Source organism: Lathamus discolor, chromosome 3 (genome assembly GCF_037157495.1).
Source record: "Lathamus discolor isolate bLatDis1 chromosome 3, bLatDis1.hap1, whole genome shotgun sequence".
NCBI classification, from domain to species: domain Eukaryota; kingdom Metazoa; phylum Chordata; class Aves; order Psittaciformes; family Psittacidae; genus Lathamus; species Lathamus discolor.
The window spans coordinates 99,802,478-99,946,656 of record NC_088886.1 but is presented as its reverse complement, the minus strand read 5'-3'; the positions used below and the strand labels follow the sequence as shown (position 1 = coordinate 99,946,656).

The following is a 144,179-nucleotide window of genomic DNA, read 5'->3' as shown; positions in this document are numbered from 1 at the left end:
TGCCATGGGATTAACATTTCTAATTTCAGCTGCTGAGTGGGTTTTCACTGAAGTAAAGTCTCTTGTGTTTTTCCACTGATGTTCCTGGTCTAAACTCATTGCTGCTTCATGTGTTGCATTTATAAGTATGACTGCTATATACCTTTGATTTTTAATGCCGCCTATAGGTGATAGTGACAGAGGTGCTGGTACCTGTTTAGACAGATGGGGTGCATTAGATAGATGGGGCGGGCAAAATGTGTGTGTCTGCAATGCCCTCCAGTGTGCAGTTTCCCCCGGAGGACCCTGCCTCTGAGTGAGCAGAGGGACCATAGAAGACCTGATGTGTCCTAACTTTTTAAACAAGTGAAGTTGGCTGCTGCGGCTCCCTTCAGCAAGCACACTGGGATGAGATCTGACCACGTCTGTGGTGTGGGTGGTGTGCTCCACTTTCTAAATGCTCTGTGGGTGAGTTTGAAGAAAAACAGTGGAACATTTCAAAATGGTTTTGGGCTGCATGTAAAGGAAAGCTTTGTTAGCTTCTCAAGGGGTGAGCACTGCTGTTCAAGAGCAGGAGGGTAGACCCGGTGTGCTTTAGTCCCATCCCAGGCACCTTATTGCTTTTTTATTTTTTTAAATTTTGTTGTTTATCTGACAAAATAGAGTTGCTAATGGCCACCCTACTGCTGTGGCAATTGCTCATTCCTGCCTTCGGAATAGATCACAATCTCTCAAACACCTGCTATCAAAATCCTAGCTGATTGCTAGGGCTGACTGCCTGCGTCAGAACAGGACATAAGGGTGGCACAAAGCGGAGTTCACAGACAAGCAGTTTTGCTCAGCTGACAGGGTTTCTTATTGTCTTGCTTACTTTCATGTAGCCTGGAAGTCACTGCATTCACCCAGTTGCTCCCAGGGGACACCAGGTTAAAACCTCATTCCAAGTGAGTACTTTTTCTTCCCTCTTTGTGTACTTCTGCTCCAGTAGCCTGTGAAAGGAAGAAAAAACATGCTTGGGGTAATACAAGATAAAGAAACAGCTTCAGGGACTGTGAGATCATTTAGTCTGACCTCCCATGTATGGCAGGCTAATGTGTTTTAAGTTCCTGTGGGATGCCTGTCGCTACACATAGCTGTTTCTGGGAATGCAACATAGCTGCATCTGTTAGAACAAACAAGGTGTAGATAAAAAGATTTTTTCCTGTTGAGAAGGAGCAATGGTTCACCCACCTGATGCCTTTCTCTGGTTATCTCATGCATGTCAGAATCTGGAGCGCTTGCCCTCTATCACCCCTTCTCCATGACCATGAGGCCAGTGTGGCCCCACAGTGCTAAGTCTGCATCCTTGCTAGCCATAATGCCCGTAGCATCATTTGAGCCTTCATGGAAAGATCACAAGCATGTTGAGTACAGTGTAGGCAGTCCTGTTCCACCAAGGGCTGAGGAAATTAAGGTATGCGCTATGCATACCTTAAGGGAACTAAGGATTCACAGCTTACAGAGCTAGGAAAGACAACCATAATCATGTAGTCTGAAAGTAGGCTAAAGGTGTATCTTCAGAGCTATCTGTCTTTGTCTAAAAGGCTACAAGTCACTGTGGTTTCAGTAGTTCCCCTGATAAGCTGTTCCTGTCTTTCATTACTGCTAGGAAATTTTCCCTTATTTCAAGGTTTTATCTAGTTTAAACTTTTATTCATTGGATTGTTGTCAGCCAGATTGGAAAGCTTGTCACGTGTATCTTCCCCAAGTGCAGTTACCCACACAGTGTGACGAAGGTACATCTATGTTTTCTCTTCAGTGAGCTGAATATGATGAGCTCCTTACCCTCACGTCAGAAGGCTTGGGTTTGGCTTTTGGTATTTTTTTGTTAAAGCCAGAGAATCCATTTACGACACTCACTTGAGCTCTGTCCAGTGTCTTCAAATCCTCTTTCAAACGCAGACACCAGGACAGGACTCAGTGACCCAGCAGGGGTTTTGGCGGTGCAGCCCAGAGGTGCTGGAATCCTTCATTATTTCTGCTTCATAGTACTTTTTTTTTTTCTTTTTCTCCTACATTCAAGAATCTCATTAGTCTTTTTTGCTACAGCATCGCCTAGACAGCTTACATTGAGGTGATTATCTATAATGACCCCTAAATCCTTTTCTGAGCTCTGTTTTTCAAAGCAAAGTCTTCCATTATGTAAATATAAGTGACTGCCATTCTTGGATTTCAAACACTTGGTCTTACCAAAACACATTTTGTCAGATAACATCTATTTACCCAGGTGTCTCAGGTCATCCTGCAATGATAACCCATCTATCTCAGTTAATAGTCTACAGAATTTTATGTCACCTAAATAAGTGATTATAGCACAGAGAAGCAAAAAAAAAGGATCGAGGAAAAGTCTCTGTCTTAAAAATGTCCCTGTTTGGTGGTATGTGCCTACCAATTGTATTTTAAGATCTGTTAGTAGCCTAAGTTTTAGTCCATAGAATGTTATGTGCTAATTCCATAGGAGGTGTATTTTGTTATGTTTTACTCATCCATGTTAGTATCTTGGAGAAACTCAGGCATTCATTAGCCTTTGTATTTTTTTTTTCTTACAAGAAAGCATCATGATTCAAATTTCTTGCGTTCTGGTTAAGTCAAATCAATCCTAAATTGCTTGTTCTCATTTTCTACCCCTTCAGCTGGCAAAACCTGGTCATTTTGTTTTTTTTTTTCTGCAAAGAGTATAGCATCAATAGGGAAATGGAAGAGTTCTGCCTGGTGGCTCTCCTGGGCAAGAGGAGATGTGTGACTGACATCAGGTGAAGGACAGATGGATTTGAATCCCTCCACTCCCAGATGAGTGCTATTGCATAAAAGCATATCTTTTGGCTATAACAGTGATTTCTTGCTCATTGTATGAAAAGATAGGCTTTGAATTGCCTAGCCCAAGGTTTTGAAACCTTGCTGAAACAACAAGCTGTAGGGAAGTGGCTCAATGTGGTGCTAAAGGGCAAGCAGTCAGGATATGAAAAAGACCCCCTCCTCTTTTCAGATTTATCGTCTAAGATGTCTTTCCTTACCTTGTGTGTGGATCCTACATTTAGGGGAGAGCTTATGTACCAAACTTGGGCTTGGGGACTACTCTGCAGGAGCTGTATATATTGCATGTCTGTGCCAAGTATCTCAGTATGTAGTCTCTTTGTAGATAAAGGGCTAACTCACTAAATCAGCCTACTCTCTTGTCTCCATTAAGATTTTTCTTCGTTAGCTATTTCAAGAAAGTTGAAACCTTTCCAGTGTAGGAAATGCAGCTTTTGATCCATACATCAGAGGTGCTATTCAGTGTGATATCTAGGACATGCTGCCACTCAATGCCATTGCTAGGACAGAAGCATAACTACAAAGTGCCAGTCAGCTTTGAGGTTTCAGTGAGTCTGGTTCAGTAGTGAAAGAGCTGACAGATATTGCCATCAAAGCGGTACTTTTGTCTCCCCTTTGTTTAATGGTGCTTTCGCTACCACATCTGTGCTTAATAACATCTTTAAGCTTCTGCGTGTACAGCTTCTTTTCAGCAAAACCTCTCATCTAATGTGATATAATTTGTTTGCAAAACTGCCTGTATTTGAATGTTAGGTCAGCTTGTGGAGAAAGAAATTAAGCACTTCCTTGTGTAGCTCAGTGGAATGAACCTTGGGCAGTGGACACAAATCATTAAACACCATGATGAGGGAAAAATCCGTTACCTCACCGTTCACCAAGAAAATTCAAATAGTGACTTCTCCAGCAATTACAGCTTCCAACTATTGTCTGCCAAAATGCAGTTTGTTTTCCCTGTCAAGATTTGAAGCACATTGAAAATTTAGCACTCTTGCCGTTAAGACTTGATAGTTTGCTCTTTGCTTCCAATTGCGTAATTTTCTTTGCTGTTTTCCATATGAAAGTGAACTGATGCTGTCACCATTTCAGCCCTTTCTTTTCAAGTAAGGTTTGTAGGCCACAAACATTTGTCTTCCTACAGTCACATTCTTGTACTTCCAGTTAGAAATAATTATTTTTAAAACTTGACTTACAATAGCACTATATAAAGATGTTAGGGAGTGCTTTATATCTACACAATTATTTTTCAGATTCCAAAGAACAAATTGTTATTAAAAGGAAGCACGTTTTCTACCATTAGAGGCCTAATGAATGAAGTATTGTGCTCTGAAGTGTATTTCTGAAAACAGTGTTTGATTAGTTTACATTAATTTTGAACCTGGGCTAATTAAAACCAGATTCCTTTTAGAGCAGGTAGTTGAATCTGCATCTGAAATACTTCTCAACATGAAATCAACATGTAGGTGAAAATTCTTAGTTGTAGTAACTATTACTGTGGGCCCATCCCAAGGCGGCAGTTCAGTTCCCTTTGCCTCACCTCTCTGGCATTGTTCAGGGGAGTCACCTCTAACCAGTGTGCAGGGGGCTGAGCCCTGAGTTTGTCTACAGCTCAAATGAATGAAATCTGTAGCCCAGCACAGCCCCTTTACTCAGCCCTAGCTCTCCTTTTCTGACACACCTATGATCTGATGTTGCATTCTGAACAAAACCTGCTTTGGAAAACTTAATGTTTTGCTAATGCAGGAAAAAATCCTGCCTATGGAAATCCAAGGGTCTTAAAGTGTTAAAAAATAATTCTTAAGTCTTGCATGTACAATTTTAATTGTATTCATGATCATTCAAGCTAGCATCTTATTGAGATCTTAGAATTGTTGTGCTTTCTGTTGCTGTTATTATTGGATCCTTTTGTCTTTTAATAATATGCAAGAGATTACCTTACACTAGCAAATTTCCAAGCAGCACCTAAGCCAGATGTGTGGGCACGTGTGTTCACCATTCAAAAATTCTTATTATTTTACATAATCTTAATGCAACAGATCCATCTTCCCTTTTTCTCTGCAGAAAGTGGAATGCCTGTTTTCATAGTACCTTCTGCCTACTGTGTTAGTCTGCCAGGGTAGCTCATACAGACCATAGATTGTAATTCTCTGATGAGTAATCTCTAAGTGTGAATATGTGTACAAGGCAGATAGTACAAAATAGTTTTGCATTTTAACTTCAAAATGCAAACTCACAGTATCGTAGGCTGAGGTGTGAGTCTCCACTTAGCCACCCTTCCAAGTGAAACCAGTGATGACCAGGGATTTAAGTGAGACATGACAGGAAGGGTAAGTACACTAACAGTTGCTGTCATCATATTATAAGGACCTTACATTACGGTTGAGTCTCTGTATCCCAACTTGGTGAACCGTACCAGTCATTAGCACTTGTGTCCATGCTTAGGAATTTGGCAATACTTTTTTCACTGTAGTGACAAAACCAGCTCACTTCACTGTTTTACAGTAGTGTGATTCAAAGTAGTGAGATGGCAGACTAGGAGTGAATTTGCAGTGCAAATTCTTCCCCTGACCCTAATCCTAAATCAGTTTGTAATGCCATCATCAGATGTACAAGAGATGCTAGGAAAAATTCATCAGAAAGTGTATGGAGCATATGAAGAATGCGGGCTGCAGAAAAACTCAACTCTCCTGTATTGAACTGTAGCGTGTTTGTAAATGTGGGCAGTGCAGGGAAGCTGAGTCAGCAAGGCCTTGATCTGCAGCATTATTGAGGATGCAGCAACTTCATTTGGAGTTGTGGGTGTTTAATAGCCTTGAAAATAGGACTGCAAAAGATGCTGTTTAAGGTTTAAGGCATTTCTGTCTGCTGGAAGAAAACCTGAAGGAATTACGCCGATTGTGTCTAGGGTAAGGAGGAAAAATTGCTTTCTATTTCTTCTTCAGAAGTCTGTTTTTCATCAGTGCGTCAAAATATTCACTGTGAGGCAAATGTGCAAAATCAGACTTCCTGTAAAGAGGGGTAGCAGGGTGTTGTGGTAGTGTTGGGTATAATACTGCAGATCATTGTGTGTTAAGAGTGATTAGATACTGTATCAACTAAGGAGAAGCGTGCTTTCCTCTTCTACCTTGATCATGATCAGCTGTCCAAACCGTCCCCAACAAATGCTGCCACAGCTGATGTGAAGTACCCTGAAGTGCCATCTAATTATTTTTAAAAGTGGGCTGTAGCTGCTCTTGTCTCTAGTGACGGGACAGGTATTAATCAGTGATGTTCAGACTGGCTGTTCTGGCTTAAGCTGAGTTGCTGAATGCATCCAAAGGTCATACTTTTCTCCTTATTTTATGTTTGGGTTTTTTTTTTGGGTAGTAGGTGGGGTACTACCTGTATGGGAATGTGTCTCAGTCCCTGTGTAATACCCTGGGCTGTACTTTGGTCAGGGTAATATACAACCTATTTATAGCCGTCTGGGATTCTCCAGAGTGTGGAAACTTAATGGGGTTTTGCATAACCCACTTGAGACATGGGACTTTTTTGTGACAGGCTTTATCAGGCCGGTAGCAGATATTCATTGGCAAGCTCTGGAAAACCAGCAGTGCCAGAGGGCACCGGGCCTGCGCTGTTGTGGTAAAGGCTGACTGTGCTAAGGATAAACTGTGTAATTAACTGGAAGTGTGTGTTTGGCTTCTTGATACACTGCAGTTTGCTTTCAGACATTTTTCTGAAGGAAAAACAGCACGCTTGTTGGTGCACTTGTAAGTAGTTGTCAGCCAGTTCTTAATGTGGATGAATTACTGGTAAGAACTCGTTCCGGCTAGAAGAGGATTTTTGTCTTGGTGACCACTTCCTGGAAACATTTATGTTTATTTCCATCTCTTTTTTGTTTGTTTCAATTTGAGATTATCCACCATCCAGTAAATGAGCCATCAGCAACCTCATTTCCTCCACTCTTTCTTAGGAAGTCAGCACCCAAGGCGTTATGAACTCGGTTTGTTCAAATGCTTTGCCTCTCTTTACTCACTCAAGAGCCTTTGTAAGTGGTATGAAGGAGCCCCTAGGCTGGGACAGTTATGGGCCTGACTGGTTAAGAAGCATTCATTTAAGGTATCTGAACCCCTGCTTCAATAAGGCTGTCTTTGGTCTCCTCACCAGCTACCTGTTCTGAACCAGCACTTTCCCATTGTGTTCAAGCTTTTCCTTATGTTTGATTATCCCTGTGGCTCTTTTCTAGTGTATCTATATGCTCATTGAGTTGGAATGACCCGAACTGTGCACCCTATTCCATAAAAGAGAGCACAGTGGCTTTCAAGTGGTGTAACCATGTGTCCTCTTTTGTTTCCTATTCCGTTTTTAGTGTTTTTTAGCATTCTGCTGGGATTTGTCAGTATGACCCCACTGACAAGTGAAATGATGATTTCAAGACCTGCCCAGGTCTCTTTCCTGAGAAAAAGATAATTACAGATTCAGAGCCTGTCACTGCAGATACTTACTTAAAGGTAATTTTGCCCCCATACACATTATTTTGCACTTATCACTGCAAACATTTTGTCATCTGCTCACTTAATAATATGGGTACCTAAGATGTAAGTCTTAGCTGTCAGCTTTAGGTGTGATTATTCTGAATAATTTTGTACTGGTGTTATTCACTGCTCTGTCAGCTTTTTTTATGACTATTGAGCCTCACAAGCCCCAGAGCACATCTCTGAATGGGATTCTGCTGGTTAACTTGCAACAAAATGACATGTATTTCCTCTTTCTGGCCATGAAGGGAATGTTCTTTCTACCCACTGATTGTTTAGCTTCCAGAATTTGATTTAGATAAATTTAGATACCATCTACCCTTCTGTAACCTATATACAACTGTTTTTCCTCACCCTTTTGTAACCCATACACAACCATTTTAATATGTTGGGAAGCATCATAGGCACAAATCAGCTTTTTCTTTGGTTAGCTTCAAAAGCTTTTTCACTGTCAATGCTTGGAAATGAACCATATGATCCCTGTAAGAGTCAATTAGGTTTGGCTTTTTGTACACACAGTCTCTCGTATTCTGTGTGCCATGCCTATATTTTTTTTTGCAGAGAGGTCATTCTGAGACATACCTTGTAGTAACAGGCAATATCAACTGACAGTTTTTCAGCCTGTAAGCAGTGTGAGCAAAATGCACAAATACAAATGTTTAAAATGGCCATTTCTAATAGGTAAAAATATATATGAATTCTGTGAATTATATAATGAATGGCTTCTAATTGCTCAGACTCTTTAGTCACGACTGATTCAGTGATTGTTTTCGCTCATGTAGAGCACAAGGGAATTTAATGGCAGATATTAAGTTAATTTTTATTCTTATGGCATTTTTAGAACAGAATTGGACCCATCCATGCCTTTAGTTTTTGCTAAGTGTTTGATAAAAAGATGAATGTTTTTATGATGGAGTATGAGCTTGTTGATTTTACTTGTAAGCAGCAGCTGCAAAACCTGATGCAGATTAGTGTGTGACAAAGCTGAAAGTCACATACTAATTCATTGGAATAGGAGCCATGCTAATATTCCTTACTGGGGTAAAATGCCCACTAAAATAGTTTTATAGAATTCGTATGGCAGATTCATCCTGAAAATTTGGGAACTCCCATTTTGGGTGCATTGAAAGTGTGTTCAATGAACAAGCTGTTTATGCAGACATGTGGTGTAATACTGGATATTCCTTTAATCTTTTAGTAATCCAGACATTACCATATGGACAAACTGTACAGATTGCTTTGAGGAGGTCTCACTGGATAACTGAATACCCTGCTTCAGTTAATTTGCTGAGCTTTTATGTTAGTGTAAAAGGAAAAAAAATGCTTTCCAGCACATAGTTTATTTGCAGTGACATATAAAATGAAACTGATGACAATCAACACAGGTTTAAGGCAGCTTGTTTGACAAGCAGCTCATGATGGTTTGGACAGTTATCTGGAGGGCTTACTTTAGTACTTTATTGCTTGTAGCCAATGCACGGCCTTTCCAATGTGGAACCACCTTTGCATGTACACATCAGAGAATGCACAGTTTCCTCTAGAGTTTTGCTTTCAGTGATGCACTTGCATTAATTTTGCTCAGTGCTGTAATGGGTTATTTAGTTTTGTTATCAACTTCTGCTTTCTCAATCTTCTGTCCTGTAAGGAACTGCCATATTCCTCCTCTGTAGTTCTCATTCCCCAAGGCATATATAAAGGCATCCACCGTAGGCACAGTCTTGGCAATAACAGCAGGAATCTGTAGTGAGACACAATATTTGTTAATAAGAAAATGCACTGAGGAGCCAAAGAGCTGATTTCAGCTTAGGCTCAGTTTTCCTTTACCGAACAAATGCCTGTCTCCAATACCAGTAGTTTGCTACTCCCAGAGAGATGACAGGTAAAAGCAATTTGGTCAGTTGGAGGCCCTCACTCAGGAAATTGTAGTTTTATTTTATTTAATTGTAGTTTAATTGTAGAATTTAGATCAGCATTGCCTGAAACTGATGTATTTCAGTCGAGAGTGAATACAAACACTTATGAGGAGTGAAGGGTGTGCTGTAGACACCTTTTGATGGGTAAGTGCACTGATACTTCTAACACATTTTATGCGGGGTACTGAATTCCTAAGTACAGGCATGCGTTTGGTGACCTGAAACTGAGCTGATTCTTGGGGATTGAATGAAAGCTGAAAGGTTTGATGTGAGTCCCAGAGGCAGCTTTGGAGCCAGGACTCGTAGGAAAAAGGGAAAAAACGGAGGTGGTGTAACATTAACAGAGATCAATTGTAGCTTCCCTGAGGACAGAGAAGTATTAGAAAAATGAATGAGAAACAGTCTCTTCAAAATTAAAAATATGGAGCTGGTGCTTGACTCTGGGAAGGACAGAAGAAGCTCCTATGAACCACGAAGCAGCACAGGGTACAGACTCCTGAGAGCTAAAGAAAAAAACCCTGACTTCCGAAATTGTTGCTTAATCTAAGCATTACTATAATACCTGTTATATCACTGTTTTGCCTTAAAGAGGTAGATGAACAGGTTGTTTAGGGAAACAATCTACTTGTTATATATGTTATAGCAACTAAACCCATTTGTAAATGAGTAAATTGGCATTGTTCCATAGGAATGGGGAGAGGAGAGCAAGGAGAATGTCACTGCTTGAATTCCCTCGGGTGGCACAGACATACCATGCGGTATTTTGGTGAAATGAACATCACATTTTCAACTGCTGCATAGAAGCATAAAAGGCAATAAGGGCCCCAGCAAATGACCAGCGTCTTCAGTGGTAAACCAGTATTAAACTGAAAAACAAGAGCAACATATTTCTTTGCGTTTTACAATTGCACACTGCAACAAGCGGATAGAACAGATCCTAAGAGATCTGTTTGTGCTAAGACCTAAGAGACCGTGGTTTGTGCTCAGCAGCAGGAGAGGATCAGCCAGCAGGATATGCCATATCATTGCTGCTTTGCTGTCGAAGTCAGGGGGAGTGCAGCTCCCTCTGCATCATGGGCTGCCTGCAAGCCCCAAAGCCCTGCTCCCTAGGGGTGGGTGTGGAATGGAGTTGCCCCCGGGCAGAAGTGAAAAGCAGCTTGTGGCAGATCAGTTAGATGAATGAATGTGCTAGACAGAGAAGCCATGGCTGGTAACTGCTGCTGAGGAGGAAGGGTGGTGTGGAAATTTGAAAACAGGTAAAAAAGAATGGCATTTTGCTGACTCCTTAGAGGGTCTTACAGGCAAATAAACTGTGTGAAACCTAGTACGGCAGTGCAACAGATCCATGTAGTTGCATTTGTGTTGTGGTAGTATGATTCTTCTGTCATTTATGCTAGGGCCTTATCCACGATGTTCACAGCCAGCTGTTTCCATGTATCTTAAGTTAATGATAGGGAAGTGACAATTTAATCCTTACATTTTCTGCATTGTAACTTGTCTGCACAGCTAGAGAATATTGTGGGAGAGAAATGACACACTATTGCATAAACACACTGGAAAAAATGGCAGTAGACTTATAATAATAGACACTGGGAAGTGTTCAAGTATTTCTCGTAGAGGGTACATGTATTTATTCCAGGCAGCTACAAAGCAGTCTGCCTGTCTCTTTGCTGGTATAACATCCCCTTTGAGAAGTGACCATCTTTACTGAGTGCAGGGGTCAGGCTGTGCCTGCCAGCTCTGTATAGTGCTCCAGACTGTAGAGCCTGCACCTAAGGAAACAACTCATATAATCACAACATTACATTCCCATAAACCTGCCACACCAGAGAAATTCCTTTGTTTCCAGCTCATAAAGATTTCTGAATTTCCTCAGCCAAGTCAAAACACACATGTATAGGAAGCTCCTTCTTCCCTCAGGAGGTGCCTGCATGATTCCTTGCATTGCTGATGTTCTGGCTGACTTCCTCTGTGACAAGCTAATGGCCTGTAGCAAAGCAGGAAATAATGATCCTTGCTGAGCAGTTTCTCTAGGTAAGTATAAATATGCTATTAGTGAATATTCTCTGTGCTGCCTGTTTGTTTTGTGACAAAAGCTGGACCTTTGTTGGTGGAGGGGAATCCTCAGGGTCACTAGCCTGACCCTAGCTTTGATGGGGAACTCTTTAAAGAGCTAGGCTGGACAGATGCAGCTGGCTGGTCAAATCTTGAGATCTCTAAGGATGGAGTTTCCATGAACTTCTTGGGTGTCCCCATCTGTGTTGTGCTACCCTCCTACTCAGGTAACAGCACTGGGGGGTTAGAACAGAGGACACCAAGCCAAAGCGTCTGAAAGAAGTAGTTTTTTGAGGACTTTGTTTCTAGTGGATGCAGCCCTATTTTAGCAAGGTAGGTGCAGGGCTGAGGAAGCTTTCTTACCTTATAGTGCCCAGTTTTCTTGAACTTCTGGTGTATGGACTGATAGGCTGTCATCATGATGAAGCCCGGGATAATGAAATTGAAAATGGACAAAGCAAAAAGGAATGTGATGTAGTTTCTGGAAAGGGTGAGGAGGAAAAAAAAGAGGTTGTTAATTTCCATCTCTGCAAACTTGCTGTAAATATTTAGCTGTTTGTTTGGTTTTGTTTTTTTTTTTTTATTTTTAATTGCCCAAACCAGTTTTGTCAACATGCTTTAGGTGCAGCATTTGCTGGAGGCTGGTTAAGTTGTGCCATGCTGTTGTGTGCGGGACTGACTGCATTGTAGAAAATCACAACGATGTTTGGTTTCTAAACCCAAGCATCCCTACTCAGACATCTGTGCTGGACTGCATAAAACCAGAGCCATTCTGAAACAGTTTTAAGTCCTAAACCCAGAAAAGATGCAGCTTACAGATGAGCAAGGAAGTAGCAGAAACCTGAGCACAGCAAAAGCTGACTTTAGATGTTCCCACATGCCACCGTGTGAGTCAAGGCAGCCTCAGACTGTGCCTGCCTTGCCCCAGCCACTGGGCAGGGAGATTGCCCCAGCAGCAGTGTTAAGGGACAGCTGCGGGTTTTGGTGTGCTGCCAAAGCCACCCCATGGGATGGCAGCCACATCCCTCCTTCCCATAGGAGCTGTCCCTGGCCCTCACCTGTCCCCTTTGCTGTAGTCCAGGGTGCAGCAGGTTCGGAGGGGTTCGTAGTCATATTCCCCCCACCCCAGCAGGGGCATCATGGACCAAAAGGCAGCAAACAGCCATGCAAACACCACCATGGAGATGGCCGTGCTCCACTGCAGCTTGCTCCCTGTGGGAAGAGAAAAGGGGGTCTCCGTGCCTGGAATTAAACCACTGGCAAAAGCTGTCCAGCTCTGTGGGGCCAGAGCCGAGTGCCAACTGCCAACAAACAGTTGTCTGTGTTTTGTCGCCTGAAGCTGACCTGAGTATGAGGAAATCAACCCAGAATATGAAGGGAGATTTTAGACTTTAGGAAACAGCAAATTGTACTTCCCCTTTGATTGCTTTACTTAGACAAATGCTATATTGCTGCTCAGTTTTGTACCGTATTGCTGTTACAAACATTATATTCTTATATTCTGGGGACGTGTTTTAAAGGTTTGGACGAGGTGGAGACCAGAATGACCAGGGCGATACAATAAATACCATTTGAAGAACTAGAGTACTGCTGTGCGGTGTGGGTCAGATCAGAAATGTGATTCTGCACACGCTCTCTGGCCTCTGCCGACTTCCTTTCTCCCCTGCCAGGAGTGCAGGGCATGCATGGATATTAAATGTACCCTGTTCTAAAATTGCTACTCATCAATATATATACGAACATGTATACACAACCTGATAAAAGATCTTGTTCTAAAAATACTGTTGGTTACATTATTTTGCCCTTAACATCATTAGTTAGCCTGGAACAGGAAATGTGAAGCTCAACAGTAGTAATTTTATAATAAAGTAATTATATAATAATAATAAAAAAATCACTTATGCCTATCTCATCTAGTTCCATAAAATCCCATGGGAATAGGTCAAATGAAAGATTGGAAACTTCAGAAGACACAAGAAGTATTTCTTCATGGAGAAAGCAGGCAAGCTTCCCTGCTGCTGCAGGATATTGTATTAGCCTCACTGCTTGCATCTAAAAAGGCTTAGATAATTTTGTTATTGAGGCTAACGTCTGTAATCATGCCCATGCTGAACAGCCCATGACGCCAGCTGCACCAGCAAGGAGCATGGCGACTTTTCCCATTACTTCTTTCTAATCAAATCCGTCATTAGGGAGAAGTAATGGTGTAATTTTCACTGAGGTTGGGAAGCAATCTTTTTGTCTGCCCTTAACAGCAGCATTATGACAGCAGGCCAGGAAGACTCAGGCCAGTTCTAACCTTTCTCAGAAAGGTGAACACTGGAGTTGGGATGCCTGGGGTGAGGCCCTGTCATGGGATTGGACATTGCTGACCTGTGGATGGAGAGCATCCCATAAGGCAGCAACTCCATAAAGGACTGCAAACTCTACAGTAACTTTTCATGCTTTACTGTCCTTGTGTATTTTAAAGAAGGATGATAACGTACATGTATTAGTGAAATTGCCCTTTTACAGGAATGCTGATTCTACCTCTACCACTTTTCTTCTTACAGAAGTTCTTCAGGGAGAAGAATTGGTTTGAATTGCACTAAAAAATCAACCTGGAAAAGCGGTTTGGTACAGGCATTCAAAAATTAGTTATGGGAAAAAACAGGTGTACACATTGCACTTTAAATACCAAGGGAAAAGTAAAATAAATCCTTTTTACTGTATATTTTGCTCTGGCAGTTACCAATAAATATTCTGATCTTTTCTTTCATCATTTAAAGCATTATTTTTTAATAATTACTAGTGAAGAATGATCAGTAAGGACTAATATCTGTCTTTTGTATGATTCCTACATAAAAGATACACTGTGGCTACAAAGGTTCAAATATTGTTTTCTAGTACTGACATAAGAGGACTCTAGAATGACATAGGTGAAAACAAAACGGGTAGTTTCTGATTCAGGGAACTAGAAATACAGTAAAAGTTTTTAGTAACTTGTAATTATCCTTAATCTCCCAGTTCGAAGAAGCAGTGTAGTCTAAGTTGTACCTTTCAGAACTGCATCGTATTTCGGTATATGCTCAAACGAGCACATTAGAATTGTCGCTCATGCAAGGTTTCCATTTCCATTTGTTCGTTTGTCCATTTGTGTTCTGCATTGTGGTTCTTGTAGCTTTGCTTTACACAAGTGTAGCTTGAAATTCAGTCAGGACAAAGCTTATTACATAATCTGTCAGGTCTGTTTTGTGTTTTACACAGTCTAGTTACATTTTAAAGGCATTATCATAAGCAGCTGCACTGAAACCTGGATCTGAATTGTGTTTCTCTTAAACCAGGTTCATGCCAAAAGTAGCTTTATTGCTTTGAAAATACAATTTTGTAAGCGGTAAGCCCTCTTGATAGTCTGAGAAAAACAAACTAAATCTTGTTTCTTGCCTTTGCGTGGTGTCTTTTGGATTATTTTCCTCAGAAATCCCTTAAAACAGTGAACACCAATTGTTTTTCTTGGTATCTTGTGGCAGAGACTTTGCTCTCTTTCCACCCCATCTTTTCACTTCAAGGACTACTGCAATATTATAAAGGTCTTGAAACATGATGAGCTCTGACTGAGGCACTCCAGTGCCACTAGGTCATAGCCATATACTGGCACCTCACGTATATTTCCATGTAAGGGAAAGATCCTTGCATTGGCAAAATTTGCTCTCAACTGCTGGGACAGTGTTGGTACCATGCTAAAGACAACCTGTGGGTGACAGAGAGCAGCTGATCCAGCTGCCTGCACGCGTGCGTGGAGTGGTTGGTGGGCATCTCTCCTTCCCTACTCTCGCCTTGCAGGAGAAGCTCTTGCTCCACGGGCTCCCACCACCTTTAGGGTCTTTCACGGTGCCTAGGCTCTTGCTGCCACATCTTTCTTGTGGCCCCGTGTGCTACCAGCTGGGGTGTATGCAGGCAGCAAGTTGTGAGGCCTGCTGCTGGAATGGCTTTCAAGTATTTTCTGTCAAGAGTGGCTTTAATGGAGATTTCTATGTGTAGTTTCTTAACAGGAAAAGTGCAGCCCATGGGACACTCCAGGGGAAAGCTCTCTACGCTTTTGGCTGGCACTGCCCTGCCTCAGTTCCCTTTCTGTTGTAGCTGGGGAGGTCCACATGCCTGGCAGGGCTGCGGCAGCACAGCGAGATGACACTTCTCAATTTCCATTTGCTTTCTTTTTTCCCTTTGTTTTCCTAAGTTTTTTGCTTTAACTTTTGTGCCTCCTCTATGACAAACTGTAAGAAAAGGTTAATTTTAGTTACTTTCCCATGGGTATTAGGTAATACCATTTTCTTATTAAATGTAGACCACCATGCAATAATGAAGTCTGGCACTAGGCATGTCTTGACAGCCTGCATTTGGGAAGCTCCTCTCTAGGGCAAAGTTCATATGTTCTGCCTCGTCATGCCAAAGGAGTCCTATTTTGGGCATTAGAGAAGGAGAGAATCAGAACTAACAAAACTATATTTTTTCTTCTGGATTTGGCCTTTTGCAAAGTGAGATTTATGGTGAAATAGTCCTGGTGAAATCAACTGTCCACTGATCCTCCAGAAAACATTTAATGACATATCAGAGGTACCTAAATGTGTATGAATGTAAAATTAAACAAACCTGACATTATTTTAGTTTTATCCAAAAAAGTACTTTCAGAACAAGAACAGCAAAAGACTTGTGCTCCATTCAGTTGGCAAAAATGCCCTCCTCGGGGAGGGCTGGCAGCAGGAAGCAAGTCAAGAGCAGTTCTGTTGTTTTTGTGGAGCACAGGCCATTGCTTTACCTTAAATGCCTTTTTTTTGACCTGATAAAATTTAATGTAATAGCCATGTAGATCTTAATTCAGTTAAATGTGTATGTATGGGCCTCAGCTTATGCTTAAGGGTAGAATTCTTAATTAGGGCCCAGAGATGGCAGTTTGTTCCTATTAAGTCTAATCACTCTTGTACTTTGGCTTTCTCTCCTTGAAAAGAAAGAGGGAAGCTTCCCTTTTCCATACAGTGAAATATTAATACAGGGGATTTGAAACAGCTTCTGTAATTGCTTTAGAACAGAAAGAGCTCACTCTTACAAACAAAACCCCCTGTCATGTAATGATTTTAAAACTGTGATGTCAAAATCTACAGTTTTAGGAAATGCTAAAATGGAGCATGGAACCTTAATCCTTTTGATTATGTTGGACAGTTTTTAGTGACATAACCATAAACTATTTCTCCATCTCTAGTTGGTGGGGAGATTTATGAATTTAGATTATATATTTTTTTTTTTGTTAGATTTGTAAATGGGTTAAAATTTTGCCAGTTTTCACAGAAAGAGATAAAAAAAAATTATCCTTGACACAGTGGCTACCTTTCAGCTAGATCTCAGGCTGGTGTTCAAAAGGAAATTCTCAAACAGAAGGATTAAAGGACTTTCTAGGATAAAGGGAGAAGTCCTTTTTCCTCATTCTTGGAAATAGTTAAATTATACTGGTTGGTGTATTTCAGAACAATATGGCTTGTACCAGACTTTCAGGTATGCATCACTTAAAATTGGCAAAGTTTGTCAAAGACAAAAATATCTGGGTATCTTACAAGGGAGAATACGTATCAGTCATAAGTAAAACAGGTATTAGTGCCTACTTCATCTGCAGTGTGAAAAGCACCAGTCACTGGTGTTTACTATCATTCATTTTTTGTAGGAATAAGAAAGCTGCACTGCATAATAGCTTCTTTTGTGCATAGCATTAGAAAAAGCTCTTTAAAATAACCTAATAAAGGTATTTTTTTACTCCATTGATTTTTTTTTTTTGCTGTGGTTCTCCATGATCACAAAGCTGTCTTGGCAATTATCTCCTGCTTCAGTGGAAACGCAAGAGCTGTATAAACATTGGCATTTTGTCAGGGAAAACTGATGCAGGTACAAGACTAGATGAAGGAAATGTGGCAGGGTGGCTGCAGTAAGTGTGACAGGAGGTAAGCACTTGATCCTAATTTGACAGATCTGACAGCTGCAATTGGAGCAAATGGCAGTTTGCTAATCTTTGAATACTGATATAACAACCTAGATTTCATTGAATGTTAAGGATTAGATAAAAGTCACCGCAATTCTACTTGAAATTAAATGCTGCTGTGAAATCCCTGCTGATTTTGTTCGTATTTTCTTTTGTAATAATGAGAAAAGTACTGACATAAATCACTTCAGATTTTCCATTTCCCCTAATACTTAAATGCAAGTGTAAAATCTGATAGGTTTTTTTTTTTTTTTTTTTTTTTTTTACTTTTCTTTTAAAACTGTATCTGTATGCTGTGGTTAGGAAAGGAAAAAAACTGACCAGGATCCTTCCCCTCTCCACAAGCTGCCGATGGCAGAATGCTACCTTCTCGCTAAAATGAGCTATGAGTTAGATTGAAATGCCTTCAGCAAAGATGTCTCCGTGGTAGGTGTCTGCCTGCTTTCTGGTCACTGACCCCCTGGGCTGTCCACCTGCCTGCTTGATCCCTGCTCCAGTGAGACCTCCCATGCTGATGCTTCCTTCCTCCCTTACTATGTTAAGAATGTAATCCAGGATGTTTTCCTCATTTCAGTGGCCAGGGAGGGAGAAGTAACAATGTCATCTATATACAATGTCATAATGATATAAAATATCATGATATAAAATGTCATCTTCTTTCTTGAATGCTTGGCTGTTGGTAGACAGCTTCCTCAGAGTTTGCCCTTTTCTACTTTGCTGTCAGGCACTAACATAAAACCAATTCTGTTTTCTCCCTTCCACCCCTAATGATTGGATTTTGAAATACAATTATCTATTTCCCCATCTTTCTAGTGGTTGACATTCAAACCCTCCAGACTCCCCTGCCTTTTCCCCTCTTGTAGAGACTTTCAGACTGCAAATTTATGTAGTATTTTCCTCCTTGCTGTGAAAGTAGCCCCATAGGTCCCAAAGCTATATTTAGAGGATAAGAAGAGTTGCCCTGCATAATTGCCTGAGAGGAAGAAAGAAAGGGGCGGAGAGTAAAATGACTTGAAACTCAAGTGTCTCTGTCATGTCTGGTGGTCATATTATTTTCTTCCATATGCCAATCAGTATCAACCCCTTTTCTGATGCATGACATGTCTAGTTACCAATACACTTTAAAGGCTAGCACTACGTCACGAGGTACTGACTTTCAAATCAAACTAATTAAAAAAATTGGTTAGTTTTCAGGATGTTGGTGAACATTTCTGTGTTATCAGACTCCAGAATGGCTGAGAAGTCCCATTTTTTTCTCACCATCTTAGTAATCTCACACTCTCATCAGCTCTTTCTTCCTCAGAAATATGGATAGTGGATAATCAAGTGTCAAGCAGAGGAATGTCACAAGAAAGGGTTTATTGGGAAACTGTTAGGGCGTAACAAACACATTGATGTAATTTAGTCTGGAAAGAGTACTAGTTCCCAGGGAATGAAGATAAATGGTTGGTAGCTTTGTTTTTTAGGCAGAGATATTTTGTACTTTCCGTACAGGCATGCAAACTCACACCCAGTGTCAGCAGGAGTTTAATGTATGGATTGAGAACACATATAGCCTGGAGCCTTGGGATATCAGATCTATGAAATATGATTTAATTTTGCTCTCAATCAACATATGAAGGATGAAACCAGAAGTGGCTGGTTTTACTGGAATAGCCACAGAGCATGAGCTTTTAAAACCTGGGTTTTGAGGGCTTTTTTGGGTCTTTTTGTTGTTTTGTTGTTCAAAGTATTCACTAACAGAAGCAATGTTTGGCCATCAGTAAGTAACAATTTGAGCAAAGTAAAGAAGCTTGTGCCCTTAGGGTCTCTCTGCCTGTGCTCTTAATGTAGCATGCTCTTGACTGGAGGAGGGCATGACATAAAAGCATTAAAGCCAATGTTGCAGAGAGTAAAATGTCTTTCCAAAGGCATGCTTATTTTCAGGCTCTCTCTCATAAAATACAGATGCTCCTATTCTAGCTCCAAACACATTTAGTGTCCAAAGGGTGTTAGTATGGATTTAGCTTACCGCCTGCATTATCTGGGGCCTTTGGACATAAAAAAAACCCAACCATGACATTTTGTTGCCTGAGGAAAAGAGAAAAAATCTTGACAAAAGCTACAGAACAAAAAGTTGGCAACCCTTCCACCCTCAACAGGATGTTCACTGAACATGTTTGTTGTCTGCTCTGGTTGTGTTTTACCACTTGCTGCTTTAACTGTATGAAAGATAGGCCTAAAAGGCTGTGAGGATGCCAGTGGTGGAGGGGACTGAAGCGCTGCAGCTCAGCAGTTTCTTCCCCAGCCAGCTTTTACACTTTCGTTTAGTAAATATTTTGTGGAGTGGTCTGAGTAGCTTGTGCTTTAGCTCAATAAAAGGAGGGCTGCATTTGTCTATCAACATCGCCAAAGGGACACAAGTGTTTAGGGAATGGTGTGGGCACATTAGGTGCTCTGGACTCCTCATTCCTCTGGAAAAAGCCTGGCTTTAGCAGGATATATGAAAGCTGCAGATGGGAGAACCTCACCAATTTTTCCCAGGTGCCAGAGCTCCCACATGACTGCCAAAATTACTGTGTAATGTGAATTAGGGCATTTCTAGCATTACAGAGTGCTAGGATGTCCTTTCAGAATAAGATTGTGTTTCACATCATGTATTTTCCTATTTTCCTAATGAGGGCTGTGAGATTGTACACCCTGTGTTGGTCTCTCAGTCCTTTCATGATCACTTTCGAAAACATTGGCTACTTAGAATTATACTGGAGAGAGAAGTGGGGACTGACAGGTACTAAGCTGCTGCATTTACTGTGAAAGTTGGTGTTTGGGAAGAGGTGATGCCGGAGGAAAGCACCCATAGCTGCTGTTACAGCTGAAATCAGGACAAGCATATCTTATTAGCACAAATCTATCTTATTAGACAAAGGTGAATATCATCCCTGTGCACCATGTTTGCAAGAAAGCAGGTTTTGCAAGTTCCAGTGCTTACAAGGCTGCTGCTTTGTTTTACAGCAGATGATAATGCCCCTTGCTGTGCTTCCTGACTCCTGTGCTAAGAGAATACTGTTGTTCCCCTGTTCTCCCCATCCACAGTGGTGGCTGGAGTACATCTGGACTTCCAGCACGAATCCCAGCAGACTGTACAGGCACCAAAACCTGTTGAATTCCTAATTCAGCAGCAATTTCCACTCATGTTATGTGAATGCAGTACTGCCAAAGTTTGGGAGTAATTTCTGTGATAAAGCAGAACATATCTATCTCTATAAATCCACATATCTGCCAATCTTTTCAAACTCTCACCTAAATCAAAAATATGCTTTCATAAGTCCATAAAAATGTCAAATTTATTTTTCTGGGTTGATCTCCCTGTCTAAAATTGGATTTCTATTAAATCCAGCTAAGGTGTCAGAGCTAGTTAAAAACTATATTGCAAGAAAAAAAACAAAGAATGGCCTTCCCTAAGACAAGAAAAATAACATTTCCTCCTCTTATTAGTACTTAAAAATAGCTCAGCTGCTTTTATTGAAACTTGCAGATGATAATTTTTTCCTTGTTTGGGAACAAATATATGAAGTTCCAGGCTTCATAAGGGAATGTGGAATGCAGCACAGACCTCACCAATGGCTCTTGTACCCCAAAGTGCTTGTTTGTCGCACAATGGGGCTGCTGAACTCTGCAAGATTGTAGCTTTGCAAAGTGCTTTGCCATGGGCTATGTTCCAGCTGCTGTCTCTGCAGAGGCAGCTCTCTAGCTGCACCAAATTTATCTGTAATTAGGAAGCCCTGCATGGGCGTGAAGATCTGTTTGGTACACAGCAGGGTGTTGGATGGAAGCCGAAGGTGCATAAATTTTTCTTCAATATGATGAGCTGTATTTTGGTTTGGATTTTGTTTTGAAGATTACCTACAGGGAAAGTGAAATCGTGGCAAAGGGGTCACAACTTGGACGTGGTGTGGAAGAGGAAATATGTCCTGAAGGTGGTTGGTTAGTGCCCCCTCTGTGGGAAGAAGTCCTTTGGACAGATTGTTTATATTTGCTCTATCTCTGGTGTACAAGATAAATAAACTTACATATAAGATACTCAGTAGATAATAAATATATGCTTGCTTTGATTCTCTGAAATCTAAGCAAGCTGGCTTATAGCAGGATCTGGGTAAGGTTACTAGGTAAATTGTATCCCTTACTTGTACAGTAGTGATAATAACGGTCCCAAGCAACTGCAGCGCTGGAGCTAATGCTGGCTAGTGCTGTCAAGAAACCCTGGAATCCATGGATCTGACAGCCTTCAGAGCCGTAGGGCCAGTATCTGCCAACAAACAAGAAGTATGTTAAGAAAATGATAGAAAAAGGTGAAGATATGTTTGGAAATGTATTAATTGCAAAGGTAAAATGATGATAGCCTTTGCCATGTTTTCTAAGTCTGAGAAACATTGAGAAAAATGTTCCTGTGGTTGCCTTTAGGTATTTTGCTTGCTGTGATGCCTGATACAGTACAACAGCTATTTTAACTCTTAATATGGAAAACAAAATAAACCCTTAATTTATGTATTGGAAAGTTGTTTTTTGATTTGAAATCTTCGTTTCATCAATTATCCATATCTTCAAAATTTGCACCCACTGGGAGCAGCCGATTTGTCAACACGTGAATATAGTAAATGAGTAATAACCTTTTGGAAAGCCAGTGTTTACCATACAACACAGCTCACAATAAAAAAAATACAAAAGCTCACAATAAATAAAAATATTCCTGAAGTCTGTGGCCTCCAAATGTCTTTGTAGACATAAAATGAGAAGAACCATGTGATAATCTCATGTCACATCTGCTGACATGTGCTTTCAGTATCCTGGTCAGCCATGGCTTTTCTTTCTCTGCTCATCTAACCTGACTCTTGTGCTCATAAAGCTGACTGTGCGGTAGAAATAGTCAGCAAACTACTTTGTCATGTGTTTACAGAACAACAGTATAATTCATTAGGAGACTACTCCTGAAAGTCCCGTTGAACAGGAGACTGCTGAATGCTTGGGAAGCTGGGAAACTTCTGCTCCCGTTTAAGAGAAAAGGTCCTGCAGTTGTTAAAACCAAGCTAATTTTGATATATCGACCTTAGCTTCTCAGCTACAGCTCAGTAAAGGCATTGTTATTGACTCCAGTGAGACGTAGGTGGCTGAGCAAGAGTGACCTATACAGGAAGCAAAATAATGTTGAATAAGGCCTCGTTGGAACTTATTATTGAATTGCTAATTTGCAAAAATGTTTTTATATTCAGTAAGGGAGGATAAAATGGTCGCACTAAGTATTGAAATGTATCTCTGTTCTCTGTTAGAAGTATTTCCAGGGTTTAAAAATATGGTAGTAAGGCAGAATTATTCATCAGCTATTTTATAGGGGTTTGGGGTTTTTTTTTTGAGTATGGTTTGCATGTGATTTGTTTGTTGTAATTATTCACTGAAATGCTTGATATTGTTTCTGTCCTTTGATTAAATGATTGACATGCGTGAAAATGTGGAAAATCAAATGTGTCACAACTGATGTAAACTCCCTGCTAAAGATTGGCACTTTCATTTTCTGCAAATTTCTCAAATAAGTGCTTTAATGGAAAGGTTCATCAAAAACCCAGAAAGACTTAAAAATAAATTTGGGGTCGATCTAGAGGTTTAGTCAAATTAAAATGTACTACTATTTTGATAGTCAAGCAGCTTCTACTATAACCACTGGTAAAGCTGCCTGATTAAATGTCTTTTATAATCAGTTTTATAATCTGCAAGTGATTATATGCAGTAAAGTCTATGTTTTTCTTGCTTGATAGATCTATATAGAGTTTCATTTTGTGGTTTCAAATAGAAAGAATGAAAAGGTTGGTTAGATGGTATATTAGAGAATAATTTGTATTAATTTGACCTCTTAGGATTTAAGCTGTTAATTTTGATGTATCTTCTTTAGGAAGAAGAAGATATACCTTAGGAAACTGGAAAAGGCAGCGATGAATGCGTTGATGCAGATCCCGCAGTCGGCCAGTGCAATGCTGAGAACCAGCAGATTGCTGGGTGTTCGGAGTTCTTTGATTTTTCGGAAAGAGATAATTGTCAAGCCATTCAGACAGAAGCCAAGCAGGGCTGAAACACAGAATTGTCTGGCGTGATTCAGCTAGAACTGGGAAATATCTATGATAAATCATGCTGCTGTTTTCTTTAAGGAGAGAACAGTAATTACTGTGGAAAGTTATGCACAGGGAATATATATAGACAGTAGTCACACTCTTCACGCAAGTTACAGAGACTTTCAGCAGAGAAGTCATAGATGACAGCTGAAGCCAGTGCTTCATACTGTACTGGGGGTATGTCTAGTCATGCAGAGCAGAAATGCTTTAATGTTATTTGTAGTCTGCCTTTTGTTTTAATAGAGAAACCTGGTTGCTGGGCTCCATCCAGGGACACATGGGTCAGAGTGAGGGATATGCAGAAGGGCAGACAGCCAGCACATGCTGCTGGTGCACACATCCCCAGGCCTGTCTTTGGTAAAGAAATGGGCTGTGTTTAATATCATTTGTAACATTCTTTTCTGTTTAAACCCCTCAGCTGTGTTTCAGTCAGCCTGCGTCCCTTTGGGGTTCTGTCTAAGGTTAGCCTAGACAGTGCTTGAATCACACCAGCTCAATCTTATTACTGCCCTTCGTCAATAGACTATACATGGAAAGGAATAATCTAATTATAAAAAGCAGTCACTGGTAGATTTAAAAAATAAGTTAATGTTAGTCCTCAGAGAGGAGCATCCAAGCAGCTCTGGCTATTCACCCAGCACAGAGCTGTGCCACCCTGAAACCTGTTCTTCACTGGTTTGAACTCAAGCTTTGTCCTTTAATGTCCTTTTCAAGATGAATTACTCAAATTGTTTTAGCTCTGATGAGGCTCTGACTCAACATCCCAGATCTCAGTTAGATAAGAGGCAGTATGTCCTTTTGTGTTCTTCTTGGAAAGAGAAATGATGTAGCACAGAGAAAACCCATATCCCCTAATTCTGCAGGGTAGTTACTTACGCTCATTGTCTTAATTCTGCAGCTACGTAAGATAGATGATTTGTCAGTCAGAAATCCTGCTCCTACCTTAATTGCATTAACGGCTGATGGCATAACCATAGTAACAGCTGATGTGCGCCTTTCGTTACACAACATACAACAAAATATTTCCAGGAGAAATACTAGAAGCCATTTGAGACCTGCTGTTCTTATTTCTTCCCTGCCAGCTTACCTCCCACCACAGGGTAAAACTGTTGCCATCTCTCCCAAATGCAGTGAAGCCTTTAGGAGAGTTATGTTGTGACCATATTTAGAGTAGTAGCAAAAGAGTTACTAACAGATCAACTTTCTTCTATCTTTCCCCAGTTTTTGGAAGCTCCAGGCTTCAACCCACTCTGCTTTCTTGAAGGCCAGCATGAGCATACAAATAGAGAATTCAGTTAAAAATATATATGTTCATTTTTAGGACAGCAACTGTGTCCGGCTAATAAAGTGAATGCAAGTTTCAATTCTTCCATAGGACTTTTTTGCAAACTGCTCTTAGAAGCTGCCCCAAAAAGGAGATCTTAGAATCATAGAATAGTTAGGGTTGGAAAGGACCTTAAGATCATCCAGTTCCAACCCCCCTGCCATGGGCAGGGACACCTCACACTAAACCATCTCACCCAAGGCTTCATCCAACCTGGCCTTGAACACCGCCAGGGATGGAGCATTCACAGCCTCCCTGGGCAACCCATTCCAGTACCTCACCACCCTTACAGTAAAGAACTTCTTCCTTATATCTAACCTGACCTTCCCCTGTTTAAGTTTTAAACCATTACCCCTTGTCCTATCACTACAGTCCCTAATGTATACACTACAGTCCCTATAGCATCCCTATAGCCCCCCTTAAGATACTGGAAGGCTGTCTTCATTGGTTTCTCTCAGAGCCTTGAGAAAGTGAATGAATCTTTAATTATTCAGTTAGATCTTCCAAGTCAGATGGAAAAGATAAAGTTTCGCTGCCAATCCACTGGGCACGTTCTGCCTAAAACCCTACAGAAAATACTTGTGTTTAGTAAAGCATGAATGTGCTAGATGACATCTAGTTTAGGTGAGGGTTACCAGCAGGTACTCTGCTTGGACTTCAACAGCAGGAGGTCCCTGTCCGGCTGCAGCCCCCGGGGCACGGGCAGGTGAGGTGGTGCCTCACGGAGCCCGGGGCTGGCAGGTCCGTGGTGCTGCAGCCAGCCGTTCCCAAGCAGGACCCTGGCTGTCAGGCTCTGCCAGCGCCTGGCGGCGTGCCTGTCCTCCTGCCACTTCTCACCCCTCAGTAACGAAGTGCAAAGTCATGCCAGGCCCTGCCAGGCACTGCAGATGGCTTAATGCTCGTGGCCCCGTTTAGCGCTGAATTCTCTGTTTAGGACAGAAGGAAAAGGTTTTTCTTCTCTCTCTCTCTCCCACGGAAAAGTTTCTGACACAGCTCTGCCAGCTTTCCTTTGCAGGCAGGTATGATGCTGCCTTCCAGCTGAGCTCGCCTGCAAGGAGAGGGAGAGCATTCTCCTTTCTCCCATGCTCCACATTCATGGGGTGAGCTGATGAGCATTTATCCCATTCTGATGGTGCTTACACCTTCTCCCCCTCTACTGTTGGGCTTCACAATCCCTGCTTCCCCAGCTGAGCAGTACTATGCAGGGATGGAGTCCCAGGCCCTGCCTGGGATGTAGCTCGGAAGCGATGCAGCTGACTTACGCCTAATACTCCTAGCTATACACCTGTCCTTCGCTAGCTGCCAGGTAGATACAAATTCAGTTTTGCTGCAGTCTCTCAGTGAAATGGCACATGCCTTAAGAAAAGCCCACATCAGCTCAACTAAACGAATACAGTCTCCTATCTCAACTTTTGCTTCATAATGCCATGAGAGGTCTTGGATCTTGTGCAAGTATATTTCTGGCTTTTACTCTTATCCAAGAGCCATTAATTGCAGCACTACCAATGCAATTTGTATGTGTGCTAACAGTTAACAGGTTATTTGGAATCTATCATCTTTGATTCTAAAACAACTATCACAGCCCACAAAACAAGAAGCCCAATTTTATTGAGAGATTATTGGTCATTCCAACGTTGTTCCTCGTAGGAGGATAAAATTGCCTTTAAAAGCCAACAACAAAGTCTTGCATCCCAAATTCTTGATAAGAAAGCTATGTAGCAGGTACCTTACAGCCACAGGGATCTTCAGTGCAAACAGCTTGCAGTTCGCCCTCATTTACTCACAAGAAATACTGGTGATGTAGCAGCAGTAACCACTGCTGGTCAATGTACCACAGATGCTGCTGTTTGCTTCAGTTTTCTTTCCCCCTCCCACCAGGAGTAATTAGGGTAAAAACCTTATTCCTGCTGATGTCCTGCACCGAGCTTACCTTCTACCAGCAGGGCAGTGCCGATGGCAAACACCTCTAATTCAGTGAAGCCGTCAGGGAGAGAGTATGCAGTGACCATACTTGCAATAAAAATGGCAACAGATTTAACCTCTGCCCTATGTTACAGCTGTAGGGCTGCCTTTTCTCCAGATCCCCCTTCTTCCACTAGCCCAAGGCTTCTTAAAGGAACAGCTCACGTGCAGACACATGCTTGTTATTATATAAAAGCTTTGGGGTTTTTTACTCCCACCACTACAATCCCTGCAAGAATGTTATTAATGATGGGACTAGCATCAACCCGCACTCCCCCTTCCCCTGCAAATCGTATTTCAGACACCAGCAAAATGAAAGCATTCATTGCAATTACAACAAGTTCTTTGTAGAGACAAGATTAAGAACCCTGTCCGGTTAATTCTGCAACACTGGAAAAGAATTAAAGGTTCTGGAACAAAGGAGACATGTAATATATAATTGGCGAGTGACCTGAAAAACAAAGGGGCACTCACTGAGTTGGTAATTAGAGGAAAAGTATGAAGCAAGAGTTTCTGCAGCATATAGGTCTTTCTCTCACCACTTTTTTCATATGTTTTTCTGGCAATGTCTATTCTGTATATTAACATATCTCCTCTTCGTAACTGGGGCTTAAATTAATGTGCACATTGGCACAGCCTGATTAAAGGCAAATACAAATTACTGATTTCGGGCCCCAGGCATACAAGGATGTATGGGACTTGCCTAGTGATGAGTGCTCACACGAATTCTCTCACTGTCTTTTTGGGGGTTTTTGATGACTGGGGTCTTGGTGCAGTGTGGCTCTGGAGTACGTGCAATGTGCAGCTTTTGTTTTGTCCCTTACCTGCTAGCTGACTTCGCACCATGAGCAAACCACACAAGGGATCTAAGATGTGTTTGAGCCCTTGTCAATTCCCAGCAGGGTCAACCATTTTCCTTTAATTTCTTGTATTACTGATCGATTATCTAACTCTGGGAATTTGACAGCCTGGATCCTGCAGAATGGAAGGCAGCAGGTTTCAGAGTCCAAGTGAAACAAATGGTACTTTTTTAGTTATACAACTGTTATTTATGCAATTTTTAATGCCTGTCTGTTAAAAGTGAGCAACTTAGCCATAGTTCTCATTTTTTAACCTACATTTAGAGTAGCTTACTAGACAGGGTTGTTATCTTTTCGTGGTACTTTATTCCACTCCTTTTGGTATATTTGTTTCCTTTTTTTCACTTCTTTTTCTGTACTATTTTTCTACAGACCCAGTCATTGCCTTAACAAAAAGGTGCTACTAACACAATAGTCACTGATTGAGATGTCAGGCAGAGTGAATCTGCTCCAGACGCAGCCAGAGCTTTTTCATGGTTCTCCCAACTACACAGCAGAGGTGCATATACAGTCAGCACTCTTGGTTGAAGACAGTGGTAGATTTTTTTGTGGTTTTCCTGAAATCTGTGCTTATATGCTGTGATGCCCAAGAGAACTGATTGGAGCTTCAATGTTGTTGTGGAAACTTGCTGTGGTGTTTGATCTCTGGCATTCAATTTACAGCTGTTTGTGATGTAGGTAATTGCCTTGATAGATATGCTCTTGCATTTTGAAGTAGGATTCAGGAGGATTTGATATTTGTTAGTCTATACAGATGTTGGGTTTAAGCAGAGCAAAATTACATTCCACCGCATAAATCCATCGACTTGTTTGTCTTTCACTCACCTACATGTTTTGGTGATAAAGAAGATGACAGCCCTGCCACATGGCAGGGCAAATAACTGATCTAAGCCTGTGTCTTAATAGTGATCCATTGTGGGTTCTTGCAAAAAAATTAGTGCTAGATCTTCTAAATGTGCTGTAAATCTTTTTAGTGTGATAGTTTTTAAAGTAGATGGCTCCTTGTAATGCTTGTCAACATACAGCTGCACAGCTCTTCTAGACTAGGGATAAGAGAGATGAATATTGTGTGAACTGGCCTCATGAGGGCTGTCAGGTGCTTTTTGTTGCCTGCCACTGTACTTCACCCTCACTTCCAAGCAAACTCCTTCTCAAATGTGTTACACTGCTGGTATCTTTGTGGTGTTTATTACAGTCTGGGGTGCAAACTTTGTTCATTCCAGAACTATTTTTTCCCGTGAAAACAGGCTACTTCTCCAACCTCTTTGGATTTAGCAGATCTTCATTAGAATGAATATTGTGAACTTGTTGGCTGCTTTTTTCAAGTAGCTTAAACCTTTCTGTGTCTAAACCTTATTTACTTTATCAGTGTTGAATCTAATAAAACAAGTCAGTCACAGGCTATCTTTCCAGTCATGGTTCAGCATCTGACTTGAGTGCAATTGGTATCAATAGTAGCTTTATATATCAGGCTCTCAATATCTATTTTTGCTGCTGTGTTGAGCTGACTTTTTAATAGTTCATTGGGATAGTACGGAATGATGTATGGTCCAATATGGCTTCTAGATGTAGTTATAAAGGATTTTCTTCAAGCAAAGAAGCAGTGTAAATAGGGAATAAATTATTGAATTTGATGGAATCTACTAATGGTATTTCTTTTTACAGTTGGTAAAACAAAGCTGCGTTCATTTCCTTCTCCTTTTTATGTAAGACACAACTTCACATTGTGTGTTCTTGTGAAGCCAGTGAAAACATGCAAAGCATAAAAGGTTTGTCAAAGACATTTATTAACTCCTTAAATGATGGAGTTTTCTGTGATCCCTTTCTACTTTATGCACTCTTTTGATAGCTACTTGTTGTTTCCAAATTCAGAGGAAAAGGTCTTTCACTCAACCTGATGTTATCTTGCAACTTCATATTTTGAATTCCAACTGATCTTCTCTCTGCATCAATAAAACATCCATTTCGTTCTACCATCTCACTTAAGAATACTTCACTAGTTACTAATCTGTTTGCAAGGAGCATGCAGAAAAAAGATCTGATAAGTTCTTGCCAGATGTCCCCATGGATTTTATAAGGCTGTATGGATTTGGTGGGAGCATATTAATCTTTGTAAAATATGCACTGGTACAAGCACAACAAAAAAAAAAAAGGTGCAGTGCAAAGATAACAGAGCACTCATGCACTCTGAATTTTCTCCAAGCAATCAATGCAGATTAGTGACATACTTTTTGATATTCACAGCAAGAGCTTTGCTAAATTGATGTATTATTATTCCTCTGCCTTCCCAATCTTTTTTTCTGATTCAGGCTTAGTCAAATTGTCTTTGACTTTTTATATTGAAAACACTTTCAAATGACAAACTGCAGCATTTCAGCAGAAATAGTCTGGGAATACAGCCACATGAGACTTCAGTCTGGTATCAGAGAAATGAGTGGCAGTCTTGGTTCCCACAGGAAAGGCTTCTATTCAAGGAAAGGAAAGCACAAAAACATGCTGTCTGGAGGCCTTCTAGTCACAGTTGCGTAAATTTGTTTTGATTTGGAAGCAGTGGTTGGGAATACACCCCAGACTCTAAATAGGCACGTGGCGTTGGCCACAGGAGGACAATGCAGGGGATGTTGCAGAGCAGTATGGGGACAGGCTTCAGCCCTTTGAACAAGCCTGCAGCCATATAATAGCTGTTCTCTCAACAGTCTGGCAGTCTGACATACTCCTCAATCTGATTTTCTCTGCAGCTGCCTCCAGAGGTGTTTGGAGGAAGAACTAGTGGTGAAGGTCTGGGATGGCAGAGGCTTGGGGTGGAGGCAGGAGCCAGTGGCCATGCTTTTGGGGAGTTAGTACATCAGACCCAGGTCCAGTGGGGAGGATGCAAAGGGCTCCAGGGTAAGGTTTGTGCTCTCTGTAGACAGGATGGGGATGCGAGGTGCTGCCTGTGCAGAGGAAGATAGACAGAAGGGCTCGCTTGCAAGTGCAGAGAGACAAGATTAGAGATAATGGCCAGCAAAAGCTCCTCAGCCATGTTGAGCCAAGGTGAAGGAGCTGTAAATTCAGAGTGAATTAGGAAAGCAAGAGGGGCATCTTCAGAGTCGGAGCTAGAGTGGTGCTGTGTGAAAATTCCTTCAGAAAAGAATGCAGATCCCTCATTTCCTTCCCAGATGTCATGCATTAACTCTGTGCTTGGCTAACGCAAGGAGGCAGGGCTGCCTGGGTCCACACAGTCATTCACACTTGTGCTGTGGCCTGGTCTCCACTCTGACTGGCCTCCCAGTCCTTTCTACTGCTTGAGTTACCCCTCTAGAGAGAGGTAGCTTAATTCATAGTAAATTGAATACATATTTGATAAGTATATGGATATTCACCCATGCTAGAAAATTAATAAAGTTACTAGAACATTAATTGCATAACTTCTTAGTCTTTGCTGGATACACCAATCATAATCATTATCAAATATGCATAATTGTTGGCTTGGTCTGTTACCTATCTCTCAAATTACATTTTAGATAATGTCCTGGTTTCAGCAGTAGCAGTCATTTTTCTCCTTCTTCGTAGCTAGTGCAGTGCTGTGTTTTGATTTTTTGGCCTGGGAAGAGAGCTGATAACGCCGATGTTTTCAGTTGCTGCTCAAATGTTTGGTCTGGCCAAGGACTTTCTGAGTCTTGGAGAGAGGAGGGGAAGCCGGGAGGAAGCAGAGACAGGACCGGACCCAAACTAGCCAAAGAGGTATTCCATACCACAGCACGTCATGCCCAAGATGTAACCGAGAGTTACCCCAGAAGGGCTAGTTCACGACAAGGTTGGACGAGGTATTGGTCGGTGCTTGGCTGGGGGGAGTGAGGTGAGTTATTGATCGGCTGGTGTTGAGGTGTTGTATTCTTTCCTGTTGTTATTTCCTTTAGCATTATTATTACTGGTGGTAGCAGCAGTGATTTGTGTTATACCTTAGTTACTGAACTGTTCTTATCTCAACCCGTAGGAGTTGCATTCTTTTTGATTCTCCTCTCCGTCCCTCCAGGAGCAGGGGGAGGGCAAGAAGGGGGGGGGGGGAAGTGAGTGAACGAGTTTTGTGGTTGGGTTTAAACCACGACAGACACCTATATATAATGTTTTGCTTTCAGTTATCCTACAGTTTTGAGGGTCATATACATATTCACAATATGCTTAAAAATGCTATTTCTCTCTGCTGAATAGGACTTCGAAGGAGAAGGCAGTCCTACAGAGTATAGGATATACCTAACACTGGGGTTGAGGCCTTCCTGCAGCATGCAGAATAATGATTCTTCCAGGAGTTATAGTTCAAAGACCTGTATCCAGTTCTCAAAAGAAGATCTGCTGTCAAGAGGGACATTAGTTGTATTACGAGAGGATTTGCACCTCAGCTCTCCTTGTATTTACTACTTCTCTCGTAAAGAAGAAACGTGACTCTCTTTGAACCATTCCTCAATGAGTCTATCCTACTGACCATGTATGTAAATAAACTTCTAGACCATGTATGACAAAAGAACCTATTTTTTCCCATCACTCTGTGATGTTATGTACCTTGCTTGTCTTAGCAGTCTTCTACCAGCGTGTCTCTGTACGGATTTCCCCAATTTTTCTGCTGATACTTCCCTCACAAGCATTACTTAAGCCTGAATTCTGCGTAGCTTTCCTTGATTTTAGTATAAAATCTGTGGTTACATTGAGAATGATTCATCACCTCTAAACTTTTCGTATAAAAACCAAATGTGCTAATTATCTTGTACGTCGAAGTGCCCTTTCCAGTGCACATTAGGGACAATCAACAGAATTATTTATAGATTACACCTGTGAATTAACCAGGACTTCCCTCCCCCCACCATTTCCATAAAATAAGTGTTACTGTATTTTTAAAGACTTTCTAATTGTTTCAGCTTCTGTTATCCAACCCTTTGAGCTCAGTGTAATAAGCAATTTCTTCTGGCTGAGTTGCCTTTTATAATGGAGTGGAATGAGACTTGCAAAAACTATGTTATGTTATCTTACAAAACAAAACTAATCATGATGAAGGCAAAGCCTTTGGTTGTGCTTTTGTTGTCATCTTTAATGTGAAAATGTTGTTGAATTATTGTTTGTTTTGTAGCTAGCTAATGAAGGAGGAGAGGAGTTTTCATAATGTGCCATTTCAAAATGATAGTTCCAGGCTTTCCCATTCAGCTTTCAGTTACTTTTGTCTTGGTAATTTTTTTCTTCTTACAGAAAAAACCCCCAATCAGCTCCTGAATAGAATCTTTGGTAAGTCAAATCTCCACAGAAAGTGGAAGTCTTGATTAAAAAATTACATTTCAGACAGACAAAATATATGCACGGTGTGTTACATGGGTATTTTACAGGTAATCTACCAGTTTAGAATAAAGAGAATATCCAGGAAAAAAAAAAAAATATGGTTTTCCTTATGTTCCTCCAGTGAAATAATCTACCAAACACTTTACACGACACACTGAAGCAAATATAAATGCTAATTTTAAAACTTAATGGGTGCATTTTCTTAATAATGTAGAAATGCCTAGAATGGTTGAAGTTAAAATGCAGGCAATGATGACTAAACTGTCAAGAAAACAAGATAAGCTTGGTGTTTTTTCCAATATATTAGTAAAAAACCTTGATGTCCATTATGATAGATGATTAAACTCTCCCCAGATGACAGGACCTTTCAAGGACCTTGCACAGTCCTTTGCTTCTATGGGAATTCCTTAGGGAAAACTTCACTTCATTATACATTTCTTGCAGCCTGCTGCCCATGTGCTGCCTGTTGCCCTTGGAGCATCAGCCTTCCTTATGTTTCTTCTGGTCTGAGCGGGACTGTAGGACTAATTCTGCCCTAGCAAAGATCCTCTGAAGTAAATTGAGTTTCTCTGAAGATGAGTATTCATGGGCTTAATATGACTGCGTTTGAAGGCAGATGGAACAGGGAAGTCAGCACTTAGAGGAAGCTCCTGACCATCATAGACTTCCCTCATCTTCCCAGGTTTGTTTTTCACTCTTATCTTGGTAAAGATATGTTGTCAAAATTAGGCAGTTATTTATCTTTAAGGGTTAAACAAATGAAGGATGAGCCATAAAGCAAATCAGAAAGACTGAAGCGTGGTACTTTTCCTTTTTGCCCTTCTGTGTCTCAGTATGACAGTTGCAGGCATGAAAAACTACCCGAAGCATGTCCTGATCCTCTACTATTGCCTCCCCAAACTCCCCCTTTCTTATTTCACAAGTAATGCTATTTGAAAAAAAATATATCTAATGAAGCATTTAGTCCGTTAATAATCAGAATGAAAATAGAATAATGACATAGGCAATGCGATTCACCTATTATGACCCCACCACATGCATATATATACATCCGTTGCATCACTGAAGAGAATAGATTGAGAGAAGCTTATTGCTCTGGGAAGAATGTTAAGAAAATAGAATACACCAGGGCAAAGGCTTTCCTTTTTCCTTTCTTCCTGCCTTTTCTGCCTTCTTTTGTTTTCTTCTTTTTCTTTTCCCCCTAGATTTTTTGGTCCTGTGTCTAAGACTTGCAGGTTCCCAGAGGTTTACTAAAACTGCCACATGTACCTAGCCCACAAAATCTCGAGGCTGTAGGCAGCTGAATCAGAATAGGAAAGCCAGTGATTATCAGATTGGAAAGAGGGAAGAGGGTTGCTGTGTAAAACATTATGCTCTATCTGCATTCAGCAACCAGATAAACAGTGCCTAAAGTTTAATTCTTCTTGCATACCTGGGGAAGCAAAACAAAACAAAACAGGCATTGTTTCCTAAGCAAAGGTGACTCTGCAGGGCTTAGACTAATGCTATTAAGGTCCAGATCGGAAAAGGTTGCTGCAGTCAGCGATATTACTATATGACCCCCTATGTCATACAGCTAAGGATGCTAAGCCCAAAGTTTGCTGATTTTGTTAAATTGTAGGAACCTTACTGGACTTTAGGAAATGAAGATACAATAAAGAAGAGGGGCCAGGAGTATAAACCTAAAAGAAGTTTTACCCATTTTCAGATATGATTATGGTACGTCCAGTCATCAAAATGGGCTACAGTGGAGCAGTATATGGCTGTGGCATCTGAGAAGAATAGTGTTTTCTTCCATGAGAATGATGCTACTAGGCATTACACTTATGCTGTTCTAGGTATGTTTTGGTAACTCTAGGAGTGTGTGCATGTGTATACAGACACCTAAATACTTCTCCAGTCTTACCGTGTGTTTGGTTTCCTTCTTTACAAGACTTGTAAAAATCCCCTTTACCTTCTAGTCTGGTCAGAAGTCAGTCAAGGGCTTATGGCTGGAGAGCATATGTATTAATTTTTCTGTTCATGATAAATTAGGCTTTAAACCTAGATGTGATATATATATATCTACAGTATCTATTATATCTTGATTTGTTTCTATATTTCTAATTGTTGTGTCACGACTTCTTTGGTTGTGCTCCATTACAGATACAGGTGTTAGTCTTTGATAAAAGCTTTTAGATTGCTTATGCCCTACTAGAGCTCCTAGGCATTTTTTCAGTATAAATGTGAAATAGTAAGCATGTTGTAAAGCATACATACCAGCAGTGAGAATTTGCTTCAATGCTTCCCTGTTTCCCTTTTTCTTCCTCCCCCCAGTAACAGCTGTAATGTCAAGAGGGTTGGCATAGCAGAAAGCTGTTAGGTGACTGTAGCATGTATGAATGATATTTGTTTTGAGTTTTAAAGGTCTTTTTCTATGTGTAAAAAAGCTAGTCAGAAACACAAGTATCTGCAAAAGGATTCGCTCTGTGCAACTCAGCTGTGTTTTTCACATTTGTGAGGGTTTTTATATATTACCTTGGTGGATGGTTTTGTAGTAGTTAAAGCATTTACTAACATGGAATTACACATATTTTCGGTGCATTTATAGATTTTGGGTGTAAACATCTTTCAGCTTCCATCTAGTGAGCAACACCAGTTCACTCTCTCATTAGTGCTCAAGACTAATAGCCTCAAAGACAGGTTTGCAGACGGCTTTTAATAGATATCTCCTTCTGCAGAGGAGTTCACAGAGAATTTGTCTCAAAAAATTTTGCATGTGATGCCAGTGGCGTTTGTCTGTCCCACTGGGGCCTTTGGAGAAGAAGAGTAGAAGAGCCATGCCTGCAGTGGCTGGCCCACTCCTCCTTTAAGATGAGGCAGGATTTAGTGTCACCTCCTCCATCCTAGGGCCAAACTTGCCTTACTAGTTACTGAGGGGATCGTCTCCCATTGGACCCGGAGGTCCTGGGTACCATAGCGTCACAGACACCAGCATTTTAAATTTTGCATCAGCCATGATGAGACCTGCCTAGGTGCACGAGCCCAAGAGGGAGGAGAGAGGGAGAGACCAAGTGGATTGGTACACACCTCTATCTTCTGCTAGACTTGCTTCACTGAGCATTGCTGGCTGCAACGTGGCCTTGTGAAGCAGCTTCTGCTGCGTGGGCAGAAATGGGTCAAATGCTGCATTCACAGGGGAGGTGTATGCATTTATCTTCCCCTTGGGTTAGAGGTCTGTACTCACTTCTGCTGTTCTGTACTGGTTATAATAACCAAGGCAAATGTGTGCACTTTATTAAAAAAACCCACCTCTGATCAACTTTTAATGCTCCATGAAAAAGTCCTGTTTGGGTCTATTTTTTTTCTTCAGCATGCCCAGAAGTCTATTAATGACTTCAGTCCTATAGGCCTGGAGGAGCTGTCTTCAACAGCATTAAGTGTAAGATCCAATTTAGAATGGCGTAATGCATTAACGTGCTCTCGACTTGCATCAGTGGGAAGGATTTTCCTCTTTAAAAGATGTGCCCTGCCAGAAGCTTCTTGGAGATGCATTTGCCTAATGAATTGATTTAGTGTCTGGCTTGTGTTGCGTGCTAATAAAACCTTTCAGACAAAATCATGATAATAAGGTATTTTATGCTTTTCTTTTATGCTAAAATATGCTGTTTTATTTGCTTTATGCCATATTTCTCTTAAGTATATGGGGAAAAGAAGTAAAAATAAATTCTGTCCAATGGCCATATTAAAAATGATTGACTTACTGGAGCATGCTGAGTTCGTCACTCAAGTTTTGTTTTGAGCTTGTGGTTAGAATCTGCTGATAAATCAATTCTGGGTTCAAAAAGTCTATATGGGTTGAAAAATGGAAACTATAATGTCTAGTGAACTTAATCCTATTAAAATAAAGTAAGAAAATTTCTCCACTTTATACATCGCTAAGAAAAGATTGCCATATACTGAACTTTGTTAACAGTAGCCTTTGACCACATTTACTTTGTGTTTGCTTTCACCACAAATATAAACAGGAGATCTGGCTATTCTCAAAGAATGTAAACAAAATTCTTACACTTTTTTTTTTTTTTTTTGTTTTTTGGTTTTTTTACATATGATATTTTTAGCTTGATGCAGAGAAGAAATTGTTTACTTCCTAAGTAAGCAGCAAGGAGCACAATTTTTATGATTTAGAGTGCAGAATTGTACTCATGGAGGTGAAGGTTCTAACTCCCACTAGTTTCATTACGGAACGAAATTCACTGTCATGAAAAAAATGTTTTTACTCTGCACTGGTATCTTTGGCACTTGCAAAACAGTCTCACGTAAATATCACCTGCACCTACAAGAAAGTTAGTTAATGAGTGTTCATTTTAAATGAAGTAGCATAATGTGTGAATACCTGTTCAGTAGTTAGGAGGAGGTAATGTGCCTTAAAAATACCATGAAGATCTAGAAAGCTGTTGCATTGCAAGCAAATGCTTCAGGACAAACCAGAATTATGTGTAAAGGTGAGTACATTGTCTGTTCAACAGAGTAACTAGATTTCGCTCCCAGTTTTGTCTCTTCCATGTCCCTGAATTATGAATGGAGCATGGATGTAACCAGAAGCAACATCTCCTTGCAGCCCACTCATGGATGCTGCATCACGCATGCTTGCAGTTTCTGTCAGGTAATCCCTGAGGTGCAGCTACAGGCATCTATCCTTGTGTTTGTAGGCATCTCATTTCATTGCCCTTGTTTTACTAATTCTCCCTCTTCTGCCCGCTCCTTTCTGTTAAATCTATGAAGCCTATGTATCAGGGTAACACATCTGCTCCCTGTGCACCAAGGCCTTACTCCTTAATGTAACCACTTTTATTTATCTTGTTTTGTTAATCTCTCAGTCTACCACGAGGTGTTTTTCTTGTTCAGAAGTGAGTCTGTCATGTTAACTAAATAGCAGCATTCTAGACAAAGTACGTAGTATTAGCAGTTGCTAAGGCATGCTTTATTTATTGCTGTTGTTTTTTATAAATTAGGTTTGCTTCTACTGCTCCTGGCATTTAGTTGTAACGTAGATGTTTCATTTGTGAGGCAAAATTGAGGTTCATGAAAACAAATCTTACCATACAGTTACTGGCTGCTTTCTACAAGTTTATTGTTCCAGAGGCCCAATGGAGGGACACCACTTTATCAGTTGCATTCAAAAAGAATAGAGCCAAGAGGTTAATTATGCTGAATTGCTTTTTCAAGTAGAATTTAACTTCATTCGGGAGAGAGATGTTTTGGTCAATGTTGCGAGAATTGAGCTGAGGCAGAGTCTGGGTGGCAAGGCAAGTTGACCAATGAGTGCACTAAAAAAACCCAATGAGCTTGGTCTTAGCTGGAGATCATTAAGGGCACTGAGAAATCATTAAATCTAGAAATGGGGCTTAATGGAAGTCGATGGGAGAACAAGAATGGGTATTTAATGAGCAGCAGTGCCTCACGTTCTCATCTGTTCAGAAATAAATAATGAGATACTTGAATTTCTCTTCGAACAACAATAAATGTAAAATGTGAAAATAGCATGGGAAAAAAAATCCTTTGGGCCATCCTCTCAGTACGTGATTTTGACAAGCCTTAATTAATTATTGGAGTTACTTGTGGAACAAGCTTATGTGAAAGTATGGCACCATAGAATGTCTGCTTAATAGTTAGCTCCAAACCACATCTAGATTACCTTGAAGCTCTGAGAGTTCATTACACAATATTATTGAAAAATTGCCACTGTAATTTAATTCTGCTGAAAAACACGGAATGGATGAATCTGCATGAAAACAGCTATAAGCCAGAAATCCTCGCAAGCAATCTTAGGAATAATGCCTTATACTGTTGCAGTAACATGCTCATTGCCCTTCAGGTAGTTTGCATGTAGGAGTAGGTATGTTATTGCTGCACTTCTGACTGGTAACTTCTGATTATATATTTGAAAGGAAAAGCAAAATCAACAGGTCTGCAACTGGGATGGGTGTTGGAAAGGAGAGGTGCAAGATGAACTCTGGAGCTGGAGATACTTCAGCCAGTTTGCCCCATAGGCATCTTCCTCACACAGGCAGATCCTCAGCCCACATAGAAGAGAGGGGGCTATTGGGGAAGCAGTGGAGATGTGAGGGTAGTTACACCACGTAGCCTTCTGCATCCAGCTTAGGTGGGGAACTGGGCTCCCTTAATTACCACTGTTGCCAACAGGAAAAGAGATGAGCTTTGTCAACAGGCATTTCAAGTTGCCCATGTTACACTTATTTTGGAACATCCTGTCCATCTTCACAGATACCTTTGACTAGTCTTTTGTTAGGGACCTGAGATGGCTGCACAAGTATTGGAGGAGATTTGAGTTTTGAGGTGTAACATCCACAGGAGGTCTTCAAAACATGTCTGTCTCTCATAACACTCTCACATGGAAGCTTTGCATGTTGAATGGTCTGTTGTGGTTTTCTTTGGTTGGATTTTAAAATATTTTCTTCTAAACTCCAAAGTATCTTTTGGACTAGATTGTTCATATTTCTTCCTTGGCTTTACAGCAGCTTATATGATTTGATTCTTCTATGCGTCTCTGCAGAAGGGCAGCTGTAGATACAACCAGGCTTTCAAAAAGGTGCAGAATTGTATCTCCTAAGGAAATCTGAATTTAAATGGTTATCTACAAGAGGTGGACGAAAGAGCCATAGCATCTTCAAACACTGAGAGAAGAGGCTGTGATAGGCACTTTTCCCGATCAATATGACTTTGGTTAAGATCCAGGAAAACCTAATTTTTAGAGAAATCTTTGTGGTTGTACTTCCTTTCCCCTTCTTCTCTGACTTTATGTAAAGAAAAGGGAGGCTGGGAAGTGACAGGTGCTGAAGGGCCAACAGGATGTCAGATAGTTTCTGCTTCAATAAGCCACATTTGATCCCACACTCCCATTTTTTTGGGTGAAGCAGATGGCAGAGTTCCTATTCTCTAATCACACAATCCAGGATTTTAGTAGAATTGTTCATGTTTTATGTTGAGTGAGGCACCTAGGACTCTCCCCTGTACCACTCCTGGGCACTGAGGCTTTCCTTAGCTCCAGAACTGGAAAAGAATATTCTCCTAAAGCATCTCTGAAGGAGTAGAAGTACTCTCTGGTTAGTGCCATATTACTAGCTGTTCAGCACTATTCAGTTACTCCTTGTTTCTATTAACTTTTAACTTGTGTTTTCTGTTTTGTGTCTGGCACAAAGGTCAGTTTTTCTGCCAAAGCTATAAAGCAGTATAGCTAGGAACTGGGGGAGTAGCAATCTGATCACTTTGAAAGTAATAATCTATTAGTTTCTCCAAAGCTTTTTACTTTTAAGAGTGTTTCACACTTGTGGTGTGAGTGATTTATATACATTTACATGGAACAGAAAACAACAGTCTTTATAAACAGATGTCATTGCTAGTATGAATGAAATTCTGCTCCCATCTCAAGTAACAATTTCTTAAGCTTTATATTTATGCATATCTGGGCTCTACTCATGCATTGTGTTCTTCAGAGTCAGATGAAGACAGCTGAAAACATGGGTGGTCTCCACCAGCTTTGCAGTTACGGCTGCCTCTGCTAATAGATGGGAACAACTGTCTTCAAGGAGAGTGGACAGAAATAAATTGACAGTCAGTCCTGGGATGTCCTTAAGACATCCCATCTGAGCTTTTCTTAGCATCCCTAAAGCTATTCCACCACCCTGCATCAGGTGGTACTCCCGAAAATGGTCCCTCATCTGAGCTTTTCTGTATCAGCAAGATAGAGCATAGTGCTCAGTCCTTCAGGTGTGTGCTGGTCCTGGTATAAGCTGAAATATGAGTGTATTTACCGGGTTCTTAATTGTTTGTCAATATCAGGCATGTTGCCAACAGTTCAATAACTGTTTGATCAGTGTAGGAGTTTTAAAAGAATATTCAGCATTTTAATATTGTCACTATGTATTTTAGTATTCTTATATAGGAGGCTTACCTTCCATTAACACAAGAAACTATTTTTAAATACTGTGGTTCCCTGTGAGGAAGTAAATTACTGCTAATTCCTAGTCAGATAACAGTTATCTTGCGTGTGATGCAGGTCCCCCAAAAATACGTTTGCTTTTTTCTCGCAGAAGAGCCACAGATTGCCCAAGGAGGGTGTTTTGATGGTGCTCCCTGAGGGAAGAAATACTGTCAGTACTGTTCCAGGAAGCAATAAGCACCTTCATGAAAATAACTCAAGTCCCCATCCTTAATCCCTGCCTATCCTTTTTTATCTGATGGACTCAGCGAGGGCTGGAAGATCACAGTGCGGCTGAAAACAAAAGGGAGTTAACAAGATGTGACCAGTCAATGGATAAAACAATAGGCGAAGCCCTCCACGTTGTCTAGTTCCCAGGTGTCCTTCCCATGCACAGGTAACCATGTGGATCCTGGTGAGTTTTCTCTGCTGTGTAACGCTCGGAGGGCTGCCACGGGCGGGTGGCTCGTGCCCATCGCAGTGCAGCTGCGCCTTCCACAGCCTCAGCGAAGGGACGAAAGCCAGGTATGCCGATATCTCACTGGGGGTTGTTGCTGCTCTTTCTCTAGGTGTTGGAGATTTTATTTCTTTTCCTCTGTAAGGATGCTCACAGGAGAAAATATTGCATCCAGGCTCCCTGTCCATTATTTTTCCAGTTGCTTTGCGCTCTAGCTTTATTTGCAGAGGATTAGCTTTTAAAAACACAGTAAGCTGATTTCAGAGAAAGCGTTTGGGCATCTCATCTGTGAGAAGTGACATAATTACCACTGGTGCAATAGCAAAAATGGAATAAAATTTAAATATTTTCTTTCTTTTTTTTACCTTTATGCTGAAAATGCTAGTTTAAAAAAGCTTTATTCTGCTCTGCTGGTTTGTTTCTGAAGTTTAACTAGATCTGGTTTATGTTGTGGTACCACAAACTGCAATTCCATTTACTTGAAAAATCCTTCAGATGGAGATTTTAGGCAAAGCAACAGGCTCTAGATGAGAATGAACAATAACAACAAGACAATAATAATACTAAAAATAAATGCATATAATTCTCAAACTGTAAATTTTCAGTTATAAAAGAAGACAAGACCAGAAGGACCCCCATTTTTGTATACAATGCCCTTGTACAGACATTTCTCTGGAGGACTGTAATTAAAAAGCCTTCCTGAAGGGTAATCACAAAGTAATGATCTGACTTAAATGAAACACAGGCTACATTTTTATAAGCTGTGGCTCACAAGTAGAGGAGGTTTTGTGACAGAGATACAATATTTGCAAAATCTTTTGGAAGAAATCTTGCCTAGACAAAACCACGGTACTGAAATGAAAGGCTGTCCCCTGTATTTTGGATCTTCATGAAATAAATCTACTTTTTTACTGCTTTTATGGTGCCATAGATTTAATACCAGAAACTTTCCCAGTAAGAAGCATGATAGAGACACTAGTAATCTGCAATTGTTAAAAGGGAGTGCAATAGCGGGAGAACCAATTATTGCTCCATAAATGTCACAGTTCGCAGGGGAATTTCCACTCACTGACTGTAAAAAGCTGTACTGTATTATGGTAAGACACATATCCATTAAGGAGTGTAATGTGACCTTTTTTTCTGCATTATGATTCATATTTCTCACTAGTAGAAGGAGATTATCCCATGGATTAAACGTTTAGTGCCCACTGACATAGTTTAGGGACAATATGAGAAGCACACTGGTTTACTGCCATAGTGCCTCTGTCATCAAACATTTTGTGTCATGCCTGCACGCACACACACATACACAATGTTTTATTGAAAGAAGATTTCTGGATTTTTCTTATTTGATAGATTTTTATCTTTCTCAACATCTCAACTTTCAGCTGAGGGTAAGGATTTAATGCTGCAATAAAAGTGCTGGATTAGAGTAATGTACTATGCTTTGATTATAAATTAACAATTTAACTATAGGCTCAAATAACATTTAGCTCTGGAAAGCTTGCATGAGCAGTTCAGCTATGTTATTTGTTTTTTTTGCTGATAGTAGAGAAATAATTGTTTTCAGTAAAAAACCAATCTGGTTTTGGCAGCTTTGTAATATTCTGTTTATCAGTCAGGCAGCAAGATAAGAAAATGTTGCTTGACTGATCACACTACATTACTTGAGGTATCTTGTGTAGCCTGTGGAGTGGGACATGCCTATCTAACCTGCTACCTTTTGCAAGGTGGCTTTGTATTTTGTTAAGAACTTGCTTTTCTCTCATTGTTCATAGACAAAATAAAGTGCAGTCTGAGAGACCTATTTTGTCTCCCTTCATTCCTCATGGCTATCTACAGTCCCACATCTTGGCAAAGTCAAAGTCAAAATTTCTTGTACAAAGGCTGTAAAAATATAGCATAGGGTTTTTATGATTTGACCTTTATAGTTTAGAAATATGAAGGAATGATTAAGACACATAAATCTGCCTTGTTTTTAGTATAGCATTTTCCAGAGAGTTAATTTTCTGCACTTTCAGTCTCATAACTCTACATGCCTCGTTCTTTGTAGAAGATTGGTTCTTGGTAGTCACTCTAGAGGAAGAAGGTTTCTGCTATGAGGGTGATGGGGCTGGAAGAGGTTGCCTAGAGAAGCTGTGGCTGCCTCATCCCTGGCAGTGTTCAAGGCCAGGTTGGACGGGACTTTGTACAACCTGGTCTCGTGGAAGATGTTCCTGCTCATGGCCAGGGAGGTTGGAACTAGATGATCTTTAAGGTTCCTTCCAACCCAAACCATTCAATGATTCTATGACTGTATACACCTTCCAGACTATTTCATAGTAAAGCAGACCTGCTGAAGTGTATTTCCAGTGGGTTATCTTTCTTATCCTCATTTCACAAATCAAAGATCCTGTACCATATTTAATCTATATTGCTTATTGCCATTCCACAAGTCAGCAAGGCTTCTTTTCGTATGTCTTTTACAGTTCAGTTTATGGATCCTTTTAATTTAACACGCACTAGAGTCTTCTGTTGTGTGTGAATGTTGTCACTGCTGTCTATCATAAGTACTCTAAAAAAAATGAAAGAAAAAAAGAAGCAGGAACACTGTATGGCCCAGACTTAGACTCGCACCACTCCAGCAGAGGCACAACACTGCAATCTCTTCAGTCAAAAGGTTCATATGAATTACTGCAAGTTGATGTGCTTATGGTGATGATGTAGTAGAGATCAGCAGCAAGTAAGAAGAAATCTTGTGAAAAAAGAAAGGTGGATCAAAGTCTTACATATAAATGAAGTTTCAAAACCTGTTCAAAATGTGAGAAAGTCACATCTGTGTTTGTTTGTCCACCAGGACAGTGCTATGTAATGACCCGGAGATGACCCTCACTCCTGTGAACATTCCTGTAGATACGTTCAAGCTTCGGATAGAAAAGACAGCCATCCGCAGGGTGCCAGGAGAGGCTTTCCACGGACTCCACAATCTTGAGTACCTCTGGATGCCCTATAACTCCCTGGCCAGCCTCAGCGGGATCACCTTCAAGGGCCTTCATCGCTTGCAGGAGCTGAGGCTGGATGGGAATGACTTAATATCATTCCCCTGGGAAACCCTGGCTGACATGCCACAGCTAAGACTTTTGGATTTACACAACAATGAACTTACCTCAATCCCTCCAGATGCTGCTCGTTATGTCAAGAATATCACATACCTGGACTTGTCCAGCAATAAGCTGATGACCCTTCCACAGGCTCTTATCGCCACGTGGGCCAGTCTCCAGGCTGTTCCTTACTTCCCCAACGATAACTCCAAGATGATCTTAGGTAAGCGAAGTGCCTGTCATTTTGCAGGGGGCACAAATGTCAGGAGCTCTGCATCTTATTGCACCATTTTCACCCACTGGGGTTACCACAGCAAGTACACTCTTGTGTATAATTTAATACCCCATATAAAGTGAGCATATTTGTTTGCATATTAACGACCTCACCTCAGGCATCCCCATCACCATAAACTTCATCACTTACTTGAATCTTTGTAACATAAGCCTGGTGACTCTTGCTCAAGCCCTTTTATTTATTGACACTAATTTTTGACAGAAATACAAATATGATTAGAGCTCCACATCATTCATGTGCTCTTTTCTGATTATAATTGCTATGAAATAGATCCATTTTAAGCAGCATTAAATAAAAAGATAGATATTTATTATGCCCAAATTAAAGAGGAATAAAGGCAGCACTTTGCACAAAATTTGGGTCAGGACTGCCAGTTTGTCTCTTTCCAGAGCCTTGTTTATCATCTGTTCACACAGAATTAAACCCTAGTCTCCCCAAAGCCACCCAGACATTGTTACGAAGTCTTTTTAATGTTGTAAAGTTACAAGAATCCACTTTTTTCTGGTGGTCGTTCTGGGCTCCTCAGAAGTATGGCTTTGGGGTAATTGTTCATTTTTGTCTCTGAGGGTACATTACAGATGACTGTCTTGAATTCTCCTAGATGCAGTATCCTCAGATGAGGTTTTGAGCACATTTACTAGTTCTGGGGATTACTACTCAGCCTTTTAGCTGTCATGCACTAGTTCAAATCCATGCCAGGCTGATGATGGTTACGAGTTGCCATCTGCTGTCTTTCCTTGCTATGAGCTGACCTAGCTCCACTGACTGGTTGATCTGTGGACTGTGTGCATCTGTGTGTACTGCCTCTACAGCCATGTTCTCTGGATAAATTTAAGGAAGAAAAGTGTTTAAAACCAGATGCAGTGGAAAGAGACTTAAGACTTTAAGGAGATTCAAACTGACAACTACAAAGTTTGCTCCATAGCAAATGTTGTTTAAGGTTTCATTAACATCAAGAGAGGAGCAGATTTTTTGTCACCTTGTTTTGCCAGATGCAGTATCAGTTCTTTAAGCCAAAGCTGGCAGTTTGGGATTGCCCATTTTGTTTGTGGCATAGCAAGACACTGCCTAGATCATAGTCTTTATTTTTCTTTAGAGTCAAGTTACATGTGAAAATGTTATTCCATTAAATATAGATTAGGAGAGTATTCTGTCAAGAAGAACATGTTGTTCATGCCTTGATCATCATGACCAACCTGAGATTTTTTTATAGCCAGCTGTGCACAGGTTCCTTGTGCCAGGATCCTAAAAAATTAATGTAGGAAAATGACTATAATGCTAAGATTAATACTGTAATGTATAGACACTTCAACTCCTAGGTCCTATCCTGCTGACACCCATTGGGACCAGGTATATGAAACACATGTCCCCCAAGGGAGCAGAATGGGAGAACACAGCTGCATGTTTCTGTTTCACTCTGCTCCTGACTGCTTCTCGTGGAGGTATAAAAAAATCCATGAATAGTAAAGAGTCAGCCTAGTTCCTCCTTTGTCAACAGTGCATCATTGTGACTCCCTTTAGATCCCTTGCTATTTCAAGAAGTACCTTCAATGGTAGCCTGCTGGCTGATAGTCTGTGCCAAGGCTGCAAGCTTTTGTGCAGGAGGATCACCCACAAGAACCCACAGGATTTTGCCATGCAGGGCAGCAAATGCCAGGGCTTTAGGCATGCCACAGCTTCAACTGCAGCTGGGGCGTCTAGCCAGGGAATCTGCAATAAATTGTGCATGAAGTCAGAAGCAAGCTGCTAGCAAAAATGCCAGAAGCCACAAAGCCAAGCTGAACTTTCATTCTTTACTTAGCCCCTTAACTTTAATACATTAATTAATAAGAAGTGCTCTCCCACCAAGGTCCCCTGCTTTCAAATGCCTTTCCAAGCCCAGGGAAAATGGTCTGCAATGGCCTTAGAAGGTGCTGTTGGAGTGACTTAGTGCTCTGATTTATTTTGACAGGCTTGCAAGACAATCCTTGGGTATGTGACTGCAGTCTGTATGAAATGGTCCATTTCTTAAATTTCCAGTCTCCTAACATAGCATTCATTGAGCCCAGGCTGAAATGCTTCACCCCCCGGAGCCTTGCAGGAGTCTACTTCAGCCAAGTTGAGCTAAGGAAGTGTCAAAGCCCTGTTGTGCATACATCTGTAGCGAAAGTAAAGACCATCCTGGGCAGCACTGTGCTACTACGATGCGGAACAACGGGGGTGCCCATTCCTGAGCTCAGCTGGAGAAGAGCTGATGGTGCTCAGCTAAATGGAACAGGTGAGTTTGGTTTAAGCTTTTCTCCTGCACACGGGATGGGTGAGGGAGACCTGCATGTACCGACTCTTCAGCAAATGGATGCTTCCGTGACAATAGATACTTCCCACTGATAAAAGACCCTAAAAGGTGAAAGTGGTGCAAAATTAATAATCACTATAATTCAAAATATAATTCTGTAATTATAATTCTGTAATTCACTATTGCATTGTGATTTTTCTATAAACTGTGGAATTACTTACATGTTGATGTAAATATCATCAGATAAATGTATGCTGTCATGTATAGGGTTGGTTTTACTTTTTTTTGTAACAGTTGTGGTAGTGAGACGAGTCAAGGGGTTTTCTGCAAATCTGTTGGAGCTGAAGAAATATGTCCAGCTGGAGCAAGAGGCTATATTAAGTCTGATAGTTATTCACTCACTAAAAAGGCTCAAAGTAAACTCTACATACACTTTCAGGAAAGCATTCTCTGTTTTATTTTTTTGTTGTGGGTCTCTTTCAAGTGTAGGAGAGATGCTCACAGCAAAATGGATAGACGTCGCTGTGAGGAGCAGCTCTGCTACTTCTTGCACATAATGTACAGCAGAACAATGACTTCTGCAGATCCCAAAAAGGGGTATTTATTACAAGTGGTTCTACTGCTGTGAAAGAAAAATGCTCTCTCCTCTGTTTCTGTGCACCAAGGTCCCCTGTAACCCTTCTGTGATATATTTTGTGCCCCATTAAATCAGACTTCAGGACCTTTCAATAAAAAGCTAGCTGAAAATTATTTCTCAACAATGGCAGCTTCTGTGCCAATGTTATAATATGACTGAAATACTGGTGTTCTGAATAGAAAGGAGTGAGAAACAGCCCACGATCTGTATGCATGGCTAAGTGCCATAGGAAGACCAGCAGCCTTATGTTTTTTAATATACCCATTCAGTAAATAATTAAACTGAAAAAGTAAGTTCTGATGCCACTGTATTTTACTACCATTGGAACGTGTCCTGGTTGCCAAGGCTGGATCCTGACCCCACAAGTGGTTGGGAGAAGTTTGCATCGTGTCTTACCTTTGCCTTTCAGACATCTCCCTGGTTTTTAACTGTCAATGGGAAAGCGCAGAGATAGTATGTACTCATCCTAAGGAGGCTGGTTAAATAAGGAAGAAAGTGCTTCACCCTTTTTCCTGATTCCAGCTCTTTTTTTCTGCACAAATAAAAAGTCAAAAAAGAGCTAGTTTTAGGCTCCTGGTAAACCAAGTGAGAAAATCAACACACAGCTGTGTACGTATCGTTCATTGGTAAGTAATCAGACTTCCCTGTGTTTGGGTCAACATAAAAACCTGCATGAATTTAGCAATAAAATTGATATTAATTTCCAGATATTTTTCTACATATAATCTAAACTAATCCATATATGGTTGTTAGAAGAAAATCTCAATTATTTGTATTTTCTGTGACTCAGAGGACTGCATCTAATGTTCAGATAGATTGCGCTACTCTCTACTGCTTCCGCTCTTTTAGTATGGTGCCTACATAAGAGCTTTAAAGCTTTATTCTTCCTTCTTTTCTTTTTTTTTTAAATTGGAAGAACCTTTCCTATTTTGTTTCCAAACTGTCAGTTTGGAGGAAATCGCATCAAATGCTTCGTATATATGTGGTCTGAAACAGTGTAAATCCCAACATAATCTAATTTTAGTGTTACTGTCCTTTTCTTGGATTTACTTTGATTTTGCAGTGTTCTAGGTGGCAAAAAGAAATTATTCTACTATATCGAGCAGACATGTGGCTGATTGAATCTTAGTATTTAAGAAACCATGTTATTAATTTTATTGATTATTGCCTATTACGTTTTTCCTTCCTTGCAGTTCACCAAGAGATTTCCAGTGATGGGATGAGCTGGTCTATTCTGGGCCTGCCTGTAGTCTCTTATCTGGACTCTGGAGAGTACATCTGTAAAGCAAAGAATTTTCTGGGGGCAACAGAGGCATTCATATCTCTCATCATCACAGACTCAGAAAGCACAGATGACCCCAACTCTAATGGCAAAGGCGCATGGAGTGGGAAGGCGAGTGGGATGGAAGCAGCTGCCTACAATGACAAGCTAGTGGCAAGGTATGTTATCACCACCTCCACTGTGCCTACCTTGGGCACTGGAGAGGGCATCCTCCCAGATGTGGCACAAGATAGCAACCCCCGAAACCTGCTGGTGAGTCCGCCTACTGCTCAGCAGGAGCCAGAGAGAATGGTGAGGTCTGTCAGGGTGATAGGAGACACTGACCAGAGTATCACCCTGGCCTGGAAGGCTCCTCTGGCAAAGAACACAACAGTATTCAGTGTCCTCTATGCCATCTTTGGAGAGAGGGACATGCGGCGGATCAACGTGGAGCCAGGGAAGACCAAGGTCACCATTTATGGGCTGCTGCCGAAGACCAAATATATTGTGTGTGTCTGCGTAAAAGGGCTGATCCCCAGGAAAGAGCAATGCATCATATTTTCCACAGATGAAGTCGCCAGTGCGGGAGGGACTCAGAAGCTCATCAATGTGGTTGTCATCAGTGTGGCCTGTGTCATTGCTGTTCCTCTAACACTGGTGGTCTGCTGTGGAGCACTGAAGAGGCGCTGCAAAAAATGCTTTGTGAGGAAACCCAAGGAAATTCAGGAGTCCTATGTCACCTTTGAAAGCCTGTCCCCTGGGGCCAAGGCAAAAGGTGTAGAAGGAGAATACTTGACTAGACATACCCCCGATGAGTCGAACAGGCTGTTGTCTGCCCGATCCAGTGTGGATTCAGAAGCAATACCAAAGATAGAGGGGCAACCTAATGAATACTTTTGCTGATGGTAACTAGACTGACTGTCAGCTCACTAGATGGAAAGCACATGGCTGTATATATAACTCTCTTCTACAGCACTGCAGGCCACCCTGTCAGTGCTTCTGTTTCTGACATGTTCTGGGGGACGATGCAAGAGGGTTGGCCAAGTTTTACAGAAACATATTGCTCATCGCACATGAGGTTTGCTGCTTTTACCCAGTCAGAAGCTTCTGTGACAATGGCCTCATTCTCCTGGACCACTTTTATATTCATAAGATGAAGTGTGCACACTGAGTGTGAGCATATTAAGCAACATTTCTGAGTGTATTTACTTGGTGTTCTTTAGTACCTACTCTGCAATATGCTAAGTATTTCATTTTCAGTTCTCTTGGTATTTTTTGGTTGACAAACAGGGGAGTGTTTAGTAATTTTAATATAAATATCTATGAAAGTAAAGATTGGGAGTCTTACCTTTTACATCCCCCATGTTTGCATGAAACATGCAGCTTGATGCTTAATAAATCAGTAATGACAGATGCACAGCAATTGTTTTCAGTATGTCTAACATAAAAGCAGCTCTCTGTTCTGCATTCAGGGAAATGTGCAAAAGAGATAGAAATCAAGAGACAAAACCAATCCACTCCTAAGAATACATAATAAAGAGCATTTTGCAATTGCATTTTGGCCCTAAACTCTATTCTTAAGATACAGTATCTTTCCAAAGAGATCTTTGAGTATCACTTCTATCACTATCACTCACTGGCATTTTCTAGCTGTATTGTAACTAATAGAGTATGTTTTATATCAGCTGTGCTAGTTAAAAACCATACAATACTCTACTCTGCAAATTATGTGAGGTGTTATAATGCTGTGTTATCAGTCTGAAAAACCTATGTAAGGCAGTTCTGCAAGAATCTCTCAGACCAGCCCTATCAGTGCTGCTGGCTCTCTTGACAAAACTGGTGGTGAAGACCAGAGGGCTCAGTTAGGTACCTTGTGGGTTGGTCATGGAAATATCTTGCTCTGTGCAGAGCAGGGGTATGTGATGTGGTAGTGGAGGGCTATTGCCCAGGCACACATCAGCCATACTTCTTCCACCACGGCATCAGTGATGGCAAAGGCTCAGCATGGACTTCTGGTTTTCAAACAATTTACAAGTTCAAGAACCCTGAAAAAAAGCTGATATTCATCTAAATATACTTTCACAGTCAGGGTGAGCTAATTAGTTATTTAAGTCCTGCAGCTCCACCGGAATCTGGATCTGAGTGCTTAGCACAAAGCACTTCCCAGCTGGATAATTTTCCACTACAGTCCCTCATGTAGTAATACCGTATATGAAGTTTTTCTCTTTGTAATAAATATTCTTAATGAAGAAAATTATGTATGTTCTGCCAAATGTTGAATGGGAAGGATCCAGCCAAGTTGAAATGTTAACTGATAAAGCTTGCTGAGTTGTTCTGAAATGTGTATTTGTAAATTTGTTGGAAGGGTCTTCACTCATATTCTAGATGAGTATGTATAGTGTGGGTTAAGAACATTCTCCTTGTACAGATGGGTTTCAGTTATGTCAGATTACTTGGCCTGGTAGAAAAAGCCGGTCATTTGATCCTAACATAAATACTAGCAACAGGGAACACACTACAATAGTTTCTAATAGGACTCCTTGTATTTCTTACATTAATGAGAAAGAACTTCTCTTGCACTGGGAGAATTTGTCAAACTCTGTAAAATAAAGCATGTTACTTCTATGCCTGGACTGCATAGATTTATGGGTTAACAGATAAAATTTTGTAAAATTATGTATTTTAATACAACAAATTGAGAAATATGTAGTATGTAATAATACTTATTCATACGGATGCAATTCCCAGGATTATTTTTAGAATCTCTCTCCAAAGTAGACCAAAAATATTCTTCTAATAGCAGTTTTGGGGATGATTTGCAAGGATTGCCGTGTTACTGAGCCCGATTCCTCCCTACCTGCAGGCTATTACTGAGCCTGGATTCTGCAGAAACAAGACTGATGTGGCCTTGGATGGATCAAGGCTGTCCTAAAGTTCTTCTGAAGTGAACAGAGTGGACTTACTGACTTTCCTGGAAGTCAGGTTTGCAGGCACTGACTGGGAAGGAGAGGTACTTGCCTTTTGGCTGCTGGGGTAATGTGCCACATCCAGCCCTAGTGAGGAGCATTTCTCACCTGCTTTATGTGTGCAAGCTCTGACGCACAGTCTGTGAGTCAGCAATGGAAAAGACACCAGGCAGGCCAGCACTGTTGCTCTTTGCTTGTGAGGAGGGGAGGATGGAGAGGTCATCCTGTGACATTCACTGTGGATGTGCTGAGTTTCACACACTATTGGATATTTTTTACACTTTGAATAAATAGCCATCCCAAGTATAACAAACATGATCTTTTCTTCTCAATTTCCTACAGCTATTCTCACTGTCTCATAGGTGAGGCATCACAGTATAGCATCTCAAAGCCTACTGCTCCAAAAGAAGCCTCACTGCTGCCCTAGTGATTCACACAAGATAGGTGACAGATAGAAACTTGCATAAGCTCTGTGTCCTCTGGTATTGGTCAGGAAAGAAACCCTATACTTGCTAAACTGAGGGTGAAACTTCAAAACATTAAGTTTCTGCTGAATGTGACTTCAAGGCTTTGGGTCAGATTTTCAGTGATACAAGGCATGTAAAAATAAATATCTGACTGGAATTTCTATTGTTGTTTTAACCAAACGGGTATGAGGCACCTCGTTTTGTCAGGGTTAGTTCAGGTAAACTTCTGTCTCTGGTCATAAGCCATGTGAGAGAAGCTGCTGCAGAGTTCGGGCAAGGAGAATATTCATCCCTGGAAATAATTTCTTACTTGGTTAAAGTCAATCCTTGAACAGATATGTGCTGCAAGAACCAAAATGAAAATCTGAATATCTTTTGGAATTACTGTATAAGTAGCATTGCAAATGTTGGGAGTCTTGTTTGTTTCTTTGTTTCTTTTTACACTTTGTTCTGTTTGGCTTTCTTTTTCCTTGCAAAATGTTTCCTCTTTTAATGATCTCTTTGTGTCAGCTTTTGATGAATTTGTTATTTTTTGGGTCTATTTCAAATATTTTGCCACTGTCAAGCAAGCCTCTTCAAGTACAATGTTCCCTACTTTTATGGTAACTCATTTTAAAATACAAAATATGAAAGAACATGAGTGTTGGACCACTTCAGTTATACTTAGGAATAAGGTAACAGCCCACCTGTGTTAGGCAGGAGGTCTGCACTGGCCTTCTGGGCTGAGCACTTTGTAGCAGCACGAGTCACTCCTCAATGGATACTTCATGTTATATATAACAAAGAAAGACAAGCTTCTCCTTCCACAGTATCTTTTCATACTTGTTTTGGACTTCAGAGTAGTGAAGAAGTGCAAAATTAAGGATAAGGTTTTAAAAATAAAGTAATCGTGTTTTAAAATTTTATCCAAATAGCTCTGAACAGTACTGAAAAATTGCTATGATTTCTTTTTCTTTATTAAAAAGATCTGGAGAAAAGCAGCTATTAAAATGAGGGAACTGAGCAGAATATAAATGAGATAATGTACCCAGAATGATTAAAGAGGAGTACTGCAAGTAGGCAAAGTACAAGAAGAAATGTAAAAAAACATGTTGAGGCTTTGAAATATGTTTTGCAAAATGTGCTAAAAAGTTTCCAGATTATCTGGTGGCTAGAGCCAGACAAAGGCTCATATTTACTTTGAATTATAAAGTCTCTTCAAATATTTTTAATGCCACATATGCATAAAAATTCCACAAATGCAAAATAATGTTCGGGCTGACAAACCTCTTAATTGCACAGTATGATTTAAGCTTGCTGGAAGCCTATAATTGCATGAGTGTGGTCACTTTCACATTTATTTATTTCAGTGTTCCCAGAAAGAATAGACTAAAAAGTCTTTAAATGATTTAAAAAATGAAAGACACAAAAATGTGGATAAACATGTATATAAATTCATGAGGAAAAAGACCCCTAAACAACACCACCCAAATGTGTCAAGAATGACAATAAAACGTTATAAAAGATATTTTTAAAAAATCATTTAAAAAAAATAATGAATGGACACTGAAGAATGAAGACTTTGAAAGTATTCCAGTGGTAAAATGAAAATCTAAAGGTTAAAAAGCTCCTGAAGAAGCTGACATCAAAGTCTCTCAATGTCAGAAATGCTCTGGGAATATCTGAAAAGTTTCAGGATGTGTTTAATAAATAGTTGGTGCTACAGCACTGTGGCTTAGTGGGAGCTCCACCAGCTTTGATGTTCATGAACAGAAGATATAAATTGTTTCCCAAACCAGAGCAAGAGAATTGTCCACATTTTATTTTCCTAGCTCAAAATTAAAAAGGAAGAATTTAACAATTGCCAGCAAAGGCTCCAACTGCTCAGAAAGAAGTGTATACACCCCAGAGGGCAGCACCAGGAGCTTCTCAGAGGTAGCAGTGAGCGTTGGAGGGATGCTCATGTTTCCCAAGAGCCAGGGGCTACTGGTGCTGATATGGGGCCACTGTGACCACAGTCACACCCCACAGAAGTTTTTGGGCCCTTAGCTCCTGGTTTTGGCATGGGATACAGACTCTGCTCCTGCCCTGAGTTACGAGTTGAAGCCTTTCCTTACCTCCAGAGGGTAAAAGAGAGTGGGCTGTGCCCTTTTGCAGCAATCTGTGGGACTTGCTGCAGTGGGGCTGGAGCTGTGGTGTCCCATGGGAACCTGCTAGGGGCACTGTCTTACTCAAAAAACATTGTGGAAAGACTAGAAAGTTTGTACAGCTGCTGTTGTTGAAGGCTTGTGAAGAAAAGGAAAAGGCGTAGTTACCTCTTTTCAAGTCACCTTCTTCTCCTTCAAAGGTGCTTTTTCAAGCCTCTCCTATTTAGTGTTACATGTGCCATACCTGAAATACCCAGCTGAAGCCTTCAACTCTTATATCCTCCTCATCAGAGACTTCTAACACCTAGACTTGATTTCTTACAGACCTGTGTGTGGTTGTGGTTTCAAGATGGAGTTCAAAACTCCCTCACCATTGCTCGGAGCACACAGGAGGTGAACTTTCATTTCCTTTGGCAATCAGTGCAGTCTCTTAAACTCCACTTCCCATGGATTAGCAGCAATGTCACTATGAAGGTTTATTTTGACAGCTTGGGTTTTAACCAGCTTGTTCTGCATTTTGGCTTTAGCCAGGATGCCACATGACATTAAAGAGCAGCTGAACTGAGTGGACATCTGCTGTCACAAAAGCCACCATCAAATTTACAGGCAGGCATAAACTGGGCTGAATTAAAAAGGCAGCAAAATCACACTCCACTAGGGAGCATAAACATAATGGCTGTGGTTAACACTGTCTGGGGGATTTTCTTACTTTAACTTTGTTTTCTTTCCTTTCCTTCTCCCCCTTCCCCCCAAGGGTAGGTAGCCTCTGTACCTACTAATTCATCTAATTTTGATGAGTAATTCACCATTAGTTTCTCAGGTTATTACTGAATCTTCTAAGTACACTTGGGGTTCAGGACTGTCTAGAGAAATGGCCTCTCAACAGTAAATAAGTATCAGCCTGAAAACAGCTGGAGGATTAGCCCGTGGTACTGACTGACACCACTCTTTCTTTGAAAGGCCATATTTCAGTCTTGAGGAAGACAGGTGGAACTGACAGGAGAGCTGGTGTGGGAGAAATAAAACAACTGCGATTCTTCTGTTTTCCCTGTTAATCAGGGGATTTATTTAAATTAGTATATTTCTAACAGAGAATCCTGGATACAATTTTACTTGCTGCATCCCAGGAAATTAGGCATTATTCACCTGTACTGTCCCCATAGATGTACACTGGGTAATGGGGAACTAACCAGTAGTTTTTACTTCATATACAAACCTGTTGTTAATAATTGAAATGTGTTTTTTTTGAGGATTTTTAGCTTATATTTTAAGACCCTCCCTGCAGGCCATGGAGGGATGTGAATATGGCAAAGGGGGCACCTTCCCTGCAAGCAAAGTAGGTTTTTGCACCATGAGCGAATAAGGAACACTTCAGTTAGTTAAAAAAAAAAATAAAAAAAATAAATAGATAAATAAATAAATAGAAGATCCCATAATCTTATAGTTAGATGCTGAGCACAGCGAGCATCAACAGCCCAACAGGCCTGCTACTCATGGCCTGCTGCTTGTACATGGGAGGCAACTGGGAAGCACTTCAGCAGTTCCCAGCTGTTTCCCTACCAGTTCATTTTGCTGATTTGCCTTGAACTTAAAACACCTGTCAATTTAAAAGCTGCAGAATCAATCCTTGCCTTTGGTAGACTTTGCTATTGCACAGCCCCCGACAGCCATGTATAGGTATAAGCCGTCACACTATAAATATGTTTCTATCCTGGTCCCATAGGTTAGAGGTTAAGTAGGTTCAGACTAATCTTGATTGGTGACCCAGCTTCGCACGTACTGGCAGCGAGGTTAAGCCCTTTTCTGGCAGCACGCTGCCTTCTGCAGGCTGTAATAAAGCCCATACACACTAGATGGCCCCAGGAGAACACGGTGCTGCTTGGAAATTACAACCAAACCCTGCTATTTTGGATTAAAAGAAGATAAATCTGGTTACTTCAAGTCCCTTCTCCTAGAATTATCTAGACTAGGTTTTTCAAGCTGACCAAAAGGCAATTGACACATCTCACAGGGAAACAGAGAATAGCACTGAAATTTTATGTTTATGTAATAGAGATTAATTGCCAAGATACTACTTTCTCAGAGAAGTCCACAGAGTGGCAAAAACTATACTGCTGTTTTCATTACCAATGTGTAAGAATGGAGATGTTAGTTCGGGGGGAAAGTTGCTTTAGAGGAAAAATAGTGTCATACTTATGTTTCTATGACAGAGCAACTGGATTTGGGGAGTAGTTTTCGCACTCACCATGTGCAAAAGTACACCCTCCACAGAGTTATGGGCAGAGTTTGTGGCCTGATGGAGTGTGAAATATGGCACTATGCACCGACAAATTACAGCTGCGAAGTCTGGCCTTTGCTGTGTTGTGGTTTGTTTTCTTTTTTTCTTGCCTTGGCAAATGGCATTAAAATGTTGGAGATTGAGTCAGACCGCTTAGGGAAAAGGAAAAAAAAAGATAACTAGGCCTGGTTAACTCCTTGTGAGTGCTTGGGAACAGGAGTGGTTTTATTCCCATATTCATATTACCAACAAAATAAACATGTCTCAAAATCCCAACAGATTCTGAGACATGAAGAATAAATGCCAGGGGTGGTTCCAGGGGTGATTTTTAGCACTTTGACACAGGCTATGAACCATGCTACATGTCTTCTTTAGGGATGGGTCCCCAGCAGGATTTATTTCTACGTCAAGGAAGATTACAGCTAATAGGATTTGCTACTTGGAGGCTGTTGGCATGTTTGGTGCAAACCCTGCACAGTGCTTTCTTAAAGGAGAAGATGGACCCCATTTGTCATATTTTTCTTCTTCTTCTGGCCTTCCACGAGATAAACCTGTCTGTTTCATCTTGTATCACAGGATGCTCTTGTTCTCAAGACAGCTTTGGAAGGTAAGACCAGTTACCCTAGTTGTGGCACTCGTGAAGCAGATTGGAGAGTTCCAATATGTATTTGCTGATGATGTGAGCATCAAAACCAAACAGACGGCCTCATGGTGTGCCTCCTCTAATACTTGAATAGTACTAGCTTGAGCATAGAATGAGATTCCTTTTATTTCCCTGAGATATGTAGCAGCATACATAGCAATTTTTATGACTTAATTATATTCTTTGTGGGAAAATGGATGTAAGACCCAGAGAAGGGAGGATGTATGGCTTATGTATGCCCTGTATACAATACCTTTTAATTATTCAAGTGCTTGTAGACCCACAAAGGGAACTGGTTTGTTAGCCATGAACATGGCGTATGACTCAGAGAATTTTCTGGTTTCCTCCTTAGGAGTTTGCTTTGCATGTCTGCACCGCTGAGGCAGATCCCTGCAAACATCCCTCAGGACATCCGGAAAATTAGAATAGAAAATTCTCACCTAACAGAATTACCTCGTGGTTCTTTTGAGAATGCTAGTGCCTTGGAGTATCTCTGGCTCAATTTTAACAACATCACAGTGATGCACATCAAGAGCCTGGAATATCTGCCAGCTCTGAAGGAACTGCGCTTGCAAGGGAACAAATTAAGTTCTGTGCCATGGACAGCATTTCAAGACACCCCAGCTCTGAAAATCCTGGATCTGAAGCACAACCGGCTGGATGTCCTTCCAGAACATGCGCTCCGCTATCTGCCTAACCTGACCTATTTAGATCTATCCTCAAATCAGCTTACCGTCATATCCAGGGATGTCTTCTACAGCTGGCCGGTCTACCAGAGAAGCCAGAGGGCAGAGGGGCACATAGAAGCTATTTCCAATGTTGTCCTGGCTCTTCATGACAACCCCTGGATTTGTGACTGCCGCCTGCGGGGATTTGTCCAGTTTATCAAGTCAGTCGGCCCACCTATTATTCTGATGAATTCCTATTTAACTTGCTCAAGTCCAAAATTCAGGGCAGGGAAGTTTTTTTATGAAGTGGAGCTCAACAGCTGCATGAAGCCCCTGACCTCAGCCCTTGACACAAACCTGACAGTCCCAGTGGGGCTGAACATCACCCTGACCTGCTTTGTGCAAGCCAGCCCTGCCCCAGCTGTCTGGTGGACCTATTCACTCAAACTTTTAAGGGGTTTTAATGGTAAGCAAAGCTTTTTCTTCTTTCCTTCTTCTTTTTTTTTTTTTTTTTTTTTTTTTTTTTAATTAAAAGATGTTGTTCTGCTATTCTGCTTGCATAGGTTTTCAGGCCAACACAGTGACCACACCAGCTCTCCAACCCTTCAGAGCATCACAGTTATTGTGGTGGCAATAATCCAAATAATCTTAATCATCCTGCATGTCTAAGCATGCCTGACCAGCATGAGAACAGCTGCTTCACGCAGGATATCAATCAAACATGAAAGGAGCAGAACCTCATTTTTACACAATTATTTTATGGAAATCAGCCTGGAGAAAAGAAGGTTGTGTGGAGACCTCATAGCAGCCTTCCAATATCTGAAGGGAGACCTACAAGGATGCTGGGGAGGGACTTTTCATCAGGGTCTGTAGCAATAGTACAAGGGGTAATGGGTTCAAGCTTAAACAGGGGAAGTTTAGGTTTAGATATAAAGAAGAAGTTCTTTACTGTGAGGGTGGTGAGGCACTGGAACAGGTTGCCCAGAGATACTGTGGATGCCCTTCCCTGGCTAACGGTCAAGAGCCTTGATCAGCCTGGTCTAGTGTGAGGTGTCCTGCCCATGGCAGGGGGTTGGAACTGGATGAGCTTTAAGGTCCTTTCCAACCCAAACCATTCTATGATTCTGCGTATGGATTTTTAGCAGTGGCTCTTTCATCACCACACATGATATTAAGAACTATTAATATAGTCAAACATATATAATAAATCTGTAGTTATCTAGACACAAATCTAATCTATGCTATTATGATATATATGCACACAGTATATGTTTGTATGTACATATGTGTGTTTGTAGGAGCACACACACACCTACACTTGTATGTTTCTACACTACTCCCATGTTTTCTCAAGAAATACTCACATAAACCACAAAACCATGCAGACTTGTTGCCTGTCTGTGTTCATTCATGCTCTATAACCAAAAGAGAGGTTGTCATTCTCCATAAGCTTTGTTTATTTATATTCTTTACTGAGGCCCTTGTAATATGAGGCCTTTTCCTCTTCCTCCTTATCCAGCTTGGGTCTTACAAGGCTTCCCTCACATTTATTATTACTGAGAGCCTTCAGTAGGGCAAGTTGCTATTTTCATCAGATAAGCTAATAATGCACGTGGGTTCCTAATAAGCCAGCTAGTTAATAAGATAGCATTAGCCCTTAATCCTGGACTGATATTTGCTTTAATTGCAGCATTGTAGCACTTGTGCATCTTTCTGCAAGCACATGTTAAATTAATTACATACAGGCTTTTCCCAAGCACAGCCATGTGCCCCTGTTTGGGTAGACAACAGGGTGTTTCATACTGTTCTTGAAGCTGCATCTCAATTCCAGACCAATGCATGGTTTCAGACACCTCTTTTTGGCCCAAGCCTCTTGAGACTGACATTTTTCTACACTCAATCCAAACGGAGGATGGAGCATGTGTCCAAAATGCAGTGGTGCCTGCTGCACCTCAGTGGCTTTCCCTGGCTTGCCGTGGCCTGAGGACATTGATGGCAGGTGGCATACAGGTGGCTTGGCCTTTGCCCACAGCAGCCCCCCCAGCCGCTCACATTGGGGTAGCTGTACTCCCTGTCTCCCATCCTTAGGTGTCCAAGGGCATTTATGGCCTTTCTGCCTGAAAAATGCTTCGCTGACAAGCTCTGTGGGGTTTGGCACGCTCCTGTGCCCCCTCTTCCTCTTTCCCTGGGGCAGGGCAGGTTCTGCCTGGCCTCCTGGCACCCATCCCACATTAGAGTGGTCCTGGGGCTAACTCAAGATGTTTTTGCATGCTAACACAGCTCCCTTTTGCCTGCAGTGTCCACGGAACCCATCAGTGAGGACATCGTGCGCTCAGAGCTGCTGATCCCAGCAGCACGGCCAGCAGATGCTGGCAACTACACCTGCACAGCTGCTAACTTCTTGGGTAACACCTCAGTGGCCATCACTCTCCACGTGTGGTCCCCGTGGGCATCCACCACCACCACCAGCACCCCGGGCTGGGGCCCCATTGGCCCAGCTGAGTCAGGAGCCCACGTAGAAGTGCGCATCGCCAAGCAGACAGTCTATGGCATCACCCTGGAGTGGTTTGCGGTGGCAGCAGCAGCAGCCGAACCAGGGGAGACCTGGTACACCCTCCTGGTGGGCCGCTACGACGCGGCACAGAAAGACGCCATCTACATTGGCCCCGGCATCAACACCTACTCAGTGACTGACCTGCTGCCGGCCACCAAGTACGAGGTGTGCGTGGCCGTGCGCAACCAGGCACCTCGCAAGGGCCAGTGCGTTGTCTTCGTCACGGGCAGCGACATCAGCCAGCTGGAGCAGCGTGAGAAGCTCATCCACATCGTGGTCATCGTCTGCGCCATGGTGCTGGCTGTGCCCGCTGGCATGTACGCCTGCACTGCCGAGGCCCGTCCTGGCTGCCTGGCCCGCTGCCCCAGCATGTGCCCGCGCCGCCGCCGCGGGGGCCTGGCTCAGGCTGCGGGCAGCAAGGAGAGCACGCTGGACAGCCTGCCCGCCGGCAGCGAGGATGGGCTCTGCCTCCCCGAGGGCGGCCACGGCGTTCGACGGCCCCCAGCCTGTGATGAGCCGGGCAAGACCCGGCCGCCCCACAGGAACAGTGCCGACCTCTACTAGCCCAGCCGTGCCCACCCTGCCTGTCTGCAGCGGCGCCTTTTACAGGTGACCTCAAGCCACAGCACGTGCTGGTTTGTTTGAGGGACCGTGCAAAGGAGGCTCTGCGCTGCAAGGACACGGGGCATGGTTGGGCACACCACTGGGACTGCAGCAGGCATGGGAAGTGCTGAGAACAGGGGTGCTCAGGGTGTGTGGCTGTGAGCCTCTGCAACACTGTCATGGAGCAACGCACAAAACCACACAAACACAGCATTGACAAAAAGCCCCGACCAAACCAATAACAGTGCATGTGGCAGAATGCCAAAGGTCTCCCCTTGTTCTCGCACAGGCTCACTTCACTTTATTTTTCCCAGCTGGAGCATGGATGGAGAGATTCATTCACAGCTCTGCCCTGTGCCAGGTGCTGCCTCATGGAAAGAGGGACAGAGGGCCAGGGCAGGTCTGTGGTCATAACCAGCAACAAAAAGTAGCAGGGGGAAGATTAAGTCAACATGATGGAGCTATTTTAATTCACTTGGAGAAAAGAAGGCACTGTGGCTGTCGGGTGACATGGGAGGTGATGGGGGTGCTTGGCTTGGATTGGGCTGGCAGGACAATTGGCATGGGGCAGAGACAGTGGTGGAGCTAGGCACCTTCCCCAAATGCAGATGTGCTGCCTGCCCACCCTGCTGCTTTGAAACCAAAGCTTGACTCCTTTCTAGAGGCAAAAAACCCCAGATGCACATGTAAAAGCAACCAGCCCCCTGCTCGCGGAGCAGCTCATGCTTTATTTCTCAGGGGTCTGAGGACGTGTGACTTATTACTTTTTGGTTTTGGCCTCGTGCTTTCCAGCACAACAAAAGCACGTGGCCAGCAGACCCACAGCACTTTTTAAATATGTGCTATAGATCTCCTCAAAAAGATAGATACAAAATAGAGCAGGAACCTCAGTGATAAGCAGATATAAAGCCTAATGTGAGCTTCTCTACATGGCAGTTTGGCTTTCTAGTTGAATTTTTTTTTGCTGTGTTTTCTATGCTGACTCTCTTCAGGCCCTGTGTTTCCTCCACCAGCACCTCCTTCTGCTGTAAGCTACTGCAGAGCTTTTGAACAGAGACCTGTTTTGTCAGTGCTGACTCTCAGTGTTATACTTCAAGCGACTTCCTAGTCTTGTCAGTCTTTTGTTGTCAAAGTAATAAACGTGATGGATTTTCAGAATACGCAGATGTCCTCTGCTTCATTTCTAGCCTTTTACAGTTACAAACTGCAAAAATCCTGGATGCCAAGGGGCTCTGAGGTTTGGCTGCAGGGATGGAGGGAGCCTGGCAGTTGCAGCACATCACAGGGGGTATGGAGCAGAGAGGAAGGAGCAGCAGCAGCCTGCCAAGCAAGGGAAACGACCCTGTCCTGGAGAAACCCCTGGGGACATGATGCATACAGGGACAGGCAAGAGATGATGCTGGTTGAGGTCCATCACCCTCCATGTGCAAGGGGTGAGTGAAAAACAAACCAGTCCCTGGAATGACTGCCCTTCTCCCACCCAAGTCACCATGGAGAAACAATATCAAACTGTGGAGACCGTAGAGAGAGCTGCTGAATCACAGTGAGGGAACAGCGAAGGAAAGACAAAACAACCCATCATCACTTCTGCAAAGTTCATAACAAATTGCATACCCAGTGAGCTCTGGCATCAGACAAACCTGATGCCTCACAGGGAGCCTTCCTGCCCCTGGGGCTGTGCTGCAGTGGGCTGCAGAGTGCAATGGGCATTTGGCCACGGACTCATCTGTGACCCTACCTGTCCTCTGTGCCTTACAGCATCCTCCTTCTCACCTCCTCTCCTTCCAGGCTAGTGTTGCCCAAAATCCACACAGCCCTCTTCGGACTCATGGCCTGCAAAAGTGGCCATTTTGTTATCCTAGAAAGACCTCTGGTTGCCTGCACCCATGTGGCCAATACCAAAGCAAGGCCTCACTGCCAGCAGAAGCATATCATGCACAGAAGCACCTTTTGCAGGTCGGTTGTTTTTTCATAATTTCTTTATTTATAAAAAAAAAACCCACCCTGAAGTTGAAATACAGAGTAACTGGAGAAAAGTCTCACAACAGAGTAACAAAACATCTTTATTCTCTCTGAAATACAATCTCTAAAACTATAAGTCTACAATGCCTAATAAATCTCACTTAACTGAATGGTTTTTATAGGCTTTCCTCATTGGAGAACAAACACTGAATACTGGCTTCAACACAACACTGGGAAAACAGTAGTACGGGTAATAAATCACAGACTTTTGATACCTTGGGAAACACTGCACAACCTGGTGGAGACACAACCAGCAGAACGTACATGCTTGTGCAGGGCAATGGGAGTGTGCCCAGTGGCTGCACATCCCTCCCCTCCACCCACAATGCCAGAGCCTGGGCCTCATGCCAAGAAGCCCCAGGAGGAGAGATAAGTAAGAAAAGTGATGGAAATGAGAGACATGACAGGGGAACAGCACTGATGGCAAAGCCCCCTGCTAAGACCTTGCTGCACCACTGTGATACAGCTCCTCGCTCAGCACACAGGTGACACGAACTATGGTCACCCTCTGACTTCTAGATGTATTGGACTGCAGTTAAAAAATGAAGCATTTTCCCTGTATCTAGGGAGCTTTATATTCAACCAGCTATCCCCCAAGCTGATGAAGTCCCAGTGCAAAGAAAGGAAATTAGACCAGCTGATGGGATGACAGGAGAGGAATCCCTGAGGGCCACGTCTGCTGGAGCTGGAGAAGAGTCTCAGAAACCCCTTGAATTAACAGTGTTCTGCCCTGTAGGGCTTGCTCCCCATCTTGACCTTCACAGTGCCAATCCATGACAGCACAGCTGCCCTGCGGGGCCAGGGGACAGGCAGAGGTGCAGTGTGCTGTTCCCCAGCCAGCCTGGCACACACTGCCTTTTCCCAGAGGGATAGGAAACAGTCCCAGGTGAAAAGCATGCCCTCAGAAACAAACACGAGGGGGAACCTGTGCATCCAGGGAAAAAAGATTCAGTGAAAAAGCGTTCTGCCTTTGGTGCCTTTTTACTGTCATGTAACAGGCAAATAAAGTGTCAGCTGTCCCCCACCCCCTGTGTTCCCCCTCCTGACTGTTGCATAATTCACTCAAAAGTACTGACAGGACAACCCAGAAACCTCCTTTGCACTCACCAGTCCCTGGAGCAAGCCAGGAGAGGTGGTGAAATATATTCCTCCACACCCCCTGTTAGCAGTGTACAAAATCAAATGATCTTTCTACACACTTCCCTGACCGACATATGCAGCTTTCCAGCACTTGTCTATATTTTTCACTTATCATTTTAATCTTGGTTTTCCCTCGTCTTCCCTGCTGCTTTAATCATGTCCTTCTCCTCATGGGCTTCCCCTCGTTGGGGGACACTGTGTCAGAAGGAGGCAGTATTGAGAAAGTGCTGCTATTGAACTTCCGTGCTCCAATCTTACCTCAGCTGGTCTAGGGAAGGCTGAGGTGGCCCTCCTGTCCGCTGATTACTAAGCAAGTTCAGAACAGAAGCGAAGCACAACATCATGTCAATGTACTCTGGCAAAACCCATCATAAGCTGCAGGAAAATGATGACCTTCTCCAAGTCTGTCCGCTTACCTTTTGGGAATGAAGGTACTCAGGCCATGAGCACTTCACTCTGCCAGCTGTTGCAAAGTGTGCTGCACCCTGAGGACAGCAGGTACCAGCTATGTTATACCTTCTTGCAGTGTGCAGTGTCACTGCTGTAGGAGACCTGCACATCGAGTCAGTGCTGGCACCACAGCCAGGCCAGTGTCTTCAAAAGTGAGTCTGGGATTGGAAGTGATGGGTTTTTGGACACCTCAGACACACCTACAAGTCCAAGTCAGAACTGGCATCCTCCAGTGCCCTGGCTGCAGAATTCCTTGTTTGAAAATTTGGACTCTGGGTAGGTACCACCAAAATGGGGGCAACCTGAATCCCTGTTCACTTGGGGAAAGTGTGGCTGGCATGAAGGTACTTTGTACCCTGTTCAGACAGCTGTTGGGAAGGACCAGCACTGGGACACAAGCCAAAGGAACTGCAGCCGCAACTGGACAATGACCGCAGCTATGCTATAGGTGGGGTGACTCTGTAGCATGTAATACTTGCAGAAAGTGAGGGGTGTCTATTCCAGCACGCTGCTCTCAGTTCACGGAATGCTGACAGACACAGGGAAAACCACAGCATGTAAATATATCAACGCACAGCCACAATCTGCAGTCACTGGGGTTGCCAAGAGCACCTAGATGTGGGGCTCACCCATAGCTGCATTCCTCTTCTCAAACCTCATTTTGAGCTCTGACACAAGGGCATTGTGGGCACTGCCATGACCTCTCTTCTTCACCTGCTTGTTTATAAACTTGGGAGTGAGGGAGCCGGACACAGTCGGCACCCGCCACCCTGAAGCATCACCCTTGGGAGCCACAGTGGGGGGCGGCGGAGGCAAGGGAGCAGTCGGTGGCACAGGGGCAACCTGGATGTTGTTGTTGCTGTTCTCATTGTGCAGATCTTTGGCATCATCCTCAACAACAAATTTCTCTGCAGCGTTGCTGGGCCTCTTGAACTTCAGCCATTCCATCCTCACTGTCCGGGGCTGTGGGGTCTGTCTCTTTTTTATGATCCGTCTTACCGGCATGATTTTGTTGGACCGCTTGTTGCGCCAGAACATGGCAGTAGAGATCATGATAGTTATCAGCACCATTATGCCCATGACACCAGCTAGCACTCCTAAGGCTTTCATGGGGTTATCTTTAGTTTGCATCAAAAAGGCGGCCATAGGCCCTTTGTGAAGAGTCTGTAAAAGAGTACAGAGAAAACACATGACTTACTCTATGGGACAGACAGTGACCCAGAAATTTCATTTGTCCAAAATATGTAACAAGCAGGGCTAACTAATGGAAGTTGTCTCTAAAAAAAAAAAATAAATGAGAGTCAAAGAGCCAGGCCAGGTTTAGAGACTTTAGATGGAGCAGAACACTGAGCAAGCATTACAGCATTCTGAGATGAATGACCATCAGACCTGAAAGCTTACAGGAGTACTACTGCCAAATTAGGATGGATTCCTGCATGTCACCATAGTGTTTGTTTAATTTGCAAGAACTGAGGAAGAAAATAATTGGCTCCAGGATTTGCAGCTGCATTGTTGTACTACATTTCAGAGTTAATTTCCTAGGAATAATAGTGTTGAACCCAAACAGAAGTTTATGAGTAGAAAATGAACTTTCAACAACAATTGCAGGTGATATGGTGTGCAGTTTATAGGACTATTACTGAGCATGTCATTGAAAAGATTATGAGAAAACCTCACTCCATAAAATTACAGTGTACAAAAAAGTAGTTAGCAGGTATGTGCTCCATTCCGTTTTCAAGTACTCTTTTACAGACATGACAAAACTCTTTGAGGTAGGGGAGATGAGTAGAGTTAAAGAAAGCTTTGTTTTTAGAAATAAAAGAAATAAGTGATAACATAAGCTACATATGGCATATTAAGGACAAATGAATGGCCAGTTCACTTTGCAGCTTAGCACACTGTGCGTCTTGGAGGTCCCCGTATAATTTTGCGGATTTTGCCCTGTGGGTGGAGCTTGGATCTTTTCACACTTTTCCAGTACATGATGGTGGAGATCACCATTGTTACAGAAATGGTAGAAAGGACGCCACTCATGCAAATTCCAAATATTGTCCATGGACGCTTCTTGAGGCCTAAAATATAGGATCTTACCCTGGACTTGATCTGGAAATATCAAAAATAGAGAAATGGTCAGCCCTCACATAATTATATTTGAAAGAGGGCAATATCTATTACAAGTACAGCTAGGGAACTAAGGTGAAATGCATACAGGACAGAGAGTATATAATGCAAAGGGAGCTAAGTGTTGAACAAGGCACAGGACAAGAGACAGTTGTAATGACATTGAACTGAATCCAGAAGCACTAACCGAAGTTAGGAAGCACTTCTAAACACCTGGTTGATCAGAGAATAGAGGGTAGCAGCGTGGTACATAGATCACCTTTATTCATGGCACGGTAGTCCACCCTGGACTACATTTCCAAGAGAAGTTCGTAATAAATACAAGCTCCTCCAATAGTATCTGGACAGAGAGTAGTGTTGTGGAAGGCAGGGAGATCCTTCAGAAATGGCACATTCATGAGCAGGTTCATTTAACAAGTAGCTGGTCATAAAGTTATGTGCAGCTGTGGAGAGACAGGGCTACTCATCATGCCCCAATCCTCTGGCCTAGATTTCGGGAGGGAATCATCACCCAAACTTTCCAATTCTAATAACAGGTTATCTGCATTTTAGTAGGTCCTCTAAGCTCCCAGCTTTTTAGTCAATGGGGAGAAAATGACACCTCCAAAGTAGTAGTAACCACATACTAATATAGATCTCAAAACCAGTGAGTATAAGAGCCTTGTGACTAGCTTGATCTTGAACCTCTGGGTTTTAGTCAGTTAAAGTGAGATCACATGGATTTCCCTGTATCAGTCTAAACTAGGATGCTCATTTCTCCATCCTCCCTAGTCTGCGGAGGAAGACAACTAAGAATATCCCCCCAGAATGCTTCAGAGTACCTCTTGTCAGGTATTGCACAGGAACACTATTTAAATCACATCCCTAAACTTGGGGAATGTAAATTCATTAATAAATACCCCCCTTGCCCTCACTTCTGTATTTTCATAACTTACCTGAAATACATTATCCAAGCCCACTCTTCTCCTACCCTGAATATTTCCTGTTGTCACAGAAAAATGGGTGAAGAAATGCTGCTGAAATTCATGGACCATATAACCTTACACATAATGAGCAGTTTTCATCATTTTGCTGTGCAAAGAGTTTTCCAATTATTTAAGTAGCAATGGGTTTGGGTTGGAAAGGACCTTAAAGATCATCTAATTCCAAACCCCTGCCATGGAGAGGAACATCATCTACTAGACCAGGTTGCTCAAAGCCCCATCCCACTTGAGCTTGAACACTTCAAGGAATGGGGCAGCCACAGCTTCTCTGGGCAACATATTCCAGTACCTCACCATTCTCACAATAAGGAATTTCTTCCTAATAGCTAAATCTCTTTCAGTTTGAACCTGTTGCCCCTTGTCCTATCACTACACGCCCTTGTAAAAAGTCCCTCTCCAGATTTCTTGTAGGCTCCCTTTAGGCACTGGAAGCTGCTCCAAGGTCTCCCTGGAACCTTCTCTTCAGGCTGAGCAACCTCAACTCTCTCAGCCTGTGTTCATAGGCAAGGTGTTCCAGCCCTCTGATCACCTCCGTGGCCTTCCTCTGGACTTGTTTGAGCATGTTCACATCCTTCTTATGTTGTTATATTTTCCAAAGAGGATGCCCATGTCTGTCTTTGCTACCAAAATGGTAACTAATTTCCTTTGATTTTCTCTTTCCTGCCACAACAGTTTGCAGTGTGCAGAGAGGCACACCTCCTGGCAGATTCTCAAGGGCCTTTTATAATGCATGGGTTGCAGTGAACAGAGCAAGTGGTTGATGTATTCGGAAGTTGGACACAACAGGAGTATGTGGTTGAGCTGCTCAACCACAAGAGCAGCTAAGGCTCATCAGCTGTATTTAGAAGTCTAAGTAGGTGAAGCTGTTAAGAGCCCAAGCTATCACAGATTATAAACAACTCAGGCTGTGTTGACTTGAGCAATTGGATTTGTGCAACAACCAGCTGGTTCTGTGGAGCCTGTTTCCACATAATAAGCATTTCTGGACTTTTGCTCTAGCCTAGTTACAGGGACGGACTGCTTGCTACTGCCAAAGCACAGTTGGTGTGCTTCACAAACACGTTTTCATCTGAAAGAAATACAGTTTGTGTGCTTGGAGCTATCTGAGATATGAGCCATCCCACAGAAATGTAGGCTGATAAGGAGATTTGCTTCAGAAGTAACTCCTGATCTGAGGTAGAACACAAGCTGCCCCCTTCAGTGCTTATCCCAAAGAGCAGTGCTATGACTGTATATGAAGGCTGCATTTACATCACTTTGCAATTCAAACGCCAGCATGGGGCAAGACTTCTCAAATCAAACCAACCTTCTCTGAACAATTGTTTTCAAGGTCCATGTAACTGCAGAAAGGTGGGGCTAACTGCTCTGCAACTGTAAAGGATATTTAGCCCCATCAGCAACCACAGTTTCCATGGTTGCAGAGTTAATATGACAGACAAGGAGATCTCCACATTAATTCACAGGTAGTATTTGTTGAACCTTTCAGTTAGGAGGACCTAAACCTGAGACTCACCAGCTACATTTAGAAGTCTAAATGAGTGGCCAAAGCTATTAAGGACTGGAGATTATGCTGTCTAAATGTGGATTTAAGCCTCAGTCCATGAAGAGGTGTAAATAAATGCCCCCATATATTTGCAGAATCTCAGTACAGCCATGAGGCAGAGGGATCTCCTCATCAGGCCAATCTTCAGGATCAGGACTAGGAATCAGCTTTCCATGAAAATCTCAGGTAGCAGGAATAGATTTTTGAGTGAGACATAAGGGTGAAAAAACTGGCTTTTTCAGCACGTTTCATATTCTGTTGAGAAAGGATAGATTAACAGTCGCCACTCAATACCAATTTCCATAAACCCAGACTCAGTTAAATTAAAAGGCCTCTGGATTTTTTTATCACTGTATTATTCCAAGAGCAAAAGGTCCTTTTGATGTGCAATACTGCTGAACTTAGCCACTAGGCATCTATCTCAAAGGGCACAGCCCTGCGCTAATTGCAATGGTAAATGTTAATCAGAAAATATGCCTGTTTAATTACTTAGTGTGATTAACACTGCAGGAAACCTCTAGAGGATGCATTCAAAAATATCCTCCTCATCCAAAATCAGTAATAAATAAATGCCCACCAAACAGCTAACTGAAAGAAACTTTTTACAGCTGAAGCACAGAGGGATGAAATATACATTTGTAACAGCCTCAGAAAGCTGGAGAGTACACAATGTTCCTATATGGAGAGACTCTTCTTCACAAAGCATTAGCAGTGATTGCATGGTCTCTGGGACACAGAGAGGGACCAAAGGTTGCGTACACTGATACTGCATTACATCTCACTCACATGCAAGCTGAAATTTGAGAGAGGTTTTTGCAAGGAGATGTGATGCTTTTTGATGAAAACAAAACAAAACCAACACAAATCATTGCAAGCAATGGAAGAATTATCGAAGAAATGTACAAAGTCTTATGGAGGATGCAACATCAGATCAGTAGTGCAGACCCTGCTGAAGAGACCCACTCAAGTGAAGAAAGAAGATACTGTGTCGGGATTTTTTATTGAGCATGGGAGGAAGAGAAAGAAAATCTATCTGAGAGGAATACGTGTCTCACTGCCTTCTCTGCTTCCCTTTTAGAATTTATCCCTCACTTTGTGCCAAATTTGTGCCCCTGGAGGGGGAGAAAAGGAAGCAGAGGAGAAAGTTTGTACAAGACAAGTGCTGATGTGCTTGAAGGACAAGAAGGAAATCCAGGAAATAAGCTGCTCTTATTTTCCTTCTAGATGTCCTTCATCAGCTGGCTTAAGGACAGATCTTCTACCCCAGCAGAGGAGCTATAGTGCATGCTCCATCCCCTCGACATCCCTCAACCCTGTGCCTTAGCCCTGCATACTAATGGAGAAGTCACCAGCTCATCGGGGGAGGAAGGAAAACTGGAGACCAAATACTGGGGGCCAAGACTGGGGACAGCGCCTGCTGCCACCTGGTACCACACGCTCCTGGAATGTGCGCCCTGTGAGAAGCCTGGAAGCAAGGCAGGGAGGGCTGGAGCTCCCACTGTTGGCTGCAGGTAGAAATTCTTATTTGCTATATAAAAACGACCAAAACATCTAGTTTCCATGGGAATCACAGTGTTAAGCAGTTTGTTTCCTTTATATCAGTAAGAATGGCTAAACCTCTAGAGTGATCACAGAAACCCAGCCTGTGCAGTCCCCTACTTCCACATGTCCTGGCCTTGAAGCAGCATTTTCTACCCATAATGAGCCCCCAGCAGTGTTGCACAGCAGCTTCCAAGGAGCCTGCAGCAGGACTGGCCAGCCCCAAGAAGCAGCCCTATGCCAGGTACCCCCTCTGCTAGGGCAGACCGAAGTCACCTGGCTGTTCTGACACGACAGTTCTCTGTGAGACAACAGAGACTGAGGGTTATTCCTGTGCTGCTAAGTTTATCTTGCCAATGCGCACAAGTGTTCTCTGAAGACAGCTTTTAACTTCCAGCAGGCTCTGAACTGTGTACAAGAAGTATCATATAAACGCACCTGATAAGGAGTATCAATGGAACAAGAGCGTATGGAGAAAACAGAGAAAGACTGTAACAGATAAAGGAGCAGTAGGTGCACTTTGACCAAAGAGAAGGCCAGCTGCTGTCTGTAGGAAGAGATTTGCGTCTTTGCCCAGTATGTGTGTGGTCCAGAGATTGTCAGGTTAATGATGTGTTTCTCATCTACTTTAAAGCCCATTTCCACCCTGCTGGTACCTACTTAAAGACATGGCAAGACAGTTACAATAAATAAGAATCATGAAAGCATGTGCTGCTTGTTCTTTTGTTGGTGTAAAGGTTGGACTAACAGGAAACTCTCAATCTATGTGTGAATCTTTTGGAGTGTTCCAGTTTTGTCTGCTGATAATACTGCAATTATTAAACTCACATTTCTATAACAGTTTTCTCACTTTTCCTCTGTCACTTATGTTGACACGCAAAACTGGGCTGATATATTTCACTCTGGCCACAGCTACTTTCTATTCACTTTTTGTAGGGAAAAAGATTATTTTTCTTCTGTTGAATTACATAAAAAAAATGCAGAAATTTAGCAGTCAGGATTTACCTTTACTCTCAGGAGTCTGTAGTCTTTTATTTGCATCTATCTCTAAAAATCAGATGCAAGATATTAATCTCCCAACCATATTATGCTCCCACCTTTCTACTTTTGCAATTTCTCTGATCAAAATGTCTTTTACACTTGTTCTCTGTAGAATCCAGCTTCACCACAAGGCTCTAGAAACACTACAAAACAGAGCTAGCAAGGAGGGAGAAGGAATGGCTGGCAACATTTTGGCTAGATTTCAATTCCTGAAGCATTTTTAAAGTACTGTCGGGAATGAAGCAGTGTCTACTCTTCGGTGCCTCTCACATAAGGATTTTTTAAAATAACATTTGCTTACCTCCTCTGTGATATCAATCTTCAGGACTGCTGTGGTACTGAAGGATGGGGAGCCTCGGTCTTTGGCCTGCACCACCACTGACCATATGCAGTCTTTGTTCTTTGTGATATTGTGGATAATGTCCAGGGAACGGATATAGGATTTCAGTTTGATTTCCCCAGTGCTTTGGTCTATATCAAACACGTTGGCTGGATCTGCTTGCATGATGGAATAATCCACAATGTTGTTGGGTTCTTCTGCATCTTGATCTATAGCCTGGTAGGAGAAGCGTAAAGAATAGAGATGTTATTGTTTGTATCTTTGCCTGAAGACAAAACTCAGAGTTTCTGAGCATTCATTTCTGATAATACCCATGCTGTGACTGGGCTGTTTTTCTTTCATCTTGGAAACAATTTCCCCTTTTCTGGTATCAGCTATGCTATATTTTCTGGTGAAAAACAGCAGGACTAGGTTATTTTTGTATAAGCGATTTTTGAGATTAAACAGTATCAGAGAAAAAACTGAACCGTAACCTATTTGTAGAATGTAAATGGTCCACTGCTGGGGAGTTTCTTGCACAGCATGGGGACAAATGTGAAGTAGTAGGGAACAATGGCATTAGATCCACACTATAAACTATAGCTGCCCTAATTTCTGTGCTGTGGTATTTTTTCTGCTAACATTAAGTGTTGTGTAATCTTCACTATATGCATTCAAATCTATGTAACACTAGATATTCTGCTCCTTTGCCTGTGAATTGTTATTGCAATTTTTTAGCCTCCTTTTCCACACTGGATCAAGGAATATAATTCTGCAAAGCAAAGGGAAAGAAGCTTTGTGGTTAGGCACAAAGATGTGGCAGGAAGGTTAAGTATTCAAAACCCTGTACTTTCATTCACTCATCTTATTTGGGCTTTTTATGATCACTGTATAATCTAGGGTTCTCCACCAGTGGGTGATTCAAATACTGTAACAGAACTGTATCTTTTGCTTACAGAATTTATTTCTCCCTCTCAGCAGTCTGTAAATACTATCATTCCATGCTTTAATCCACTTGTTACATACAGATGAATGTGAAAAATAGAGCCCCAGTAAAAGGTAACTTTCAGACATTCATCACATTTCCTGAACAATAAACATTAGAGCTCAGGCTTTTCCAAAGCACTCTGGTTTGTGACACACAGTGTTATCTCTTACCTCTATCTTCACTGGTGACCCAATGATCATCGTCTTTTCCTGGATGTTTTCATTGAACTCTGGAGAGTGGTCATTGACATCTAGCACAGTGATAAACACTTCAGCCAAGCTGTATTTCCCATCTGTGTCCTCTGCCTTCACATAGAAATTATACTTTGAGTTCACTTCAGCATCTAATACAGCCCAGGGCTGAGTATAAATTATACCTGTTGATGGGTGGATTAGGAACCTGCAAAAGAAGCATGCAAAGACTTTTGGTTCTTTTGGTCATTTAATGTGTGTTTACAGCCTGGGGGAAAGGTGGGCTTTAAACATTGAAATGTTGTGCCAAAAGACTGGTTACTCTTCATCTAACTCCTGTCTGGCTATATCCTTTAGGCTTGAAAACCAGAGAATTATCAGTTCCTGGTGTTTTTCGATCTATTGAGCATTAGCCATTTTAGGTGCATTTTCTGTTAAAGTCTGTCCCCTTGGTAAATATGCAGTGTGATGGTCTTCTCCTAGAATAATTTCTTAGTGTTAAAAAACTAAGGAACTGTATTTTTTTTTTTCTTTTTTTTTCTCTTTTGTAAGTACCACATATTAGATCATGTCCTGCATAAATTAAGATTGATTGATATCACCTTAATAGCTAAAGGAAGCATGCTGCATATTATATTTTAGCTCTTCACTTCTCAAAATGAGTAAGAAAAATGGCTGCTCTCAAATCCTCCAAAATGTGGGGCTAATTATCTCCCCCAAAAGTAATGACTTTTCCGTAGACTAGCACTGGGATGGAGTGGGTGTTCAGATTTATCTGTAGCAAGTTTGATTCTACATATTTGTAATTACTGAGACACTGCCAAAAGTGTCAGCCAAAACCTTGGATTTATAGAGAAGATACTAACAGAGTGTCTTCTTAAAATGGGCTGCCAGTGTAGGTTCCAAGCAGTAGGGTTTTTAACAGATGAAGGGTTTTATATACTATTTAATTAATGTACAAGATAACAAAATATTTTCTGTATTTCAACTGTGAGCACAATTGAGAGTAATTGTAAAAAGGGTACTTAATAATCCAGACCCTTCAATTGTTTTCATTACACTGTTAAATACAAATACAAGTCTTGATGAAAGCCAAGACATAGAGGTCGAAAGATCTGTGCAAACTCTTGATGGGAGACAGTGCCCATACCAAGTGCCTCCTTAGTACACAGCCCAGGCTAACCATGCAGAGAGGGCTCTCATCACCCACATTTTAGTGGAAGAACAGAAGCACAGAAATGTGAAGGCATTTCAGCAGCATACCCCACTCCCACTGAGAGCTTAGATATAGGATTACAAGCATAATGGTTTCATCTTCAACAGTTAACATGATTCTTCTCACCCCAATGCAACTCATCTTTCTGCCAATGCAACTACATATCCACTGATGAAACCCCTGAGATAGAAAAAATCATGCATCTAGTTGAAACTCTCACATCTACACCAAACTTGTGTGTTCAGCAGACCTGGAGGTCCCGGGACCAGGCGGTCAATCCAGCTTTACAGAGACATGCCATTCTGGCACAAGGTAAAAAAATCATACTTAAAAAGAAAGAAAAAAAAGTATTCGCTCTTAATTTCTTCACAGAAGAACAGTGAGTCTGCACATGCCCATAATTCCAATCAGAATAAAGTTGCACTCACATTTTTTTCTAAATCCTTAGTCAACAACATTCATAAACTTCTTTGCACCAGCTGCTATATTCTAAACCTGAAAGGTCTGCCTATATGACATGACCTTTGCCTGCTTGCCTGTATGCAGTTAACAGCTAGCTTCAGGACTTAGTGGAGAGCTGAAAACTATGCATCATGGAAATGCACCTGTATGTGTATCCTTCTGGCTACAGAAGAGGTTCGCCCTTGTCATCTTGTATTTTGGACTTTGATTGTGCCTCCTAAAAGGCTTTCACCTTAACAGGAAGAGTTCAGCTTTAACTATAGGTGGATAATGTCCATAGAAAAACAGGTTCTGTGGATAAGCCATATGCAGGAGCTGCAAGTTCCAGAAGCAATAACTGTGATGGCCAGTGACGCTAGCCATGGCAGCAAGTGGGCCAGGGCAACTGCCGGGATAGAAGCACTGTGGCAGAAACCAGTGTTTCAGGTTCAGAATGTTCTTACCCATCACTGTCCCCCAAAACAGGGGGAGAGAGCTAGGCATCATTACAAAATCAAGTAAACAAAGGATTTCCTTCTTCGCTGATACAGGACTATTAGGTTTAAATACATAAAATGTTCTGAACACTCAACGCAGCTGGCCTCCATAGCTGAAGCTTACATTTGTGAAAGTCTTGTCTTCTTTGATTTATGTTGACAAGAGTTAAAACTAAACTATCTATACAACTGAATGGAAAGTAAAGAGGAAAGAGCAAGGGGTGTTTTTTTGTCCTCCAGAACTGACTTTTCACAACTAGACCAAAACCTCCCCTTCCTCTCTCTTATAAGCGTTTTTTAAATGGTGATTGAGCAGATCCTCTGTACTGGTACTTTAGCTGCCTTATGTCTCTTTGGGGGCTTGTGGGTAAAATTCCATGAGTTCATGAAGCAGATGTTTAATGATCACACTAGTTTTTCTGTTGTTGTTTTTGCAGAACTCACAAAGAACATGGCATAAATGTCCTTGGAAATGAGCAGGTCAAGACTGAGTCTGTTCTTTGAAAAAAAAAAAAAAAAAAAAGGAAATCTTTTAAAACCCTGCTTAGAGGTTATGTAGTTTTCTTTCTTGTTTTTTTTTTTGTTTTTTTTTTTTTTTTTTAGTTTTTACTTACAGATCTGCTCCTGTTCCATAGATGGAGTACTTGACTTCTCCCCAAAGCCCTGAATCTGGATCTGTAGCCTTAATAAAAAGAAATAAGAGAATCAACCTCTACTAAATTGCAAGAGAGAAATTTTTCTTTTAAAAACAGGCCATATAAAAACCCAAACGCTTTTCACTCTTTTTGCCATCACATTTGTAGGGTGAAACCACATAAAACAAATGTGCAAAATATAACACAAGGAAACGTCGCTGGTCTTCGCAGGAAGCTGTTAAGATGCCGCCTGTCTCCTGCCCAATCTGGTGCCCAGAGGCTCTAGCAGGGAGAAAGCCACTAGATGGCTCCATCTATTGACATTTAACACATCCTTCCTTTAGTAAAGATAGAGCTAATCTTAATGACAAAAAAACCAAACTGCCCACTGTCAAACCTTCCTAATTATCAGTTAAATATTAATGTCTATCCTCCAGACAAAATTATTAGGTTTATATAGAGTATTTTTTTAAGCCTTTGCTTGTTTAATTGATTCAATTTAATGCACAACAAATGCTTCAACTTATACCCGATTTTTTTTGTATTCTAATCACTCTTGTGCCTGTGTGATTTTCAGTAATGCAGATACTACCTCAGATGATATCTTTGTTCCAGACTCTTGTTGGCTTCCTTAGCTCAGGATTAGGAAATCTACTGATTTGGTAACAGCTATTTCCAGAAGCTCCTACTTCTTTGGTAGCTCTGAGCACGTGTTGACAGCACATGACAGTAAATTTTATATGGACTTGCCAGCTGCAACGGCCTGTGTACCTTGGCTCAGAATGGGTAATTGCATTGTTTTGCAAACTTATTTATTTTTTTTTCTGCTGTTCACCTCCTAGTATTTCTTAGTCGTCTTGCTGCAAAGATAGTGATGTTTGGGATTCTGTTTTCTGCAGAAACCAGAAAGTTGTTTTCTTCTAATAAAACTTTCTGTACTGTTTAAGTTCCAGTTCTTCTTTTGTTCTTCCATCCCTAAAATTTGATTTCAGTACTTTATTATTCTGACTCTTTCTTTCTTACTTGCAGTCAGCATGTGCTGCAGATCTCTGGCAATCTGCCGCCATCATTCTTACCCATCCGTGAGGCCTCTGCAAGGTGACTTGCATCACCCACTGAGCCTCAGATGGCCAGGTGCTTTCTCAGCTTTGTGGCATGAGGTCTGTTTCCAGTCCTAGCAGCTGCATTAAAAGAGATACAGCTCACATCAATGGCTGGAAATGCTTCTCCAGCACATGCGGTCCATGTAACACCCTGACTTTCTTTTTATGAAAATGTGGGATACTGGAAAATCCATAGGCATATTTTTCCTACTGTGAGAGGATGTTTCTTTCCATGCTCTAAACGTTTTAATGTTATATTCTTGTCTTCATTAACTGTCTAATTATGCATTTAGCCGCCAGATTCCTCTCACTAGAAGACTAATACTGACTAGCAACCATGTTGTTTTCTTTTTACTTATACTTAAGTAAGCAAATCCAGTAAATCCAATTCCACTTAATCATAACTGAATCTTCCTGCTGGACACTGATTTGACTGGGGTTTTCTTAATACTCACAGGCCATGTGATTTGCCTTAAAAGGAGATGGCCTTTAATTAAAAAACAAAGTAAATTTGTGGTTCCGAAAAATGTTTGCCTAAGAGTTTATTTTTTCAGAGTGGATTTTTTTTGTTGATTCTGGAAAGGATTTGGAGTTCTGTCTGGAAGCTGAGTGGCGGGTAAGATTTTTTACTTGTCTCTCCCCTATTTTTAAGGTACTGTCTCCACAGGCACCTAGAAAAGACAGAATTTCTTAAGAGATGAATGAAACTTACTGTGACAGCAACTACGTTTGAGCCCCCTGGGGAGTTCTCAGGGATCCTGGCGATGTAGTAGTCAGAAGAGAACTTTGGGACATTGTCATTGGTATCCAGCAAGCGTATCACTACATCAGCTGTTGAGCTGAATTTCTCCGGTGTGTTCACCTCTATTGCAAGAAGCTAGGAAGAGAAAACCACGGAATTACTACAAAACAGCTATTATTATCTCTTAAAGAAGCTTCCTCCCACTGCCCATGGTGTGTTGGTGCTTTTTAGCCTGGATGGCTCAAAAACAGGGACATGATAAGCTATATCAGTATGCTGCCTAGGCTCATCTCTACATGCTTGCAATAGGCAATCAGCTGTGAAAAAAGCACATCAAACCTGTGTATATATGGTAGACTTCACATGACAGATGTGGTTGATCATAACTAACCAACACAGCTGAAAAGCCATAACAGAAGCAAGCAAACGCCCATCCCTGGGCAGTCCCTAGAATCTAGGGAAACGTAAGCACAGAATGATTTTGAATAACCACTCAAACTGGATCATTATCCTTTGCAGAGGATGCATGCATTCTTCATCAGGAAAGAAGTCAGGGCAATAAACAGGGTAAAGAGATGGCACAACTGGTGCCCTGAGATGTTTGGAAGCAGCAGTACCCCAACCCAAAATGCAGGATAGTCAGGAATGAGACGTGTACAGCAGAATCTCATTTCATGAAGTTTGTGAGAACTCCTGCCACCAGACTTCTGGGAAACTGTACCCTCACTGCCTCATGCTGATTAGAATGTTATCACATACCCACAGGGACTTCTGAATTACCTCACTGTATTTGAGGGCAAACAGAGGACTCTGGCATAACACATTCTCGTAACTCTGTTCTTCTGAAAAGGGAGGCAACCACATACAGCAAGACCAGGAATGGAGAGAAGACAGCAGCATGGATTCTCTGGCTGGCCATCAGCAGAACTTAACACCAGTGCATGCCTATCGCATCCCTCAGTTGAGGGATGGCAGTGCTGGGTTAGCAAGATGGTTTCTCACATTGCCCCTTAATGCGCAGCTAATTGATGCAGGGAAGAGCAGCCACCACAGAGCATGAAGCCCCTGACAAGGTGGGACAACAATATGTCTCCTTTGGCAGAGGGACTTGAGATCTGAAAGGCCAACTGGAGGGGTACAAATTACACAGCTGCTATACCTTGGGGAAACCCACTCTAGCTCTTGGGCAGCTGAAAATGAAGGTGGTCCTGACTAATTATGTTTAAGAGGCAGCCCTCAATGGAACACAGATTTTCTCTACTAGTCTTTTGTTCAGGTAGGTTTTCAGTGCATCTCCCAGTCAAATTAACTTTAACTCCTCTCTGGCATTTTACTGCTCAATAACAAACAAAATCCCCTGAAAATAGCTTCTCAAAATTGCTGTAGGATACATGTTGTATAGAAATAAGAATCTATTTCATCAAAATTCCAGAATGACTACTTGGCAACTAAAACTGGGTAGAAAGTGATTTGGACTTTTCAGGGAAATGGAGACAGCAATGAGGTCTTTATAAATTATTTGCTGCCATATATTACTACCATGTCATACAGCTGCACCTTCTTCATTTAGAATCTAGACAAAGGTTCCACATTTTCAGCAAAACCTTATGGTCTTTCTCCAGCAGAAAAAAAAAAATTGTCCAAAAATAAGAAAGAAAAAAAAAAAAAGCAAAAGTAAATAATTGCTTAAACTAAAAAAACCAAAAATTATATATATGTGTATTATTTTTTCTGGTAATTAATTCTTTCAGTGCTCATGGCAATCACACTAACTAGTTTGATTTCTATTAGTATTCATGAGGAGGCCATGAGTAACTGCTTTATTGGTCAGTAGCACTTTATAGCCCTTTCAGAATCTTCCATTTTAATCCAATAATGGTGCCTCATATTTTTTTAGCATCTATAACCTATGAAGCTCAAAATGACTAAGGAACGTTACAAGAGGAGACATGAAGCATAATGCAACGGAACTTGGTAAGGACACAAAACAAGCCATATAGCAAGGGTGAGAAAAAAATCCAAGAAGTTGGCTTCTGGGCTGTGCAAACCCCACCATTTTGCACAAAGTCAAAACTAGCATACGTTAATACTCTGCTAGATAGTGCGGGCATTTTTGTTTTAATGATTTCAGGGATTGTCTACGCCATTCTTTGCAGTCAGAACTGAGCCATCTATCCTCAAGTTCACAGGCGGATGACACAAAACCAGACTACTTAATTATATTGTTGATGAGTCAATGAATCCATTTGGGAAGGTGATAATGCAAAGGTCCACCTTTAGGATCAAAGCTGGCTCTTGTATGGCTAGGTTAGAACATGGGTGAGGTAGATTCAGGTCAGACTGCAAAATGCCATATAGACAGATACACTCTGACAAAGTCAACAATTTTTGGTAATTATCTTTCAGTCGGGTGGGATCTTCAGCCTGCCAACATTCAAGGGCATGATCATGAACCAAATTACTTAGGACCAAGTGGGTAAAGTTCTGGCCCCAAAGAAATAGGATTTCATCCTCTGCAGTCATTGTTTTAAGAGCAGAAATAACACCCTTAGGGTTCAGTCTAGAATTACTCAGAGCCACTAACATGTGCAGTCTTCACAGAGAGATAATAATCAACATTTTTCACTGACTAGACTAAATTAGTTCACATATGCATCCATTAAACCTTTGAAAGTTGATGAACCAGAAGCTGAAATGAGTTTCCCTTACATAGAATATAACATCACTGACAATGCATCAGACAGCTCTGGGTGGATTAAGAAGCCAAATCCCATCAGATACATAAGCCATCATATATATGTGATATACACAGGATGAGAGGACCTGGAAAGTAGAAGTACCTTGAAGGTTAACACCTTGAATTTCTCATAGTCAATAGCGGCAGAATTTTCCACTATTATTGTAACCTGAGCCTCATTCAGGACTGTTTGAGGAACCACTCGGAAGATGCCACCAGGTCCAACAAGACGGAGGTTGAATTTAGCATTGGCTCCCTGTGAATAAAAGTAGATACAGCATTGTTTTCAGTGAATGAGGCATTTCTTACAGCCTAGCCTGGCTCTGTTTCTTCACACTGTATAATATCAAAATGAATCTTACTGCTTAGAACCCTCTGCTCTCCATCCCCTGGGCAAGAGACTGCTAAGAAGCTTAGTTATATAATCCCTCCAGCCCTGGTCACAAAATGGACACAGCTTTTTTTAAAATAGATTGACAAGCATGGCTATTCTTTCAGTCAGAATGGAAAAACCCTGCAGCAGGACTGGCTAAGAGAGGGATCTTGTGGCAAGCAGCCTGGGGTTTTGTACCTCACACTGTGAGCTAGAGCAAGTGACAGAGTTGACATCATGTGCACATCGGCAGGCAAGTCCTGCCTTCTCCTGGTTCCTGCCAAGGAAAGACAACTGAATTGTCCTGTCAGGACAACAGACACCTCAAACACTCAGCCTGTGTGCTAAGAGCTCACAGCCTGGGATGGTGATGAAGAACCACAGAGATGTTCAATTTCTAAACAGAGGTGGCATGCTACAGTTTGCATTGACTGGGTTAAACTATCCCAGAGTTACAGCCATTAGACCTTTTGGAAGTTGATACACTTGGACATAGGAGCTCCACTTGTGCAGAATAAAATCTGACATGCATTTGACAGATCCAGGTGAAGTGAGAAGCCAAATCCCATTATACAGATAAACTTTCTAGCCAGAGAGGACATGGAAAGCAGCGGTATCTAAAAGGTTACCCCCAGTTGTGTGTGAGTTGGGAAGATGTCCTGGGTTCAGCAGTAGCAGTCATTTTCCTCCTTCTTAGTAGCTAGTGCAGTGCTATGTTTTCATTTTTTGGCCTGGGGAGAGAGCTGATAACGCCGATGTTTTCAGTTGGTGCTCAAATGTTTGGTCTGGCCAAGGACTTTCTGAGCCTCATGCTCTGCTAGGGAGGAGGGGAAGCTGGGAGGAAGGAGAGATAGGACACCTGACCCAAGCTAGCCAAAGAGGTATTCCATACCACAGCACGTCATGCCCAGGAGGTAACTGAGAGTTACCCCAGAAGGGCTGGGGGGACTGCAGGGTTGGACGAGGTATCAGTCAGTGCTTGGCTGGGGGGAGTGGAGTGAGTTATTGGTCGGCTGGTGTTGAGGTGTTGTATTCTTTCCCCTTGTTATTTCCTTTATCATTATTATTATTGGTGGTAGCAGCAGTGGTTTGTGTTATACCTTAGTTACTGAACTGTTCTTATCTCAACCCGTGGGAGTTGCATTCTTTTTGATTCTCCTTTCCGTCCCTCCAGGTGTAGGGGGAGGGCAAGAAGGGGGGAGTGAGAGAGCTACTGTGTGATTTATGGATGACTTTTGCTTAAGCCAGAGCCAGTTGGACAGACCAATTCTCTTAAATCACACTGGAGCATGGAAGAGAAAAGATGCAATGGCGATTCTTATTTTTCTGTCTTAGAGGGAAGGTGGGAAAATAAGCTGAATCCACTTTACCAACCCTCTGGGTACATCAGTTTCTCAAATGATGTCATCTTTACACTGTGACAAACCAACCAGATTCATCACCTGACTGCTACCATGTTCTTTCCCTAGCACGAATCTTGAGAAGAAGAATTTCTAATAATAACTTTTAAACAGGATAACTCTACTTTCAGCTGTATCTCTGGAGGGCTTGTTATGAACAGTTTTTGCTGCAACCCTAGCTCATGTCAAGAGGAAAAGTGTTCAGCAGTAGTCTCCCAAGGGAAACAGAATGACCTTGGATCCAAACTGAGTGGTCTGGGTTGCTTGGTCATATAAACCCCTGAAGCTACAAAGATGACAACAGGTTCTCTTTTGCTGGGTAGTAAAGCAAAAACACAGAAAGCCAGAGCTGCTGGACTGTGGAAAATAGTGCTGATAGGGAAAGTGTTCTGTCTGACAATACAAGGTCCTTTGCCCTTTGGAGTGCACGTGACTGGAGAGACAGTGGCATGGGGCAGGGAGGAAGAGAACTGCCTCCCTCCAGCAGCTGAGTGATTTCTCACAGTGAAGTCCCCTGAACCCAGATCTTCTCAAAGCAGACCATGTTGCTGTATGTCTTCAAGCAGCCAGTCATGGGACACAGGAATGACTGAAGGAACAATAGCACAGGGCCCCTAAGCTGTGTCTGTTGGGTAAAGAGGGCTGAGAAAGAAAACTCTGTATAATGTAAGTAAAGATAAAATTTTCATCAAACTGTAGGTCTAAAGTAGACCTTGCCCACAGCTTCCTCCTCCTCACCTGTTTCAGCCACTCCCCCAAAAGAAAGAGTCACTAATGGCTGTGACAGAAGCATACTCATGTTTAATTTTCTTCTCTATATAGCTCACTTGTGCAGAAATGAAAAATTTGCATTCTACGCCTTAAAAAAAACCAACCCAACCTAGAGTGATGTTTTATACAGTACTAGGAAGCTTCTTGAGAAATCTATACAGTGTATCTAGCAATGCTTTCTGCTTATTTTGTAGTCTAACTTGCAGCCTAAAAGTTTTTTCAGCCTACATATGATACAATATCTATGTTGTCTCTAAATAGAAGAGATGGGTTTTGTTTCTTTCCTTCTGCAGCAACATCCCCTGCGACAATAACAAGATAGATGTAGAACTGCTTTGAAAGCAGTCATTTGTCTGCTTGCTGCAGAGCAGCAGCAGGGAAGGGGAAGAAGCTGGTGAGTTTGATAGAGTACAATACAGTCAAAACAGTACAATACCGAGCACAGTTATATAAGAGCACTCTTTCCACTAGTAATACATTTCTCAGATGCATTAAGCTCTGCTCTTGTCACTACCTAACCTCTGGCTAACTCGGATGGATGCCATTCATACAGTATTTAGCTTAGGAATCCCTATAGCAACTATCACCATAGTATCTATGGGCATCACAGGTCAGTTAAATACCAGGCTGAGATGGACGAAGTCTTCCTTCCTTTATCTGGTTAGACATAGTCATTGTCAGTTGGCATAATTTATAAGATTACCTATAAATATCACTCCATTGGGAATGACTTATCAATGCATGCACTGCAGACTGGCTGTAATGTAAAAGTCAAAGGATAACTTATTCTAATAAAACGAGTGTAAGAGTATGGTCTATATTGTTTCCATCAGGGGCTTTGAAGATACAGGTGGAAATTGTACTTGAGGTGCAATTACTAAAATGACTGGAAACTCTAAGTAAATTGCTGATCAGATTACATTCTCAGAAATTTCATTGATAACACCTGAATGTAACTAGAAGTTAGGAGAAGTTCATAAGGACTGTTCAACTTCAGCTGTTGCAAGAAATGGGCTGCATGTTTGGGACCACCCTTCTCAACATAAGAGTAATATGACAGATTAAGTATACTTCTGGGTCCAAATTCTCTGTGGTAATGGACCCTACAACTACTTTTTTTGTCCTAGGCTTTGGGGCAATGCAGGTGAAATAGTTGAGTTCCTAAAAGGACATTTCCCCATCTGACAGCTCTTCCTAGTCTTTGGGAAAAAAAGGGTAAGAATACTAAAAGTCCACATAATTTCCATTTACCTGATCTGAATCATTGACTGTAATCTTCAGTCCCCTCAAGATTTCACCCTCTGGGGGATGCTCATACATGGTCAGTTCAAATTTGTTCTGAGGTCCATTTTCTCCATAGAACGTTGGTGGATGGTTGTTGAGATCAACCACCCGAATAGTCACCATGGCAAAAGTATACGCTGAAATGTCACCTTCCTGACCGACTTCTGATGCCTGCAGCAGGCAGGAGAGAGAATAATGGTAGTGTACTCTCTTTCATCACTTTCATGTTCAGGTATTATATGCATGTACAAATCACCCTAACACTCTAATTTATATGAAGATTCACAGCCATATATTTCTCTAGAAATCTCAGTCCATTTCACACTGAAGTTTATGATGATTACAACTAGATTATAGTAATAAGCTAGTCCCAATAAAGCCTCAGTGAAAAAATTCTTTCAACTCACCTAGTTGAAAACAGTTCTCTAAAGACAATACAGGTAATCTAACAGAGACAAAGTAACTGTTTGCCTAAAGTGTTGACAAAATAGAAAAGGAAGACAACCTTCAAATTTGCTGTGGTACCACAGGTAACTGATTTTCACATTGCTGCAAGGACTGCAGCTTTGAAAACTCTGCGAGGAAAACTGTACTTGAGGTATTTGGGCAAATATTTGAAGAAGAAAAATTACACACTTTTTTTCCAAGATTTAGTCTGTCATTTCCAATTCTGTTTTGCTGTCTAGGTGAGATTAACTTAAACTGGATATAGTTTTGACAGACAGGCAAACCTCGTTGGCATTTTTCTGAACTGAAGGAACAGTTCCTGTAAAGGTTGTTATTGCTCTAGACTCAGAGATGAAATTAGGACAAAATGACTTCATTTGAAAGAAGTAATTTGAGACATGAAATATTCCAAGGAACAAAACCAGTTTGCTTGGATTTATACTATGCAGCACTCTTCTGAAATATGGGAGGTAGTTTCTAAAACAGGTAAAGTCAGCTAAATTGAGCTATTTTAGACAATCATGCCTACTCATGGCATTTAAGACTAACAGACTTCAAGTGGCTACAGAACATACCTGAACTTTTAGTTCATACACTTCTTTCTTGAGCTGATTTGGGGTTTTTATAACAGAAATGGCTCCAGTTGTGTTGTCGACTTCAAAGGAACCTTCACTTCCTGCAATAAAACCAAGATGCTCTAGTTACATGTGACACTTCCTTTTAAAGAGCAAGCATTAGCAAGCTTTAGCAACCAACCATACATTCAATTCACCGTATCTTTGTCAGTGTCTGTATCCATCTGTATTAGTAGATTTGAAGTCGCTTTTCAGAAAAGAAGCACTTCTATGCCCAGTCACAGCGAGATGAAAATACAAGTAATGGCCAAAAAGGGTTTCCTCCCCTAGGAATGGCTCAGTGGATCTCTGGCCTTGCGGGAAGCTGCCCTTACTTTCCTCTTTCCCATCCTGGTCAGGTTCCCTGCAAGCCTCAGCATCCAGGCATGCAAATTTGGTATACATTTCTATTACGCTGTCTTCTTTATATGCTGGTTTAGACAAAAATAGACATTCCTCATTGTATTTAGCAAATGGATAATTAAGTCTCCGAGAAACAAGAACAATTTTCTCATTAATATCAGCTAAGGTGAAAAGTCTGATGATCTGTCTGAAAGAGATAGTCACTCTTTCTGCAGACAGCATTTCTGGAGAAGCATCTTCTGCCTTCAGATATTCAGTTGTTAAAAAAGCTCTCAGCCTCTTGCAAGGCTGTCCTAAACAAAAAAGGGATTTTTGAGAATATGGGGCAAACCTCAGTGGTTTTGCATTGAGGCAAAATATGACACAGACAGGACAGGGCTGCTGGCTGACATTGCTACCACTGACCTAACTTCCATTGGTCTGAAGAGAAGATCAGTTACATGGCTGCAATCCCTTCAGACCTGGTGAATTTGTGCTGAAACAAATGTTAGCTTGTGGAGAGGCAGCATGTCTCATCACGACGTCTGCATCCATCTCTCCATCATGCCCAGGGAGAGGACCAGTCAGCACCTCAGGGGGCTCTGCCTTGCTCTGCCGGGGGGCTATGGACACCAGTACATGCTATCTCACATATAGTATTGGTCGCAGGATACACTTCGTAGAAGAGCCTACCACTGAAAGTAAGAGAGGAAAACCCTTATAATTGAGGAGATCAAGCCTTCAGAAATAAAGGATGATGACCTGAAAGCCCGGTAATTTTTCTTTCCCTCTAGCTCAATTCCAGTGCTGATTTTTAAACCATCTGATAGTATACCATTTTGCTAATACCTGCAATAACTCAACTTCATTAAAGTACACTAGATACAACATTGAACAGATATTGACTTATACAATGGTTAATTATTAAGATACATTGGCCTGGAAAGTACAGCCTAATTGAGAAGAAGCTTAAGTCAATAGTGGTTTCAAACCACCATACTTCATGTTTTTGCCTAGTTATCACAAGGAAATTGGTAACTCTAAGTGTGTAGCATTGCGTGTGTTCCTTCATACAGCATGTTTAGAGGATTGGAGTGTTTTCTAAAATTATCCCACACTACCCAGATAAAAAATGCTTATAAATAATAAATTTCCTATTTGCGGTTAGTATTTTCTCACCCTTTGATAACCTAGCCTGCAGGTATTAGGATAATGGTTTGTCACACGTAATGCTAGCATCTAAAGTGCAGGGGCAGGTTGGCTGTTCTCATATTTTGTCCTTTATTTCTTCAGCTTTCTATACATTAAAAGGATATTCTCTTCCTGTCTCTTCCATTTGATGCTAACAAAACCCTGTTAATGTGCATGAGGAAAGACTGCTCTTCATTATATTTTATGCTACTTATCTGTCATCTGCCTCCATCTTAATTTTCCACTCTTTCCTAATAATTTACCTTTTTATCCCATACCACCTTTTTGGTCCTCCATTTTCTTTGGAAATCTAATACCTTTCCTCATTAATCCTATTTCCCTTTGACATTTTCCCTGGTTTCTCTGCCTTTGTTTATTCTCCTCACTCAAGTTCTCCTTTGTCTAGCATATTTTCATCACACTTATTTGTTTTTACTCCTCATTCTCCACCTTTTTTTTTTAATCTTTCCTCATTTTCAATCTGTTCTCTCTTTTTTTTTTCAATGTTTCTACCTCCCTTTTACCTATACTCTTTTATCCATTCCCTTGCATTGAGGAGAATGAACCTCAGCAGGGATCCCATCCCACATCAAGGCCAAACCTCAGTTGCAACCCTCTCTGTTCTCTCTAGACCTTGATTTTTAGATCATGTAAGACAGTGAAGAACTTGCTGCATAGCTCTGCAATTAAATCTCAGATTTTTCTTATGAAATTTTGGGATCTCTCACACCTGGGAGTTGGGATGCCCAGTTGCCATGGAAGTCTTGTTTTGGATGGAGAGGGAACCAAACAAAAATAAAGAAGTTGTATCCTGGAGTTAAGCTAAGCTGTTGACTTCACTAGCTAATAAATCATCAGTTCAGCTAAATCATTATCAGTTCAGCTGAGTCTCACATTTATGCTATTAAAAGTCGTGCAACAGACACCCTTAGAAGAGCTAATGAACAACATTAATCTCCAGATAACATCTACTTTCTTCCAACGCAGTGTACAGACAGTGTCTCTTCACTTCTAATTTCTTCTAAGAATTCATAGGTTTTACCATTTAACTACTTTAATCACAATATTAATAAAAATATCCCTCTAGATACCAAGTCTGCATCACCCAATGTATTCTCTTGCCTCCCAGATTACAGATGCTTAGCAGCAATGAATTCATCTCCCTTTATGCTTTCTGAAATGACAAGCAGGCTACTGATGCCTAACAAATCACCAGAATTACTAACTCCAAGTATAGTTCTGTGGAGTGGAAAACTAAAACTTAGTGGATTATATGTTGGCTGTTCTCTGGTAGAAGGAGTTGTCTGAGGTACCTGACATTATCTCATGAGAGTCTCTCTCAGCTTTATTAAACTCTAGCATATTCCATTCTAATTTAATGTCAGATCTGGTTTTGACTGCCCTTCAGATTTCATAAAAGACAAGTCTACTCACCATTCACAATGCTGTAATGTATACTGTTAGGTTTTCCTCTGTCTCCATCAAGAGCAACAACAGTAAGGACTTCAGAGCCCTGGGAAGTAATGGGAAATCACAGTTTGTGTGATGAGATCAAAGAGCAATGAAATTGCAACTGCATATTAATAAATTGGACACTTCCGTAAGTCTTTCTGCAATGAGGTGTAGCAGGCAGACTAGGTACTTTTGCTTGTGCTGTAATGGGAACACAGCAAAGACAATTGACTACCACCCAGAAAAATCAGTGCTTGGCTTCGCAGGGCAGGAGCGGAATACTACTCCTTGGACCAGCTCTGTTGTTCCTACATCAATAGTTAAAGTTGTTTCCAGTGACGTCACCCATGCACTGTACCTCCAGACAAAGTGAGAACGCCTCCGCTCACTGCTATGGACCTGCTGTGCAACCTGCCCTTGTCAGCCTGCTGCCAGCACCATGCTGCTACCTACAGGGATGGCAGAGCAACCCCAGGAGGGCCTGGGCAGCCTCAGGGCATGCCAATATGCCTGCTAAGAGACCAGTGCCAGTTTGCCCAGTACCCAGCCCTCTTGTCCTATTTTCCAACTCAGCTTTGGGTGAGGACCAGAGGACCAGCAGGAGCACTGCACTGCTCCCTATGGGCTGCTCAGTGCCCACTGCTGTGCAGTGCCAGTGGCATGGATTTGAAAAAGCTGCAGACTCTGTGTGGCCACAGTGCCTCAGCCCCCAGGGGTTGGCTAGGCACAGGAGCAGTTGGAAGCCGTGGCCAGGGACACCTCCTTTGAGCCACAGACTTGGACAGAGGCTTTAGAGTAATCCGTCTGAGACTGAAGGTTTAGTTTGAGTCACTACCAAGATGCCCTCTGGAAGCTGCTGTTGTAGGCTTCTGGTGTATCTGTGTGACCCATGGCTGCACAGTGTGCTGAGACACAGGCAGCTACTGAGGAGTCATCTGAACTAATTAAGGTCTGCAAAGGCAAACAGAGATCACAAAGCAATTTGGCCTACAGAACATTTAGGGCATAAAATTGTGATGAAAATTATGATTTAACTGTCCTTAAACTTTCACCGTCTTTCTTTCTGTGCAAGTAATATGGCCATGGGCCATATGTACTTGTGTACTGGAGACCATTTGCTCATGTGACTGCTCCTATCAGTTCAGAGTGATGACGACTGTCAACATTAAAATGCTAACCCAAGTGGCAATGAGCTGTGTAATTTAGGCCTCTCAACTGAAGTTCTACTTTTTGGGGCTGTGAAACCAGGGAACACTGAAGTAACTGTCAGTTAATCACAAATGGCAGCATTTTCATGGCAGCCCTTGTGTGAATTTTTCAAACAAGAGCGAGTCTCTGTTAGAGCAACTGGAAATACAGAACTGTATTTATTATCATTTATGCTGGAAGCTGCAATAAAATCTGCCCACTGAGCAAAATACAGTGCAGTCCCTTTGAAAGTGACAGAGTACTTATAAATCCTGACAATTCCACCAAGGAGAAACAAAGCAAGTTTACAAAATTAACACCAAACATGCAAACAACACTAAAACCAGCTAGCGCCTCCCTCTCTGTGGGCTTCATTCTAATAGCAAAACCCACACTGGGAAGGACTGATTCCTGCTTCCATCATTATAATATCATAATGGTGTAAGTTATGAGCTCAAGCTGGATGTAATTAACATTTATTGACTCCCATTTCCATAGTAAACACTAACTCCTGTATGCACCTGATAGTTATTTCAAGATCTATACCTAACTATGCAGAATAAATCAATATACATAATATCATTCATTACGAACATCTGCAAAATACACAAGCACTACTTCTCTGCCCTGCTGAAATGTAACAGCCTAAGCACTGAACTGCAATATACAGTCATACAAGGGCTGCAGTGTACATCGGAGTTCTGGGCAGAAAATAAAGACACCATCTTTACCTTAACTCAAAGGGAGATCAGTTGAAAAATATGCAATCACACTGCCAAAGAGACCAATAGTTTAATGTTGGGTAATTTCGTTAGTAGACACCATTTCTCATCCTATGTATGAAGAAAATTTTAACTAAATCTTCTGTACCAGGGTGAAAGCTGATCCATACGCAATATCATGCCATTGCTTAGATACAAAAAAAATACATTAGTTTGCGGCTTCAAGAATACGAGTCTGAAAGGATCATGGTGGATATAATAAATTATTTGCTATGATATTTTTTTAAATAAATCTGCTATTAGGCATTTCTGAGGTGATGGCACAACCAGTATCTCAGTGTACTCCTTGATTCTGTGTTTGTGACAGATACAAAGTGATATCTTAATCAGCAGACACATGACAACAGATGCAGTGTCCCCGCTTGTGAGTAGTTCTCCTAAGTATGTCCTTGTTTGTTTGATCATTTGCTGGGTTTTAGGCCTGGGAGGACTTCCTGGTCCATTCTGCCTGTCTAGCCATCACTGAGCAGAAAGCATCCTGCATTTTGGGGGTGTCTTGATTGCTTCTCCCCAGGTTATGTCCATGGGACAGCAGAGTCTAGAATTTGGGCACAAATTCTCACCGCACCTTGCACAAACAGCTCTTGGTACTGGACTGATCAACTATCAAATAAAAGCACTGTGAAACCACACAGCACACACACAAAAGCTGCTAACATGATGTGTTTGGGTGAGGTAACTGGCAATCCCTTTAAGCCTTCAGCCAGGGTCTCAGCTATGGAAGAGCTCTTAGTCACTGTCTGGGCTTAGATCAACATAAATGGGCAGAATTCTTTTTATTTTCATAACAGCAACAGAAAGCTTTTCATGGCAAATTTGCAAAGAATATAAATAAGAACAAGTCTGAGAGTTGGTCATCTCATTGCACCTAGGAGTCAAGCCAGAGTTTAGGTCCCAGTTTCCAAGAAAGCCTGTGCTAGAAGCCATAGGGCCATTATCACCGAGATGTGACAGATTGCATTTGTTCTCTTACAGGCAAACCCCAGCACTTACTGCGAGTGTATCTTCATAAACGTATCCATAGTAGGGAGTCCCAATGAACATGGGAGGAGTGTCCTGAACGTCCTCCACATTGACAGTAACTGTTGTTGTGGCTGAAAAGACTTTGTTATCTCCCCGGAGTTTCCCGCCACCATCCTAGAAGGGAAGCCAGCATCAGATCCCTCTGCTGAAACATGTCTGCAAATCAGCTGCAATGCACCCCATGAGCCTTCAGAAGCCCAGTGCCAGGAATCCCTTCTCTCTCTCAATACACAGATTAATCTCTGCTGCTCTATTCCCTTCTCTTTTCCATTTTTCTGCTCCCTCTCTGATGAGGAAGACAGCCTGCAGCATCTCAGAAGTAATTTCTTATATTAAAAATGGTTGTGCCAATATATGCAGTCATACACGATCTTTTATCAACAACACAGGGGACAGGAAATTCAAGGGTTGTGGGTTGGGTTTTTTTTTTCCCAGAGAAAAAAGAATGTTAGAAACTGATGCAAAAAGTTAGTGGCTAAGGTCTACAGCTTTTCATCCCACATACAGCCTTGTCATAAACACAAGACAATGCACGGTAGCAAGCTAACGCATTTCTAGAGGGAAATTAAATAGTGCACATGATCAAAATCTCCTAGGGCCTCTTACGTGATAAAGTGAAAGCACGGAGGAGCTGTGCAGTCAAGAACTGTTAGATAGCCAAAGTGTATAAACAGTCTCTGGGGGCTTGACTACAATCAACGCCGTGCTACTGGTACACAGAGCCAATTAGAAAGATGAGTTGCAATTTCAGAAGCTTTTAACACCCTCAGTCTCAGAGCACCGGCTGGAGGTCAGTAGTCATGCTGCTGTATAAAAGTGTGACTTGTTCAGCATGTCTGCTGTACCAGTTCTAAAATTTCCATTTTTTTGAAAGTATGTACTATTTTTTTCCCCCTCCTTCCTGCCCAAAGGCAGTATTTAAGCCAAATTTTGTTACCTCTCCCCAAAAGAACCCTGGCTAAATAAATACATAGAAAGATCTGTACATTTTTCATAAAATATAAGAAACTCAAAGTCCCCATAAGTAACAGCAAAATTACCCTTTTTCCACTCCTGCAAGTCTGTCTGTCTGACAGGTCCTAACAGGATCCTGAGAGACTTTACTTCAGAATCCATAAACTTTTAATGCCTGTTATGAATCCTCGGCTGAGCCACAGGCGCAGCACTGCTGAGAATGACAGTGGCAAGAAGGGATGTGCAGCAATATTTGCAGGATTTGAATAAGCTCCTGCCACAAGGCAGCAGAGAAGTAAAATTAAAAAACATCCACTGATGTTTCCAGAAGAGAAGTCAGTCACTTGTGCTGAGTGGGTCCAGCTGTGTCCTGTATCTTACTGTGGCTAATGACTGTGACCTGTACAACCTGCCTGCCAGGCGTTTGCACTTGTTGAAGTAAGGCCATGTCTTGGGCCGCATAGCAGAGCCCTGAACTCCTCCATTTGACCATTTGGAGTTAGGACTGCGTACACCAGCCCTTCACTTCTAGGTGAGTCTGAAAATGCACAGGTGACTTTCTGCAGTGGGGCACACTATCCTGTCACTGGGGCATGAGTGAAATGTAGGAAACCCTGTGCCAAATGCCTCCAGATGTTGTTCAGCAGCACACGCCAGTCATCTTTCCCTCCTCACTTTTCCCTGTTACCCTGCACACCTCCAGATGTTACAGAGGGAGTGACCCTGCTGCCTCAGTGTTATGCTTCATGTTTCAGCAACCCCTTCAGTCACACTTGTATTTGAACTAATCACTCCTACTCAGATACAACCCCCTACCTCCTCTAGTTTGATAAAAGTGTTATACCTTGGCTACGACAACAATAAAATGTGTCCGTGATTTCTCATAGTCCAGGGTGACCCCTGTTTTGATGCGCAGGACACCACTGTGACGGTCTATTGTAAACTTATTAGCATGGATGTTCTAAAAGAAAAGAAATGAAGAAACAGAGAGAGATTACAGGTATGGAAATAACACTGCCAAAGGGATTCATCTTTAATTTCATCTGCTAAGGGAAAAGACTAGAATAATGATATGGCTTGGGTGAATAATGTATCTGATGGATTTCACCTCTGTGTGTTTATGAACAATTCATGAACCAACCACAAGTCTATCATTATTCAGAATGAATTAGTTACCTGCAATGTAGACTTTTTTAATCTTTTAGTATTTCATTGTGAAACCTTAAACTTTGTTTAACACAGCTCATTGCATAGAAAGAGGTAGGGAGGCTTAACAGAAAAAAGGATGAGGGGAAAGAGAAAAAGAAAAAAGGTTTTGTCCCTTAGAATTTCAAACTTCTACTGGCCTAAACAAAAGTAGGAAGTTTGCATGCATAGATTATTGTCAATAGAGTGGTGTTTTGGTGAATTTTGCAATATACAAATGAAACTTTAAAGTACGAAATTGGCCCTATATGGACTAGTAGCAGTCTCAATCCCCCAAATTTTTTTTTTTTTTAACCTGATTTCTGAGATCTCAGTAAATAAGAGGTGATTTTTGAAGGTACAGGTAGTACCTTACCTGCAAGAAGTAGGTGATACTTCCTCCAGAGCCTGTGTCTTTGTCCACTGCCTCAGTCTTAAAAATACTGCTGCCAGAGGGAGTGTTCTGTGACCAGAAAGAGTTATTAGAGTTACACGAAAGTGGAAAACAGGGTAAGTTAGAAGAAGTGAAAAATGAACATGCAAGGAAGCAGAAAACGAGAGTGATGGTAGAAAGAATATAAATGCACTGAGGGAACCAAAATGCAGAAGGAAAAGAGGCGAGAGACTAAAAATGGAGGAACCTGGAGAAGAACAAGAAGGAAGAAACACTTTTGGGAATAAAAAAGACAAAATTTTTAGCTAAGACAGGTCACATCTTGTTCCCTCTGAAGTCAAGTCTAAAAGCTCCCAGCAACTCACATCTTGGTGCTTGCCCCCAGAATAGCACACTTTAAGTACATACAGACTTATTCCCTAAGTTTGAAGTGAATATTACATATCTACCCAAACCCTATACCAAGAGAATGCAAGTTAGTCCTGCACACCCTGTCATTTTACTGAAAAAATGCCAGCTCCTCTTTACATCATATTGATAAATACTTCCAGTATGCAAAGTAACTTCACCAACCTCTGGGACCTGGACTATGTAAGGTGTATTGATGAACTCTGGGCTCTCATCATTAGCATCCATTACAAGGATCCTGACTTTTTCAGATACCTGGAGTAGAATATGAAGAGCATATTAGGACTCAAGCTGATTTTCAACATGTATCTGTTCATATGCCTAAGTCAAAGTCAATGAAAAATTATGTTGTAATAGAATATCTTTGCGCTACACTACCAAAACTGAGTACACAAAAGAAGACACAGCAAATCCCATTTGGTTTCCCACTATTTGATCCCACTATTTCCTAATTACAGAGGTTGCCAGGGCAGTTGTGGCTGTAGGACACTGGCACATCCCAAAAATTTGTTGCAGTAATCTCAGTTACTTTGTGTGAGACGAGGAAGGGCTCTAGAGTTATCCAGTCTTACCTATAGTAAAAGTGTCCTACTTTTGTGGCACATCTAGTGATGAAGCCCAGGTCTGATACCCTGGCTACGACAGCATCTGTCCATAGACTGAAAATGCTGTGATCAAAGCTTTATTCAGCAGCAGACAAGAAACCCCCACACACCTTTGTCTAAGCAAATCTTCTTAATGTCATGCTAGAGAAACATTGCGGAGATGGAGAGACAGTCAGTTCTTGTGTGCCCAATGCTAGTTCCTATAACGACATGCATTTCTCCAAAGAGCCTGTAAGATCTTTCTTAGGTACGAATACTACTGATCTGAGAGTGAAACTTCAGAGGAAACTGCTGTAATTCTGCAAGACACTAAGTAAGTCAGTCTTTCAGTTCACACTACATTGTAATTACCCTCAAATATCTGAGCAAGAAGCTGGAGTGAGGCTTTAGTTATTGGGAGTTCAGTGGCTCTTGAAAGAGAAGGTAAGACTCTAATGAGATTATGTTTTCTGATAAAATGAGATAGTCCCTGTAAGGCAATTTAATAGGAGGAGGCATATGGAGGCAGACAATTTTACAAGCTGCAGTATAATTAAATACTCACTGTACTCAGGCCATCTGAAATACTGACAATAACTTCAATCTCATCTTCCTTCTGTAATCCAAGAAAATTCCTTTGTTAGAGAGATAGTGTTTGCCCTGATTAAAAAAGGGACTGCAGATTTAAATGTGTCACAGCAGGCAGGTGAAAGTAACAATTAGTACCACAGAGCAATCACAGCAGAGGCTAGGAAGACCCCTCAAAGGCTTCAGCTGTGGGGTTCCCTGGACTTTTTGTCGCTACTGTCAGGAACTGGTTGGTCTGGGAATCCCTGTTGTCCTATAAAGTGCTAGGGAAAATCATCTTTTTCAAGAAATACTGCATAAAAAGGTACAATTGGCTCAAAATTATTTTGTTTCAGTACACAGTATTTTGAAGGGTATAACAAGAACTGTGTACCCTTCCTTGTGAAGGAAAAGTGAAGGGTTCAGCGTCTTTATCCCCCAAAAAAGGCTGCCTTTAGGCCACTGTTGCTGAGAACATCTTTACCCTACATGGTTACATGGGCTGAAGGGCTATGGTATAACTAGAGAAGTATCCCAGAACACTACAAATCTCTACTTCCTCCTCATGACAGGAGAGTCCCTGTCTGAGGATGAGACGACTCTAACCACCCCTAAGTGCTTGATGGAGTGCAGCTGGGAGAAGATGGGAATAAAGAGTAAACTTCCTATTAGAAAAAGCTGGACAGACAGCTGCTGAAAAAAATGATAGCAGTGTCGGTGGCACAAGTCAACTGAAAAAAACCCTTAATGAGTGAAGCATAATGTCTCAGAACTACAAAGCATATTACACGTTTTGGGGAAAAATAAGTTGGCGTTGTCCTTCAGAGCTGCAGATCAAGGACATTTGCTGCAGACGGAGGACATTCCATGAACACAGGGAGTGGTGCCATTTCACTCTACCTCTCTGTCAAGCTCCTCAATCAGTGTAACATTTCCAAGGTTCTTGTCAACAGAAAAATAGCGTCTTGATCCAGCTTCATAGGCCAGGCTGTAGGACACGGGATCTCCTTCTGGATCAGTTCCATTAAGAGTGTACACATGGGTACCTGAAAAATTTGCATTTAACAGTGTTTCGCTGTGGCTACTTCACTCAGTATTTCTTAGGTCTGCAGGAACTTAGCTACACTGCAGCAGGCAAAGCTTTTCTGAAGCAAACCCACTTACTCATATATATGGATATATATATATGATATATATGACAGGATATATAGATAAGAAGACAGTTCAATAGTCCTGATTGCCAGCTTTTAAACTACTGGTTAAACCAAGTTTATCTGCGCTGGTTGCTCTCACTTCAGGGCCTTTCTGTGCCTAGATCAACACAATTCACATCATTGTTTGCATAGATGACAAGCTCTTGACTAACTCTCAGCCCAGGTGAGTCAGAAGTGGTGCTGTTATAGGACTGGGCAACAATCTCAGCGGTACCAGAGGCCCTCCCTCACATTCCCATTTTCTATGGAAACAATGAAATCATGAAGTAGCAGGCGAAGGATCTGGCAATGGAAAGCAGAACTCCCACAGGAGTGGACCTGGGCTCTGAAGCCCAGGAGATGCAAGGACATTTGCAGACTTTTCCACTTTCAGAACTCATTAAGGCAAGAGACTTCTTTCCTGCTTCACTCCCCCTCATTAGCTCCCTCTCATTAAATTCTCTGCTTGACACACCCACTCGTGCTCATGCCAATGCATAAATTCTCCAAACTCATCAATGTATTTCTTTCACAGGCTGAGGAAAGAGAGATTGCTGTTGCTATTTTTTGACGTTTGAGAAGTTGGTGCCAGTTTTTCCAGCAAACTGACTTTGTTTATCACAAGTGCTGCTTCCTGGGGGAGTTATAACACCCACGGTATCAAAACACAGGAAGGGTTTATCAGTATTATATTTTTTAAACTTACATGCCTGTCATTTTACTGCGAATGAATATCTCCATCCAAATAAAACTTCAAGCGCCTTACAAATATCAGTTAAATAAGCCTGAAATATAAACCAATGTCATTGTTTCCTTCCAATCCACTGTGCCTTGTGTATTCTACCCCAGATATTCAAGTTGCAGAGGTTTGAAACAGGAACTCTGCTTTACATTTAAGTTCGCTGCAGTGGAAATACTGTAGCGAAGTGACTCAGTGGTTAGTAGTGAGTTTTGCTTGTGCATGGGACTCAAAGATATGACGGAAGGATCCCTGCTAAGAAAGACAGCAAAAAGTGAAGGAAGAACACTGTTAAAGAAACACAGAGGGCTCCCATTTTGACTCAGGTCTACTCTGGCCCTGAGTTTAATTTTGTACTCATAAGTCATAACCTTTTTCTCATGCCCTCTCTGCAGAAGCAGTGGAGTTTTTCACTGACCTGGTCCATAAGCTTCTGTTAAGCTTTGGTTAAGGTCCTGCCCACAGCACTAACAGGTCAGCTTTTTTAATGTTGCCTCAGTTTTGCAGTGTAACCTTTCATTCCTCATTTCCTTATTCCTGGGCAGGCAACATGTGAAGCAAGCAGATCAGTGGGCTTAACAGACGTGCAACATCCAGGCTTCAGAGGTGATATTTAGAAAACATGTCTGTCACCTTTGCATAACAACAGATTATGCCAAGCCATGTGGGATCTGTGCTCACTTATGAGTGACCTGTCTTACGATAATTACCAGGGCAATATTTGGGTGACTTTGTACAGAAAAATGTTCACATAGCAAAATCCAGTGGGCTCACAGGAGCTCAAACCACAGACCCTGTTATAAGCTGGCTCAGCCATCCAACAAATACTCAAGATTTGCAAAACAGGTTCCAAAACACTTTCCACATTTTTCTTGGAATCTTTCCCACAAAACAGAGTAGAAAATAACAACTTATCTGTAACTGAGATCTGCCAAGATTATTAGGGAAGGACAATGTGTGGTATGATGAGACACTTCTCTCACTGGAACTGAACTGTGTAAGTACAAAGAAATGCAAGGAGAGGAATAAGCTAGGCTAATATAGTGTCCCGAAAGGACACCTGCTTATCCTGATACAGCTGTCTACATAACAGACAGCAATTTCAAGCCTGTTGAAGGTTCTGCAGCACCAGCACTGACTGCATTTATTGTTGTTTTTCAAAAGCTTTGTCTTAATATCACAACTGGGGCCAAATGGAGAATTCAGGTGTCAACTGCTAGCACTTCACTGGCATCATTATCAATACAGTGCTTTTCTTCAGCCTTTTTTTTGGCCATTAGAAGTTTTTATTACTAGGTGTTTTTCTGTCCTTTTTTCTTCACTTCTCCTGTCCCTTCCACTTTATATATACCTCTGGCTGTTCTGCCTGTTTCTAGCTCATGTGCAGTGGAGAAACAGGGTGGTCATCACCACCTACATCTGGAGTCTATTGGAGCCTGCAGGCAACAAGCAGGCATAAGCTCTAGTGCTGTGACTGGGGCTGCTCTGAACCACCCACCCTGGTAGTATGAACAGAACATGTGCTAAAGAAGATGAGACTATGAAAGTTTAGGTGAATATGTTTGAACCTGGGCTTCTTCTTCCAATCTCACAATTTTCTCTCCCACATTTTCTAGGAATTTTCTTATAAGGAAAACAGGAATTTTCTTGCTGCTGAATGTGAGAAGAAACATTGATATCGGTACAGACTCAGATTACTGAGGTTTCTGAGGAAGTAATGAAGGGTGTCATTGATCCATTTACACTGGACCGTCTGCTTCCTAGCTAAACTGATACTTCTTCATTTTTCATAACACAGAACACTTGTGTGCACTTTAAATTGGATTGTGGATCAAAATTTCTTTCTCTAGCTCATTATAATTCTTTTTTTTTCTCTGAATTGCACAGTACTCTCTGTATCATTAACACCCCTGAGAACACTTCTCAGAACAGTGTTAATGCCAATTAAAAACCTCCTCTCAGTGTGCTGTCTCCACTTGCCGAAAAGAAAATAAATGAGAAAAACAGCTAAAATCTTATCAGTGAGGACCAAGTAAACAGCTTCTCCCTGTCAGAAAGATAAGGGAATTGAAGAATCTTTACCCAAGGAGTTAGCAAATGCTGTGTAAGGGCCCTGGTCAGAAGAGCTGGATGCTCTGAGTACCTAAGGGATGACACAGCAGTCTAGGATAGAAAAGTCCCGGGTTGCTGCATGCTGCTCCCTGCTACAGCTGCTTCCCAGGAGCCATTCCAGGCTTTCACTCTGTTTTCCTATCCCATCTTTAAAATCATTTGCTCTTTGCTCCTGCCACTGAAGATGAATGACTGTTCCATGATGCCATTGCTCCATTTTACTTCATTTCTGACTTAAATTTATTCACAGCCAGGCTGGTTTTGCTCCATTTTTCTCTGGGGGCTGGTTTTGTCCTCTCACGGAAGACACACTCTCATCTCTGCTCATCTCAGTAATCAAATCCCCTCCTTGCCAAGCCAAACAAGCCAAGCACATTTTGGACTCATGCTAAGTTTCCCATTGTCCTTTGTCACTACAGCTGCATCTGTTAACAAGATGCTGAGAGGGACATCCGTGGCCGTGCTTCCAGGACAGGGCACCTCTGTTGCCAGTGCCACAGCAAATACCATCTTGCCCAGGTTTCTATGCCTGTTCTGCACCTGTCTCAGCCAAAGACCCATTTCCCCACCAGGAAAGGTGATGGACAGCTAACACAAAACCTACATACAGCTGGTTTACACTACAAGTACACCCCAGGAAAAAGGGAGCTCGGGCTCTTGGAGGATGTGGACTACACACCAAGAATGTCTCCTTTCCCATTCATTACCAGCTACCGCTGCTTCCTGCACACAGCCAGGTGAGTCCTGCTCCCTCCCTGCAGCCCTGCACACTGTGCTGCCTGCAAAGCCGAGACACAGCCAGGTTCAGCGCCCCAAAAGCCATGGCTTTTGGGCCTGCTGCAAAGCAGGCCCTGCAGCTGCAGGAGAGTATGGCACCAAGTGCTCAGCATGAGACCCAAACCACCACAACAGCAACGTGTCCCCATGGCACCCACAGCAACCAAGTGGGAACAAACTGTCTGGGGGCAATTTTCAGATGTATCTGCAGTTTCTGTTAGAAGAATAAATACAAAGGTGACTGCTGTAACACCTGAGTCATCTGTGCATGTCTGTGTAGTGCTCTGCTTTGCAGCACGGCTCTATTTTGTGCAGTGTCAGCTCTGCCGCAGTGGTGCAGAAGGCAGGCTGTGGTTTACAGTTTTATTCTGGAAGCTTCTAGTTTTCCTAGGAGGAAGACTTCAGTTTCTGCAAAAAGCTGAATATTTTTGCACCTTCAAAATTACAGCCTTTCGGGCACCACCTGAATGTGATGTGTTGGTGGGTCTCTAGGTTTCAAGGCACAGCCTGGGATAAATAGTCCAGGTCTGTGTCCTTTCTAGTCAGAAAGGAATTATCATTTTTGAGGATAAAAAAAAAATGTGTGTCAGTTCTTTCACCCAGATTCTCTTGGTGAAAGGAGGGCTGGAAATGGTGGGTAGAAAATAAGCCTTACAGGTTCAGCTGTTACGTCTGTGAAGGATGAAATACAGAACCACGTACAAAGAGATGGCAGAGTGCCAGGGCGGGATTGCTGAGAGCTGGAGGAAGGACTAGGAAACACTTTAGCAGGGATTCTCTCCAGTATGGGGAGAATCATCTGGATCAGGGTGATAGAAACGATGGGTACCAGAGGGGACAAGGGGGCTCTCCACAGCCAGATAAGAATAGTGGGAAGAAATGAGACCAGGAGTGTGTAGGAACAGCAGGTGAGGCTTGAAGGGTGAAGGCACTTGAAATGGTCAGGCAGTAGTAGGTAGCTGGCAGCTGTAGCTTTGATCAAAGAGCTACCACTGCAAAGTGGCTTTTCATGGTGGGGAGTGCACACTAGGGCACATGGGGAAAAAAGAAAGGAAAACCACAAGGATGAGATTGCAAAGATCTCCGGGGCATCGATGATGGCTGGGCTTTGGGAGAGTAATGAATTTAGGCCTTCTCAGTATGCTTCAATCCCTTGGCTTTGCAGCTCTTCTCAGTCCCACTCTGTCCTCACTATGAAGGCTTACAGGGATTAATGAGGTAAGATGAAAGAAACAACCTGAAATAGCATCCCACACATGCCTTAAGACCTTGATTAGGACAAGCGCATGTCCTTTTTGTATGTACACAGGTAACTCTGCAAAGTGCTAATCGCCCACCTACCCTGAAAAACAGCCACACAAACTGCAACTGCTACTTCAGTTCGCAACTTTTCCCATTCTTCTTAAATTTGGCACAGGAAAAGACTGCTGTTCTGGCCTTTCTTACCTCAGGGGGTCTCATGCTCTGCAGCAATAAATGGGATCTGGGAATCTGCAGACACTTTAAAGCTTTCATACAGAAATAGTATTTGCTCTTTTTATGATAGCTTCTGTCACAGTGTATGTAACTTGGTAGATTACAACTATCTGTAAGTAAGTAAATTTCATAAGGGAAAAGAAGGTCAAGTTAAGAATGATATAAGCAGGATAATATGATTTTCTTGAATTTGATGCATTCATGCAGCCTCAGCACTGCAATTTCTCTTTCTATAGTCACAAAGAGAATCCATCATCTCCTTTCAGTGCTCAAAATGCTCCATGTCCCTTGCCTAAAGATGCCTGGGAATATAACTAGCACACACCATTTTGCCAACTGCTTGTAATCTCAGCAAGGCCAAAGATTGTAAAATTCCTGGAGGTTTATTAAAGCTGCTGTCTGTGGCATTGCTGCTGCCAAGGAAAGCATCCTGCCTACGACTCCATATTTTATGTACACACAGTGAAGACCTAATGGCAACCTGACTAATTTGCAGCACCTAAACCTGAGTGAAGCCATCCAGAATCAAACATATGGAAGTTTTAATCCCCCTGTTTTGCCACTGATCATCTTCCTCAGACTGAAAGGTGACTGCTGGAGTGTGGATGCTTCAGACTGCACATGGATACGGGAGACCAGATATCTCCTCCTCCTTCTGGAGAAGATCAGTGCAGAGTGATGAAGAGTAGCAGCCTCCTCTGTGGTGAGAGACCCATCACTGGGGCCTAGGGTGAGCCTGGTAGACATTTAGCACAGGCAGTGCGTGAGCCCTCACAAGCACGAAGCTCTGACTGTGGTCTGATGTAAACACTGGTCCTTTCACCCTGCATAAAGCTGAATGGACACCCAGCACTGCAGCACTGAAGTGTTTGTGCCCTCCCCTTGAAGAATCCCTGCCAAAGCATCTTCAAGGGGTGAGTGTGCTAACATGGGTGAGGGGTAGCCACAGCAATTCTCATTGAGCAAACCTCAAGCAGCCATATTCCGGTGGAATTTCCCAAAGTGCTTTCACGAGAGAGGACCCTGCAATACTTACAGCTTTTAGTCAACGTGTTCCGGGAATTAACCCAAAGAAGCACTGGCAGCTGCATGGCAAAGCTACCACATTTGCAGTTCTTAAAAGTAAGGTCTTATCTCCGTTTCCCAAGAGTTTCTCTAGGCCCTTTGGAAAAGCCTAAGCTCAACACTTCCTAAGCTTTCACCTCAGAGAAATGCTTTTGGTAGCACCTTTGGAACTTTAACTCGGAAGCTTCTTCTCTCATCTCTTAAAGCACATTTATATAGCAAATTAGAATTTAAAGACAGGCAATGTAAACACGCTCTGGATGAAGCCAGCAGGCATGAGGCACAGCAGCACAGAAGACAGAGCAGCTTGAGCTTTTTCCCTGCTGCAACCAAATTATAAACTCTTCAGGGACCCCTACGTACCTAATCTGGCTGCTAATGTTACAAAAGCACATGCAAAAGCCACCATGTATTTATCATAATCCTTCCTTGGGCTAGTTAGAAGAACAGTAACCCGGGCTCTGATCCCTCACACTCCTGTTTTTCTGTTGAAGCGTGCATGCTCTCCTTTTTCCCCTACCTGGAGCCCCACATCAGATGCACTGTGTCTCAGTGCTGGCAAATTACTGCACTTTGCTGCTGCAGGGAGGGCTGTCATCCGAGAGTACATGTGGTGCTGTGCTCTTGATAGGAAGGACATTTCTGACTGTGTTGCAGCTCTGTGCCATCTTTAGCTCCCCAACCTCACGCAGGTGGCTGGAGGCTCCCAGCGGTGGCAGGGAGAGGCTGATGCTCTGTAAATGTCTGCAGTCTGGCACCACATCAGGGGATGAGAGCTTGATAGCAAGCAACTTGTCCTGCATGCGGTTTGAGTGGTGGAGTTGGCAAACACCACCCCAAACAAACTGAGTCGGGGTCCCATTCTGCGGCTATCTGGCATTACAAGCCTTATGTACAGCAGTAGATGAGTGATTCTACTGGCTAATCTTACTCCAGCAATCAGCAGAGCTGTCTGGATCACCAAGGCTGAGCAAGTGTGGTTTCTGCATGAATCCAGATGGAAGTATAGCAAAAACTGCAGCTCCTTGATCTGCTTCTGGCTTTTGCAAGTGCCACTACATTACTGTTGGCCTTCAGCTGAGGTTTCCACCTTAAGCTTGACCAAGCTTTTAGCAAATCCCTTCTGCATCATAAGCAAGCTCCTTTTAAGTTCTTTGGCTACATGCGTCACTTCTATGCTATGTCGCACCTTCTCCTCTTGTCTGGTTGAGCAGGCAAAGAAGAAGTCACTGCTTCCCAGTCACCCTCTCCTCAACCTTTAGCATGCCCAGCTTGGATCTTGGATGTCACTGACACCACTGGGCCAGGAATGGAGACTTTGAGCAAATGCTAGGTAGCTGCTTCCCAGAGCAATGAGTGACCCTGGTCATGTTTAGGGAGGCAAGGCCAGCAGTGTTGGTCTTCCAGATGGGGCTGTGCCCTCTGGATCCTTCTCTCACCCTCGCCTCCCCCCACTGTCTAAGCCCTGGGAGGGGTTTGGGTGCAACCTCTGTGCAGCCATCTCCTTCCTCTGTGCATGAGGCAGGTAATAGATAGTATTCAGTCTGCAATAGCTAAGAAGTCTCCTGATTTAGACTGTAAAAGCTACAGACAAACAGGAGAAAATCCTAGACCAAACCTCAGTACAATGTTTGAAGAAAAGGTGGTGTTCATCACTGTAATAGATTTTGCATAAATTTTTCTTTAATGTTCAGAAATTATTCTTTCTCCATGAAAAATATTGATTTTAAAATGGCCTTTTTGTTCTTACTGAATTTTTCTTAATGCAACTACGGTTAAAAGAAACATAAATAGACCTGCCTCAAAATGCTGAAAGCTGAAAAATGTATCAATTTTTGAATTTTCAATAAAACAAACCCTTTTTGGAAAACATCAGTTATTTGGACAAAGCAATTTTCACTCCGAGTAGAAACATTTTCTACCATAACATTTGTACCATAAACATGAAAAATGTGATAACTGTTCAAAGAAAATCATGCCTCTATTACTTTTCAATGTACAGCTTGCTTTTACCAAGGCTGATAAAATTACTAACAACTAGGCTTTCTTCTCGTAAGCATCTACAGATTGGTAAGAAGCCCCTCACCCCCATTAATTTCTTTCTGATCCCAGAAATATCCGTGCTCTGATGCTGTGAACAAATTGGTGGACCAAGAAGAGGGGAGCTAAAATTTGTGTTTTAAATTACAGCCACAATTCAAACACGTCATTTTAAATTTGGGCCAATTAAAAGCTTGAGAGAAAAGCGCATAAGACCGCAGTGTATAACAACAACCTCCAACAAAATATATGTTGCTAATCAAAAGAGCAAGAAGGTCCAGCGTCACAATTTAAACATAGTAATTTTGGTACTGACCAACAGGTGTGTCCTCCGAAAGGCTGAGAAGTGCCATGTTCCCATTTGTGCTTCTGGCTCCATTATCAAAGAAATAGGGGGCATAATTGGCCTGAACTGCAATTAAAACAAAACAGAAGCCAAATAAAAGCATTTTGTAGGTGGCAGTTACTTGGCTTTGTTACCTGACTTTCAGTAAACATGAGCTGTTTGGGAAATACTATGAGTGTGTAACTTACATAGTTGCCGCAAGAGACTTTTGGAACTATATCTGTACAGGTATTTTAAATACTATTACATCTACCTGTCGCTGTGCCACTATTCACACAGCAGCAAATAGAGGAAGAGTATATGGAAAAAAAACCCAAAACAAAACCAATAGAAACAAACCAAGTAGCAGGGTCTCTTTAAAACATCTCAGTCACAGAAAGCTCCATTGCAAAATTAACCTTTTCAGCTTCCAGTGACTGTTGTACACCTCTCACATACTCTACACATGTAAGTCTGAAACTTTCCCAGTGCCTCAATACCTTACCCAGTATATTCTAACCACATTGTGCCTTAAAATTATGCCTACGGCAAGAGCAATTACCCAGAATTAAATAGTTACTTACTTGCTGCCAGACAACAGCAAAGTTAAAACAAAAAAAAAAAAGAAACAACAAATTAGTTGTCATTCTACTGACTGCCTGTTAGAGCTTCAGAACAGCCCGTTTGAAATGAAACTCTGAATTACAAACACAGAGGGTAACATTTGCACAGGGATCAGTTGCCAAGGAAAATATTTCAGGACAACATTACCACATCAGTAAGGATTAATACAGGATTTAAGGTTATGCTTGTATCCTCCTGCATTTTTATTTAACAAATTGATTATTGTACTCACCCAGACAAACGTGCACCAAACTGAGAAATAAGGAGGGTGTGAAATGCCTTACATGCTTCATCCCACTGAAGAAAGTGCCAATTTCTTCTCTGTTTCAAGGTATGGGCTTTTTGTTTTGTTTCTCTCTCTGAAAGGTCCAGGAAAGTGTCCTTCAGACTGATGTAGTGGAGAAATGTGCAAGAGGCAGTAACAGATGCTAAGATGTTAAGCGGATGACAAGTCTTAATTTCTGAGGAATTTAAAGAAGCTCCTTCCTACTACCTAATTAGACCAATTACTTTGCAGGGAGCTGTGGGACTCATTTCTGAGACAAGATTTGGAGGAATCAGTGAACTCTCATAGGTTCTGCTTTTAGTACTGTATTTGTGCTGTCCAAGCACACGAGGCAGAGAGAAGATAAAGTAAAAAAAACATTTTCATTCTAAACTCTGTCTTTAACTCTCTAAGCCAGACCTCTATTTTTGAGAACTAAAAGAGTTTCTCGTTATTTTAGCTTTGGTAATCTTAAGAAACTACAAAGGACGAAAATCCAACATTAGCAACAAACAATAAATGTGATTGTTCCTCATTTGAAGGAAATAATGCCATTTATGATATCAAAAAGTACCCAAAATTGCATACTAAAAATGCAGAAATCAAAATGTTGTTTTCAAGAGCTGGCCTGATCATTTAATTCTTAAACCGCATGAATTTCTCAAAGTGTCTTTTACATTCAGCAGGTAATTTTTGACCAACATACTAAAAAGTGTGTTTAACAGCCAAGTTAACAAAGTAGCTTTTTTTTCATTGCTTGCTTTGATTTTCTGCACATAAAAAGTGCTTGCACTACCGTAAAATATATATCATCCAATAATTATAGAGTTAAAAACCAGTCACCCTGGGAAGTTGTTCACATACAAAGCTTTCAGCTGCTTAAAAGGAACCTCATCAGTGGTACTACTTAGCTTCCAGTCAAGGAGATGTTTACATAGTGGCTTAGCTGTTTAAACTTGACCCGAGTGAGGCAAAGCACTTGCCCTGTAAGGATGTGTTAATGGAGTTTTCTGGGGTTTAATTAACAGCCTGCCTGAAAGAAATGTCCAAGAAATTAATCACAGAGTTCTCCACTGCAATACTTCAAAACGTAACAGAAGCTACACTTTCCTCCAGGCAGAGTCCCTTGGAGCTGGTGCTGGCAAGCAGAGCCCTGGTACCCCATGTGGTACACTCAGGTCTCCCACAGAGTTGCTGCTGCTGCAGAGCTTGCTACAGGACAACCTGATGGTGCTGTCAGCCCCTCGGGGCCTTCTCAGGGCGGGGGAGCATTCCTGCTACAGCAGGACCTCATGGCCATTATCAGTTCATGGGTCCCATGTAACTCGGTGGGATGCTGCATGTCCTGCAGCATCCAGCTAGGCTGTGGACAGGCAAACCACTGCTAGCTCCAGAACAGGCTGGAGACACAGAAAGCAAGCGCAGAGCCAGGAAGCAGCTTCAGACTGGGCAACAGTGGAGATTTTTTGCTCCCTCATTCATCCATGTGTTTTATCATTATCTGCTAAGATTTTGGGAGACAAGTGTTTCCTACACCTAACCCTGCAGACAGAGTCTCCCTTCTCAGCACCTGCCTGGTAGAGGTGGGCAGAGCTCCTGGGCTAGCTTTCCTCACACGCACAGGGGAGGAGGGATGGCCTGGGTAGTTTCTATGTTACTTTTCCTACAGAGGGAGCTGCCAGTTAGAGCCTGCTGCATATTTATAGCTTACCTTACCAGCTGCTGAAGCTGCAGGGTCAATGAGTGATGGAGGAGGCCACAGGAGAGAAGTCTTTGCTGCAGACACAGTGCTGTGATACTCCCATGCTGCAGACAGAGCATTTCTGCACCTTCAGATTTCCCTGGACCTACAGTGCTGCTGGGAAGACACCTCTGGCTGCAGAACAAATCAGCCGGAAAGCTCCCAGAAAGGTAGAACTCTTGGACACAGTATTGCCAAATTCCGTCATCCATTGTGGAACTTGCCAGAGAATGGTACACAGAGCAAAAGCCTAAAAAGGCTCCAATTTGTTTGATTAGACAAATTATTGAAAATTAGGTTCATTGGTGACTAGCAAATGCAATACGGATGCAAACCCTGGCTCAGTAAGGCACTAAATCACCATCCGCCAGAAGCAAGAAAGTTAAACTAAGGGAAGGCTCTTTGTCATCTTGATCTTTTTCTAACCATCTCCTGAAAGATCAGACTTTAGGTGTGACTGCATGACTATTCTTGTAGAGCAGTGTTTGCAAAGGCTCTGTGTCGAATCAACGTGTGACTGCAAAGCTCAGGGGAGCCTGCAGCAGTCAACCAAGAAAAACAAATGTATTTTTAGTACATTTAAATTCATGATATGGGTATCTAAAGCTGAAAACTGTGTGGGAGGGGATACACATATAGAAAATGGATACAAATGTAGTCCCTGTTACAGATTTAACCATGACACCACTGTCAAAGGTAGTATTAAACCACTGATAAAAATAACAGAAATGCACCTGCATGGTGCCCAAAAGGAAGCATAAATAGCATCCAGATGTCCTTTCACCTGCCTCCTCAATCCAGAACTAACAACAAGCTTTTTTTCTACATACTATTTTCCTAGCAAAAGTGATAGAGAGTTTGTTTTCAAGTTAATAGCTGTCTGTTCCCCTGGTTGCATCCCCTGGGAATCTAAATCTCTAGGGCCTGCATCTCCAAGGAAGCAAAATGTCTCACTTCTGAATTTCAATGAATTTGAGCTCTTAATCCCCTTAGAGTTTGAAAACCTAGCTAGTATGTATCTATGCACGCTCAGATACCTACTTAACACAGCAATACTCTGACAGTACTTTTGTTTCTCTCAGAAAATCTGCTTTGGTCAAAGCTAATACAGCTCATGGATCCAGGCTGATTTTGATACATTTTCTCTTTGAGAAAAGAAAGGTGAAGGAGGGGGTTTCTGGAGAGCAGTATATTCTGTCCCAAGAGTTTTAACAACAGAAAGATCCCTCTGTCTACGTAGAAGAAACTTTTGGTTTCATACATTTTTAGCATATCAAATAGCAAAAACTATAAAAGAAGAATGAAATATATACATTTGATCCGAACCATTTATTTTCCCAGGATGTTCTGTTTACTATGAAATATATTGATATTTACTATGAAATATAATATATACTGTGCAGTATGAAAACGTATCTGGAAAGATCCAGTATTTCAGGAAAAAAGTTCTGGGTCTGGGTCACTGACTAGCAAGATCTACTACAGACTGCTGGAAATTAAAGTTTCAATGTTGAAGGATGCTACAACAATGCAATGAATACTTTTGCAGACTTCCCCCCTTCAGACTGCAGCTTGTGTGCACTAGTACCAGGACAGCATTGCTGCAGCTGCTGGTTTGGGCACTGTTAAGCCCACTGAGATACCCTGAGCCATTGAAGGCTTCTCTTTCCCCAGAACAAACCCATTCCCCAAACCAAAACCTGATCCTTACAGGGCACAGCGGCCAGACAAAAAACTGACCACACACAAGTCCCTACCAGCTTCTTCCCTCTTATTGCTCTGAGCCTTCAAGGATCTTGGAAAAGCCCAGGCGCCAACATGTTTACTTTTCTCAGCCCTAAACCCCACTTTAAGTCTGAGACTAGTAGTCTTCCTTAGCAAAGTACAGCTGAGAAGAAATGGGCTTCCACCAGTACCGAGAGCTACACTTCTGTTTCTACATCCCTGAATGTAGGAATAATGGGCCTCGCCAAGACAGCTGTTCTTGAGCCCAGTCCCAATGCCACACAGAAAATATAGGCCAGACTAGACTAGCAACAGATGCCGACACTAAAAGGACACATAAAATGCCACAAGACCCTAGCCCCTCACCCCTGCAGCAACACCAGTCTGAGCTCAGAGTTCCCCAGGAGGCTTGCTTACAGCTGGCAATGAGCAGGTGCCTCTATTTGGCCACTATCATCCCTGCGGACACTCACTGCTACCCGAATTGGCAGTCTGAGCAGAGAGGGCAAAGTCTGAGCTGGCACAGAGATAAATTACTCTTTCCACATTGTGGGTGGCCCTTCCACCTCAGAGCAATCACATTAGAGATGCCTATCTGGAGAATGCCTGCTTGGCATATAAATGTGAGGTTTCCATGAGTTGCATTTCAATCAGCTTTCAGATGGTTACATTTATTTGCAATGTAAGAATTAAGAATAGAAAGAAAAATAAAATTAGAGGTATAGCAAAGACTAAATTATTTTCCACTGCCCTGCTTTGCTTTATATTAACTATGCAGTCTTCAGATTTTGTGCCTGCTTCTGAGTTAAAACTCTCCTTATTCTTGCAAATTTGAATGTGACAGGAAACTTCTTATTTAGCTTTGAAAGCAGAGGCAGGCGAGCAGGGGCGTTCTGCAACATACAGCACAGGTAAGACAGACACCCTAAACAACCCTGAGTTTAACACAGCTGTAACCACAGCTGGGCTGTCCCATATGTGTATCCCATATACACTTGATGTACAAAGCATTAAGTACAGCAAGAAGCTTCTCTTCCAGATGGATGCCATGACTTTCTAAAAGAGCAGGTACACAATCATATCCATACAGAATCTCATACCTGTGAAAATGAACTTTAAAACCATGACCAAATCTGGGGGTGAGAGCTTTTTGAAGAAAATGAACCAAAACTGAGTCTACCTGCACTAAAACCACTTGCTTGTATTCACTCCCACCGCCACGAAAAGCTAGAAGGAAGTCAGCAGTCTGGTTCCAGTAACTGCTAGTGAAATGTTATTGTAAGGTTACAAGACAAACCTTGAAGGAGGAAATACTTCATTGTTTAACCACCCACAGACAGAGACCAATTTATGGAGGTATGTGTGGTCAATATTTCATAGGGCACAGAATAATGTCAGATTTTCCTGTCCCTAACTTCTTAAATGCTCTTATATAGTTGGGTTAGACCAGAATCTTCTCCTGCTGGGGGATTATTTTTAAAGGCCAAACTCCACATATATATCAAAACCAATTTTAATTCTCTGCGGACCCCGGTTTACTGGACCTCTGATAGTGTTTCTGCTTGGCACAGGCTGTGAGAAATGACTCACTGCACCACATCAGGAACCAATAAAAGCTACACAAGGAGCAGAGCAAACACAGTAAGATAATGGTCTAGGAACAGGATGTACCCAGGGCTCCTTTAGACAAAGTGGTCTTCAAAAATGAGTAATACTATCCTGTGAGGTCAGACAGCCCTGTTATTTCACATACCACAATATATTTAATGACATACTACAGCTTTGTACAACACTATCATGAGAGAACCGCAGCTGTGATGTCTTTATCTCCAAAGGAATTAAGAAATGACAATGGAAGGAAAACAGAGAGACAGCAGACACCAAGCATCTAGCAATTTTAGCATTTCCACGGTGACTTTCAATCGGATGTCAGAGTGCTTCCCATTAAACTGTAGTGAGGTTTTTTTCCGTATAGGTCAAGAAGTAGTGCTGTCATCCCGTCAGGAAAGAAACTATAGTCTGCAAAACAAACACCTCGGGGCACTTGCCTGCATGATTCATCATGATTTATTGTCCTTGACTCTAGGTGGCAGCAGAGAAGGTTCAGGAACGCCTAGGAAAAAGAAGTAACCCTCCCATTGTTTCATCTCAGGTAGAGCTCATCCTGGTTGTAGTCTGCCAAGAGTGCTTTACAGCGTTTGCAAAAAAGGTGCTGTAGGTAACTGGGGAAAGAATAACATTTGCCACAGCTGCTAGGTAATTAAGGTTCCTGCTATGCCATTTAACTAGCTTAGAGGCTTTTAAAGGCCGCTGCAAAACCCGTTTACGATTCAGTAACCTTGTCTTTTTGGAAGCTACATATCACTCTCCTCATTTTGTTTTGACAGGGACAGAGAAAGAACAAATAGTCCCTAGAATATCCAGGTATATTTAGGTGGCCTACATTCACTCCAGCAGCATGATCTCTGATGAATGTGGTGCCACAGAGCATGACAAAGATCGGAAGTATGACATTTAACAACAGACAGTCTAAGTTATTTATGGAAGAACTAGTGCTGTTCATTGTTTTGCCTGTAAAAGTTGTACATGTAGCTCAGAGGTGGGGTGTGAATAACAAATGAATCAAGATTTTACAGTTTACTTGGTGCGTCTGAGAAAAATAGCAAGTCTTGTCAAGGCAGAGCGAAGAAATGCCTGTGTTCTTCCCATAAATCTTCTGGCTGGCATGCATTCCATGGGCACCACCGTAAAGATGCCCTGCTTACATGGCAGTATTATGATCTGTTGAACCAGGGGGTGTATGAGAAATAAACATGCTCCTTTCACTGCCATGTATAACCAAACTCAGCTGTTCAGTACAGGAATGGCATGAATAACATTAGATGAACCCTTGCTAGAAATCTGCTCTAGACCACACCAGCACTTCAGCCACAGGGGCTGGTGCAGCGAATTACCTGGATTTTACTCAGATATATGTGTGACACCCTGGCTGCAGATGGGTCTTCCTATGACGCCTCTTTGGAAGGCAGATGTGAGCCTTAACATTCTCAGAAGGGAATCCCAGAACTCAGCAACTCTCAAATTGGATTAAGTACCGTGGTACTTAACTTGTCAAGATCTGGGAGGTCCAGCTAGTCCACAGCATACCTCAGCCTTCGACTGCTGTAACAGAGAAAAACCTGAGCATTTAGGCAGCCGTAGATGAAAGTAATTCTTACCCTTAACCTAGAAAGCAAGATGTCTTTCAGCAAATTTTCTAGTTATAACGAAAGGCCTAAATACTCCACTTCGAGGCAATTTACCTTACCTCAAAGATAATGTGGGACTATCTCTATTCCCACAAACACTTTTCTAGCAGCTGTCTAGCCTTTGCCTGGAGAGACTTCTACAGCAAATAGTCCTGTACATATGCTGGTTCTCAAAATAAATAGTTTAAACTCTCTAGAGCCCAGATGTCAGCTCTACATGCTTACCACCTCTATGTCTCCTATGTCTACCTATGCTCTTACCATTTCCTCCCACACCTTCAAGTACTGTGCTTATTTGGGTTGGTTTTTTTTATGATAATCTGTCAATAAAGCAAATCAATAGAACTATATAAGAAGAATCTCAACAATAAATTTTAATTTGAGAAATTAATTAAATTATCTGGGAACAGACTTCCACTTCTGGTAACTGAGATTACATGATCCAAAATTACTGCAGTGAAGGCTGAAACACAAACCAAGTGACAGAAAAATCCCCACTCATACTGTGACTTTAACATGATTAGATGGTGCCTTGAAACAGAGATGCTCAAATCTTGTATCTGAAACTGTCCTTGGTATAAAAATTATGTCTGGAAACAACAAATGCAATGCAGCAATATTTTATGCCACATCTTTTTGACAATGTGCGCTCCAGCCAGTCTCATGAACAGAAATTCGTGGAGTCAAAGTAGTTCAGCACAAGAACAACTTGAGGAAATTTAGATAGCAGAATAATATCTCTGAGATAAGATCTCACATAGCTCTGACAAAGAATGGGTGGGGACCATCATGCCTGAGACAAAAGATGACTTTTCTAGTCAGTGAGAACAGCCAGTAAGGAAAGCTTGGCATCAAAAACTGTTAAAACGTGTGTAGGAACAGAAGAAAGCATGGAGAAAAAGCTGGGAAAGGAAGCAGAGATAAATTTTTTTTCAATACACAGGAAAAGGTGTAAAGCACATTTATAACAACATCACAAAGAGAAGATTGGCTTCCCTTCTCAGGCTTAAGGATCTGTTTTAAAATCTCTTGGGTCTTGACTTAAACTGATGGAAATCCAGGGGAGTTCTTTTCAGAGATCATCAAAGGTGGAGCTTATGAGGTTAAGGCCAACCATGCACATAGTGCTCTGCTAGACATGACTTCAGCTCAGATTTTTTTTAATCTCTCTTTTCATCAGCCATTCACCTGAAGATTTTTGCAGAAGAAAGCAGCAATACTGGTAGATATTTAACTAAGTCAAAGGATAATGATGAATTGTCTAACCTTGGTACATTCAAACAACAAGATAAGAGCCCAGTGACAATTGCCATCGTTTATTGTTTCCCACATAATGAAAAGTTAACAACTGGAAAGCCAGTGAGTTGAAAAGAACACTTTAAAGAGGGACTTGCAAACATTGCTGCATTATCTCTTCTCATTCAGAATCTTGTTTTCAACCATCTCATTGCTTCTCTGATTGATAGCATTTGTAAATGCTCTCTCTTTTTCTTCACACTTCTCTTTGTATGACAACATCTTTCTTCCCAGGCATACTGACCTCTTGGGGAAAATTCCAGGATGGAAATAGGTTTTAGCCTTGCTGGCACAAAGCTGTGTGTAAAACCACACAGCTGGCACTAACTGTGTGACAGGGCTCTGCAACAGTGCAAACAGGAAGTCTTGCCTTTAGAACTCACTTTGCAAAGACAGCATTTTCCAGTGCACTTCAGTTTTGGGAGCTGATTTTAAGAGCATGATAGAGAGATGTGATTTTCACAGACCAGGCAAACTGTATGGGCTACAGTCTAACTGAACAGTGCCAAAAGAATGTCTTTTTCCCCCCTGAGGTTAGGATCATTGCTGATGACCAAACAACAATCACAGAACCCAGCAGAAAAGCACTTTTCCTCACTGACTTATCATTAAAATGCCATCTTGACAGTCAAATAAGGGAAACACTGCTGCTGTTCATCTTTTGGATTTGGAGATCCTATTAGCCAGGATCTATAAGTTGCTTTGACTGCACTACACTTACCAGAAATGCATGTGCACGTTAATATAGTTAAGAGATTGTACAAGTGCCTAGTGGGCAGCTAATCACAACCATCCAATGAGCAGGCATTTCTGTGTGCACTAAACTTTTGAATGCCTCCTATATAAGATTTAAATCATCACCAGTGAATATCTGTGCTATACTGCCAGCTGGGACTAATAGCTCTTGAACTAGCATTCTGGATGCAGTTTGAGTTTCTGAGAGAAACTGGGCTTGGAATGACAGCTTGTTGTGACTACAGAGATTTTTGTGATAGCATCAGGCTGAAGGAGACAGACAAGTCATGTTCAGTTTAGGATCTCTCACAGGCACATAGTGACCTGATTTCTCTGATAATGCTGAAAGCCTCTGAAAGAGGCTGACAGATGGCATTGTGAATATAAGGTGCTTATCCTACAGCAAATCTCTGTCCTTAGCCACTCCCTGGCAGAGCATCAGCCTGAAAATGTGGAATTTAATCCCCTACATCTGAAGATACGGTCAGTGCATCTGAAACACACTAACAAATGTTGGCACAAAGGTTGAATGACAACTTGAACAAATCCATGTCCAGACACTGAACTTTTCTGGCAGATATCCCCACCACTGAGATATTGAAAACTGAAATAATTTTGGGGAATGCTTTCTGTGCCAACACCCCTCCTCTGAGCTTAAAAGGCAAAGCATGACCAGACCGTTTTGCGTTCAAACCCAAGTTATCCAATGGCTGCTCTAAGTCTTTTATAATACTTAAGGGCTACTGGGAATCACAGACATACATGGGTTGGAATCAGTATCCTTGTTCATGTAATTTCATGTAGGACTGAGGAGCTGTCTTGCTTCCCACCAGCAATTAAAAGAATACTTCATCAATCCTGAAGAGAAATTAGCCGCAATGAAGACAACTGCTCACATCTAATAAGAACTGCTTGATCTGAGGCAAAAAGAAGATTGATGTGTAAGGGGGTTTTCTCCTCACCTTCCAGCTACAAGAGGAGAAAGTCAGTGCTAAGCTTTGGCCAAATTCTTCCCAGAAAAAACTTCAGTAAAAGGGTATAGGCATCTGACCTGCATTCACCATCTGACAATACTTTCCTAAAGCTATTCATGGCAGCAGTGTGTGTGTGTGCATGTGCAGCAACAATATCAGACTAAATAGACTCAGGCAACAGATCTCCAGACTTGATCCAATGAATACTGAAGTCACGAGGAGTCTTCCACTCGGTTTTGGCAAGAGTTATTTTATATATCTTATGTATATCTACAACAGGAAGTATTTGTCCCTCTTTTCTTATGTTTCACCTGAGTTTATTATTTGAGATGATGATGTCCATGCAGAATTTTAGTTTTCCTTAGCAAACACAATTCTAAGAAGTTGCCATTAGTCCGTACTTTGGATAAACAGAACTTCTCCAGAGCTAAAATCCTAGATTCTTCAACTATACCTAGGCCTTTGCCTCAGTTGTTTGCTACAGTCTAGAGGGCTGAAAGGCCAATAGCAAGAGCACCCATTAGACCTTTTGTGATCACACGCTGTATAAAAACCACATAATATCATTTCTTTTATTACCTACTTTGAAAGAAGAGATCCCCAAACCTGCCTCTGCACCAACCAGCACTTCCTGACAGCAGGGATCATTTCTCCATTGCTCCTGACAATTCACAGTCATAGTGCCAAATAAGACAGACCAATTTGGGGTTTGCTGGTGGTATTAAGCTCTGAACAAAGTGAGGGGATACCTGGCTCGTTTAGTTTACAAGGTCAGAGCAGGATCTAATCTGTTCTGACAGGCATAGAGATGCTTCAAAAACACCTTTACTGGAACTTGAAGGAACCATTGTTCTTATTGTGCAATTTTCTTGTTTGACAGCCAAATGCACACAAAACCACAAGGTACAAAAAAAGACCCCAAAACATTTGTCAGCTCGGACAAGCTAAATTTACTACTTTATTTCTGCATACAGCTTGTGTACTTTGAAAACCCACAGAGCAAATATATGCTACTCCTCAGGTAATACCAAACACATATATGTAGAAGTGAAAGGAAAACAAAAGGAAAAACAGATGCCTGTAAGTGAACTCAGCATCAGATGGTAGCTCTGGTTTACCACATGGGGAAAACAGCCTGATACATAAAAGTCAAATGCTGTTGAGGAATCACCTTCAAGGGCTGACACATGACATCCTGATACCTCTAGATGAAACAAAAAAACATGTTTGGGCAGCAGTCACAATCTATGCTGAAATAATTTGCAAATATCTGTTTTATTTTGTTCAGCAAAGACTAGGACCTCACACAAGTAGCATCTTTAACTTGAATAGCCCTTAACCTTAGGTTGAGGCCAGTTAGGGAAACTCAAACTACTGAAGTGCATTAAGTGGTGTCCCAGGATCCCCCGAGAGACCCATAGTATTCTTTTAATTGTGCTAATGGTCTTTGATGTTTATGTTTTTGCTATCAGAGAAAACATTTTGCCTGAAGAGGACTGGAGAGTGTGGGGCAAAGAGAAAAATCATACAGCATTTTTTCAGACGTAAAAGAAAACTTCATACTTGTTCACAATGCTTTATATAGAGCTGAAAACACACATGGTTATATCTTACAGAGTAAAAGCCTGCTGCAAACATTTAATACCAAAAATCCTCTTCACATTTATTTGTCATTTGTATTCTATGGATTCCTTCCACAAAAGACAAAATAGAAATAAAATACGTTGGCCCAGTGATCAGCAACAGAACAATCAAACATAACTGCTTCGCCCTCCTCCTGACTCAAAGATCTTCCAAGGAGAACTGGCAGCTCCTTCATCCTCAATATAAAAATGCTATGCATGGTCAGCTCTTCAAAAATAGGAAGCTGAGAGTCAGATCTATCTAATCTCAAAAGTAATGAGAAAATGAAACAATAACAAGCACACAGGAGACTCAGAAATAGGTTCAATTGCTCATTACAATAGAAACATTGACAGTGAGAGCATGGCCTCATGGGACTGCCCATAAATGTGACCCTTGGGAATTGCATTTCCCTGTGTAGGCTTCAACAGGCCTCTGACTGTCCCCATTCAACTCCCCCAAATTCTGAAGGGCACTGAGACCATTCCTATTGTACTGAAAATTATTTTAAGAGAAGCAGTGGTACTATGAGTACTGAGGGAAAAATTATTATTTCCAATCTGCAATTTCCCTAAGAACAGAAAATCTTCCTACTCCTCCTTGTATTCACTAGAAGGAAAAATGAATTTAGGAACAACCAAATAATTCTGTTTTAAGGACTCACCTCCAGGCAGAGAAATAGCATATGCAGAGGACAATTAGGAAAGGACAAAAGATACGTGAGTGAAGACACCAATCACTGCTAATGATGTCAGCAGAGTGTGCTCCAGTTTCTCTGTTGTTCAGCCCTTTGGTATTATTCTTTGCATTAATTTCATGCTCCAGCAATTTTTGTTTATTGGGTGATCACACAACTCAGGTGTCTTGAAAGAACAGATGCCTTCTGGCTTCAGGAGGAAGATATTTAATCTGATTAGCTTTAACACTTTTCAGTACGCTGTTTAATAACCACCTGATGACATTCTTCTAGGAATTTAAACAGGCCTCTTTGCTTTTAAAGTCAGATTTAAACCCTCAGAGGAGATACTCAAAAGCTTACCACTGTACTCAAATCTGGTCCTTTACCACTATTTTAACAATCTGCTTATCTAGTTTCTCAGCTGTTTCTAACTGATGAACTCTATCTCACTTGCTAGAAAAACTCTATCTCACTCGCTAGAAATGTAATTTCAAGTGGATTTCAAGCACTGAGAGCAAAGGCTGCGGGAAAAATCATCATGTGCCTAGCTACAAACACGATCATTTTGTCAATACAAAATAAATCATTCATAGAAAAGGTTAAATATGCATATATACCAATAACTAGAAACAATGACATCAGTCCTTTACCACCTCTTAGACAACCAGTAAACACTAAATATACTGATTCAGCTAGGTCTTCAACCAGCTCTCCTTTTCCTCTCACTTGAGGACCTAAATCCCTGTTTGGTGCAGAGGAATATACAAGTGACATGAAATCTGGTGGCAGCCAGACAGCTTTTCCTGACTGTTTAGCTGCCAGGCTAACGTTATCAAGATGGTGAAGCCCAAGTGAATGAATAAACAGTAGTGAAGCCTTTCCCACATGAAAAAAATAAGATACACTCATGTCCTGTCTCTGGAAGCAGGGCCCTCCACCAAGTAAAGCACTGTGAGATGTGCCAGCAGGCAGATGTTTTTCATCCTGTTCTCACTCTGCTCATTTTAACTGTGGAAGGGGTCCAGGAACTTTTTTAAGAGCTTTCTGAGGACAATTCTTGCAGTATTTCCTTATTTCCATCAGACTCGTTTTGAAATTCATATCTGTAAAACAAAGATGGAGAGGAGAGAAAATGGAAAGAGTTGTTTAATTGGGAGTGTGGAGCGTGGCACAGAACTTTAATACCTGAAGCTGAGCTGTGTTTGTATGGGCTGGCTTAGATTATCAGGGTGGATAATGAAAATGGATGCGATGGTAGTTTTCTTTTTATTTCCCTTGCCATTAGGTTCCTGGAGATCAATCATACACAGCAGCTTTTTCTCCTGGTACAAAGGGTCCACAATCACATGATTGCTGCTGCTGGAAGTTTCTACAGTCAGATGAAGGTCTTCATAATTACAGGGGCAGTGCTACTGTCTCTCCAGAGCTCGAGTCCCACAGTCAACAGTACCTTTGCCTTACTATCATCACATTCACCATCTTTCCTGGACAGAAGCCACAGGCTGACATTGTCTTGAAACATCCTCTTTCTGGGACAGTAATTGTTTCTGATGAAAGAACAAAGTTCTAGAAAATCGGTGGTTTTGCTATAAAAGTAATCAGTATGGTAACTTCAGCCACACTGAGTTAACCTCTGAGTGGCTTTGCAGCTTCCCCTAAGCACACGTCCAGCACAAAAAATGGTACAGATTAACCCTCATAAAAGGACTGTATAAAGCAAGTAGCCTTCTTCTAGAAGAGACAGCACTACAGAAGCACAAGTCACCCAGAACTCTCATAACAACACAAAACAAAGCTAATGTTGTACAATTCCAGTCCATAACTGTGTATGAAGCAATCCACTGTGTTTAGCTTTGGGCAGTTGCTGCATTACGCTTAAGCTTTTACACCTGCCTCTCAATAGGAGTCGAAACAGATTCAGATCAAGTGTTTTTATATAAGTAGGTTTGTAACAGAGACAAGAAGGCATGTGCAGCAGAAAGGGGCACCACTCATGAAAGCAAATAAACAGCAATCCATGACCTAAACCAGGTTTGACTGCAGCTGGGGGCAGGAGATGGTCACTGTAAGCATGTCCAAGTGCTGACAGAACAAGGGCAGAGTCTAATGGGGATAAGCAAAAATCATCAAGTATTACTAGGTCTGCAACAGAGAAAGACATTTCAGATTCTTTTTGTACGAGATCCCTGTGGTGAATTTACAGGGGTTTACAGAGCGCTTCCTTTGTACTTCTTTCTCCCCCTCAACATAGTACTTTCCACTGCTCCGCAAGACCAGTATTACTGTATTTTATCCACAGGGAACAGTTTCAAAGGAACATTTGTTTTGGAAGCACGTTTTATCAGATAGATTTCATGCCTGTTGCATAAAAAACCCCTAAAATACGTCCTACTTTGTCAGATAACAGAACGTACCTCAGAATGAAAAGTAATAACCACGCTCATTGTAAGAAGTCTCAGTACTTTGGAAAGGTTATAAACCTCACGAGGTAAGACACGGCATCCCTTTCAGGCCGAGAGCAACAAAAGCCACATCTGTGCGTTCAGCATTACATGCCGCGGTCCTTTTATATGGGCTGGGAACCCACTGTTGCTGTAGATCATTTATAGCTGAAGTTCTCCGTTGCTACTACACATACCAATTAAATAAGACCCCAAACAGATATAAACCCGTGACACACAGGCATAACTCTGAAATGGGTTCATTGCTCCCGGTACCAATTAGACACTGCCTATAAAACAAAACCCATGATTCAGCACTGGGAGACTGGAGGGAAAGACAGCAGCTAAAGGGAAACCACAGAAAAGCACAAGGATTTCCACCTAGGTTTATCTAAATACAAAAAGGAATAAAGCATTTACAGTATTTTATCAGCTGGAATGCATTTGCTGGGAATTTCAAATTAGTCATAGAATTATAGACTAATAGAATAGTTAAAGTTGGAAAGGACCTTAAGATCATGTAGCTCCAAATTAGTAATTTTATGATGAAAAGATTAGAAGATGGTAAATAAGTAAATAGGAAATAGACTATTTTAAATCAAATTCCGTATCTTTAGTGTTTAATGTAAGTTACCAACTAGCCATTTTAATGACTTTAGAAACTGTTATCCTAAAGAGCATACCTAATCATATTATCCTAAACTTGTTCATGGTTTAGGCTTTTTTACTAGGGTCTTACTGAAACCAGGGATACTATAGACATACAGAAAGAAGTAAACTGAGCTTTTTTTGGACTAGTGACACTGTCAAATCACCATAATAAGGATATATGAAAGTGGACAAGGTCACTAAGTGATAAAGCTGCCATATTTATACAGTGAAAGCACTGATTTGATGGCAGAAATTCCAATCACCGCTTTAGAAAACACTGACTCCGCAGGAAATCTGCATTTTGCTATCAAAAGTAGCTCTAACCAGAATGGGAAATTTAATTTCAGATTTAGTTCTTCGATAGCTCGCATGAGCAAGATGCTAAGGTAACTCCGAGCTGCCTCACTCCTTCCTGGCATTACCTTGTTCCAGAGCCAGGCAAATGAGGTTGGTTTCAGCCTTGTGCAGGTACACAGAGCAGTTTAAGTAAACAAAGAGGTACATAGGCAGGGAATACTGAGCTTGTAGCTGGAAGTATTTGCATCGGAACTCCAGTTCACAGTGAGACACCAGCCACTCAGAAAACAAGGAAAGAAAAAAACCCCCTAAAACTCAAACAGTGAGGATTGGTTTTCTGAAAGGAAAGCTACCATTTTAAACTCCCATCTGGAATGTGGATACTTTAAAAAGCAGCAAAGTGCTTTGCTTTCACTTTGAATGCTGCGGCCATTCTCTATTCCCCCTTAGAATAAACGGTCTCAAAATACCACAGAGTGGTCTTCCCCTTCCACTTGCTCTGAGCAGGGAACATATTTGGCTTGAGAAAACTACCATGTACTTCAAGTGGATTTCTACTTGTGCAGTCTTTAGACACGCGTATTTAGGACAAATTCCATCTCAGGTAATTCTTGTTCCTGGTAGGGCTGCGGGTTCAAAAACTCTATTTTTAGGAATTTACAGAATCACACTTTGGTTAATTTCTCAAAACATGGAGATGGATGCAGCCACAAATAGGCAATGATGGAATACAGCAAGGCAAAGGCATGAAAAAGCTTGACTTTTGAAGACTATTCTTATTAATGAGGAGCTATGCTATGATACTATTCTTCCTGCCCTCAAAACAAGAATAAAACCCTCTAGGAAGCAGGAAGTGATATGAATACATTATGCATCGATCAGACTAGATCATATTTGTCTTGATTGTTTTACACTGTGAGCACTAAACAGATTCTCTTCTACTCTTATTACTTCCTGATCCAAGCATTCAGTAAGTTAATTGAGAAAAGAGAACAATTTCAGTAGTGCAATGAAGATAAGACCTTCACGGAAAATTCTTTAACGTTTTCAAGTAGAAAAACCTCTACATACTGTGATTTATCTATAATGATTACCTAATTAATGTAATGAAACTGTAAATCTTATTACCTTTAGGCACTTTTTTGTGGAGTTTGGGTAGTTTTGAGCGACTGACTTCTTTAACCTTCCTACCTAAGGGTGAAGAAGAATACATTACCAGTGGAGACAGATAATGCAAATAGCTCTACATAAGTATTCTAAATGGGTTACAGTCCACAGACATTTTAATTACCATATTTACCATTGAAATCTTTGAACAGAGAGGTGTGTAAAACAAAACATCATCATGACTGATGTTTACATCTGTGCACAGCTTTATTTATATATTTATTCCCATTCCTAGCAGGGAATGGGAATTAATTTGTTCTTTTCCATCATTACTAGTACATACACTGGATACATCAAGACTCTTTACTCTTTGAAATGTCACATATGGCAGGCAATACAAGCAGCAAATTCTAGATGTTTTAACCTAAGAAAAACTCTGCACTCTTTTTATAGTTACTTCACTTAATGAAAATATAAAAGATTACCAAGCAGGAGAAAGCATATCTTTGTGTCCATATGAACAGGAGTGTAGAATAAATTACTTTGGGTGAGCAAAACCATTTAATTATTCCATCCCTACTAGACCTAAATAAGTGAGCTGTTGATTGCAGTTGACATGTTATGTGCTGGACACGTTAAAGGGGAAAGAAAGTTTGACACTGGAGCTGAGGTAGACCAGAAAGGACAGAGGTAGGTGATTTCTCAGAAACAAAATCTTGTATGTGCTCAATGTTTCTGGAAATCCCTGTGGCACAGTTCTACAGACAAGGCTGGTGGTTGTGGCTGCTGTAGCATCTAAGAGGTTTGAAGTATCTTGTCACCATCATTTCATTCTGATATAACAGGTTTTACACAAAAAGCACATTCATCTTGCACACCCAGGCACTTCTACCTTCCCATCAGTGTGTTTATGGATAAGGAACAGTGTCCTTTGCACACTTTCTCTCTACCTCATGACTCGTTGAAGGATCAAACTCCTAGGACGCACAGTAATAAAAAGAGAGCATTCTTACAGGATGCTGAGTGTATTCATTTAGGTTTACAGGGAACTCTTACTTTCCTGGATAGACTTCTGCTATGTTCCTGAAGACAAATCTAGAAATTCTCCAACTCCCTTTGCACTTTTCCTTACATTTTCATCAATGGATTTGGGAAGACTGAATAAATAGAGAAGTGGAAAATGCAAAGGGCTCAGAAGAACTTCAGGTATCACCGCTCTGGCAAACAGCTCTACCACTCAAAGCAGACTCTAGTAAATGAGAAAACTGGGCAGCGTACTTGATCAGTTTGAAAGACAATCACGTGTTGTCTTCCATGTCTCTCCACACTCATTTACAAATAAAGTGATTCTAATGAGGTGTCTAGAAAATACAAAGCATGGCAAATCTGCTGCTCCTGACCTTTGAACATTTAGCTTATTTGGTTTTCCTTATCTCATATTCATTCTTTACATCTTGTGTAAAATAAACACATGGAACAATCATGGTAGCTCTCCAAGATTTACAACATCAAACATCAAATCTGAACAGGTAACTCTAAAGGTTGCAACTTTCAATTTAAAAATCCTACTAAACTGTCTCCCTGCAAACCCAGAATGACCTCTCTAGAGATGTGGCTACAAATAGATGCAAACCGCCCTGTTTTTAAGATTTAAACTGCTCAATGAATATGCACACTTTGGAAAATGGTAACTCAGTGCCACGAGCGAATACTCCAATTAAAGTGGAATACCAGTGGTTAAAAAATTAGTCAAGACTGATTGAAGGTCAGAAGAGCTACTCCCACCTGTTTCACTGTTCTATAAAGAACTTCTCATTTACTCCAGTTCTGATGACCTGAATGCTACCTATTCCCTTGTTCCATAAGGGTAGAAACTTTTTCCATTAATGCATTTTTCACAATTCAGAAAAAATATATAATTTTTAGATTGGCAGATGGTTATCTACTGGAAAAGTAATAGACTTTTTTCAGAGGAGCAGGTTTCAGAACACAGATTAAGGTAAAAGTTAATCATGCTGAGGAATGCAAGAGAAAGTAACAGATAGGAAACACTACTGTCCGTACAAAACAAAGCATTGATATGCGAACACATTCTGCAGTCTAATTCCTTTCCTAAATTCATTTTCTCCTTTCCAGTTGTCAAGCTCTATTTTCTTTTAATTAAAATCAACATAGAGAATAAGTATTTTTCTATCACAAAAGGAAAGACAATTGTGTTATAAGGATATACTGTACCTTCTGCTGTAAAGGCATTGAGAAACAAAAGAAAGACAAACAAAAATTCACAGAGTACCAGAAGCTTCATCTTTCCAACTATCACAAGACCAGACGTCTTTACTGAGGCTGAACAAGCGTTCCAGTCTGCCTCCAGTGCAACCTTACCTTTATATAAGGGAGATGAAAGGAATGCTGTGTTCAGAATGGGTGGAGATTTGGCCTTTGCATTGCACTTCAATGAATGAAATGAAACAGCCATTCCTATTACAGGAAGCAGTTTACTCAAAATTAGGCAGCAGTTGGCTCCAGTTAAAAAGGAGCACCTGGCTTTCAGTATTAGAGTATACAGGGATGCTCCGATGGAGAGAGTTTGTGTGTGGTTCACAGCAGCCTCCTTGGGTCCTTCTGTGCTCCTTTGTATGCTTGGAAGGGCAGCAAGTATACCTGAAATAAAGGTGTGCGGACAGTGAACTGGAACTGAAAGACAAACCAAAGGCATAGGGTTTAAATCAAAGCAACTGCCAATGTGTTGTTAACATAATTAACAGGACAGCTGGATAAACAGCGGATTTCTGAGTTTATTATTAACTTCTCAGTATCTATTATATCTGATAATTAAGTCTGTTACAGAGATTCCAGTTAACAATCAATTTTAAGAAGTCCATCAAATTCAACACAGTATCAAGGTTCAACAAGCAGAATATGCTCTGAGCTATGTAGCCTTAAAAGCTGGGAGTGGTACCTGCAAGCCATTCAGACTTGGAACTGCAGCCGGACAGGTGGCTTCATTCTGGTGCACACACGCTGCCCTTCTTCCCCTCCCCAAATTTCAAAGTTATTGTATTTTAAGTTGTGGATTTGGCTTGTTTCTTGCACTGGACCAGCAGCCTTCCAAATCAGTTCACCTCTCTATCTACCAATTTTCACCAAAAAAACTTATTTCTAGAGTCTTAGCAGGGACAGCTGACCCCTACTGACTCAAGCGGTACCCCAGACTACTTGCTGTCATGCTCAACATATAAAGCTGGGGGAGGACTAATGAGGGGATGTTTGGAGTGATAACATTTGTCTTCCGAGTAATCATTACGTATGATGGAGCCCTGCTGTCCTAGGAATGGCTGAACACCTGCCTGCTAATGGGAAGGAGTGAACTGATTCCTTGTTTGGCTTTCCTTGTGAGTGTGGCTTCTGCTTTATCCATTAAACTGTCTTATCAGAACCCACAAATTTTCTCACTTTTGCTCTTCCAATTCTCTTCCCCTGTCCAGACAAGGGAGGAAGTGAGTAAGAGGCTGGTTAGTGCTCAGTTGCTGACTGGGAGTAAACCACAACAATACCCAAAGAACTTTTCATGTCCTTTTAGCGTTGACTAGAACCATTGCCTTCTCTTCCAGTGTGCGCAGTAAGAAATAAAAGTGAATACAGAAGAGGAAGGTAACCAGGTAAGATGGGAGATGAGTTGCATAAGAGAACCTTATCACATGATGGCTACTGACATTTCCAGCTATGTTAATTTAATTCAACTGGAAAAATGTTGGAATGTTAAATGCACTACAGCTGCTGCCAACACCTACTTCAAAAAAACCCAACACCCAAACATTTTTCTTCTGAAATATTTACAACAGAATACTGGCAACAGGAGTGTTTACAAATGACTTCTTTTTTAAACATAGATAACTGCATTATAATCATACCATCCACCCCAAGCAAGAAAGCAGCATGTGCTACTTCGATGCCCCATTTGTTTTCTGCTTGAAAGAGACAGGCTGCTACTGAGTCTGCTCTGTTACAACAATCCAAGCCCTCCAGCTACTGTGACGGGAAATTAAGCACACCTGCACACTTATCACTGCATGCACAAATACCCCACAGAGGGGCAATGAAGCAGGTGGTGGGAAGCTCTGCTGTCTGCCCAGGGGAACAGTTTTAAACGGTTTATGCTCCTGCCTTTCGGCCTGCTCTTATATTTCTGAGTCTGGAGAAGCCAAAACAACTTACTTAAAAGCTATTGTGCCAAAAAGAGCACAAAGGACTTTGCCAGATGAGTCTGAAGTATTGCCCACAAACCTACAAGTCTGTTTGCTACCAAAGGAGGCTGCCACTATCTCTACATCTTTGGTTGAGCAAATCTGATGATCTTGCCTGCAAAGTGGTTTTGGTCCTCAGACCAGAGAGGATCAGTGACTGCTATTTGAGTGTGGCAGAATGGTCAGTTTCTGTGTTTTCCTCTTCTCCAATGTGTACAGTATCTGCAGCCTTGATACTCTCATCTGCCTCAACACTCTCATCTGTTCTGCTGAAGACACATCACCTTCTATAAGAGAAACTATCCTTAGTCTTATGCTTTTTGATCCTCAAACTTTATTTCACACAATCTGCTTTGCCATTGCCAGCTGCCTGTGTCCTCTACTCAGCATATATTTGCCAGTAATTATACTCATTTGGGTCAGCTTTTAAAATATCCCCTTGCCGCGGTTTAAGCCCAGCCGGCAATCCAGAACCTCGCAGCTGCTCACTCACTGCCCCCCTTCCTCCCCCCACTCCTGGAAGGATGGGGAGGAGAATCGGAAGAATGTAACTCCCATGGGTTGAGATAACAGCCCAGTAACTAAGGTATAACACAAACCGCTGCTGCTACCACCAATGATGATAAGGGAAATAACAAGGGAAGAGAATACAACCGCTCACCACCCGCCGACCGATACCCATCCCGACCAAGCAGTGATCTAACCCTTCCGGGTAGCTGCCCCCAGTTTTACATCCCGGGCATAACGTGCTGTGGTATGGAATACCTCTTTGGCTAGTTTGGGTCAGGTGTCCTGTCTCTGCTTCCTCTCGACTTCCCCTCCACCCTGGCAGAGCATGAGGCACAGAAAGTCCTTGGTAAACATTATTGAGCAACAACTAAAAACATCAGTGTTATCAGCGCTGTTCCCAGGCTGAAAGTCAAAACCACAGCACTGCACCAGCTACTAAGAAGGAGAAAAAATGACTGCTACTGCTGAACCCAGGGCACCCCTTACCTGGTGTTCACAGTCACCTCCATTTTTGCCCTTGAGTCTGTCCTCTTTTCGTACTTCTTTCTCACCTTCTGCCACCCCCATGCCTTTCTCTCTCTCTCAAGCAGTTCTCCCCCGGTATTGTTTTCCCTGTATTATGACCTGGTAATAGGTGACCAATACTTTGTGTTACAACTGTTTAACTGATTCCAGCTATTTCTTTCTAAGGCATGAGCCTACTTTTTTTGGCAGAAATATTTTGACTATTCAAGAAAACAGAAGTGCATGAAAATCTAAGTGCTCTTTTTTTTTTAACCAGTCACAAATCATATCTACATGCTTATGCTCTACCACCATTCCCTGTGGGAGAGAAAGTTCAAGCATAAAATTTCCTGCTCATCGCCTGGGCTAAATTTTCACTCAGGATAATCTCTCATAATATGCTGTGGCTAGAAACCCACTAATGCATGCACCAAGCTGAAATGAGCTTGCTTTTGAAATCTCATGGGGAGTTGGAGCTCCCCGTTGAGAGACAGCAAAGTTTGTCCCACCATCACCAGTTGCCCCACCAAGCCAAAGTCACTCTCACCTGCTGCCAGGAAACCCACACCCTCCCTGGCCACAGCAGCCCTCTTTTCATGTTCTCAGCACACCCTTACTACCTGTCCTATTCATCAAAGCATTCAGCTTGCTGTAGCCATGCCAATTCCCAAGAATGCCTTCCCAAAATACATATATGCCAAGTCCATTTTCCTGTCCCTCCTCATGATTGCAGTTTTCCATTCCCTTCTTTTTTGTTATACAAAAAGCCTTGTGTTCTGTATACACCACCAAACACATCCATATACTTCAGAGTGACATGCCTAGTTGTGGCTGGAAGGCCAAAAGTGGCTCAAATTAATACGGGTTTTACTTTATTTGTTTTTGGTTTGTTTGTTGGGTTTTTTTGTTGTTTGTTTTTTAAAAACCTTGCTAGGTATGCAGGTGTTTGTTAAAACCTGTATCATGACAAATATAAGGAACATTACAGCTATGGCAAAAAATTGAGCCTGTAATTAGATTAGCATCTTAAAGACTAACACTGCAATGGACTGTATTATGCTCCCATACACTATGGAAGACATTGACTTAAAGTGCTTCAAATACTCTATTTAAAATTATGACTTTAAAAAGCAGATTTTAATATCCACTCTTAAGCCTGTTTCACATTCATTATTTCCCTAAGGAAAGGTTCATCACGGTGGTGTAATCATCACATCAATTTTCACAAAATATGGCCTTTGCCTACAAGGCACTACTACCTTTTGTATACCTGAAGAAAGTGCAAACACTTTTCACATCCACAGAGCTCAGTATATGCTTATTCTGCTTTCAGTCTTCATAATTTTAATACAAAAGATTCACCTACTAGAGAATTAGGTAAGTTTTAATTAGTGATTTTTGCAAGGCTCTGCTCACTTAGATCCTGCCTGTACAGCTGATAGTCTCCCTATTGCCCTGGCATTCATTAATTCCTTGCTGTTGTGGCAGGATGAGTTATTCTTTGATGTCACCAGCTCTACCCTTCCTTTCTCCCTCCATTGCTAAGATCCTATGCATGTGTTGGTTATTCATTACCTAGACTAGGATAAACACCTGCCTTTACGAGCTGATTTAAATTCCTTCTAATATTTATCCCTGCTGCTCCTTCTTAAGTGACAGAATAGTGGTAGCAAAGGGGTTCTTGACTCCATTTTTGACAGAGCTCTTCCTCTGCCTTCTGCCCTTGACTGTTCCCTTCTTTCCCAAAGGGCACACACTCAGTTGGCTAGCAAACACGCACTACCTAATCCTGGAACTGCTGCTCCTGAAAGCACATCCAGCTCATTTCTCATGCCTGCGAATTTCTATTTCCTTCCTTTTCAGCGCTACAGCCAGTGCTTCTGTGCTGTTACTTACATGTAAATAAAAGGGACAATCAGCACACCGAATTATGGCCATAAAGCTCTGGGGGATTTTTTGCAGGTCCAGCCATGACTCACTGATATGTAAACAGAATTTGGCTAAGAATATCTTTTACAAAAATTCCTTATATTTTTATGTGTCAAAGACCATTAAAGGCAGGTCATATGTTTATCCTGCAATTAAATTAAAATCTGACCCTAAATATTGACTACAGCTAATGTTGCTAAGGATTTCCACAATGTTTCAAGTAATTCCACTTTAAACCATGATCTAAACGGCTGCATAACATTTAATAATTCACTTCAACTTTTTTCACAACCATACAAAAAGGTCATTTTCCTAAGAAAGAGTTCTTTGCAGACTTTACCGGTCAGCTAGTACAAGCAGACCTGACTCATCCCCGTATTTTCAGTTTCCTCAAAAGAATACAAATGAAATTTAGATCTCACCTTATGGAAATATTCAATGTAACTGTAGATTTGCAATTTTCATCTGACTCACCTCACCTCTAACATTGCTGGATGCAATGAAGTAGAATGTACTGGCCTTTGTGAAACCTCCAATAGTACACCTATAAAACAGTAACAGTTGCGTGCCTGGTGTCTTTATACAGCTTGAATTGCTCTCCAAAAGACAAAGATGATTTCTCCCTATTTCTGCTGACATTAAAGAGCAGGACAATTTTTTTTAAACTCTCCCATATTTGAAAATAATTTGGTAAGGCAGCTTATATTTTCTTTGATAAATATCTTCATTTTATAGCTAACTTAGAATTTATAAATGGCTGCCACAAGCTTACTACAAATTTTAAAATGGACTCATTTTGAGAAAAAGAAAAATCCATTTAAATAACTCTTCAATGCTGTATTTAAGTATGGACTGGATTTTTATTCCAGCATGTGACCTTACTGGAGACAGGCTCTTACAACACAGGAAGCAGTACACCAGTCCGTGGCAGCCCTCAATGGAGATGGCTGTTCAGACCTGTAATCTGGCCCTGGAAAGCCAGCTGCTACAAAAGCAAGTAACCTGCTGGCACAACTCACTAACCCAGAATTCACCCCATTTAACCATGCAAGAATAGCCTCTGAACACAAGTCTAACAGAGATCTGACAATCTAGAAACACAAAGGTCTTATTCACACATACGCAAAAATATCTCAGACTAACTGCTTTTAGATCTAACCACCTCTCCTTTGCCAGTGATGAATGGGAATAGGTTCAGAAATACATGCTATCTTTCTTAATTCCTTTGCTCCACTCTGACACTGTTTGTTCAGCTCTTACAGACATCATCATTAACGACTCTGAACAAATCTTCAGCACTAACAGAAGGCATTTCTTTTTACTAACTTGCACACAGTAGCTAAGCTTAAACTGATAGTGTTGGGGTTTTTTGTTTTTTTTCAGTTGGGATTTTTTGCATGTTACAGATGTTACCATCACTATCAATTCACCTTATTCTCAACTGCAGTGATGGTCCATTGAGAGATGAAGATCACTTTTCCTCTGAAGCAGTACAATACATCCTCATCCATTGCCATATTTAAAAAAAATAGTAACTATATATGTATATATAAAAATAAATAAATGATGACACAGATTTCTGAAAGCAATACATCCTGTCAGGATTTCTGAAGAACGTGTAAGAGCAAGAGTAACTGATAGGATTCCTCCCCCCACCGAAGACAATGTAAGGAAACAAAATTACAGACTTTTGCAAATTACATTTGTCCCCAACGAAATGAGAGGAAATACAATCTGAGCTGAAAAGCAAAAATCTCACTCTCTTTTCATTTATGTCTCTTGAGACAAATTCAGACAAAACTTGGGCTCTTAATAAAAGCTTCAGCAGAGTTCTCCTGTCCCATCAGTTTCTAGCTACAAGTAAAACCATTGTTGATGAAGTACAGGTTCTTTCTTCCACTCCTTCCGAGTCACATAAATACAACTGCGGTGATCGTAAATGCTTTGGGTGACAGACTGTGCTCACTGCATTGAAATGGTGCCCAGTGAACTGGATCATGGGGTTTTAGCTCATGCAAGCTTACACAGGTAGCTGACACTAAATCAAACGATTGAACATTCTCTTCAGACAAATGTGTCTCTGTAGGAACTGGCAGGAAAAAGTTGAAACATCCCGTTATAGAAATGTAGATGTGTTAGTTCATGTTCTGGACTTCATATTATGAACTTATTTTGGTTGTGTGCAATGATCAGCATGTCTACAATGTACAGAAGAATAAGGAAGAGGCCTCAGCGGCCAAAAAAGGCATTTATACCCACCCAGAAGGACAAACTCCCTCTGCTATCCCTGCTAGCGCTTCCTGTCAGATCAGTAGAGACAGGATTTATCTATGTTTTTAAGAAAGAGATCAATATGCAGATCAATTACAAAATCTTTCCAGAAAGCCCCAAAGGCTGACAGCTGCACAGTATTTTCTGCTTTGGAGGCTTGCCAGCTTCATTAAATGCCTTATCTATTCAGGAAAAAGAAGCAAGATGCCTTCCCAGACATCTATCATGGCACAACTTCATTTCCTCACAGTAAGTTTTCTGGAGCTAAGCATTGGACAACCAGACTAGTTATTTTGTACAAAAGACTCCATAATGTCATGTATTCTTCTATCATCTTTCTGAAAGAAGGAAAAGCAGAGAAAAGGTGCTTTCTCAAGCAGCAGCTGAAGGGACAAATCTTTTAGAGCCAGGGTAAACTGCAAGAAAGATAATCCTCCCTGTTTAGGCACCTGTGTTTTAATCTCCTTTGGGGGGAAGCAGTGACACGCAGAGGGAATAGCTCTGCTTCCATAACAAGGTTACACAGTTCCTCTCATCACCCTGTCATGAAGGTGTGAGCTCTGGCAGATTAGCTGTCAAAAACACTTTCCTTAATCGTATCTTGCTTGAACTAGAGGACTGGACTACCACAAGAAGAAAATGTTTCCCCTCGCACATAGCACTTAGCACTGCATTCAGTGCCGCACTTCTGGACTGAAGCTTTGCCTCATTTCAGTATGTCCTCTCTTCAGAAGCCTACAGCTACCAGGTAAAATGGCCCTCATTGTATCTCTAGTCTTCCAAGGCTAGAGAGAACAGAAATCACCTAAGAGAGCAGGCGGAAATGGGACACATCTATTATTCCATTTTCACCACGTTGCCTGCAGGAGGGAGGTTAAACCCAACCAAAACAAATACAGCTACAAGCTCCACCTTAACAGAGCAAGGCTATCCAGAAGAATGACCTGTGAAGAGACAAGAGTCAACATGGAGCTTAGAGACCACAACCACCACACACAAAACTCACAGGCATGCTGGCTGGCAGCTCTGCAGGGGCTTTACTTGCAGTGCACTTGCTGAAAGAGCTATCAAAGATGTTTTAAACCCTGCTCCAGGACAGTCTCCTAAGTGATTATCAACTCATCATAAACTGCTAGGAGAAAACAACCTTGGTCTTGCTCTTCATTGTGGTCTTTGATAGTTACTCTATCCCAGATGCTCATTACTGTCTCTAGGAATGAATACAACTACAGTCTGCAGTTTCTATGCTACATATACTTTCCCTTTGAAAACGGAGGACAGCACATACTCCCAGAGAACTAGGCTGGTTGACCATTAGTCCAGATTGAATTAAATTAACTTTGTATCCTGAACATTCTTAATGCTTCCTACATTCTCACAGCTCAAACATTTGTTTCATTTATCCCTAAATTCAACAAGACCATTTACTCCAAGTCTTGTTTTCCTTACGTTTTTATTTTCCTTTTATGCCATAAAGATGTATTTTCCTTGTATTTCCTTATGTTATGAAACAGTTGCTTCAGCCTGGTTAGAATTATTTCACACAAAATACCGATTCTTCTTAGAATGGCATGAGCTTTTAATACAATGAGTAATACATTGGGATACCACCCCCAAGAGGAATGACTCTATGAAGATGCAATTTTAAGAGTTTATCTAGCTTCTTTTTGGCCAGGGCAATGACACACTCTGGAGCATGCCTTAATTTTATAAGAACTCAAACTAAGATTTTTCCTCAAGATTTTCGGACATATCCTTTGTCATTTTTGAAGTATCGGTAACATGACTGTAAGGATACATCCCTTATTTCCCAGGATGATTCAGAAACAGGTACTTCTGCACTCAATTTCCCCCCCAGCCCCAACTCACCTCAGCAAACACCTACAGCCTTTTTCTCAACTGAAAGACGTAATACAGTTGCTGCTCCTTTCATAAAATCAGTGCCTCGAAGATGCCCATCGTGCAAATGCCTCAAACTTCCAGCTGACAGACTCTACAGTCACACACTAGCATCACTGTTTCCACTGAACCTCCAGTGTCCAACCACAACCTTGACATGTGTGTTTTATCATTTTTGGTATTCTTTGACCTCTGTTAAAGGCTTTTCCTTCTTCTGGTAATATTATTCAAGACATAAAAATTAAAAAGAAATTTAAAAGGCTTTATTCCTCAGCTGGTTTTGCATTTCCAAGTTTATATCCTTCTTATAACAACTATTTGCCCTTCTTAGTTTACAGCACATGAAACAGGGCATTAATTAGATGGCCTAACCACAGTGCTGATCAGCTTTTACAGATCTGAAACTTAGGATATAAAGCATCTAATTTCCTTCTGAAAGTATTCAGTGTTTATGAGGAGACAAAAAAGCTCTTCCTCAGCTGTATTTGCTCTGAAAGCTGCTGAGCAAGATACACTTAACAGACCCTAATACAAGTTTTACAATTAGACCTTTCAATTGAGGGTAAAAAAAAAAAAAAAAAAAAAAAAACCACAAACCAAAACCAAAAAACCAACAACCCAATCCAAAATAAATTGCTTACAGTAACATCACCCTGGTAAGTTCAACTGATAAATCTAAACAACTTTTTAGTTCTAGAAAGCTTCCAGGTCTTCAGTTTCTGTTCCAAAAGCAGCCAGCCAGTAAGCCAGCATCAACTGCCAGATGCTTTCCCTGAAATAGTGGGCAGCTGGTTTTATGCCTATCAAACTATCACAATTTAGATTTGTATCTGCCCTCAAAGCCAAGCTGTCTTAATTGAGATAAATCTTTATTTTTCACTTAGGACTTCAAATGTAAAGGAACAACTCTTGATCTTGTTTTTTCTTTTGGACACCCACACACGGCAGCACTGCGTGTTTCCCTACAGGTATCATCTCGCCCATGAGTCAAGCCGCATCTCCTCAGAAGACTGAGCACAGAAGAGTGCTCACGCTTCCTCAAGCACTATTTGGCCTGTTTTTCTCTTGAAAGGTTACTGGATCTTCCCCTGGTGATCTCACTTTCATTGCAAAAATTTTTCCTAGGTAGGGTGTTGTGTTTTCCACCTTACTGTTTCAAACAGTCCAGAATCCCTCTCCTGGCTCAGACAACTTCTAAAACCTTGTCCAGAGAGTCTAGCCAAAAGGTGTTTTCCCAGCTTCTTTATTACAGGTACACATTTTAGAATTTCATCATAAGACAGCATTCTGTACATTTTAGAATTTGAGGACAAGCACACTGCTCTCTTCACCTACAGCAGCAGTATGAAGAACTTGAGCATACAAAATTGCTTATAAACCCCTCTAAATAGGCTACTTACACTTAGCATGATCAGAGATTTCTTCCTCTTTTAAGTACTACACATTTTTCTTCAGCTATTAACAGTGTCACGAACTAGGTGTGCCATATAATCTTTGGGCACAAAGGATTTGCAACAAGGTTCTTCACAATCCAGCTTCTTTCCTATGCTTGACAAGTCTAAAAATACTATGGTATATGACAGACATAAAAGCAGGTCTGCTGTAGTCAGTAGCCAACAGGCTGCACTAAACAGAACCACTCGAAGCAAGCATAGATCAGCATCTTTCATCTGGGAAACATCCCCCAGATTCTAGTCAGTGAAACTGGATATAATTTTTGTTGAGTTTTTGAACAGAAGCATACTCTCTTACAAACGAAACTGTAGCCAAAAAAACCATTTGTAATACTCTTCAAGTTATTAGTGCAGGGGCACTAGAATTTCTATTAACATAGGGACAGTGAGAGCTGTCAGCTTGTGAGACTAGAATTTTATTGTTCAGTCAATACATAAGCACAGCGTATTCACCAGAAACTGAAAGTCAGAGTTGTTGACATTACCTCTAAACTTTCTTGTGCCCAAGAACTCACCTTTTATTCCAACATGAAAGAACAGAGTTTGGTAAGTATTTATTTCTTAGTATTAAATCAATTTCACTGATAGGGAACATTCCTTTTAAACCAAGCTAAACATACCAATTGGGAGTAAAGTTACAGGATGAAGCACACAACAGTATGGTAAATTTATACCTGGGTTTACAGCAGTCTATCCTCAATTCTCTCTTTCTGTGCCAATTGTACAAGCTTGTCACAGATAAGCACTAAAAGCTCTTCTGAAGGACAGAGCTTCATCCACAATACTGAGATTTAGTCACTAAAGACAGACACACGTCTATCGCTGTTCCGTAATTTAGGAAATCTAGTATCAAAAGAACATAGCTATTATATCCACTCAACATTAAAGCACTAAGTTCTCATTTGCACTCCAGAAAGAGACTGAAGTTCACACGGGACAACTGCTGCATGGTTTCCTTATCTTGTCTCATTTACACTTTTTGGTCACCTCACTGGTCAAATCCAATGCATTTCTGACAGCTGCTTAAACCTTGCTGAAATATCTGCCCAGGCAGAAGTCATTACTGCATTTAGTGATGACTGCATTTAGTTATGACACCATAAATTCTTAAGGTGTCACTGAAATTTCATTTATGCAGTCTTAACTGAAAAAAATGCCACATCTCAACAGCATTTCATAAAGTAGCTTGTGTCCCTACCTGTGTAAGGGATACCTGTTTAGAAATGATGGCCTTTACTATGCAACAACAGATAAAAGAGGAAAAAAAAAGCGCCGAATTGCTGTCAAACGCATTGAAAAGCAGACAAGACTATTTTACTCATATATTAAAAATAATTTACTTTCTCAAAATAATGTACAATTAGAAGCAGTTCACACTATTTTAACACTGAGCTGGAAAGTGTTTGAAGAAAATCTAGTACGCCTGAATTACACTGCACTGAAACAATATGCTGAAATGCTTTATATTCCTGACTTGCAGCAATACTTCTTGTAACCATGAATTTTTATTTAGTATGTGCATTAAGGTAGGCTGTCAGACACAGTCTCCGTTTACTTCCTTCTGCTACCTCCACCACCTGCAAGCATGGTGGCTACCCGAATGAAGATGTTCAGTGTATCTGTGTAGATACCCATGCACCTAGAAAACAGGAAATCAAAGTGAATTACTGTTGAACAGAAATAGTATTTGTATTTCACACCATTACACTTCATTTTTAAAAGCCTTCACGAAGCATCTCTAACAAAACCCAACTATGATTGTCCTCAGTGCTTGGTATGTCAAAAAACCCCTGTATTTTTGTTCTACCATCTCTGCCTTCACAGACAGTATACTGTTCTCATACAGGAGCTCTCTGCTTTTATGCTGCACTTTGATCTGTTTAGCTCCAAGAATTTTAAAGAAGGTCAGTATTATTCTTTTTTAATTACAGGAAACCAGAATCAAGGAGATAAACAATTCAATTAAGACAAGACAGACAACATTTACAGGGAAGTTATATGTACTGAGAGTCAATTAATCCTGCTTTCCCTATCTGTCACACTGTTGAACATTTTTATGTAGTGACAAAGGCTAGCAAATATTAAATGACTATGAAAGAGTTATTAGCATTTTTTGTCTCAGCTGGTACTGACAGATATTTTCAGAAAACAGCTATAAATTCTCCCAGCAATGCTTTAGAAAACAAAACTGCTCTTTGGAAGTACTGCTGGAGGCATGTGATACTACATTCACCCATGTTTCTCTCATTTCAGGCAGATGCTTTCAATTTTAACTCCACTAGCTATTTTCACACCACATCTTTAAACCCTGTGATCCTTCACATTTAATAGCAATACACTTTTTAACAGTAAATAAAAGGTCTGGCATAGTTTAAAAGCGTAGTTTGATATAGCCTGAAGCAAATGCTTACACAGTCATTGATATCAGCTGCATTAACACAGAATACTTACGCATTGATTGGATCGTATTTTGTTACTCCATAATATGGAATAGTTTCTGCACGCTTAATAACATGCTGCGTATCGTAGAGCAGGAACATGCCAAAGAGTACTAATCCACCATAAACAGCTACCGAATACAAGCCGGCACCAAAAGCAGAAGTGGGAGGCAAGAACATGGACCCTGGAAAGGAATGCACAATGTACAACAGTACTAAAGACTGCTAACTATATGTATCTGCTACTCTGAGCTGGGTCAAATGGTGGTTACTGTAGCACACATTTTTCAGTGAATACTCAATTCTCAAATTGTGGTGCTTTTTTGATAGCAAGAGCTTTAATACACAAGCTGAAGATGTCACATATACAGCCTGATCTAGCAATTCTGCACACCCTAGGGAATCACAGGTATTTCATGTGAAAGTGCTTCTGACCCCAGGACTACAACTATGCCTAGAAACACAAAAGTGAAAAGAACAAATAGAACAAGATCACATTTACTGTCTTCCCTACCCACTACCAGTAACTAAAAATACAAGCCACCACTACTGGCCATTTTTCAGATTAACGTGCCAGAACTGTAACTTCACATTTACTTTCAGGAACACATTTAACAGAGCATTTTCTGCTGTGCTAGGCCTGCAAGGGCTGTTTACGGCAAAACTTAATCAGACAGACCAGTCTGCAATTAAACAGGAGCTGCATCCTAGCAGTTTAATTTTATAACCTACTTTATCTGATAGTATTAAAAACAGTATTTTACCAATTGAAGAAGCAAGAACAAAGCCTAGGCCTATTCCGAGGGGTCCTCCCATGTTCAGAAATTTTTCACTTGGAGCACACATGGCGACAGTGGAGAGCCCTCCAACAATTCCAGCAGTATACCAGGCAGCTCTGATCAGCAAAGGACCACCCAAGAAGGCTAGAGGAGCCACCACTGCACCCATGACACCTAGCAAAGGAAAACAAAACACCACCCATTATATTCAGAACAGATCTGGTAAAAACACCACCTGCCAAACCAGTTTTGTTTTAGAGCCAGGTAACATGGCTCAAACTAATCCATTTACATGACAAAATACAAACACAGTTGATCATGCACCTCTCTAGAAGGGATCACAATAAACTAGCAACCTTAAATTCCATGACTTACTTTTATCTAGCTCTAGAGAGCACTTCTGGGAGCTGATCTTTGGAAGAAAGACTAACAGCAGTAACATACTGGTATGTTCAGAACAGAGCTGGTAAGAGATACCTGGCACGGACTGATCAAATACATAACAGGCATGGGAGCACTCAACAATGAAAAGCAGAATCGATTTCTGCTACAATAATTACTTCGGCAATAGTTAAGTAATTAAGTCAGACTTTTTGCTAGAATCACGTATGAAACCTCTTATCTAGTCTATTAATATCACATTAGGTTTTAACTTAGCAATCACCAAAAAAACCGCAATTTCTTCTTCGTCAAAATGTTAGCTCTAGAGAGGAAAATACAACTCCAGTGCTTAACACACGTGTTTTTCATGAACCATGAATTATTTCTGGAAAAACAGTTTTGAGAAGTAACAGCCACTGTTATTTGAAGTAGGCATCATTAGTAAGAAAATGATCTGCAGTCGCAGCTTATATACTTGATGGGCACATGTATTTAAGCAGTTTAATACTAAAAAAAAAATAATATTTTTCTAGTCAAGTTTTCAAATACTTTTTTACCCTGCAGAGCTGGAGAACAGGAAGTATAGTGCTTATAGAAGCTATGGTGCCAGAAAGCAATCACAAACCCAAAGCAGCTATGAGATCAACTAATTCTATCCAATGTGGCATACTCATATCTCAATTTTAACTTGAGCATGACTTTTAGAAGATTATGAAAAAATATGGGCACTTAAGGAACCTTCCTGACATTCAAGTCTCTGAAAAAAAAAAAAAATCTAACTCTCCTACAGCAGTGTATAGGCATCTACCTTAAAGTCAAAGTTTCCTTAAATTAAGAATCTGGTCACACTGAAGCACAGAAATCTCTACAATGAAAACTAAAATCACATACCTGAATGCATCATCCAAGCCAAATGTTTAGCAGCTGGACTATTTTCATAGGATATGGACCTGACCAACATTCCAGCACCAATCATAGCTGCAAAAGTTGCGCCTATTGCCTGTAAAAAAAGCGTTACAGAGCTCGAGTTATCATTAGGACATAGTCCCTGTTCTCACTTCCTGAAGTCAGTAGCGTAAATCTGAAAAGAGCAACTTAATTCATAATTGGGGTGTTTGTCAGTTTTTCTCTTGTAAGGTCACAGTAAACAGCTTCCTCATCCTAACTTGCAGTAAGTTCCCATTTTATTCAGGCTTCTAGGAACCCAAGTTTAGTGGTAAAATGGCAACAATCTCTTAATTGTGTAATGCAAGAGCAAGAAAACATACAGTTCTGCCCCTAACTCTAATCCTCATTAGAGTACCTGAAATGTTAGTCTTAGTTTTGTCTTGTACATCTCTCTACACAAAGCTAGCACTTAGTTCACACACTTTTGCCACAAATGATTTTTAAACGTCAGTGTCTCTTCTTACAGATGGTTCCAAGCAGAATTATCCAGCAGCTAGCACACTGGTCAAAAACATACAATTTTGATTTATCAACAAGGATGCACTACTAAATTAATCTCCATAAATTATGTAAACGTTGGCACTTAACTATTATCATTGCATTCGACACACTGAGTATGTACTAAGCAGTCACATTTTGTTAGCAGTATGCTTCGATGATTTGCCTACTAGTATCATTTCAGTCTTGGCAAACAGGAAAGAGATCTCAGAGAGCTATACAGAAAAGCACAGGGAGGAACAGGAATGCACAGGGACATCAGTTTCCATTTTAGAAAGTGACAGAAACAGCTTCGTTAGCCTCAGGTGACTATTTACAACAGATTCCTCTTGCATATAAGTGGTAAGGATAGCACAGCATGGACTTTTTTCTTATATAATTTGTCTCTGACAAACTATGAAGTAGTATAGAAGGTGCACATAACCAAATCCTAATCCACAGAATATCATTAGCATACTTACATAATCTTAATAGATAAGGAGATCAGTGTAAGTGAAGTTTTGACTTACTTTTCACTAAGTAATCCACATTTAATATTTTTTTTATATCAACCAACACATTTAGGATCATTTCCCAGTAAATGTTTTTATTTTTATAACATAAGCTTACCAGCCAGGAGCCTTTTGTCATAAGGCTCATGAGTGCTGGAGATCTGCTTACTGCTACAGCAGACAGTGCCGTCAAGCCAATGCTTCCCGCAAAGTACATGTAAGTAGTTTGAATTCTGTCTTTCACATACTGTGGCCAAATACTGAAAAATAAGCATATAACTTCTAAGTCATGCACAGCTGTACAATTACCAATATCAGAATAAAGACTAATTGAAAACATAATCAAGTAATTAAATATATTCATAGCTATTGATATAAAAAAGGTTTCATAAAAGTGGTGCAATCTAACAACTTCTGCCACGAGTTCATCTTGTAACAGGAGCTGAACTTTTAAATCTTGCTGGTCTAATGTAACATAACTCTCTAGAAACACTGCAAATTGCAAATAATGGTAATTGCAGTTTGATTCTAAGGAGAAAGCATACAGAGGAAACAGAATAACAAATACTTTTTAACTATAGAAAAATAGAGAATGGTGTATGTGTAACAAACTAGTTTAAGGAAAATGCCTACAGAATGGAAACTGAGCACTAAGTAGCTTGCTAAGCAGCTCACAGATTGCTGAGTCACAGTCCACATGATTATCTGACATCACAGGCACGAATGCCATTTTGAGGGCTCTAACAATAGCAACAGACTTAGACATTATGAATGAGTTTTTGCAGTATGATATGGTCATACTGTGGACAGGAAGCTTTCCCTGCTAACACCAAACTTGAACATAATGCACAAATTTTCTCCCATTTCACTTTTTTGACCCATTACTTCAAGGCTTTTGGAGAAAAAAAAACACAGACAGATGTATCAATGAAAAGTTCCTCAGATGCCAAAGTTTTAAGTAAAACGTATTTATTAGAGCACAGCTTATGCCAAGGTAAGTAGCATGTTCCAAGGAGACTCTCTTTCCAACATACAGTATTGAAGCTTAATGAACAGTCTCACAGGAACACCAGGCAAAGTGGTCCTAACAAGTTTCACAGAAGACTACACTTCATAAATTATCTGCGGCACATCTCATAAGGCATATTTATATACTCTGAACAAATAAATTTCAAATTTAGCAAAACAAGTCACTTAAGTCAATATCCACTTAAACCTGGGTAATTTAAATTTTGCTTTCAATTACATTCTTTAAAATCCTGCGCAGAAAACTGAGGGCTTTCTGTTCAGAGCTTAAAAAAAACCCCATAAGCTATGTGTATACTGGGTGTTATCAGCAAAAGAGACATATAATGAGAAGCAAGATTCACTTAAAACAGAAAGCCATCTTACTTACGCAGCTTTTTCAATAGCTCCAATCTCACTGGACATGCCCATTCCATAGTAAGCAAGGGCCCCCAGGCCAACAGCAGCCCCTCCAGCAACAATAAATTTTCCCAGGCGATCAGCTGTATGAAGAAGGAAAAATATCCACGCTGTTACGAATGCTTTTTCTTGAATAGTAACATCCTGATGAGTTTTGTTGTATCAGCAATAGGTGATCCATGTTAGACTTCTTTCTTAAAGTTCCACTTAAGTCACCAGTTCTCAGTGAGCTACATGTGAAAAATCTCTAGATTCACCCTATCAACACAATACAACTTCATAAAATAGTGTGAGAAATAAGAGACCAACTAGTAACATGCCAGGTTTACCAACCTTCATTAGTGACAGCAATTCCAACATAAAACCAGTTAACAGGGTCTCCAGCAGAACAGTTCACCTCTCAGCTGATTTAGTATATCATTTCACTATCCAACTCGCTATAGAACAGGAGAAAAACTACATGCTGTATTCTTTCCTCTCATTCATCTGCCCTTAAATACTTGCTCTATCCAGGGCTCTTTGGCAGCAATTGGATCCAAATAAGTTTATAAAAGGATTCCTAAAGCTCATGAACAACACCACATGATTTACCCTCAGTTTCTGCTGTCTGATTTTTAGAGGCATACTGCCTGTGTGCTAGGTATCAGATTACTGCTACAAACAGAAATATCGATCATTAAATATTGTTACTGTAGAAGAGCTGCTGAGACCAAAGACTTTCAGTTGTGTAACCCCAAGTCTATGCATTTTCCTAATGTGTTATAATCAAGACACTAACCAATCTACATATAGTTTGTCAGCTCGGTGCTATTATAGCACATTTACAAGTCTGTTCTGTCAAATACTGCTACCTAAAAAATCCCTTTGTAATCCACTAAAATTACAATCCACACTAGCTGTACTAACAAGCACTGTAAGACAATGCCCATGTAACACCAGAAACTTTTTTGCAAACTCTACATGCTGCACAAAAATCCTTCCTTTAAACACTATACAAAGTAGATATAACAAAGCAAGCGTGCATACTTTTTAATACCCACAACCAAATCTCCATTAAGAGGCAACTATTTTGACTGAACAGCTCTCAACAGCAGCTTAAAGAGGAAACATGGAATTTCTCTATATTGTGACACATTTGCAGTTTTAAACTCTACAAGGAAACACAAGCAGAGAAACTGTCTCCAGCTGTTAAACAGAGACCCCTAAGCAAACTTACACATGAAACAATATTCTCAGTTTCTTTAATCATTTGAAGAAAACTTGATTCCTTCAAGAAAATTTTAAATTAAGCTTCTAAGATTCTCAGTATTTAAAGCGCAGCTACCTTACCTTTAAGTGCTGTTTCTGCAGACGGCTCAAATGCTGCTTCTTTAATTTCCTGCCCAATTTTCCCACGCCTTACACCTGTTCTT

General features: G+C 41.4%; 5 protein-coding genes and 1 long non-coding RNA gene across 9 annotated transcripts in view; 2 read left to right on the top strand and 4 right to left on the bottom strand.

The window, feature by feature from the left end:
* Positions 1–8,696: 8,696 nt before the first annotated feature.
* On the bottom strand, positions 8,697–26,788 carry RGR (retinal G protein coupled receptor). Its single transcript, XM_065670637.1, has 7 exons — positions 26,710–26,788; positions 23,255–23,411; positions 21,482–21,603; positions 12,373–12,526; positions 11,678–11,795; positions 10,012–10,125; positions 8,697–9,084 (listed from the first exon to the last, which is right to left on the bottom strand). Exons 1-7 carry the CDS (start codon positions 26,786–26,788, stop codon positions 8,941–8,943), a joined length of 888 nt encoding a protein of 295 aa, XP_065526709.1. The 3' UTR covers positions 8,697–8,940.
* Positions 26,789–41,289: 14,501 nt separating this feature from the next.
* On the top strand, positions 41,290–50,076 carry LRIT1 (leucine rich repeat, Ig-like and transmembrane domains 1). The gene is made up of 4 exons (XM_065672812.1): positions 41,290–41,411; positions 44,180–44,646; positions 46,670–46,975; positions 48,824–50,076. The coding sequence occupies exons 1-4, from the start codon at positions 41,290–41,292 to the stop codon at positions 49,792–49,794; spliced, it is 1,866 nt and encodes a 621-aa protein (XP_065528884.1). The 3' UTR covers positions 49,795–50,076.
* Positions 50,077–57,225: 7,149 nt separating this feature from the next.
* Positions 57,226–61,157, top strand: LRIT2 (leucine rich repeat, Ig-like and transmembrane domains 2). The gene is made up of 3 exons (XM_065670783.1): positions 57,226–57,335; positions 57,724–58,505; positions 60,337–61,157. The coding sequence occupies exons 1-3, from the start codon at positions 57,226–57,228 to the stop codon at positions 61,155–61,157; spliced, it is 1,713 nt and encodes a 570-aa protein (XP_065526855.1).
* Positions 61,158–63,168: 2,011 nt separating this feature from the next.
* CDHR1 (cadherin related family member 1) lies at positions 63,169–104,028 on the bottom strand. Its single transcript, XM_065670636.1, has 16 exons — positions 103,914–104,028; positions 96,764–96,909; positions 95,862–95,912; positions 94,878–94,967; positions 94,287–94,373; positions 93,570–93,686; positions 91,742–91,885; positions 88,761–88,839; positions 85,755–85,855; positions 84,700–84,903; positions 81,008–81,160; positions 78,138–78,302; positions 76,302–76,369; positions 73,513–73,741; positions 72,337–72,591; positions 63,169–65,972 (listed from the first exon to the last, which is right to left on the bottom strand). Exons 1-16 carry the CDS (start codon positions 104,026–104,028, stop codon positions 65,421–65,423), a joined length of 2,556 nt encoding a protein of 851 aa, XP_065526708.1. The 3' UTR covers positions 63,169–65,420.
* A 13,091-nt stretch (positions 104,029–117,119) lies between these two features.
* LOC136011150 (uncharacterized) lies at positions 117,120–126,166 on the bottom strand. Of its 2 annotated transcripts, XR_010611238.1 has the most exons (4): positions 125,956–126,166; positions 125,379–125,657; positions 123,018–123,080; positions 117,120–119,603 (listed from the first exon to the last, which is right to left on the bottom strand). It is a non-coding gene; the product is annotated as an uncharacterized LOC136011150 (long non-coding RNA). The 2 variants fall into 2 exon arrangements; XR_010611237.1 differs by lacking the exons at positions 125,379–125,657; positions 125,956–126,166 and adding an exon at positions 125,232–125,344 and having other exon boundaries at positions 117,121–119,603.
* A 10,041-nt stretch (positions 126,167–136,207) lies between these two features.
* GHITM (growth hormone inducible transmembrane protein) overlaps positions 136,208–144,179 on the bottom strand; it is an 11,225-nt gene continuing 3,253 nt past the window's right edge. For all 3 annotated transcript variants that reach the window (XM_065670781.1, XM_065670782.1, XM_065670780.1), the window contains exons 3-9: positions 144,097–144,179; positions 142,739–142,850; positions 141,461–141,602; positions 140,297–140,405; positions 139,010–139,198; positions 138,259–138,430; positions 136,208–137,446 (exon numbers count right to left, since the gene is read on the bottom strand). The exon at positions 144,097–144,179 is cut by the window's right edge and continues 17 nt beyond it. In XM_065670781.1, the coding sequence (XP_065526853.1) occupies positions 137,359–137,446; positions 138,259–138,430; positions 139,010–139,198; positions 140,297–140,405; positions 141,461–141,602; positions 142,739–142,850; positions 144,097–144,179 (895 nt within the window). In that variant the 3' untranslated portion in view covers positions 136,208–137,358. The remainder of the gene's footprint in view (positions 137,447–138,258; positions 138,431–139,009; positions 139,199–140,296; positions 140,406–141,460; positions 141,603–142,738; positions 142,851–144,096) is intronic.

Excerpts from the sequence above, each read along its gene's own strand:
- RGR (XM_065670637.1), bottom strand. The coding sequence starts at position 26,788 with ATGGTCACTGCATACTCTCTCCCTGACGGCTTCACTGAATTAGAGGTG. Across the intron at positions 12,527-21,481 it reads TTATTATCACTACTGTACAA|GGAGCAAGCTGCAGTGGAGC; the intron begins GTAAGGGATACA and ends CTCTTCCCACAG. Across the intron at positions 10,126-11,677 it reads AGAAAACTGGGCACTATAAG|TTTAATACTGGTTTACCACT; the intron begins GTAAGAAAGCTT and ends CTTGTTTTTCAG.
- LRIT1 (XM_065672812.1), top strand. The coding sequence starts at position 41,290 with ATGTGGATCCTGGTGAGTTTTCTCTGCTGTGTAACGCTCGGAGGGCTG. Across the intron at positions 41,412-44,179 it reads AGCGAAGGGACGAAAGCCAG|GACAGTGCTATGTAATGACC; the intron begins GTATGCCGATAT and ends TTTGTCCACCAG. Across the intron at positions 46,976-48,823 it reads TGCTCAGCTAAATGGAACAG|TTCACCAAGAGATTTCCAGT; the intron begins GTGAGTTTGGTT and ends CCTTCCTTGCAG.
- LRIT2 (XM_065670783.1), top strand. The coding sequence starts at position 57,226 with ATGGACCCCATTTGTCATATTTTTCTTCTTCTTCTGGCCTTCCACGAG. Across the intron at positions 57,336-57,723 it reads TCTCAAGACAGCTTTGGAAG|GAGTTTGCTTTGCATGTCTG; the intron begins GTAAGACCAGTT and ends TTTCCTCCTTAG. Across the intron at positions 58,506-60,336 it reads ACTTTTAAGGGGTTTTAATG|TGTCCACGGAACCCATCAGT; the intron begins GTAAGCAAAGCT and ends TTTTGCCTGCAG.
- CDHR1 (XM_065670636.1), bottom strand. The coding sequence starts at position 104,028 with ATGCAGGACAAGTTGCTTGCTATCAAGCTCTCATCCCCTGATGTGGTG. Across the intron at positions 95,913-96,763 it reads TTGAGGAGCTTGACAGAGAG|AAGGAAGATGAGATTGAAGT; the intron begins GTAGAGTGAAAT and ends CTTGGATTACAG. Across the intron at positions 65,973-72,336 it reads AGATTGATATCACAGAGGAG|ACTCTTCACAAAGGGCCTAT; the intron begins GTAAGCAAATGT and ends ACTCTTTTACAG.